The sequence below is a fragment of the Lactuca saligna genome, chromosome 3 (assembly GCF_052625555.1).
Source record: "Lactuca saligna cultivar CGN05327 chromosome 3, ASM5262555v1, whole genome shotgun sequence".
Taxonomy (NCBI): Eukaryota; Viridiplantae; Streptophyta; class Magnoliopsida; order Asterales; family Asteraceae; genus Lactuca; species Lactuca saligna.
In genome coordinates this window covers 161,275,676-161,419,854 of record NC_136419.1, presented here as the reverse complement: position 1 = coordinate 161,419,854, position 144,179 = coordinate 161,275,676, and positions in this window count along the sequence as shown.

Sequence of the window (144,179 nt, the reverse complement as noted above, 5' to 3'; positions counted from 1 at the left end):
TACCCCTGACATCAGAAATTGAATAGTTATATGAGAGACAGGTGGAATGGGATCAAGAATAATGATTAGGTATGAGAGGTCTGTCAAGAAGCCATACCATCTCGAGATTTCCGGTTTCGAATTGAGTAAATGTGATCATATTGTAAGGGATTCGTTTATCTCCAAGTTTTAGAGCCCTACGAGGGTTGATTACGGTTGCCTTGGAAAGGCTATGGTTATGTTTAGGATTGTAGCCAAGTAGTTCAAGTGTTTAGTGTGTAAGGAATGGTAAGAAACGATTTCGAGGGCGAAATCTGATTTAAGTGGGGGAGAGTTGTAACATCATGTTTATTTATTAATTAAATAAATAAATTGATGAATGTACAGTAGCCCCAAAATAAATATTTATATACCTAATGATGTACCCGTAGAGCTAATTGTCACACTTTAAGAGATTGGGGGTTAAAAGTGTGAAATCCAGACTTAATTGGTAAGTATTTAAGAAGGCAGGGACTACTTGGTTAATTATAGGACTAAATTGAAGGGATTTTGGAAGCTTAGGGGTTGCATGGTAAATGTAGGGACTTAAGTTGAGAGTATTTTGAGTGGATGGGTTTAAAATGGTAATTATTGGCTTGTTTGAAAACAAAAAGGGAAGGGAGGGGTCGGTTTTGCCATTATGGCAAATTCATAAATGGAGTCGGGTATATAAGTTTCCTTATCAATCAAACCCTAACACGCAGCCACTAAACCCTAAGCAGGAAGAGACTTCTCTAGCCACCATGAGCGATCCCCGACCGCCGCTTGCTTTCCTCCTCGCCACCACAGAAGCCAGTCGCCGAAGTCCATCTCTTCTACATCGGAAAAGTAAGTATGGTGGTTGGATGGTCTGTTGCTGTTACGAACCACTAGACCTCAGCCATCGTTTTTTTTTGCTGCTGGAGGCGGAGGATGACGATAGAGCATCGTTCAGTCGGAAGCAGTGGGACACAAGTCGTAGCCACCTACGCCGCCTCCTCATCCTCATCTGTGAAGCCAAAGAAGCGGGACCATCGGTGGAGCCGCAAGATCAATCGACAATGAGGCTAGGAGCCGCTAATCGCCATTGTTATTGTCATTGTCACGGAACCCCCCCTGCTCGGTTCATTGCTGCTGAACCTCTATCTCTATCATGCCGGCATGAAACCATCGTTGCCGCTGCCATACACCATTATCGGGTGGTTGGTTTCTCTTTTCGAGAAAAGGAGGTGATGGTGTGCGTGTTTTCGTTTTTGGGTATGATTTGTTTGACCGGAAATCGCAAGAGCAGCCGCTGCCACCACCGTGAGGTGGTGGCTGCCGCCAAGGACCACCGCATGTGTGTGTTGGTATTAGTGTAGTGTGTATGTTTGTTTTAGGAATTCATTGTAAAAGTTGTAAGAGCCAATAATAATAAAAGAAATTGAAAACCACCACCTTAGGGTGGTGGTTGCCGCCTCCTGCCGCCACCGGCCACCGTGTCGGGTGGCGGTGTGCTTTGCCGGTTGTGTTGACTTGTTCGGGGTGCTAGAAACCCTAATGGGCCCAATGAAGCCTAATGGACTTAATGAAAACCCTAATGGGCTTAATAATATTCTAGTGGACTTAATAGGCCCAATAAAGTCCTAATTTATCTAAATGTCCAACAAGCAAATAAATGGGCTAGTATTTGGGTTAGAAACCCTAAATAGGGTTTGGAAAACCGTTATGCCAATAAAACCCTAATTTGAGAATAAATTGGACACACACACACTCGGGAATTATTAATAACTTGAAACATAAATAATAATCATGGGCATGGTTTAGCTAAGTGATATGGGACTTAATGAGTTAAGTCCTTAGAGGATTAAGTTCTTAATGGGTTAAGTAGGAAACTTAACCCTAATTGTCATTTTATGTGAGACCATAATTTCTCTTGGGTTTATTGTTAGGCCTTTCTATTGGGCCTTGATTATTAGATTATTATTGGGCCATCCAAAGTGAAGCAATTGGACTAGAATAATTAATGGGCTTTGAGGTAAGGCCCATATGAGGAGTGGGCCTAATTTGGAAAATTGGGCCATGTGTTGGGCTTTGATTCCTAATTGACTTTGGGCGTAAGAATTGGGCCTTGAGCTTGGATAAGCCAAGCTAGGGGTAAAGTAGTAATTACCCAAAGAATGTACTTATGGTTATGTAGTGAGATCCAATTATTAATTGGGTGATGTTTGATAATTGATAGATCGGGAATCTGTTATCCAGCAGCTGTAGTTGAGTCTGCAGGACTTCAACAATGTGGGATTGAGTCTGCGGGACTTCAGCAGTGTCAGGTGAGTCTTCTCACTATACCTTACCTGGAATGGTAACTAGGTGTGACCGGAAGGTCTTATATAATTGTATGAGCTATGTGACTTATGTGATATATATATATATATATATATATATATATATATATATATATATATATATATATTTATAGGGAAAAGTGAATGTACCCTTAAGGGTATATAAACTTAGGTACCCAAAATCACCATACCATGTTGTTTTGTATCATATAATATATTCTAATGGTCCAATGTTCTTATAATTTAACTTCTACATTGATTTACTTCCATTATTTTTATAAATTATACATTTATATTCCTCTTACATAATTTTCATTTTCAACTATAATATATATAGCCTAGTAGGTGGTCGGCAAAAATATGTGATGTAAGAGGACGGTAATAGTGAAATTTCGAAAATCATGAAAGTAAATCAAGTTAGGGGTGGATGTTTAAGAACATTATAATGAATATATCAAGAAAAACGACGTATTATGGTGTGTTTTGGTACCTAAGCTTATATACCCTTAAGGGTATATTCACTTTTCCCATATATATATATATATATATATATATATATATATATATATATATATATATACATATATATATATATATATATATATATATATATATATATATATATATGTTGTATGATTTGGGACCAGAAGTTCAACAGAGATATAGCCGTAAGGCAATCAGAGTTATGGCCGAAAGGCGAACAGAGTTGAGGCCGAAAGGCAAGCCATGGTAGGGCCGGAAGGTCTACCAAAGTTGTGGGACCGGAGGGTCCCGCTGAGACACATCGACCAGAAGGTCTTACAGAGTTATATCCTCGAGTGGCTAATATGTTTATGTGGTATTTGGGGAAACTCACTAAGCATACGTGCTTACCGTGTTATGTGTTATGTGTTTCAGGTACATTGTTTCAAAGGAAAGGAGTCGGCTTGGTCGCAGCGCATCACACTATGTTTTCCGCACACGGAATCCTTGGGATTACACTCTGATATGGTTTTATGATACTCTGTTTGATTAATGACACTTTAGTTTTTGATATGAGATATTATTAGGGATGAGCATGTGTCGATTTGGGTCGGTTTTTGGCTAAAACCAAACCAAACCGTAGAAAGTCGGTTTTTCGGTTTTTAAACCCATATGGGTTCGGTTTTTGCATGGGTCGGTTTTTCGGTTTTCTGGGTTGGGTTTATGGGTTTTCGGTTTTAAACCGTGGGTTTATGAGCTCTTGTTTTTTTTTCTAGTTTTTTGGTTCAAACCTAGTGAAAATAGGTTGTGATAAATAGTATTGTATCTACTTTAAATATACTAAAATAAATAGTACGAATTCTAGTATTATAAAAGCATAAAAGTGTTCAAAAGATCAAAGTTTAACATCATTAACAGTTTATTGAAAATAAACATAAATTATTAAAAAGATAAAGTTTAAAGTCTAAAACTAAAAGTTTAAATCATAATATAAATAATATATATGTGGGACGGTTCGGTTTTTATGGGCGGTTTTATAAGTCAAAACCAAACCAAACCGTTATTTTTCGGTTTTTATAAAATTCAAACCTAAACCGTCGGTTATTGCTTTGGTTTCGGTTTTTCGGTTTCGGTTATGTTGGTTTTTTTCGGTTAATCGGTTTTCGGTTCGGTTTTTGCTCATCCCTAGATATTATTATGAAGGTTTTTATATTAATCGCTTTTATGCAATAACTTAAATAAAAATGAAATTTTTGGCCTTGAATTTTGGGATGTTACAAGAAAGATAGAAAACAACACACACATGTGATGTCTACTAGTGAAACTCGAATCTCCTTGATATGTGATTGCAATGCTTGGCTCCTCAACATGGAAACATCCACTCTACCCTCGCTACCATCAGTAATCGTTAGAGTGGAAGCTTGACCTTCTTGTGGCACACTTGGTTGCAGTGGAAACAAAATAGACTCATCCCCTAGGGACAGTCATTGCTGACATAACCAAGCGTACCAAACTTGTAGCAACTTGAACCCCTAGATCGACAAAATCCATCGTGTTGCTTCCTGTACATCATGTACATACGTCAAACCTGCTGGCCTCTCACTCACCAATCAGAAGTATTAGGTCTCTTTACAGGACCCCAACTGTCTACACCTATTCTGGCTTCCTCTTCCCGAGGTGCTCCAAATCAATCTCATAATGTCAGGATCTAGCTATCATGTCCTCCAAAGTCTAACGAGCTGAAAAGCTGACAAAATCCATGATATCATCTCGTGCATATCATGGTACCCAGTCTTCATCATCTCCTCGTCAGTGGTATATTGTCGAACGAAAAGAACCCTCTCCCTAAATCTAGTGGCGATCTCCACCATAGTCTCAGTCGTCTGTTGAAGGTCCTAAAATTCCCTCGCCAACTATTGCACCTCGACGGCTGCTGCAGAACCTACCCTAAACCGGGTCACAAGCTTAACCTAAGTCATTGTCTCAATGCCCTCACCTCCCAAAGCAAAGTTTGCCTTCTCCTAACAATCTTGGGTTCTATCTTTCAAAAGACAAGAAGCAAATCTGAACTTCAACCCCTCGAGGTAGAAGCTTGTCCAAAAATCATTCACCATGTCTGCTAACCACCTCCTACTTGCAATGTGGTCCTTCTCCCCAAAGAACCGAGGAGATCCACAAGCACAGAACTCATGGAAGGAAAGAGTGAGAGCCCTGGCAATAGCCAAAATCACCATATAGAACTTGCCTGGATGCTCATTCAAAATCTCCATAATCCCCTCCTTGACCGAACCAAAGATGACAAGAGTGTACTCCAAAATGTTATGATTGATGTACGGCGAGATGAATTCCCACATCTACTTATCCATTGGTTCAGTGCCAGCACCTGAGCCTAAACCTCCTCCATGTGTGCTTATCACTATTGTAAAAATAAACCATATAAAAAAATTAGATTGCACTCAAAGAATTCTCATCCCACAGGTTTACTAGATTCTCTGTGACTCCCCTCAATTCGAGTATTGATTATGTGCTTTTGGTAGTACTTGCCCAATACTACATTCCACACATATCTATACTTTCCTCAAGAGTTATCCTTAATCCTCCAAGTTACCTCCTCAAATTGGTACTCCACGTACTTGGTAAACAACGCACAAAACAGGCTACAAAACTTCCTAGTCTCCCCTAGGTTCTCGACCTCACCCTGCCATCAGCTGCTGCAGAACTCCCACTAACCTCAGCTAACTACTTCATGGATATAATCACATGCCATAAATCTTAGATAATCTTTTGAGTTAATGAATCAACCCTACAATGGTAGACTCACATGAGAGTTGGGCCATAGAGTTCACTCTGAGATTATTTAACCTTTGCAACACATGACTTAACATATTCATTTAATATTTAACTCATATAACTAAGAATTACACAAAGCACAAAGTAAGTAGCATTTGTGTAGTAACACTCCAAGCTACAGAGCAACCAAAGGGCATCCCAAACTTACTTATTACAACCCATGATAGGATCTTCCACTCTCACTGTCGGTTGCCTTATGCATGCAATTTATACACAATATAGGATCAAATTGACTATCGAATGAAACGCTCTATCCTAGGACCACAACCAGACAAGGACCAGGAAATAAGTTCAAATCAATCATTCTAGGACTATATGATTCTAACTGTATACAATTTTTAAATCATACACATAACAATTATTTCTATCAATACAAATTCCCCAATCCAGCATAGCATCCAACGCTTCCCAGACTATAAGGCATCACTTATCAGGACAATCTACCATGAAATTGCTATACGTATCCTTAGCCTTATCCTATCATGCAAACATTCATATCATATAACATATGATATTAATGTTTTTCCGTATGTTGCTCGAATTTCGGATTCTATGCTCAAACTTCTGGATCCCAAAAATTAGTTGTTGGTACAATTCCTGGAGGTATCCTTAACCTTATCCTAATATGCAAACATTCATATCATATAAAATAGGATGTTAATGTTTTTCCCTATGTTTCTCGAATTCCGGAATCTATGCTCAAAGTTTTGGATCCCAAAAATTAGTTGTTGGTACAATACTTGGCCTTTATTTCTTCTTCTAATCCAACTGGGGTTCTTCCACAAAAGGGGTAGAAGGCACATCTAAAGGCTCGAAGGATCCACAAAAGAAGAAGCAAGTCAAAAAACCACAAGCCATGGAGGAGGAATTTATTTAAGAAACCATACCGACGAAAATTGGGGTTCTTAAACACACTAAGAAACCAACAAAGAAGCCTTTTGAATCTCCAATCAAGACAACTGTACAATAACATGTTAAAAGCATTAGGCGTACTAAAGTTGAAACCTAAAATCACGTTTCTTCCAAGGGTGGTCCAAAGAAGGTTCAAAAGCTACAATTCACCAGAAGGGGAGTTCTTATTCGAGAAGTATCATGTCCTGGATCTCCAGCATCTAAGAAACGTTGAGCTTTAGATGTTGCCCAACAATAAAAGAAAAGGAATACAAACATCAATTTGCATGACCAAAAACACAAAAACACCCCTAATAAGGTAATAGTCAAACCATTCGGGGTTTCAAATATCGAGTTTGGTTAGGAGGAGGTCGGAACTCCAAACATCACTGTGAACTTATCTAATAAGGAAACAAATGTCAACATGGATAAAGGATGCTGAATAACGAAGTTGACGATGATGATGTCATGGTTTCGTTTGTAAGAATTCAATTTAATCCAGAAAGAGAAGATATTCTTGATGAATTAATCATGTCAGGTAAACAATTCAAGATACATAATTCAAAAATTATTCTCTTCTTTAAAAAATAGCAGATACTGGAGGAAAGAACTATATAACTCGATTCGAAATGTACTACTTGATAAAAGTTCAAGAATCTTGTTTGTGAAACTTGATTGAGGGAATTGAGCAAAAACAATTAGAAAGACTAGCTTTTCATTCCTAGAGCTATGATTATTAAATTCAGAAGCTCCGTGATGTTGCTAAGGCACGCCATGAACTTTTCGTGGAGAAGGTTAATGAAATAAAGGAGTCTCTTATTGTAAAAGTCACTGAGACAAAATCCTTGATGTTAGAAGAAGTCAACAAGATGGAAGAAAATTACAATTTGTTGCGTGGCAAAGTTGATGTTATTGCTGGTGCAATTACTCGATCGGGTGCTGAAAGGAGTTTTGTTAGTCATGCATTCAAACATAATTGAAAACCAAATCCTCAACCACTAACTGAAACGTTTACCGTCAAGATGGATAACGGTGAGAAAGAAAGCGCTAACGATGTATTCTTAGGTTGTACGCTTACCGTAAATCATCACTCATTTCCTATATATCTCATGCCCGTTTACATTAAGAGCTTTGATGTTATCATTGGCATGGATTGGTTGAGTCCCAATCATGCTGATATCCTTTGTTACGAAAAAGCCATCCGTCTCAATCTTCCTTCGGATCAAACTCTCGTAATCTATGGCGATAAACCCAGTTCCAATCTTCGTATCATTTCATGCATCAAAGCTCGAAAGCTCCTACGAAAGGAGTGCATTGCATTCATAGCCCATGTGATCAACGAGAAACAAGAAGATAGAGACCTCGCGAGCATCCCCAAAGTTTGTAACTTTCCTGATGTGTTTCCCGAAGAGCTTCCAAGAATTCCTCCCGAACTTCAGGTCGAGTTTCGTATTGACCTAATTCCTGGAGCTACCCCCGTAGCAAAGTCTCCGTATCGCTTAGCTCTGGCAGAAATGCAGGAGTTATCCAGTCAACTCAATAAATTGCTCAGCAAAGGTTTCATTAGACCGAGTTCCTCACCCTGGGGAGCTCCGGTTCTGTTTGTCAAGAAGGAAGTTGGATCCTTTGGTATGTGTATTGACTACTGCGAGCTGAACAAGCTGACCGTTAAGAACCGATATCCTCTTCCACGAATTGACGACCTCTTCGATCAACTCCATGGAGCCAGCTATTTTTCAAAGATAGACCTTCGGTCAGGGTACCACCAGTTACGAGTCCAGGAGAATGATGTTTCCAAAACAACTTTTACGACTCGGTATGGACACTACGAGTTCGTAGTGATGCCCTTCGGTCTAACTAATGCACCTGCTGTGTTCATGGACCTGATGAACCGGATGTGCCGTCCCTTCTTATACAAGTTCGTCATCATGTTCATTGACAACATCCTCGTCTAGTGCCGAAATGAAGAAGATCACAAGCAACACTTGAGGTTAGTATTGGAGACCCTTAGATCCGAAAAGCTATACGCAAAATTTTCCAAGTGCGAATTCTGGATACGGAAGGTAACTTTTCTCGGTCACGTAGTAAGCGAGGAAGGTATTCACGTAGATCCTTCCAAGATTAAAGCGATAGAGAATTGGTCGGCACCGAAGACACCCAAAGAAATTCGTCAATTTTTGGGTCTCGCCGGCTACTATCAACGATTCATTCAGAACTTTTCTAAAATCGCCAAACCTTTAACCACTCTAACACAGAAAGGTGTACCCTTTTGTTGGAGTGATAAACAAGAAACTGCATTCCAAACGTTGAAGAGAGCCTTATGTAGTGCGCCTGTTCTGTCTTTGCCCGAAGGAACAAAGGACTTCGTCGTCTACTGCGATGCGTCTAATCAAGGTTTAGGCTGTGTGCTTATGCAAAGAGGAAAGGTGATTGCCTATGCCTCAAGATAGCTGAAAGCACACGAGGTCAACTATACCACACATGACTTGGAACTTTGAGCCGTAGTCTTTGCATTGAAGATTTGGAGACATTATCTCTACGGAACCAAGTGCACCATCTTCACTGATCACAAGAGCCTGCAACACATCTTTAATCAGAAAGACTTAAACATGAGGCAACGGCGATGGGTAGAATTACTCAGTGATTATGAGTGTGAAATCTGTTACCACCCCGGCAAGGCCAATGTGGTAGCAGATGCCCTTAGCCGAAAGGATAGTGTAGGCCACAAAGTGAAGAACCAGACGATGACCATCCATTCCAACATACCCATGCAAATCCGAGAAGCTCAGTTAACAACCCTCAAACCCGAAAACATGTCAAATGAAGCCTTGAAAGGAATGGAAAAGAAACTTGAGATCAGAGGTGACGAAGTTCACTGTTTCATGGACCGAATCTGGATTCCCAAGTCCGGAGGATTCAGGGAAATAGTCATGGAGGAAGCGCACAGAACCAAATACTCTGTTCACCCAGGTTCTGACAAGATGTACCTGGATCTCAAGAAACAATACTGGTGGCCAAACATGAAAGCTGAGATAGCTACATTCGTGGGCAAGTGTTTGACTTGCGCCAAAGTTAAAGTTAAACATCAGAAACCCTCAGGTCTGCTCCAACAACCCGAGATCCCCGAGTGGAAATGGGAGATGATTACCATGGACTTCATCACCAAACTATCCAAGTGTTCTAGTGGGTACGATACCATTTGGGTAATTGTCGATCGTTTGACAAAATCCACTCACTTCATTCCAATCAAAGAATCATACAAGATGGAAAGACTCGCGCGAATCTACATCTAGGAGGTCGTACATCTACACAGTGTACCTGTATCCATTATCTCTGATCGAGACAGCTGATTTACCTCCAGATTCTGGCAGTCCCTCCAGAAAGCCCTTGGAACCAAACTAGATATGAGCACGGCGTATCATCCTCAGACCGATGGATAGAGTGCGAGAACAATCCAAACCCTAGAGGACATGCTTAGGGCATGTGTCATTGACTTTGGAAATTCGTGGGACACACATCTATCTTTGATCGAATTCTCATACAACAACAGTTACCACACCAGCATTAGGGCTGCTCCGTTTGAAGCCCTATACGGTCGTAAGTGCAGATCCCCTCTGTGCTGGGCCGAGGTGGGGGATACACAGTTAGCCAAGAGTCGAGTCCTCGACAGTGCTCTCACTGGTCCTGAAATCATTCGCGAAACCACCGAAAATATCATTCAAATCCGTAACCGACTGAAAGCCTCACGTGATCGTCAAAAGAGTTACACTGATAATCGTCAGAAACCACTACAGTTCCAGGTTGGAGACCGTGTCCTGTTGAAAGTCTCGCCCTGGAAAGGCACTGTACGCTTTGGTAAGCGTGGGAAACTTAATCGAAGGTACATTGTACCCTTCGAGACCCTCTCCAGGATCGGTCCAGTTGCCTATAAACTTCGTTTACCTCACGAACTCAGTAACATTCACCCTGTCTTCCATGTTTCAAATCTCAAAAAGTACCTATCCGATGAAACCCTAACGATTCCCATAGACGAGATCGAGATCAATGAAAACCTCAACTTTGTGGAGGAACCGATCGAAATCATGGATCGAGAAGTCAAACGTACAAAACAAAGTCGCATCCCGTTAGTGAAGGTTCGCTGGAATGCCAAGCGGGGACCGGAATTCACTTGGGAACGGGAAGATTCAATGAAAAAGAAGTATCCACAACTCTTTCCAGATCTGTGATTTGTATCTAGTCTTGTGTTTTAAACATTGAATTTCGGGACGAAATTTCCTTTAACAGGGGGATAATGTAACAACCCGAAATTTTCGTACCAACTCTTGTAACTCTTTCGTAGTACGATTCACACAACCAATCGTCGTTTCCAAATTCGATTTCCGATCTTCCGTTTAATTAAGTCATTAACTGGTACATATTTAAAATGACTTAATGGGTGTATTAATACATTTAGAAATCATTTTAACACCCAACTTTAGTGATCAGAATATCTCTAGAATTTACCGTATCGGGCTACGACAACCTAATCAGGTACGACCAAAAGCCTCGTCTAACGCCGGTATTGGGTAAAATTCCACCGTGTTCAGGTTTTAGAACCTATATAAACGTGTTTAAGCACTCATTTGAAACTTTCTCTTTCTCTCTCTACTCTCTCTCTAACCTCTCTCCTAAATCCAAGTTTAAGGGTTCAAAACTCAAATTTAAGGCCTCAAATCTCTAAGGTACTTTTCCTAGCCTGTATTGTAACCCTCTTAGCCTTCAAATTCGAGTTCAAAACATGGATTAAGACTACATTCATGATTTTACGGCCATGGAACCTTCATGGGCCGTAAACTCATATAACATGGGTTTTTAAGCCCTAAAACCCCTCCTAAGCAATGTTGGACATTAGATATGGCTTAATGACTTCATGGAAAGGACTTATAACATTTAAAACATTGATTTTGAGCCATTTGAAGGAGTTTACGGCCAAGGCATAAGCTTGGGCCATAAACTCATGTTAATGGGGTTTTCATGAACTTAAACCCTTCCAAATCATAGTTGGAACTTAGATGTGACCTTAAGACTTGCTAATCTAGACTTGAAACACTTTAAACATGATTTTTGGGGGACAAAAGTGAGTTTACGGCCAAGGCACATTCTTGGGCCATAAACTCCACCTAAATGGGGATTTAATGCCTTAAAACATGTCCAAATGCCTTGAAACTCAACCAATGGCCTTGTGGTAAAATCTAGATGCATCTAAAAATAGTTTAAGGGTTCGAAACATATCAAAAATGTCATTTATAGGAGTTTACGGCCTAGGAACATACCCTTGGCCGTAAACTCATAAAACCTTGTTAAAGATGCATCAAATACACTCTAAAGGCTTGCATAAATTTCTAGAATCACATGTGATTGTTTTTAAACATCAAAAACTAACTTTTCATGGGTATAAGAGAGTTTACGGCCTTAGAACATGCCTCTAGGCCGTACACTCCTAAAAGTATGTTAAATGATGTTCTAAATTCATAACAAGGCTTGGAAAATTAACTAGAATCACATGTGATTATCCTTTGTAGCTCAAATCCATTTTTCTTGGCCATGGGTGAGTTTATGGCCATAAACTCTTATGGTGTGGCCATAAACTCCCTTTTAAGTGTTAAAATTTCATTTAAACAATTCCAAGGCATTTTAGAAATCCATTCCAACAATCCCCATGTCCATTTAAGCCATTAAACACCCAAAACCACACCCACATGATTTTACGGCCGTAAACTCATGTATGTGTATGTTCTATGGCTATAAACTCTTTAAAATGTTTACTCTTGGGTAGTAAAATTAAGTCCCAAGTCCCTAGTGCCATTACACGTCCGAAGATGTCACCCGGGTCACTCCAAACGCTCGTTTTGAGATGTTTAACCTCATTGGAGTGTAATATTCTATATGATTAGTGATTGTATCCCTACTTGTATAGATATGGACATTATTTCATTTTACATAGGGACATCATGAGTAATCAAACCCCAAACCAGCGTCTAGTATCCAAAACCGACACATTTCCGAGTCCAGTGAGTTCATACCCCTACCCTTTTTCACTGTTTTCAAGGGGGGGGGGGGGAACACAAGCATAGTACAAAGGAATTCTTGTACTCAAAACATGTTTTCAAATGTGTGTTTCATATTTCATATGCTTTTAATACTGATTACCATAACTGATAACCATTTGAACATGCAGAACACGTAACATATATTTGTGAAATAGGTCTTTAAACTGCTATGTTTAACATATATTTCACAAATGGTTTTCCACATTTTATCAGTTAAAAGTATGACATTAGACATTTGAATGTAATATCTATACACTATTTTGTCCTCGGTAACACTCCATGTATATACGTGAGTGGAGGATTATCATATTATTACTAGTAAATTTGTTAATACTGTATGATTGGAGACACGTCCTCGGCGAACACTCCACCGAGATACGCGAGTGGAGGACTACACCCATAACCAGAATCTCTGGTATTTAGAGAGCGTGACTTGAGTGTATAGATCTATATGGGGCTGACTACCCCACACCTGGATGCTAGGTACAGCCGAACCGAAATGGTTCAAGGATGACGAAAGTCATAAGTATGTGGACTACTTATTGCCACATGTGGACTACTTATTGCCACAGGTTTCAGTCTATCGTATGGTTATGGAACTCGCAATTAGGATGATAGAGATTTACTTATAGTAATAATAATAAACCACTTACACATCTTTTACATCTTTTACATCTTTCACGTACAGTAACTAACATTCAGGAAAGTACGGGACTTTTCTGGGGAAAACATCGAACCTAAATATGTTTACATCTTTTACATCTTTAACATTGTTCACATTAGAAATCATCATGTAGGAAAGCATGGGGCTTTCCTAGTAACACTTACATAACTGGAAAGAGTAACAAACTGGATAACATTACATCTTTTACAATTAGTAACATACAATAATGAAAGTATGGGACTTTCCTGGTAATACATGATTGGTAAACAGAACAGTTTAACGAGTCGGATAACCCACTATACATTTTCACATGAGTAGACATGTTTTCAGTGTACAAACTTACTATACTTGACATTTGTGAAAACAATAACCAACTTTAAGAAAATACGGGATTTTCTTGGTATACATAACATTACAGAAACAGAAAGGAAACTTGAAACATTTTCACAAACAAAAACCGCTTATGAACTCACCAGCTTTATGCTGATTTTCAAACCGCTTGTGTTCTCTGGTCAACGTTAGAACAGGTACCCGAAGATCCTTTTTCCTTGATGACAGATTACATGAAGACCCGTTTCATTTTGTTTATATATACTATGTATCTCAACTGTACAAACTTTACTTTTGAAACAACTGTAAAACTTTTCTTATGTAATGTAATGGTTGTTTTTACTTTACTTACTATGTGCATTGGATTTGATACTCAACATGGAGTCAACCCCGGAAATGTTTCCGCCTTCGGTTTTCGGGGTGTGACAGATTGGTATCAGAGCCCTTGTTTATAGTGAATGAAGTATACCAAACCTTACATGGTATAAAAAAACTATAAACACTAAAAGGGGCCTAAGTGCTGTAAATTAAAAGTATCTTCAAACTACAAGTATTTTCAAAAAGTATACAAGTATACCGAACCGTCGTCATCCGTAACCACAAGTAGAACAGAACATAAGTAATTTCGGTGTTGTGTGCTATGGTTAAACCTGGGCAGTTATGTAGTCGTGTCTAGGGTCAATATAGCCTGGCCAACTATATTCATTCGAGACACGGCCAACATGTGCTTGGGAGTGATTGTGGTATGCGGCATGCCTAAAACTTACCCTAATATTCCAAACATCGAATCATGGTCGTAAACAATTCATGAAATACTATGGGAGTATTTCTCGATTCAAATCCTCTATAGTAATCCTTATTCGAGTGGCTTTCTGTGATTATTCTTAGCGATAAATTATCTGTTTCGATAATTCTTTCCTGCTTTATCGCTTACTCGGATCATATAACTGCCATATCTATCGATTCAATATAGAGGACTTACCATCCTCTCTTTCTTGATCTTATAAGATCAAGATGCCTCCCCGAAAGAGACCCAACTCAACGAACAACAACAATCCTTCTTCGCCGCCACCTCCTCCCCAGTTTGACCTATCATCACTCCAGACGGTCATGACAGCTGCAATGGTGGCAGCTATGTCACAAATGAACCCTAGTGGTTCAGGAGGTGGTCCTCAGTCTCAAAACCCCGAGGTTAGCCAGGGACACCAAAGAGGGGGTTCCTACAAGGATTTCATGAATGCGAAACCAACAACCTTCAATGGCGCTGGAGGTGTCATTTCCTTATCTCGATGGTTCGAGAAAATCGAGTCCAACTTCGAAATCTGTGCTTGCGCAGAATCTGATAAGGTCAAGTTCGCGGCCTGTTCCTTTGTTGATAAAGCCTTGACTTGGTGGAATGGCCAAGTCAAATCTATAACCTTACTCGTAGCCAATGCCATGGGCTGGGAAGCCATGAAAGAACTCCTCATTGCCGAGTACTGCCCCCGTGGTGAAATGCAGAAACTAGAGCACGAGCTCTGGAACCTGAAGATGAAAGGTTCCGACATTGCTGCATACACTTCCCGATTCGATGATCTCGCACTTCTCTGCCTGTGATTAGTCACTCCTGAGAACAAAAAGATCGAAAGGTTCGTTTGGGGGTTATCTCAACCGACAAAGAGTCATGTTTTGGCTGCTCGTCCGGATACCTATGATAGTGCCAAGACTTTAGCTCAAACTCTGATCGATCACAGCGACGACGTTAAGGAAATCACTACCATTTCTGAGCCGACTCAAAGGAGTGGTGAAAAGAGAAAATTCTGGAAGAAGAAGAAGCGTCAATCTTCTCAAGGATCTTCCAAGAAACAGCAGACAGTAGCAGTCCATGCTGCTACTACGCCTGTTGCTGCTGCTTATGTCGTGGGATCCACAACTCCAACTCCTACCAGTAAATATGCTGGTAATCTTCCTCTCTGTTACAAGTGTAAATACCATCATCATCTTGGTCCCTGCCGAGAACTATCCTGTACCAACTGTAGTAAGAAAGGGCACACAGTTCGATTCTACAAAACTCCTACCCAATCGGCCAACCAATCATCTGGAGCAGGTGTTAGTCAAGCCTGCTACAACTATGGAGAAGTTGGGCACTTTAAAAGGAACTATCCCAAGAAGCCAACTGCTGATAACACTGGAAGGATTCTAACCATGGGACGAGAGGAAGCAGTTGCTGATCCCACTGTTGTTTCGGGTACGTTCCTTCTCGACAACTCATATGCTAGTATTCATTTCGATTCGGGTGATGAAAGGAGTTTTGTTAGTCATGCATTCAAACATAATCTAACACCAAATCCTCAACCACTAACTGAAACGTTTACCGTCGAGATGGATAACGGTGAGAAAGAAAGCGCTAACGATGTATTCTTAGGTTGTACGCTTACCCTAAATGATCACTCATTTCCTATAGATCTCATGCATGTTTCCACTAAGAGCTTTGATGTTATCATTGGCATGGATTGGTTGAGTCCCAATCATGCTGATATCCTTTGTTACGAAAAAACCATCCGTCTTAATCTTCCTTCGGATCAAACTCTCGTAATCTATGGCGATAAACCCAGTTCCAATCTTCGTATCATTTCCTGCATTAAAGCTCGAAAGCTCCTACGAAAGGAGTGCATTGCATTCTTAGCCCATGTGATCAACGAGAAACAAGAAGTTAGAGACCTCGTGAGCATCCCCGAGGTCTGTAACTTTCTTGAAGTGTTTCCCAAAGAGCTTCCAGGAATTCCTCCCGAACATCAGGTCGAGTTCCGTATTGACCTAATTCCTGGAGCTACCCCCGTAGCAAAGTCTCCGTATCGCTTAGCTCCGGCAGAAATGCAGGAGTTATCCAGTCAACTCAATGAATTGCTCAGCAAACGATTCATTAGACCAAGTTCCTCACCCTGGGGAGCTCCGGTTCTGTTTGTCAGGAAGCAAGATGGATCCTTTCGTATGTGTATTGACTACCGCCAGCTGAACAAGCTGACCGTTAAGAACCAATATCCTCTTCCACGAATTGACGACCTCTTCGATCAACTCCAGGGAGCCAGCTACTTTTCAAAGATAGACCTTCGGTCAGGGTACCATCAGTTACGAGTCCAGGAGAATGATGTTTCCAAAACAACTTTTAGGACTCGGTATGGACACTACGAGTTCGTAGTGATGCCCTTCGATCTAGCAAATGCACCTGCTGTGTTCATGGACCTGATGAACCGGGTGTTCCGTCCCTTCTTACACAAGTTTGTCATCATGTTCATTGATGACAACCTCGTCTACTGCCGAAATGAAGAAGATCACAAGCAACACTTGAGGTTAGTATTGGAGACCCTTAGATCAGAAAAGCTATACGCAAAATTTTCCAAGTGCGAATTCTGGATACGGAAGGTAACTTTTCTCGGTCACGTAGTAAGCGAGGAAGGTATTCACGTAGATCCTTCCAAGATTAAAGCGATAGAGAATTGGTCAGCACCGAAGACACCCAAAGAAATTCGTCAATTTTTGGGTCTCGCCGGCTACTATCGACGATTCATTCAGAACTTTTCTAAAATCGCCAAACCTTTAACCACTCTAACACAGAAAGGTGTACCCTTTTGTTGGAGTGATAAACAAGAAACTACATTCCAAACGTTGAAGAGAGCCTTATGTAGCGCGCCTGTTCTGTCTTTGCCCGAAGGAACAGAGGACTTCGTCGTCTACTGCGATGCGTCTAATCAAGGTTTAGGCGGTGTGCTTATGCAAAGAGGAAAGGTGATTGCCTATGCCTCAAGACAGCTGAAAGCACACGAGGTCAACTATACCACACATGACTTGGAACTTTGAGCCGTAGTCTTTGCATTGAAGATTTGGAGACATTATCTCTACGGAACCAAGTGCACCATCTTCACTGATCACAAGAGCCTGCAGGACATCTTTAATCAGAAAGACTTAAACATGAGGCAACAGCGATGGGTAGAATTACTCAGTGATTATGAGTGTGAAATCCATTACCACCCCGGCAAGGCCAATGTGGTAGCAGATGCCCTTAGCCGAAAGGATAGTGCAGGCCACAAAGTGAAGAACCAGACGATGACCATCCATTCCAACATACCCATGCAAATCCGAGAAGCTCAGTTAACAACCCTCAAACCCGAAAACATGTCAAATGAAGCCTTGAAAGGAATGGAAAAGAAACTTGAGATCAGAGGTGACGAAGTTCACTGTTTCATGGACCGAATCTGGATTCCCAAGTCCGGAGGATTCAGGGAAATAGTCATGGAGGAAGCGCACAAAACCAAATACTCTGTTCACCCAGGTTCTGACAAGATGTACTTGGATCTCAAGAAACAATACTGGTGGCCAAACATGAAAGCTGAGATAGCTACATTCGTGGGCAAGTGTCTGACTTGCACCAAAGTTAAAGTTGAACATCAGAAACCCTCAGGTCTGCTCCAACAACCCGAGATCCCCGAGTGGAAATGGGAGATGATTATCATGGACTTCATCACCAAACTAACCAAGTGTTCTAGTGGGTACGATACCATTTGGGTAATTGTCGATCGTTTGACAAAATCCGCTCACTTCATTCCAATCAAAGAATCATACAAGATGGAAAGACTCGTGCGAATCTACATCCAGGAGGTAGTACATCTACACGGTGTACCTGTATCCATTATCTCTGATCGAGATAGCAGATTTACCTCTAGATTCTGGCCGTCCCTCCAGAAAGCCCTTGGAACCAAACTAGATATGAGCATGGTGTATCATCCTCAAACCGATGGACAGAGTGAGAGAACAATCCAAACCCTAGAGGACATGCTTAGCGCATGTGTCATTGACTTTGGAAAGTCATGGGACACACATCTATCTTCGATCGAATTCTCATACAACAACAATTACCACACCAGCATTAGGGCTGCTCCGTTTGAAGCCCTATACGGTCGTAAGTGCAGATCCCCTCTGTGCTGGGCCGAGGTGGGGGATACACAGTTAGCCAAGAGTCGAGTCCCCGACAGTGCTCTCACGGGTCCTGAAATCATTCGCGAAACCACCGAAAAGATCATTCAAATCCATAACTGACTGAAAGCCTCACGTGATCATCAAAAGAGTTACGCTGATAATCGTCAGAAACCACTACAATTCCAGGTTGGAGACTGTGTCCTATTGAAAGTCTCGCCCTGGAAAGGCACTGTACGCTTTGGTAAGCATGGGAAACTTAATCCAAGGTACATTGGACCCTTCGAGATCCTCTCCAGGATCGGTCCAGTTGCCTATAAACTTCGTTTACCTCACAAACTCAGTAACATTCACCCTGTCTTCCATGTTTCAAATCTCAAAAAGTACCTATCCGATGAAACCCTAACGATTCCCATAGACGAGATCGAGATCAATGAAAACCTCAACTTTGTGGAGGAACCAATCGAAATCATGGATCGAGAAGTCAAACATACAAAACAAAGTCGCATCCCGTTAGTGAAGGTTCGCTGGAATGCCAAGCGGGGACCGGAATTCACTTGGGAACGGGAAGATTCAATGAAAAAGAAGTATCCACAACTCTTTCCAGATCTGTGATTTGTATCTAGTCTTGTGTTTTAAACATTGAATTTTGGGATGAAATTTCCTTTAACGGGGGGATAATGTAACAACCCGAAATTTTCGTACCAACTCTTGTAACTCTTTCGTAGTACGATTCACACAACCAATCGTCGTTTCCAAATTCGATTTCCGATCTTCCGTTTAATTAAGTCATTAACTGGTACGTATTTAAAATAACGTAATGGGTGTATTAATACATTTAGAAATCATTTTAACACCCAACTTTAGTGATCGGAATATCTCTAGAATTTACCGTATCGGGTTACGGCAACCTAATCGGGTACGACCAAAAGCCTCCTCTAACGCCGGTATCGGGTAAAATTCCACCGTGTTCAGGTTTTAGAACCTATATAAACGTGTTTAAGCACTCATTTGAAGCTTTTTCGTTGTCTCTCTACTCTTTCTCTCTAACCTCTCTCCAAAATCCAAGTTTAAGGGTTCAAAACTCAAATTTAAGGCCACAAATCTCTAAGGTACTTTCGCTAGCTTGTAGTGTAACCTTCTTAGCCTTGAAATTCGAGTTCAAAACATGGATTAAGACCACATTCATGAGTTTACAGCCATGGAACCTTCATGGGCCGTAAACTCATATAACATGGGTTTTTAAGCCCTAAAACCCCTCCTAAGCAATGTTGGACATTAGATATGGCTTAATGACTTCATGGAAAGGACTTATAACATTTAAAACATTGATTTTGAGCCATTTGAAGGAGTTTACGGCCAAGGCATAAGCTTGGGCCGTAAACTCATATTAATGGGGTTTTCATGAACTTAAACCCTTCCAAATCATAGTTGGGACTTAGATATGACCTTAAGGCTTGCTAATCTAGACTTGGAACACTTTAAACATGATTTTTGGGGGACAAAAGTGAGTTTGCGGCCAAGGCACATTCTTGGCCCTAAATGGGGATTTAATGCCTTAAAACATGTCGAAATGCCTTGAAACTCAACCAATGGCCTTCTGGTAAAATCTAGATGCATCTAAAAACAGTTTAAGGGTTTGAAACATATCAAAAATGTCATTTATAGGAGTTTACGGCCTAGGAACATACCCTTGGCCGTAAACTCATAAAACCTTGTTAAACATGCATCAAATACACTCTAAAGGCTTGCATAAATTTCTAGAATCACATGTGATTGTTTTTAAACATCAAAAACTAACTTTTCATGGGTATTAGAGACTTTACGGGATTAGAACATGCCTCTAGGCCGTAAACTCCTAAAAGTATGTTAAATGATGTTCTAAATTCATAACAAGGCTTGGAAAATTAACTAGAATCACATGTGATTATCCTTTGTAGCTCAAATCAATTTTTCTTGGCCATGGGTGAGTTTACGGCCGTAAACTCTTATGGTGTGGCCATAAACTCCCTTTTAAGTTTTAAAATTTCATTTAAACAATTCCAAGGCATTTTAGAAATCCATTCCAACAATCCCCATGTCCATTTAAGCCATTAAACACCCAAAACGACACCCACATGAGTTTACGGCCTTAAACTCAAGTATGTGTGTGTTCTATGGCTGTAAACTCTTTAAAATGTTTACTCTTGGGGAGTAAACTCAAGTCCTAAGTCCCTAGTGCCATTACACGTCCGAAGATGTCACCCGGGTCACTCAAAACGCTCGTTTTGAGATGTTTAACCTCATTGGAGTGTAATGTTCCATATGATTAGTGATTGTATCCCTAATTGTATATATATGGACATTATTTCATTTTACATAGGGACATCAAGAGTAATCAAACCCCGAACCAGCGTCTAGAATCCAAAACCGACACATTTCCGAGTTCGATGAGTTCATACCCCTACCCTTTTTCACTGTTTTCACTGTTTTCAAGGGGGAACACAAGCATAGTACAAAGGAATTCTTGTACTCAAAACATGTTTTCAAATGTGTGTTTCATATTTCATATGCTTATATTACTGATTACCATAACTGATAACCATTTGAACATGCAGAACATGTAACATATATTTGTGAAATAGGTCTTTAAACTGCTATGTTTTACATATATTTCACAAATGGTTTTCCACATTTTATCAGTTAAAAGTATGACATTAGACATTTGCATGTAATATCTGTACACTGTTTTGTCCTCGGTAACACTCCACATATATACGCGAGTGGAGGACTATCATATTATTACTAGTAAATTTGTTAATCCTGTATGATTGGAGACACGTCCTCGGCGAACACTCCACCGAGATACGCCAGTGGAGGACTACACCCATAACCAGAATCTCTGGTATTTAGAGAGTGTGACTTGAGTGTATAGATCTATATGGGGCTGACTACCCCACACCTGGATGCTAGGTACAGCCGAACCGAAATGGTTCAAGGGTGACGAAAGTCATAAGTATGTGGACTACTTATTGCCACATGTGGACTACTTATTGCCACAGGTTTCAGTCTATCGTATGGTTATGGAACTCGCAATTAGGATGACAGAGATTTACTTATAGTAATAATAATAAACCACTTATACATCTTTTACATCTTTCACGTACAGTAACTAACATTCAGGAAAGTACGGGACTTTTCTGGGGAAAACATCGAACCTAAACATGTTTACATCTTTTACATCTTTAACATCGTTCACATTAGAAATCATCATGTAGGAAAGCATGGGGCTTTCCTGGTAACACTTACATAACTGGAAAGAGTAACAAACTGGATAACATTACATCTTTTACAATTAGTAACATACAATAAGGAAAGTATGGGACTTTCCTGGTAATACATGATTGGTAAACAGAACAGTTTAACAAGTCGGATAACCCACTATACATTTTCACATGAGTAGACATGTTTTCAGTGTACAAACTTAATATACTTTACATTTGTGAAAACAATAACCAACTTTAAGAAAATATGGGATTTTCTTGGTATACATAACATTACAGAAACAGAAAGGAAACTTGAAACATTTTCACAAACAAAAACCACTTATGAACTCACCAGCTTTATGCTGATTTTCAAACCGCTTGTGTTCTCAGGTCAGCGTTAGAACAGGTACCCGAAGATCCTTTTTGCTTGATGACGGAGTACATGAAGACCCGTTTCATTTTGTTTATATATACTATGTATCACAACTGTACAAACTTTACTTTTGAAACAACTGTAAAACTTTTCTTATGTAATGTAATGGTTGTTTTTACTTTACTTACTATGTGCATTGGATTTGATACTCAACGTGGAGTCAACCCCGGAAATGTTTCCGCCTTCGGTTTTCAGGGTGTGACACACTACTGTTATGTAACGATTGAATTCGCAGTGTTGGGGAAGAATGACGAATTTCTTAAAAGGCCAAAGAAGAGCTTTGAAACTGAGAACTTGTTGAGTTTGAATTATGCTGTGAGGTGTTGAAGTACCATTTGCCTTGTATAGATTTGACATTTGTATTTTGTATTTGAATGTATGTATTACATAAGCTACTATTTACAGTTCGAAGCTTACGTGTCTACTCCTTTTATATTTTTTGTATGCTTCTGTTAATTCCTATAAGTTGGGGTAGCTATAGGAGTGAGGGTAACTTTTGTAACATCCTAAATCTCAGGTATTATATTTATATATTTATTTATTTTTGGGATTTAATGAGTGACTCGACATGTTGTATGCCTAACTTGTCAAGTAGAGTTGGTTTGAGCACGTGGATTTAATGACTGACTCGACGAGTCAGAGAGCTGACTCACCGAGTTGGCACTGAGTGAGAAAACCCTAAATTCCTGGGTTTTTGACCTATGTTTTAGGGGCCTTAATCCCTCATTTTCACCTCACCGGTCACCTTACACCCTTGAGAGAAACCCTAATGGTCCACTTGAGCTAGAGAGTAAGAGAGGAGCTAATATTGTGGTTATTAGTGCACTTTTTAAGGAGAAGAGGAGAGTATCGATGTTTGGATCAAGAGGAGGCTTTAGATCTAGAGTTTCAATAGAGTTTTGCTTTAGTTGGAGGTAAAAAGATTCTATATTGACCATTTCCTTATGAGATCTTGGATTAGGGAGTTTCTAGGGTTTTCTCCTATCCCTTTGGTATCATTTGAGTCCTTTGAGCATGATTTGAGGTTGAGAACTCAAATCTGGAGTGTAGGAGGTCTTGTAAGTCCAAAGACCCAAGCTTTATTGAGCTAGAGATAAGATCTTATGCATCTAAGTTGGGGCTTGAATTGGCATTATGGAGCAAATATGCCATGCATGAACGTAAAGATCGAAGCTATACATCATAATCGAGTCTTAGGAAGTCAAATCTGGAGTATGGGGCATGGTTTCTACCTTAAAACGTCTGAATGAGAATTTGACTAAAGGGACTCGAGGTGTCAGCTAGGCTTTTCCCCGATGAGTTTAGACATGGGTAAATCAACGAGTTAAGTTGGGTTTTACACGAAGTTCTGAAGGAAAAAAAGAGACTCGGTGAGTCAGGTTAACATGGACAGTTGACTGGAGTGTTGAATTTTGTTGACTTTAGGGTTTCGCCAAGGCGGGGGTTATGGGAACCATGGAGGGGTAAAATGGTATTCTACCTATTCCAAGAGTTTTAGGTAGAGAATAAATTAGTTATTTAGAGTGGTGACTTAAATGTAAATTAGAGATAATTATATTATGTGATTAGGCGGAGGCTAGTTCAAGAATCGTGTACGAGATTATTTACTTGCTTGCTTACGAGGTGAGTCTTCTCACTATACTTTACCTAGAGTGGTAATCTTTGTGTGACTAGAGGGTCTTATCTGTTATATTGAGTATAGTGGTATCCTGCATTATGTCGTTGTGATTTGTGTTGTGTATTATTCTAATCTTACCAACTTAGGACCGAAGTGTCCACCCACGTTGTGGGATTGAAGGGTCCCACTGAGACACATTGACCAGAGAGTCTTATTTGAGCATAGCCATGAGAGGCTAATGAGATATGTGTGGTATTTTAGGGAACTCACTAAGCTTCATGCTTACCGTGTTATTTGTTATGTGTTTCAGGTACCTCTCAGGATCACGGGAAGGCACCAACTTGATTGTACACATCGATTTGATATTTTATGGATGATTCCTGGAAAGTGACATTTTATGTGGATTTGTGTAGGAACTTGAGACAAATATGTTTTGAGATATATTATGAGTTTTTATGTGTTTCAAAAATAAAAAATTTGGTTTGAAAATTTATGTTGTAACAAGTTGATATCAGAGCCTTGGTTTGAGGGATTCGGGTGTACCATCGGGTATGTCTGAAATCAAACAGAGGATTTTAGAAAAAAATTCAAATAAATGACTTTTCTAAAATAAGAAAGGGTTTTAAGAGAAAACGAGGTTGAGCAGTGTGTACAATCAGCCAGAGACCGAACGGTGATTTCCCAAAATACCCTTACTTATTTATGTTATGAGATATTAGTGATGTGTGCTAGAGGATAGGCTAAGTAATTCATATTTAGGGCTAGAGTTTCTTGATATGTGATGCCTTAGCCTAGGAGTCATTGCTACATGCTATGTGTTTTGAGTGTGTTCTGAGTAAGAGTATATAGCAGGATCACTTAGAGAGAGAGTTTTGAGTCAAGAGATAATATAGGAGAGATACCTAAATGAGCATATGAGAGAGCTATTGAGAGGTTAGTTTGTTATTTGTGTGAATGAGAGTAGTTGTGAACGGGGATCCTAGGAGGCGGACTTGCGGTAACTACAGGTTGGTGTGGAAGGTAGTATTGGGCCCATACTACTGAAAGCATTTGATCTGTATGCAACCTAAGTAAGAATCCTTAGGATACTAAGGAGAAAGTAGGGACAGGTGATTGAGTGTGAGTATGCTTGAGTGAGTCTCTGATGATTTTTGAGTTGTGTTTTAGAGACATCATGGTGGGTACATGCCACAACCCTGAGAGCATTGGGAGAAGTGATAATGAGATTCGCAGGATGATTCACGAGGAGGTGGTCCCTGCCACACTGATTGAGACATTTGATGAGAAATATGATGTTGTTATTGAGGCGGCTAATGTTGCAGCCACTGCAGCTGTCGTTGCTGCAAGGCCATAGGGAGGCGACTCGTTGTTGTTTCGGGAGTTCAGTAACACAAAGCCACCAGAGTTTGATGGGACCTAGGATCCGATTGCTGCTATGAGATGGATCTCTGATATCAAAGGGTTTTTTTTACACGTTTTCATGTCCTGATCATTTGAGGGTTCGGTTTGAGCTGAAGCAGCTTCACGCGGGGGCGAACGACTGGTGGATGTTTGTGACTACCAGTTTTACTCCTGCAGACCATGCTGCAGTAACGTGGGAGAGGTTCACATAGTTGTTCCGAGATTAGTATGTTCCCCCAGTGGAAAAAGGAATGTTTGGCCTAAGAGTTTCTGTCTCTCAAGCAGAAGACAAAGTCAGTGACTGAGATTACGAGGATGTTTCATGAGAGGGCGTTGTTTTGCCCTGAACATGTGTCCACTAAGCAGGCACGTGTGAGTCGGTATCTAAGCATATTGAGGAGGGATATACGAGAATTCATGACAAACTCATCATACATGACATTGGCTAAGCTTTAGAGCAATTCCAGAAGGAGGGAGATCGAGCTAGAGTTATAAACTAGGGAGGAGGAGGAGTCTCGGTGCAGGGACCGGAGACCAGTGCGGTCGCAGTCAGTGAAAAAAGCCAGCTAAACCCACTGATACGAGGACTGAGGGCCAGAAGGGCCGCACTTGTGGAAAGTGCGACAAGATTCATGAGGGATCATGTCGAGCGGGGATTTGCTACAAATATGGCAAAGAGGGGCACATGGCGAAGGATTTCCCCAAAGGGTTTTTACAACTTGCTTTCACTGCAACCAGATCGACCATCGGAAGGCTGAGTGCCCCCAGCTTCTTTAGGGATCAGCACCTGCTACTTTACGTGCTACCGATAATCGTCCAACAAAGGTCGAGACACTGAGGGTTCGTGGGAGACCCTTTTAGCTTACAGCGTAGGAGGTCCGCGCAACACATGACATTGTGGCTAGTATGTATTTCTTATTTATGTTATTTCGACTTATGTTATGCTTATATTGTGTTGTGTATAGGTACTTTTCTTGTGAGTTGTGTACCTAATTTGGTGTTATTTGACTCTGGTGTGAGTAGATCCTTTGTGTCTTTAGCTTTTAGTCATCACATTAGTATCCGATAGTAGGCGTTGAATCGACCACTGAGGGTTTTTATAACCGATGAGTATGTGGTTTTTGCTACTGATGTGATCCAGGGGTGTGTCCTAGAGATTTTTGGTCTTGAGTTCCTAATAGACCTGGTACCGATCGCGATGGGTGATGTTTGTATCATAGTGGGCATGAACTGGTTGAGTCAGTTTGGAGCTATGATCGACTACAAGTGTCAAATGGTGACCATACGAGACGATCGTGGGGGAGTGCTCACGGTGTATAGTGAGGGTACCAGATCTGGATCAGATTTCTGCTCTGCTGTCAGAGCGAGACAGAGTCTACAACAGGGTTGTATGGCCTTTTTGGCGTACGTGATGGATATGCAGGTTGCTACAGAGAGCCCGACTTCTATCACCGAGGTTCTGATAGTGTGCGAGTTTCCGGATGTCTTTCCCTAGAAGTTGGTGGGTGTGCCTCCCGAGAGGCAGGTGGAGTTCCAGATTGATTTGGTTATGGGAGCGGCCCTATTTCCAAGGAACGTTATCGCCTTGTGCCACTAGAGATGCAAGAGTTATCCTTACAGCTCCAGGAGCTACTGGGGAAGGGTTTTATTAGACCGAGTAGCTCACCATGGGGAGCGCCGATTTTTTTCGTCAAGAAAAAGGTTGGTTTACATCGGATGTGTATTGATTACCAAGAGTTGAACAAGCTGACGGTCAAGAACCGTTATCCACTACCGACGATCGATGATATGTTTGATCAGTTGTAGGGAGCGTCTTGGTTTTTCAAGATTGATTTGAGATCTGGATATCATCAGATGCGAGTCTACAAGGAGGATATCCAAAAGATGGCCTTTAGGACTCGTTATCGATGATAACGAGTTTGTGGTGATGCCTTTCGGACTCACCAACACATTGACGGCGTTCATCGACCTCATGAACCAGGTGTGCAGGCCTATGTTGGATCGATCAGTGATCATGTTCATCGATGATATCCTGGTGTATTCGAGATCCAGAGAGCAGCATGAGGAGCATCTTAGATAGATTCTTGGAGTTTTGAGGATGGAGAGGCTTTATGCCAAATTCTCCAAGTGTTATTTCTTATTATGAGAGGTGCAGTTCGTAGGACACCTTGTGAATCAGAATGTGATATTGGTCGGCCCAGCCAACATTAAGGTAGTTATGAGGTGGGAGGTGCCGAGATCTCCGTCCGAGATCAGGAGTTTTCTAGGTCTGGCTGGCTACTATCGAAGATTTATTAGAGATTTCTCCAAGATTACCATTCCTCTCACCAGGTTGACTGGGAAGGGTGTTACCTTTACTTGGGGTCCCGAGCAGTAGGACTCAATTGAGACCCTTTTCTAGATATTGTGTGAAGCCCCATTGTTATCCCTTCCTGAGGAAGTGGAGGACTTTATGGTCTATTGTGATGCTTCTATATCTGGGATGGGTGCATTTTTGATGTAGATAGGTCACGTGATAGCATATGCATGTAGGTAGCAAAAGCCTCATGAGACGAGGTATCCCACCAACAACCTGGAGCTGGGGGTAGTGGTGTTTGCCCTCAACATCTGGCACCACTACTTGTATGGAGTCTAGTGTACCATATATACAAACCACAAGAGTCTGGAGTAACTCATGGATTAGCCCAACCTGAATATGAGGTAGAGGAGGGGGTTGGATGTAGTGAAGGATTATGACTGTGAGATCTTATATCATCCAGGCAAGGCTAATGTGGAAGCCAATGCCCTGAGCCGTTGAGCAGCGAGTGCTCCGATTTGAGAAGTGTGCATGAGGATGACAATGATGACTCCGGTCTTAGACACCATACGAGAGGCCCAGGTGGAGGCCTTGAGACCCAAGAACCGTAAGAGGGTGTGGGTGATTGGGCAGGAATCCGAGTTTCTAACAGACAGTCGTGGGCTTATGACATTCCGAGGGTGGATTTGGGTGCCCTATTGTGACCACCCGATAATTCGATTCTATGTAATGACTTAAAAAGCCAAGTATTGTAACCACTTTTGAAATAATGAAATTAACTTTGAAAATAAAATGTACAAAAGTCTCTACTAGGTTATCTACTATGCTAGGTATTTTGTCAAGGTTTACAGAAATACTAAGAACACTAAAATCTGAGTTATAATGAAGAAGTTATGACCATACTAAGATTTCCGACAAAATCAACAACACAGATTAACGAAAAATGCAATGTTTCAATACATTAGTTTTTAGCTTTAAGTATCTAAATGAAAGTTGTACATATCATTAAACCATGAGCGTCCATAAAAAGAACGTCCCAATCTAACTTCGTATGAGGAAGTTATGATTTTTCCAAAATCCGGATATAGCAGTAGATAACTAAAAACTTGAAATAGAGATTGAGAGACTTTTGGCCGAAACAACCTAAACAAGAATCGAAGTTCGCAACAATAGTACCGCAACGGTGAAAAATCTGACGAAAACGAACATCGGATGAAGAAGTTATGGGTTTTTAACGGACTTTTCGTGTCCCGGCCCATTAAAAATGATATAATAAAAATAAAGCCAAAATTAGCCAACTAAGTCTAAACGAGAGTTGTAGAACCTTTTCACACCTACGCATGCATATAAAGAACGTTGAAATCGGAACTCGTATGCAAAAGTTACGGATTTTACAAGTTCGGGACACAAAATCCGAGGTTGACTCAGCCTCACGGCGTGAGGGGACCATGTTCACGACATGAGCTCGTGATTGATGTGTTCCAGAGTGTTAGCCACGTCCAATCTTTGAAGAGGATCAGGATGACTAGGCCTCACGACGTGAGACACCCAAAACTCACGACGTGAGACACCAAAACTCAACCTATAAGTAGAAACCGATGGTTTCAAGTTCTAGTGCTCAATTCTCTCTTCTCTTGTGCTGAAACTCTGCTTCTAAGCCCCCCAAGACTCTCCCGAAGCCCCAGTTTTTTCGTACAAGTCCCAAAGGAAGGTTTTTCATTCCATAGATTCCCAAGAATCCCGAGAAAATCCACTTTCCCAAGCCAAAGTTCTACTCAATTTTCATCTCACTTTCGTCAATCAACCAAGTGAGTTCATAACCCTATAATCTACACTTTTAAATGTTTTATAAATGCTTTTATGCGCTTTTAAGGGGGGGGGGGGGAATACAAGTAAACACACGGTTATTATCATGTGTTATATAAAAGTTTCATTATACACTTGTATCAAGTGAATCATATGTGATTCATAACTACTATATAAAAACTTTCGTACACAAAATATATCACGATAACATCTTGTCTTTTGAAATGAAATATGTGGTTATATATATACAAATCAAACACTATGTTTATACTTTGAGTATATGTGTTCATCTATGGCACTACAGAAGTTATACTTTTCATAACAAGTGAGCATTACACTAAGGTTTACTATAAAAACAAAACACACATTTTGAGAAACTATAATAGGTATAGTTTACGAGGAAATCATAAACATTTACGTACTAACGAATACTATATTAAGGAAATACTTTCATATACACGAACAAATGGACATTTTCATACATAAATCTGTTTTATACTAAGTTTTGTGAGACATTTCACGTACTTTCGAGTATGCATTTTAAGTCCTGTATTATATACCATAATCCCTTGTAGGGGGAGCATGATACTTGTGTATAGATCTATACGGGATTGACGATCCCACACCTAAGCTGTTAGCTACAGCTAGGCCGGCAGGCCTAGGGTGACAAATGTCATAACTTTCCAACACTTGAAGAACGTTGATATAGGCATCCTTGTCAAATAGCATGGTTATAAGACTCACACGAAGTATTAAAAAGACATTGATTTATGGGGTTTTTCAAATGCCTTAACGATTTTCACATAAAACTACTATTTTAGGCATGAAAAGCACTATTACATTACAGTTTTGGAAAAATCAAACTACCATCTACTATAGTAGAAAATATGGGACTTTCTAGGAACATTTAACATGTACACACCATTTTCATTCTATTTCATATAAGCATTGTCACTAAATACTTATGAACTCACCAGCTTAAATGTTGACCTACTCTTTCAAAATCACTTGTATTTCTCAGGGATTCAGTAATACAGGTAAAACTGCAGCTTTTGAAGAAGGGATGCTGCAGCGTTAGTTTAAATTCATTTTAAATCATCATATTGTAATTTCTTTCAAAACAAGTACCTTTCAACAATGTAAACTTTTAAATTATATATGTGATGGTTGTATTGCTTTTTTTACTACGTATTCAATTGCTACGATACTACATGAAGTCATCCACCCTCGAACGATTCCACCGTTCTAGTTTGGGGGGGTGACAGATTGGTATCAGATCATTGTTTATAGTGAACTAAGTATATCGAACCACATAAGATATACAAACTATAAATGCATAGGGACTCAAGGTCTCTAACAAGACGTTTTTAGACCTAAAACCTCGTTTCATTTAAATAGATGATTTTGGGTCATAAAAGTACAAATACATGCATACAATGATATATTTTCATGGTTAGAACTATACAAAAAGTATTAAGATGAGTTGGACACTAGGATTAGTTCTTTATATATGTAATTGAATTTGGGACGAATATAGCCTGATCAACTATATTTATCCAAGACTTGACTAACGTATGTCGAGGAATGGTCATAGTGAGCAACAAGTCAAAACTTACCAAAATAAACACTAGTATCAAACATACAAACTTAAATAATATAGGAGTATTTGGTGCATGCAATAGTGTAATCGACATATTTAATGTTACATGTTTTCGAATTTTGTTCAATTCTTATAACCCTATTCTCGTATAGTTAAATGGCTGGATTCCACCCACCAGGGTACCCCTACTACCCGAACCAGGGAAATGGAGGATGGGTAGAGGAGGATCCTAAAGAGGATGAAGAACCTATCTAGTTGGATGAAAGGGATGACTTTGGTACAGACTCAGAACCAGAAGTAGTCGACCCTCCAACCACTCAAACCCCCCGCTATTAGGAGGAACTTTCAGGGACCGACTCCCGTTTGGGGAAGTCATCTCCACCATTAGAGCCAACAACAATGGATACGTCCTCCCTACGGTATGTGTCGGAACTTCTACGACATCAGTGACAGAGGTTCAGCCGACCGAGCACTCCCGGTCATAGTGGGCAAACTGGCCAACCAGTCCTATCAATCCGGGGTCCAAGAAAATCGACTTCACGAAGTCAACGTGGAAGTACAATTTCACACTTCCAACATCCGTCGACTGGATAAGTTGCAGGATGACACCCATCTCCGTGTCGACGCATTCCAAGCATAAATGATTGCAGCCCTCGCGGAGATGAGGGAACAACAAGCGGCCTTCGATATGCGTCTTATGGAAGCAAAGCAATCAGATGCGGAGTCAAGCTCCAAGCGCAACCTACGCCGCAAGTAGTGCTTGCTAAATCCCAAAATTTTGTTATAGATTAGGAACTCGGCTAAAATTCTTATTTTTCTTTAACTTCTGTATTGGAGATCCTTAGAAGGGTCGAAAATTTTCCTAACTCCAAATGTAACTCGGCATGTGTTTAATATATATGAAGAAATTCCATTGTGTATAAATTCTTTGACTACCACTTAGATTCATAAGTTATCTAACACTGTGCAAACTTTTATTATGGGTCAAACTCTAAACCATGGGTAGTTCAGTTGAATTTATAAATTGATAAAAAGGACAAAATTATTAAGACACTAAAAACTTATGTTCATCATTCTATTTCTTTATCAGCATAATGCCGCCTCGTAGATCTACACATCGTGTCAACAACGCACCACCTCCACCATCACCCCCTCCCACAACAGAAAATACCACATTGATAGCTGTCGTAACGGCTGCAGTAACAGCAGCAATGGTCCAAATAAGCAACGATGGTTCTAGTGGAGGAGTAAATAGTTCTACAAATGGCCAACAATGGATAACTTGACGAGTTAAGTTGGTTTTGCATGATGTTCTGAAGGAACAAGGGGGACTTTGTGGTCACATAGATGCACTTAGCGAGTAAGGTAAACATTAACATTTGACTCGAATGTTGACTTCTGTTTACTTTAGAGTTTGGTCAAGGCATGGGTTATGGGAACCATGGAGGGGTAAAATGGACTTTTACCCATGCCAAGAGTTTGAGGGAAAAAATATGTAACACCCGTGTTTCTGGGCTAAGGCATTAAAGATGATGTAATAGTCTAGGTCAACCTTGGTAACTCGTCTTGAAGTAATAAGAATGAATTATGTGAATTTATGTGTTTTATACTTAATCATTATGATTTAATAAATTAAGGATAAAAATAAAATGTTAGATAAACCCGATATCTTTGACGGAATTTGTAGTGGTCTTAACAAGGATTCCAGAGATATAAAGAATACTGAAATCCGAGTTATAACGAAGAAGTTATGACTGTCGATGTTTCGTGACAAAACAGACACGATGTCGGGAATCATAAAAGTGAGCTTACGATAGAGTACTTTTTAACCTAATAGCTCAAAATGAAAGTTGTAGAGTACGTCTCCAGCTTCGTGTGGATATAAAGAACTTCAAAAATGGAGCTCGTATGCAAAAGTTATGGCCTTTTGAAGATGTAGCTTTCTAAGAGCATGACACGTGTAAGAAAACCCTAATCTAACTGGGCTCACGATGTGAGCACTATTTCTCACTATGTGAGGAGTCAAAATGCCACATTTTGAAGCTATAAGATGCATGGCAAGTCTACAAAGTGATTAGTCAAAGGCTTAAGACGTGAGCAAGGATTTCTCACGACGTGAAGAGTCAAAGGGACACCATCCGAAGCTAGGAACACATGGAGGGTCTACGAAGTGAGCAGGATCGAGCTCATGATGTGAGCATGCTTGGCTCATGACATGAGAGACCAAAAATCACCCTATAAATAGCATGAGAGGTTTCTCGGTTATGTTTTCAAAATTCACTCCATCATTCACTCTGTACACACTCGCAAGCCACTTTAAACCCCCTCGAAGCCTATGGAACCTTACTAGAACTAGAAAAAATCCCCGGAGAGCCCGAAGTCTACAAGAAAAAGAGTTTTTCGAGTCAAAACTCTGCCCACGTAGAGCCCGATTGTTTGAGCAAACCTCCTAGTTTCATCGAAAAATTTTATTTTAAGGAACGAAGTGTTGTCCAATCACCATCTTATCAAGTGAGTGTGTAGTCACTTTCATCTTACAGATACATATCAAGTATTTTCTATAAAATACATGCCATGTGTATACTTATTATTTTTTTATTTGAGATGGGTGTTGAATGGATGTTTTATACGGGTTTTAAACTGTGTATGTATTTTTATCTACAAACATGTTGGGTAAAACATTGGTAGATGAAACAGTTGGTGTGTGATAAAATGATGATAGGCCTCGATGTTGTCGTTGTTCCAGTCATCTAGTGACGTATAGATGACGACCACATACCTTTCTAGACAGTCCAGTGGAATACTGGTAGCCTCACAACCTATAGGTGTTTGTGAACGATGTGTTCACCGGTGTAATCATGCCCCTCATGGTTGCCTTACGGACATATATGAATGATGAGCCTTAGGCTAGGTCCCTTGTGATAGGTGTTTAGGGACGTAAAGTGAGGATAACGGGAATGAGTAATTTGGGTTATTGTCGGTTGATGACATTAATAAATTTATTGTTGGTTGATGAAATTAATAAATTTATTATTTTTGGGTTGAAAACCTTATATGCTCACCAGGCTCCCAAGCCTGACCCACTCAGCTTTCTATATTACAAGTAGTGGAACAAGGGCATAGTTGGGCGATGACGAGGGATTTTGGACTATAGGCTAGTAGATGTAAATAACTGTTGTAAGGCCTATATTGTATTGTTTATGATTTTGGTCTGCATCGATGTTGACATCTCGTGTTTTTTAATGAAATGAAAAATACTTTTCTTTAAGAAATGCTTTGATAAATGTTTATCGTATTTTGTTTTGGAGATGATTTCCGCAACACTTTTTGAAAGATTACTCTGGTTTTATTTTAAAAGCATAAACGAAATGGTATTTTCTGGCTGTGAAATATGCGGATGTCACAGTTGGTATCAGAGAATTAGTTTAAGAGAACTAGGAATTTGTTGGATTTCTAGATTTAAACTTGGAATGCTAAATGATGATCGTGAGATAAGTGTCTACCATACTTTAGAAACGAGCACTAGTATATTTTAGGAAAGATGCCTGAAATTATTTTATGTGCTAAATGATATATGTTTGCCATATATGCCATTATATGTTTGGATCTATGGTATGTTACCGACCAGCTTTGGAAACCTTATGTGTTCAGGATTCTAAGCGAATGACTACGATATTAGAACTAGCATGTAACGTTTCAGAGTGATAAGGATAATTTAAATATCTATCATAATTAAAGTTCTAAATTCACCTAATTTGGTGTATAGGTCATAATAGAAAGAAGCCAAAGTGGAGCCGAAAATGCGAATAGGAATCTACAACATCAACCCCAAGTGATGGAGCAGGTGCCTATAGGAGAAGCTGCACCATAACCAATCACAATAGCTGGAGTACAAGCCATGATTCAGGCTATAATGGCAGAACAAAGGGAATAAATGAGACAACTATTGTTGAATAATAGGAATGAACCTTGAATGCATGTTGAACAACCTGAACTAAATGATGGTTAGTTGGAGGAAGGAAATTACAGTAGATTTGTTGGTCTAACTGAATTGCTTGTGGTTAGGATGAATAACAAAGAGGATGGGGTCTAGAGAAATGGATGCAAGTACAAAGACTTTTTGACTTGCAAGCCATCAACTTTCACTGGAAAGGAAGATCCCATCAGAGTAATGGATTGGATCTCGGAGATGGAATTAGCGTTTATGACATGTGGTTGCCAAGGCAAGCTACAAACCACATTTGCAGTTCAGAGGTGGTGTTGGGGAAGACTATAAGCCCTAATGAGCCACTGCAATTGACTTGGGCAGAGTTCTTGATGAAATTGAAGCGCAAGTACTGCTCGGCCCAATATCTGCTTGAGTTAGAGAACCAATTTCTGACACTTAAGAAGGGAAGCATGTTTATCAATGAATACACTAATAACTTCCTAGAAAATGGAGTTTGCTTTGCATATTGTCCCAGACGAGCTGACAAAAATCGACAGGTACACAAAGGGAGCTCCATTGGAGTACGCGGTGCCAATACGTCAGGCACTTACTCTAGAGGCAGCTATGTAGGCTGCCAAGTCTGTCGAAGAAATGATTAAGGGAAGAGCCGCCAGCAAGGTTGATGTTGGCGAGAAGAGAAAGTTTCAAGGAACTTCCGGTTCCAACAAGAAGAGTAAGTTCTCGAAGTTTGGTTCGAGGTAATTTGGAGGAGGAGCTGAATTGAAGTGGTGTGACAAATGTAAAAAGAAACATGTTAGGAAATGTGGCGAGGAAGTCGCTTGTTATAAATGTGGAAAGCCTGAGCATTATGCATATGAATGCACCTTCAATAAGAAAGTTTGTTATGGGTGCAACGAAGAGGGACACATTCTGAGAGACTGCCCAAAGAAGAAAGAGGCAGCAAAGCCCAATCTCCCACCAAAGCCGAAGGTGAGAGATTTCCAGATGACAATGGCAGCCGTGAAGGATGCATTAGATGTCGCTTCTGGTACCTTTCTTGTAAATGGATTGCCTGCCAATTTATTGTTTGATTCTGGAGCAAACTACTCCTTCATATCGCATAAATTTGGTGGAAGACTAACATTGCCTATAGAAAAACTCGATGATTCCCTAATTGTAGAAGTTTCTAGTGGCAAGTTCATACCTGTTAGCGATTGCATTAATAATATCATCATCAACTTGAGTAGAAATGGTTTCCACGAGAAACTGTTACCCATTGAGTTGAATAGTTTCGACATCGTATTAGGGATGGATTGGCTTAGTGCCAATGACGCCGAAATATTGTGCAAGAAAAAGATAGTGAGGGTAAACCCTCCTGGAAAAGAGTCATTTATGGTTTACGGAGACAAGCGCAGAGTAAATTCTAGAATCATTTCCCCGAAGAAGGCCAGACAATGGTTGTCTAAAGGATGCACATCATAGTTGGCATTCATGATCGATTCCAAGAAGGAGAAGAAAGAAAGGCAAAATATACCAGTGGTGTGTGACTATCTGGAAGTCTTTCCTGAAAATCTTCCTAGATTGTCCCCTGATAGAGAAGTGGAGTTTCGAATAGACTTGTTACCAAGAATAACACCAATAGCAAAAGCACCATATTGATTAGCACCAACAGAGATGAAGGAGCTTATGACACCACTTCATGAATTGTTGGACAACGGTTTCATTAGACCTAGTTCATCACCCTGGGGAGCTCCGATGTTATTCATAGAGAAGAAAGATGGAAGCAGCAGAATGTGCATAGACTATAGAGAGCTGAACAAGGCAACAATAAAGAGCAAGTACCCATTGCCAAGGATTGATGACATGTTTGATCAGCAACATGGATCGAGCTATTTCTAGAAGATCGATCTTAGGTTAGGATATCATCAGGTGAAGGTGAGAGAGAAAGATATTGTGAAGAATACATTCAGAACAAGATATGGACACTATGAGTTCTTGGTTATGTCATTTGGACTAACTAATGCTCCAGAAACATTCATGGATTTGATGAACAGGGTTTGTAAACCATTCCTTGATAAATCCATGATAGTTTTCATAGATGATATTTTGATTTATTCAAAAAGCAAGCAAGAGCATGACAAGTATCTATGAGGAGTGTTAGAGGTTCTGAAGAAGGAGAAGTTGTATGAAAAGTTCTCAAAATGTGATTTTTGGATATAAGAAGTCCAATTTTTAGGTCATGTGGTTAACCAAGAAGGGATTATGGTTGACCCAGCTAAGACTGAAGCTATAATAAAGTGGGAGCAACCAAAGAGTCCCACCAAGATTCGAAGCTTTCTGGGGCTAGCTGGATATTACCGAAGATTTATCCAAGGCTTTTCTTCGATAGCTGATCCATTGACAACTTTGACCCATAAAGGAGCTACTTATACATGGAATGAGAAGCACCAGAAAGCATTCGAGAAGCTAAAGAAGAAGTTGTGTGAAGCACCAATTCTTTCTTTACCTGAAGGAGTTTAAGACTTCGCAGTTTATAGCGATGCATCTGGAGTTGGGTTAGGTGATAGCATATGCATCGATACAATTGAAAGAACATGAAAAGAACTACCCCACTCATGATTTGGAGTTGGCAGCAGTAGTGTTTGCCCTAAGGATATGGAGGCAATATTTTTATGGCACAAAGACCAACTTTTCACTGATCATAAGAGTCTTTAGTATCTCTTTAATTAGAAGGAATTGAGCATGAGACAACGACATTAGCTAGAGTTGCTTAAGGATTAAGACTGTGAAATACTTTACCGTCTTAGTAAAGCCAATGTTGTAGATGATGCTTTAAGCAGAAAAATGATCCTTGAAAAGAAAAGGCCAAAAGCATCAAGAATCGAAGTTTTCTCAACGATTGTAGAAAGCATCAAGAAAGCTCAGGAAGAAGCTTTAGAGAAATATGACCAAATGGAAGAACGTTTGGGCAAAATGTTAGTGTTTGATATAAACGGTCAAGGACTGAAGGTATTCCAAGATAGGATTTGGGTACCTAAGACGGGAGGAATAAGGGATCTTCTTATGGAAGAAGCTCACAAGACCATGTACTCGATTCATCCCGGCAACACAAAAATGTATAGGGATCTAAAACCCTACTAGTGGTGGCCGAAGATGAAGCTCGATGTTGCAAGGTATGTGGCCAAATGTATAACATGTGCGAGGGTTAAGGCACAACATCAGAAACCGTATGGGAGTTTATAACCTTTAACTGTACCCATGGGTAAATGGGAAGACATCACCATGGACTTTGTGACTAAACTACCGAGAACAAAGAGCGGTAATGACATGATTTGGGTGGTCGTTGATTGGTTTACTAAAAGTGCACACTTCATAGCAACCAATAAAAATGGTCTATGGATAAACTTGCAAATGTTTACGTGAAGGAGATAGTAAGACTTCACGGTGTTCCTTTAACGATCGTATCATATCGTGATAGTCTATCACACCCCAAAACCAGAACGGCGGAAACATTCTGGGGTGGATGACGTCATATCAAGTATCACAACATATGCAATATAGTAATCAAAGTACAACAACCATTGCATTAATACTAATAGTTTTACATAGGTTACATTTCATAGCAACATCAAAATAATACAAGAAATAATATAGATGCGGCTTGGTACTAGGCTATCTTCTTAAAGGCTCCCAGGATGTACCTGTCTATCGATGACCTGAGAATACAAGTTATTTTGAAAGCGAGTATCAACATTTTTATAATGTTGGTGAGTTCATAAGTATTTAGTGTCATTTGTATAAATACACATTTTTATTCAAAATAACATTATGAAAGATAGTAGTTTAGAATCTACGGTGTAGTAGCATCCTTTCCAGAAAATCCTATATTTTCTAAATAAAAGAAGTCTTCTACCAAGACCCGATTGATTTACGTTTTAAGGAGTAATATTCCCCAAAACTACTATCATTACCAAAATACGGTATTGACTTTAAAAGAGTAATGAGAAACCCACAAATAAAAATACTAGGGGAAAATAATATATACCTCAGCAATAATACTGTTGACTACAACAAAAGAAAACATAGACTCAAGGTAGTATAAAATGAACGATACAAGTAGAAAAGTCTAAAACAATGGGCAAATGTGAACTAGTATGTAACCATGCTGATCGATGATAGAGTATCCGATGACCCACCAGGTTACGCGTAGAGGTAGTGGCATTATGTCACCCATGGGCCTTACCGGCGCAGACTGTAGCTAGTAGTCTGGGTGAGGGAGTGTCAGTCTCGTATAGATCTATACATATGATGTTAGCTCTCCTTCCCGGAGACTCTGGTTACACGGTGTTGGCACAATGAAGCGTCACAGAGGGAAATAGTGTGTCACATTCTAAAGTAAAAGAAAGAAATAAAGAGAGAAATAGAAAGAGAGATAAAGAGAGATATAGAGTGAGAGATAGAGGGAGAGATAGAGTGAGAGATAGTGTGAGATAGAGAGAGTGATAGAGTCTCCTAAATATTCCTATAATAGTTACTAGGGTTCCAGAAACATGAATAATAGAAAGTTGCCTTTACTACCCAAAGTCGATGAACTAGCTGAGTGAGAGAGACACACACACACAGCGAGAGAGAGAGAGAGAGAGAGAGAGAGAGAGAGAGAGCTTTTATGTCCATATATGTATAGGTGATATATAATTAATGTTTAAACGACCTTCGGACGGATGCCCGATACCCACCAGACCACATCCCAACAAGGAAAAGGAAATAGGGCGAACTAACCTTCCTAAGTCCTTAAAACATTATTTATATAATTATACAAATATAGGCTTGCATTTAACGAAATAAAAGCATAGAAGAAACTTTAGTAAAACCTTTATACTTAAGAAATTTATGACTTGATGTCATTTTGTAAAACAAGCTTTGAAAAGGGTTTTTATAACACAGTTTTAGTGAAGAAAACCTTTGGAAAACCTTTAATAAGTCATTACAACTGGATGTTTCTTTAACAAATGCACTTTGGAAAACTTTGTATAACCTTTAATGATCTAAAAAGAGATATTCATACTTTAATAAGATTTGAAAACATGATTTGAAAATCTTAATTTGATTAAAACAGTTAACATGCAAAAGTCTAGTTTGCTATACAGTTATTAATCACATGCGATTTATCTAATAACTATACAGTTCAACTTGTATTCCCCCTACAAAAGCAGTTAAAATCATTTAAAAGGTTAATTCAGGGGTATGAACTCACCTGTGGCAAGTGGACCTGATGGAAATGTCGGTCGAGTGCTTAGTGTCAAGTGAAGACTTGAACACACTTAATGACCTAGTAACATATGATGACATATGTTTACATACAGTTAGTGATTATAATACTATTTAAACACGTATAAGCATCCCAATGAGCAGAAAACACTTTGGTCAAGTGCTAGGAGGCTTTTGGGTTGCAATAAGGGAGTGTATGGCCTAGTTAGGGAGTTTACTCTTTATGAAGATTTTGGCCCTAAGACCATATCCCCATTATTTTATGGCCGTAAACTCATGGGTGGTGTGTTCTTGGATGTTTAAAGGTCTTATATCACTTGTAGAATTAGGGTAGGTTCAAATCTAGGGCATAGGAAGGGGTTAAGGCTCCAAATGAACCATTTAAGGGAGTTCACAGCTATAAACATAGGGTTTACAGCCATAAACTCTCATTTGTCACAGCTATAAACATAGGGTTTACAGCCATAAACTCTCACTTGTCAACTCATGATTTAAGGTCTTAAATGAAAGAGTATAAGGTTTTATGCATTTTTCCAAGCCAAAGGGGGAGGTTAGGGCATCATTTGGCCTTCTTAAGGGAGTTTACGGCCCATGGACCAATCCTTGGGGGGTTTACGGCTGTAAACTCCTAAGTCCATAGTTTCTTTGATGTTTAATGCCCCTACTTCATTGGTGGTTGATTCTAGACATTCACCCAAGCCATAGGAGGTGTTTAAGGGAAAATTTAACACCTTAATTGGTGTTCACGGCCTAAGAAGAGGGTTTTACAATCCAAGAGTGTTCTTGGGCCATAAATTCTTGTTTACTCCTCAATATACAAAGTTTTGGTGTTCTAAGCTCATACATGCAAGTCCACAAGTCATACCTAATCCCTATGAGTGATTTGGAAGGGTTTTGGGGCTTCAAAACCCCATTTATGAGTGTTTGTGCTCCAAGAGTGTTCTTGGGCTGTAAACACATGTTTATGAGGGGTTTGGGTGATATAACACGAATTTGCAGGTATATCAAGCTAAACAATAAGGTAGCATAGATTACTTACGATTTTTGAGCTTCAAATGGGCGTTTTTTGATCGAAGCAACTTGTAGAGAGAGAGAGAGAGAGAGAGTGAGTGAGTGAAAAAGGTGTCAATGAGGTTCACTCACCCTTATATAGGGTTTGAGTTTGTGGCTCGGTGGAAATCTACCCGATACTGACGTTGAACGGGGCTTTTGGTCGTACCCGATTGGATGGTCGTAACTCGACGGGGTCGTGAATTGGAAACTTTTTAAAAAGATTACCGAGGGCATTTTCACGTGTTTCAATTGCATTTGGACACTCATGAAGTTATAGTAAAAGTCCCAATTTAATTAACCTAATCCAAAAAGGTTAACGGAACAATTTAATAAAACCAGTTTTATTAGTGGAAAAAGGGTTTATGTGTTTTATACTTAATCATTATGAGTCGCTATCGTTGACCGTAAGATTAATTCCAATTTGTGAATTAAGGTTGGATGAAAACAAGAGGTTAATTAAAGAACCGGAGGAAATCGTTGACCGTAAGACTAAGAAGTTGCGACGCAAGATGGTCGACTTAGTGCTTGTGCAATGGAAACATATGAATGGGCCAAATCTCATATGGGAAACGGAGAGTGACATGATGAGTCGCTATCCGCATTTATTTGTTGATGTATGATTTTGGGGACAGAATCATCCTAAGGGGGAGATAATTACAACATCCGTGTTTCTGGGCTAAAGCATTAAAGATGATGTAATAGTCTAGGTTAACCTTTGTAACTCGTTTTGAAGTAATAAGAACGAATTATGTGAATTTATGTGTTTTATACTTAATCATTATGATTTAATAAATTAAGGATGAAAATAAAATGTTATATAAACCCGATATCTACGAAGGAAGTTGTAATGGTGATAACAAGGATTCTGGAGACATAAAGAACAGTGAAATCCGAGTTATAACGAAGAAGTTATGACCTATCGAATTTTCATGACAAAACCGACACGACAACGGGAATCGTAAAAGTGAGTTTACGATAGAGTAATTTTTAACCTTAGGATTCTAAATGAAAGTTCTAGAGTACATCTCCACCTTTGCATGGAAATAAAGAACGTCAAAAACTGAGCTCGTATGCAGAAGTTGTGGCCTTTCGAAGATGTATCTATCTAAGAGCATGACACGTGTTAGAAAACCCTAATCTGATTGGGCTCACGATGTGAGCACTAATTCCCATGACATGAGGAGTCAAAATGCCACATTTCGAAGCTAGAAGACGCATGGAAAGTCTACGGAGTGATAAGTCAAAATCTCACGATGTGAGGAATGATTTCTCACAACGTGAGGAGTCAAAGGGACACCATCTGAAGCTAGGAACACATGGCGGGTATACAAAGTGAGCAGGATCAAGCTCATGAGGCGAGCATGCTTGGATCACGATGTGAGAGACCAAAAATCACCCTATAAATAGCATACGAGGCTGCCCGGTTATGCTTGTAAAGTTCACTCCATTATTCACTCTTTACACACTCACAAGCCACTTTAAACCCCTGAAGCCTTGGGAACCTACCTAGCACTAGAAGAAAGCCTAGGAGAGCCCGAAGTCTCCAAGAAATAGAGTTTTTCGAGTCAAATTTATGCCCATGCAAAGCCCGATTTTTTTAGCAAACCTCCCGGTTTCATCGAAAAAGATTACTTTAAGGAACGAGGTACTGTCAAATCACCATCTTATCAAGTGAGTGTGTAGTCACTTTCATCTTACACATAAATATGAAGTATTTTCTATAAAATACATGGTATGTGTATATATATTGTTTGTTTATTTGAGATGGGCGTTGAATGGATGTTTTATACAGGTTTTAAAATGTATATGTATTTTTATCTTCAAATATGTTGGGTAAAACATGGGTAGATGAAATAGTTGATGTGTGATAAAATGATGAGAGACCTTGATGTTGTTGTTGTTCTAGTCATCTAGCGGAGTATAGATGATGAACACGGACCTTCCTAGATAGTCGAGTGGAACACTTCCAGGCTCTCAACCTTTAGGTGTTTGTTAACGATGTGTTCACCAGTGTACTTCTTCTCCCTCATGGTTGCCTTACGGACATATATGGTTAAGGAATCCCCTCAGAAGTAAATTCCATTCCAATGATGATCCTTAGGCTAGGTCCCTTGTGATAGGTGTTTGGGGATGTAAAGTGATGATAACGGGAATGGGTAATCAGGGTTATTATTGGTTGATGAAATTAATAAATTTATTGTTGGTTGATGAAATTAATAAATTTATTATTTGTGGGTTGAAAACCCTATATTCTCACCAGGCTCCCAAGCCTGACCCACTCAGCTTTCTATATTATAGGTAGTGGAACAAGAGTATAGTTGGATGATGACGATGGATTTTGGATTATAGGCCAATAGATGTAAATAATTGTTGTAAGGCCTATACTGTAATGTTTATGCTTTTGGTATGTATCGATGTTGACATCCTGAGTTTTTTAATGAAATGAAAAATACATTTCTTTAAGAAATGCTTTGATACATGTTTATTATATTTTGTTTTGGGGACAATTTCTGCAACACTTTTTGAAAGATTACTCTGATTTTATTTAAAAAGCATAAACGAAATTGGTCTTTTCTAGGCCGTAAAATATGGGGATGTCACATAATAACTTAGTTATTTAGAGTCGTGACTTAAATGTTTATTAGAGAAATATATCTTATGTGACTAGGCGGTGGCTAGTTCGAGAATCGTATTTGAGATTATTTACTTACTTGCTTACGAGGTGAGTCTTCTCACTATACTTACCTAGAGTGGTAATCTTTGTGTGATTGGGGGGTCTTATGTGTTATATTAAGTATTGTGGTATCCTCCATTATGTCTTTGTGATTTGTGATGTGTATTATTTTGAGCTTACCGAGTTAGGACCAGAGGGTCCACCCAAGTTGTGGGACTCGACGATCCCACTAAGATACATTGACCAGAGGGTCTTATTTTAGCATAACCATGAGGGGCTAATGAGGTATGTGTGGTGTTTTGGGGAACTCAATAAGCTTAATGCTTACTGTGTTATGTGTTATGTGTTTCAGGTACCTCTCAGGATCACGGGAAGGCACAGGCTTGATTGTACATACCAATTCAAGCTTTTGTGGATGATTCTGGGATAGTGACATTTTATGTGGATTTATGTTGACACTTGAGACAATTATCTTTTAAGATATATTATGTGTTTTTATGTCTTTTAAAAATGAATAATTTGGTTTGAAAATTTACATTACAGCAAATTTTGTGAACCTTTGTGAACTTTATTGTTTCTAACTCTTGTACTTGTTCAGAAGCAATAAAAGAGCCAATCATATCATATTTACATTTTGTGTTCTTGATTCAATCTATACTCTGATTTTGTTCTTAATACTCAATTCATAGGAACTACATTTGGTATTAGAGTAGGATTCTTTCAATTGTTCTCTGGTTTTCTCGTGTTTTCAAAACGTTTTGAATCGCCATTTTTGATTCAGAAAATTTCTATACTTTTGATTTAGAAAACCTGATCTAATCAGTTGACTTAATTAGATTCTACATTTTGTTTGACAAATCAAGTGTTCTTTGATGTTTTTCTATAATAATCATCTGTTAGATTCCATTTTCTGAAGCTTTTCATCATTCAGTCTATACCTCATTGGCGAACTTTAACATGAATACTATGAGTGGTTTCTCTCATCTTCTTGATTATTCTACCAAAATTCTAATGATAATTACTTAATATTACGAGAAATGGGCATATAGAATGGAAGCTTATCTTAATGGGATTGATGAACATCTTTGGTGTTGTATTACTAGTGGAGACTATCATCTAGGAAGGCTAGAACAAGTCGGAAAAACTGGTTCCACTACCGATGTTGTATTGGAAGAAGACAAACTAAAGGAAAATGACAAGAAATGTTTGCGTGAACATCGCGGTGCTCTTCCACTGGTGGTTTACAATTATGGTTGTGGTTGCGAAACAGCAAAAGAGATAAGAGATACTTTGAAGGAGAAGTATCATCGAAGTGAGAAGACAAGAAAGAGCTCGGTAAAGTAGTGTTTTAATTGAATTAGGAGAATTCAGTCAGAAAAAGAATGAGATTATGGAGCTCTATCATGATCGTCTAAATGAGTTGATCTTAAAATGCAGTCGTTATGGAGTCAATCATTTTACTCTCGAGTACGATCTCACTTTCTTAACGGGACTTCGAAAGGATTGGAGAAACATTAGTTTGATCATAAAGACACAACAGATCATTGATAACTATTCACTGGGAGATCTCTATAATGTTCTAAAATCTCATGAAAGTGAGATTAACAAAATAACTGAAGAAGGAAAAATAAATTTGGGAGGTCCTCTTGCATTGGTTTCGAAGGTGTCAGGAAAAGAGTCTGAAGTCGAGTTTGTTGAGATTGATGGTTTTGGTGATGAGGGTTTTCTTATAAATTCGGAAGATGAAGTTGCAACTTATTATTTGAACAAAAAATTTAAGAAGTTCTTTAAGAAGCCATTCAATCCGAAGTTCAAAGGAAACAATGATTTCAAGGGAAATTCATCATCTGGGAAGAGTGTTAGAGAAGAGTCGAAGTTTGAAAAGAAGGGGAGTAAGATTGCTACTGAGAAGGTGGAGAAGAAACTAAAAGGAGATTCTAGTTTTGATTGCAATTAGTGCAATGGTGAGAACCATTTGGAAACTGACTGAATGTTGAGGAAAAGATATGAGAAGAAAGAAAGAGTGAAGGATGAAGCCTACTATGTCGAATGGCTGGAGGAAGTAAGAGCAATGACTAAGGGAATGTCACTCGTTGCCAGGGCAAGTGGTAATGGGGTTGGTACCTATCAAATCTGGTCATATGGATCAGATGAAGAGGAGATGAGGAACCCCACACATGGTGCTATGTATGCGAGGTTTGAGGAAGGAAGTTATGAGGAAGAGAAGGTAACAGGAAAGTGCTTTGTTTCGACTAGAGCAGAAAAATCTCCAATGACATCGCAGGTACGTTCTCTTCTCGAATCCTTTGATATTCCTTTCAGTTGATATGATGTTGTTTTATCTGACTTCGATGCTATTGTATCTTATGTTAATGATATGCTTATTTCTATTAGTAGCGATGTTGAAAATCGAAATTTCAATTGAAAATATTTCTCTAGATAAGGATAATGTTAGAGCAAACAATTGTATTTTAATGAAACACCGTAACATTAAATGAAATAGTGAAAAACGATTGTATGCTAAACCAACAGATCTTCATCATTTGATATTAGTAAGGAACAACATAGGAAATTATTACCCTTCTTGGTATTCGAAAGGGTGAAAGTAAACTCGACATCCTATGATTGTGAGAAAAAGATCTCTGAATTTGACAAAGTCCTAAATAATTCTTATGCATATGGTGTTGTTAAAATAAATGAATTTTTAGATGCTAATTATTTGGTACATATTTTGAATGAGACCTTGACTAAGAGCGAAAAAATCAAAATTTTGAAAAAGACTAAGAATTCGACATTTGACTCTCAACACAATTTTGCTGATATCCAATATGATTCTGAAAATAACATTGAGATTGAGGAGGAGGGAACTGTTGATGTTCTCAGTTATTTGTCATTATGATCACTTCATTGGGAAAGGGTAAACATTTGTAATGATTCATTGGAAAAGGTTAACACTGGCCAAACCTCAACTTTGAAAGCTCATGACTATGATTCTTTGGATGTAACAGACTATGACAGTGATAGTGATGAGGATGAAACAACCATTCCTAGAGTCATTGTTGATTAAGTTTATGAGGAATCAAGGAAATTTGAAAAAGTGATGAAGGAAAAAGTTCCTCATTATCTCGAATCAAACTCAGTCGTATATTCGTCCTTCAAATGCACCGATGATTTGGTGTTTCCAAATCAGTTGTTTGTAACTACAGGAAATGGGGACAAAGTGAATCATGAAATCAACAAAATCGTTGATGAAGACAATAAAGGAATTATGAAAGAAGGGTTTTTCTCAAACCAAAGCACGATTAAAAATACCCTAACAAGAACTCATCCACTTTTCAAAGCCAATAACCAAGAAGAATTTGGGATATTAAAACATAAACAACAAATGTTGATAAACAATCAATTGAACCAGTTCCTCAAAATAAAAAGAGAAAAGCACAATTTTTCAATGAACAAATTTAAAAAGTTTCAAAAGAAGAAGGAATTTCGATGTCAAAAGCACGAAACAAGGTTTACTGAGAAAATATCAAGTCTTTTAAGAAACAAAAAGCTTTTTCACAAAAATCATCTAAACATAAATCGACTGAACAAGTTAAGACTTTTTCACAAAATAAGTCTTTTGATCAGAAAAAACAAACTAAAAAACGAAATAAGTCTTTTAAGAAAAAAACCCCTCCTTTTGTTCCAAGGCCTACTCTGGCCCTGAGCCTCCCTAGATGGATTTGTGGTTGTTGAAAGGGTACCGTGTTTTACTTCGTGGTCGATGAGTCGCTGAGCCAGGCGTTTAGCGTTGTTGTAGGTAACAGGGCTGGACGCTAGGACATGCCCTTGAATCTGGGGTGACAACCCCCAAATGTACCTTTCAACCTTCTTTGATTCTGGGTTGACCATGGTAGGGCACAGTGCAGCGAGGTCGTTGAACCTAGCTATGTAGGCGACTAGGTCAGACCCAGTCATTTTCAGATTCCAGAGCTCCTGCTCAAGCTTTTGCACTTCGCTCCTTGGGCAGTATTCTTCCAGTAGTAGAACCTTCAGGTCTTCCCAACTCATGGCGTTGGCGATAGTGAGCGTCACCGAATTCACATGGCTTTTCCACCAAGTGAGGTCTCGATCTATGAAAGTGCAAGCAGCGAACTTGACTTTGCTTGCTTATAGGCATGAGCAGATCTCGAAGACCGTTTCGGTCTTCTCGAACCATTGCATTAGTGCAATGACTCCCCCAATTCCATTAAAAGTTTTTGGCTTAGCATTAGAGAACTCCTTCTAAGTGCATTCTCTTACTTGGCCATGACCAGTGCCATGATTTGGATGATTCGTGCTGCTTCCTGCCCCTCCATTTCCATGGGAGTTTATTTGCGAGAGGGTTGCAGTTACTGCTGCTGTGATAGCAGCCTGGACCATGGCTGGATCATACGTTGGTGGTGGAGGTGGTGGTGGTGTCGTGCCCGGCCTGGGCCTTAGGTTTGGACGAGGAGGCATCGCGCTGCCAAAGGAAAATGAAAATTTTATAAGTTTTGGCAGTTCAGAGTTGAATGATATTGAGTTAACTTCTAATAGTTCTAAGAAATTGGGTTTGACCGACACAATGTTTTGAGCTTGAAAGTAAAGTTTGAATAGATGTACTAATGAATTGAACGAATTGTGCATGATTAACAACAAGAAAACGGATATACCCTTATATATATTAAACATATAGTTGTGTTATAGCGGGGTCTAGACAAAAGTTCTTGACCTTTCTAAAGGCCTCCGATTACAGAACAATTTAAAGAAAATAATACTTTTATCCGAAGTCCTAATGTATAACAAAATTTGAGAGTCGGGCAAGTACTACTTGCGGCGCGCTTTACGTTTGGAGCTCGACTCCGTGTCGGACTGCTTCGACTCCATGAGGCACCTTTCAAACGCAGCTTGTTGTTCTCTCAATTCTATGAACGCCGCATTTGCTTGTGCTTGAAATGCTTCGGCGCGAATGTGGATGTCGTTCTGCAACATCTCTAGGCGGTTGATATCGGCCGTGTGGATTTGTACTTCCACATTGACCTCTCGGATTCGGTTGGCTTGCACTCCGGATTGATAGCACTGGTTGGCGAGTTTACCAACCATGACCGGATGTGCTCGGTCGGCTGATCCCCCGCCTCTAACATCATAGAAGTCTCGGCACATGCCGTAGGGAGGGCGTAAGCTTTGTTGTTGGCTCCAATGATGGAGGTGACTTCCCCACACAGGAGTGGGTCCTCGGAAGTTCCTCACGTGGACGGGAGGTTGTGGGATTGGTGGATTGATAATTTCTGGCTCCGAATCCGTGCCAGAGTCATCCCCTCCCTCCAACTCTATAGGCTCTTCGTCTTCTTCAGGATCTTCTTCGATCCATCCTCCATTACCTTGGTTGGTGTAGTAGGGGTCATTGGGGTTATGGAATCCCACCATTTAGACTGTACGGGAATAGGGTTAAAAATTTACTATAAGCTAGAGCACATGAAACTTACCCTTAAGTTTAATGGTTGACAGCAACACGACAACTCCCTTAGTATTATGTAATGATGTGCTTTTGGTAAGTTTTAAAATCGTTGTCCACTGCAGACACTCCTTGGCATACGTTAGTCGGCTCTTGGACAAATATAGTTGATCAGGCTATATTCTTCCCAGTTCTGATTACATGTCCCAAGGCGTACCTGTACTGCACAACTTATTTATAATACTTCTAAAGTTATTTACTATGAAACTGTTATTAGTATAAAATGAGTGCATGCTTACCTTAAAACTAAATAAATTTAATTTCAAAAGTATGACTTTTCTCAGAGTGTTTTTTCCCAGTTGAGTTTATAGTTGTATACCAAAAAGAAATGGTTTTGATATACTTAATTCCCTATAAACAAAGCTCTGATACCAATCTGTCACACCCCCAAACCAGAACGGCGGAAACGTTCGGGGGTGGAGGACGTCATATTCAGTATCATAACAGTTCATAGAAAGGAAAGTACACACCACCATATATATTAAAGTTTCCAAGATGTTTACATAATTGTATTCATTACATGTTCAAAAGATAAATACATAAACATCATTCAAAAGAAGTAATTAACACCAGCGCGTTAATCTAAAAAGTTGATTCCCAAACCTGCTTAGCGGTTCCCTGAGAATACAAGTTAATTCAAAGAAAAAGTGTCAACAATTAAGTTGGTGAGTTCATAAGCAGTTTAGAAAAATTGGATGCCATTCCAAAATGGGTGTATGTTTTCCAGAAAACTCAGTATTTCAAGTGTGAAGAGTTATGACTTGTTGTGTTGAAAATGAATGTATTAGATCCAAAAAATCCCATATTTTCCCTAATGGTTGAGATATGATTTGTTGTGTCTTCCAAGAAAAACCCTTATTTTTCTTATTAAAAGTATGAAATGCATATGAATGTTCGTTTCATAAGTTGTAAATAATTGCACCAGGAAAATCCCTTATCTTCCTATTAGTTGTTTGGTTTGTATACAGGAAAAACCCTTATTTTCCTAACATGATTGGCAGTCTCTAAGACCGAAAATCGCAAGAAAACGACGTTCTTAAAAGTTGTGTCATAGTTTTATATAATAAAGCTATACGAAGATCGCGTTTGTTAGATGAAGAACAGTTTTAATAGCCACTCGTTCATAAAAGCATAATACCATAATAATTGTATATTCAATGAGTTTTATAACCATACTAAACATAATATGTCTGTAGCGACGTTCTTCAGGCGTCGTAGCGTTATGACAAACTGTCACCCCAAAAGACGGACTGTAGCTAACAGTCAGGGCCCGGGATCATGACTTCCCGTATAGATCTATACACATTTGACACGTTCTCCGAACGGGAGACTCTGGTTATAGACAGGATTTGCAGCATTACTTTCTAATAAAGAAAAGTAACGTTTGAAGATATACACGTTTCATGGATTCTCAACTAAGCCTGTATTAAAGTGATAGTTTTTGTATGCAAAGTTTATCCTTTTTCACAATGTTTGACACAGCATAAATCATAAGTTTGTAGAATGTTTAAAACGACTTAACAATGAAAGGTACTTTGAAATCATTATATACTTTGCATAAGTCTAATGCACACAAAGTATGACAAGAGTTTTCCCATAATAGTAATGAGTTCCAAGTGATTTATTCGGTAAAACAAGCGAAGTGAAACTTTATAAAATACACGATAATAACCGTATGTTTACATGTATCCCCCCCCCCCCATTAAAAGAGTATAAAAGCATTTAAAATGTAATTAAGGTGTGTTTGAAAGGGGTATGAACTCACTTGAAAGTTTGAAGATAGCAAGATGGAACACCGGGCAGAGTTTCGTCTCGGGAAATGGATTTTCCTTGGGATTCTCGGGATTTCTCGGGAGTAAAATCGACCTTCGGGACTTGCACAAAATGATCAGGGCTTCGGAGTAGTGCGAGCACGGAAAACGAGGTAAAACGCAAGAAAAAGGAGAGTGAATGAGCAATTTTTCCAGAATCCCTCGCATCTCTTTTATAGGGGGGCTGAGAGGCATGCGTACGCGGCGCGTACGGGACGTCACTGCTGACCGCATCCTCGGCTGCAACGCTTCGGACGGGACGGGGAGGGGGTAGCTCGGATAGGGGCGACGTGGACGATCCGAGGCCGTGGCCTCAAGTACGCGGGGCGTACGAGGGTACGCGGCGCGTACTATGGCCCTAGGCTGACTCCCCTTCGGATAATACCGGATTTTTAATAAAAAATATATATAAATTATTTATCTCCTTCATACGAACTCCGTTTTCAACGTTCTTTATATCCCCGCGAAGGTGAGACTACGATCTACAACTTTCATTTAGATTCCATTGGCAAATTCCGAAATTATTTTTATTATTTATTTATTACAATGACGTGATTAAGGAATTTCTTTAAAAATTCATAACTTTTTCATACGATGTCCGATTTGAGCGTTCTTTTTATGCATGTTTGTAGTTTAACGATATCTATGACTTTCATTTAGACACCTAAGGTCAGAAAGTGTTTTATTGAAACTTTGCGTTTTTACGTAACTTCGTATTGCCGGTGTTTGTCGGAAAACTTAGAATGGTCATAACTTCTTCGTTATAACTCGGATTTTTGTGTTATTTATATGTTTGGAGACCTTCAGACAATACCTACCACATAGCATACTCCAAATAGAGTTTTTGAATACTTCATTTTTCGATGATATTCTAATTCCTTTCTCAAAGAGGTTACAAGACTCGATTTTTACTGACTTGAAATGAAGGGCTGTTTCATCATCCCCCCGTTAGAGGGAATTTCGTCCCGAAATTTTAATACAAAAGAAGAGTCTTAGGGGCTGAGGAAGAGGTGTGGATACTTCTGTTGCATTTGATCTTCTCGTTCCCACGTGAACTCAGGTCCCCTCTTAGCATTCCATCGGACCTTTACTATTGGAATGCGACTTTGTTTAGTTCGTTTAACTTCCCTATCCATGATCTCGACGGGTTCTTCCACAAAGTTAAGATTTTCATTTAGTTCGATCTCATCGAGTGGAATTACAAGTGTTTCGTCGGACAAACACTTCTTCAGGTTTGATACGTGGAATACTGGATGTACTTTGTTAAGCTCGATTGGAAGTCGGAGTTTGTAGGCCACTAGACCAACTCTTGAAATGATTTCGAAGGGTCCAATGTACCTAGGATTTAGCTTCCCACGTTCTCCAAAGCGTATCATGCCCTTCCAGGGTGAGACCTTCAGTAGTACACGATCGTCAATCTGAAATTCCAAGGGTTTACGTCTTTTGTCGGCATAGCTCTTTTGCCTATCCCTTGGGGATTTCAGTCGTTCTCGTATTTGCACGATCTTTTCAGTAGTTTCCTTGATGATCTCTGGACCAGTGAGGGTGCTATCAGGGACTAGACCTTTTGCTAATTCTGTGTCGCCCACTTCCGTCCAGCACAGAGGTGATCTGCACTTATGGTCGTAAAGGGCTTCAAATGGAGCAGTATTGATACTAGTATGATAACTATTGTTATAAGAGAACTCGACCAAAGGTAAGTGAACATCCCATGCTTTACCAAAGTCGATTACACATGCTCGCAACATGTCTTCCAAGGTTTGGATTGTCCTTTCACTCTGTCCGTCAGTTTGGGGGTGATAGGTTGTACTCATGTCCAATCTTGTTCCTATGGATATTTGCAATGATTGCCAGAATCTAGACGTGAATTTGCTGTCTCTGTCCGAGATGATAGACATTGGCACTCCATGGAGTCGTACGATCTCTCGGATGTATATTCTCGCTAACCTTTCCATTTTATCAGTTTCCTTGATCGGTAAGAAGTGAACGGACTTGGTTAATCTATCGACGATTACCCAAATATTATCTTGGCCACCCTGAGTTTTGGGCAGTTTCATTACGAAGTCCATGGAAATCTGCTCCCATTTCCACTCAGGAATTTCAGGTTGTTGGAGTAGTCCTGAGGGTTTCTGGTGTTCTATTTTGATCTTGGCGCAAGTCAAACACTTGCTCACATATGTAGTGATCTCTGCTTTCATGTTTGGCCACCAGTAGAGTTGTTTAGGATCTTGATACATCTTGTCTGACCTGGGGTGTACGGAGTACGGATTCTTGTGTGCCTCGCTCATAACTATCTCTCTAAGTCCACCAAACTTGGGTGTCCATATTCGGTTCATGAGGTAGCGTGCTCTGTCACTCTTGATTTCTAAATTCTTGTCCATTCCCCTAAGGGTCTCACCTGTCACATTTTCGGGTTTCAAGACCTCTATTTGAGCTTCCTTGACTTGTGTTGATAGGTGCAAATGGATCGACATGGCTAATGACTTGACTCTTCGGCCAGAGTACTCCTTACGACTAAGGGCATCTGCCACGACGTTTGCCTTTCCTGGATGATAGCGAATCTCACATTCGTAGTCGTTGAGCAATTCGACCCAACGTTGCTGTCTCATGTTCAACTCCTTCTGGTTGAAGATGTGTTGTAGGCTCTTGTGGTCTGTAAAGATAGTGCACTTGGTACCATATAGGTAGTGTCTCCAAATTTTAAGAGCGAAGACCACCGCCCCAAGTTCTAAATCATGAGTGGTGTAGTTGACCTCATGCGTTTTCAGTTGTCGTGAGGCATATGCAATAACCTTTCCTCTCTGCATTAGTACACAGCCCAGCCCTTGCTTCGAAGTGTCGCAATACACCACAAAATCTTCGGTCCCTTCTGGAAGAGAAAGGATGGGTGCACTGCAAAGGGCCTGTTTCAAAGTCTGAAATGCAACATCTTGCTTTTCTCCCCAATTGTAGGTCACACCTTTCTGGGTTAGTGCGGTAAGAGGCTTTGCGATGCTGGAGAAATTCTGAATGAACCTTCGATAATAACCAGCAAGACCTAGAAATTGACGAATTTCTGTTGGTGTAGTTGGTGCAGACCAGTTTTTGATAGCCTTGATTTTTGATGGGTCCACGTGGATTCCTTCCTTTCTGACCACGTGACCGAGGAAGTCCACCTTTCTAATCCAAAACTCACATTTTGAGAATTTTGCATACAGTCTCTCAGTCCGTAACGTCTCTAAAACTTGCCTCAGATGTTGACTATGCTCTTCTTTATTCTTTGAATAAATGAGTATGTCGTCTATGAACACTATAACAAATTTATCCAAGAATGGACGACATACCCGATTCATTAGATCCATGAATACGACCGGGGAATTGGTTAGTCCGAACGGCATCACTACGAACTCGTAATGTCTGTATCGTGTTCGGAAGGCTGTCTTGGGAACATCACTCTCCAGGACTCGCAGCTGGTGATATCCCAACCTCAGATCGATCTTGGAGAAGTAGTTGGCTCCTTGGAGTTGGTCGAATAAGTCATCGATTCGGGGTAGGGGTATCAGTTCTTGATGGTAAGTTTGTTGAGTTCTCGGTAGTCGATGCACATTCTGAATAATCCATCCTTCTTTTTCACGAATAGTACGGGTGCTCCCCATGGCGAGAAGCTCGGCCTGATGAATCCTTTTCCAAGTAGTTCATTCAGTTGGCTGTATAGCTCTTGCATCTCTGACGGGGCTAATCGATAGGGTGCTTTGGCTACTGGGGTAGCTCCAGGAACCAGATCGATTCTGAACTCAACTTGTCTCGCGGGAGGTATTCCCGGAAGGTCCTCGGGAAAAACGTCGGGAAAATCGCATACGTCGGGCACATTCTTGATGTCCTGGACTTCGCGTTTCACATCTACAACATGTGCCAAAAACGCGTGACACTCCTTGCGTAGGCATTTCCGATCTTGGATACTTGAGATGATACGAAGAGTGGTACTAGGTTTGTCGCCCAAGACAATGAAAGTTTCGCCGGTTGGCAGATTAATGCGAACGGCCTTATCATAACATAGAATATCCGGATGATGAGAACTCAGCCAATCCATGACAACGATGACATCGAAACTCTTAATCGAGGCTGGCATGAGGTTGATTGAAAAGGGATTATCGTTTAAAGTTAGGGTGCAGTTTAAGTATATCTCCTTAGTGCCTTCGGTTTTCCCGTTGGCCATTTCTACTATGAATGGTTCACTTAATGATTGTGGTATTGATTTTAGCAGGCCTTTAAAGTCGTGACTCACAAAACTCCTTTCCGCTCCTGTAGCGCTTGGTTTCCGGTATGTGAATTTTATTTGAGCATTTCCCTATTTTAGCCTTGGACTCGGCGAGTCATTAGGTCCAACTCGCCGAGTAGGGACGAGACTCAGGACACATTTAAGTTGGCGACTCGGGGAGTCCATATCCTGGACTCGGCGAGTCACCGCTGTTGGATGAAACCCTAAATTTCAAGGGTTTGCACCCTATTTAAACCCTCATTCCGCCCAACCTCGTCCCCATTCACCCCCCAGAACTCCCAACCTCGCTTTTCCCTTATGTCCTTGAGAGATTGAAGTGTTTTTGGAGTGTTCTTGAAGATTTTGAAGAGAAAGAAGAGTAGATCAAGAAGAGGAGAAGGAGACCAGGCATCTTTGTGTCATCCCAACGTTTTCCTTGAGGTATAGCTCGTTTCCCCCCTGTTTTCAAGCTTGTAATCTCTTTTAGCTTCATAGGAGTCCTTCTTGGGCTCTTCCCCAAGCTTGTTTGTGCTTTGTGGGTTGTAATAAGTTGTTAGCCTTTAGATCTAGGCATGATTCAGTCCCTGGAACTTGGATCTAATGCCTTTATGGGGTTATATTGCATGAAAGCCCTAGATCTACTTCTTTTGGTGCACTTTGAGCCTTAAAATCCATATTGGTGAATATCTACACGTAAAGTTGGAAACTTTACGTGTGATTTGTGTCCTAGAAGCCCAAATCTGTGAATGGCATGGACTGGAATTGAGCAAATCAGCGTATTTGATGGTTGCATGGCTGCGACTTGGCGAGTCGTATATGTGACTCGACGAGTCTGGTCGCGAGTCACTGGACTGGTCCCTTCATGATGTGTCGAGTCGAGCCGTGAGCCACAGGGGGTGACTCGGTGAGTTGGGAGCTGAACAACACCCATGTTAGGACTCGGTGAGTCAATGCCTTGACTCGGCGAGTCCAAGGCAATCTTCTTAAAGATCAAGAACAACTCGTCGAGTTTGTTCATACGGCTCGACGAGTCGGATGAAGATTGTCTGAGTTCTTGGATCAAGAGGGTTCTCGTCGAGTCGATGCCACACTCGACGAGTAGCAGCGTGCAGAACTGAGAAGTGAGAGTAGGACTCGGCGAGTTGGGCAGGCCAACTCGGCGAGTCGGCCCAAAAGAGAGTTGACTTTGACCAAGGGTAAAAGAGTCATTTTACCCCAAGTGCAGTGTTTAGTATTTGATTGAGTGTGTTTATGGACTTGTAGCCGAGGAGATTCAGGAGCAGCAGCCGTTAGCTTCCCGAGCCACACACTCAGCAGCCAGCTTACGAGGTGAGTTTCCTTCTAGTAGGAACGGGTCTAAGGCCACAATGCCAGCCCGTTCAGTTAGCAGTAGTTTCCGGATTTAGGTCCGATGCAGCAGCTAGTATGTTTGATGCCTTCGTGGCTCGAACAGGATTTGTGTGCTATGTTTTATGCGTTAAGTGTTATGGCGTTCCGGGCTACGGCCCGATGAAGTATGATGTATATGTGTTCATGTTAATTGATGTGTTATGCTATGCCATGTTCATTCAGTCAGTTCCGGACTTCGGTCCGATGCAGGGGACAAGGTCCCAGTCGGTTCCGGACTTCGGTCTGATGCAGTTAGTTCCGGACTTCGGTCCGATGCAGTTAGTTCCGGACTTCGGTCCGATGCAGGGGACAAGGTCCCAGTTAGTTCTGGACTTTGGTCCGATGCAGTTAGTTCCGGACTTCGGTCCGATGCAGGGGACAGGGTCCCAGTCAGTTCCGGACTTCGGTCCGATGCAGTTTCCGGGCTTTGGCCCGATGCAGTGGGCGAGGCCCAATATGTGTTTATATGTTATTGTAGGGTATGTGGTATTTTGGGAGAGCTCACTAAGCTTCGTGCTTACAGTTTCAGTTTTGGTTTCAGGTACTTCCGCAAGCAAAGGGAAGAGCTCAGGGTGATAGCATCGCACACACCACAACTTAGCTTTTATCCTGGGGACGGTTTTAGTTGTTTGGGATTTGATGTAGTATGATACAGTTTTTCGCACAGTATTTTATTATGATTTGGGATGCATCGCATATGTTTTTCTATGTTATGATACTCATATTATGGTTTTGATTATATTGAAAAACGAAATTTTTGGGTCGTATTTTTGGGTCGTTTCAGCTCCACTATCAAAAAAAATGCATGCATGCGAGTTATCGAGAAGAAACGTACCCGTAACAACAGTAGGGTCTGCAATGGCTTCATCTTGTCCCATTGCGAGAACTCGGCCCCTTCCGCCGGTATTCCGGTTGTTTGCCTTTGGGCAGTCTCTGCGGTAGTGCCCCGTGTCTCCGCACTCAAAGCAGGCCCGGCTCACTCTGGTATTAGTAGTGGGGACGGAAGGTTGGGTTGGCTCTTTGCAATAGCGGGTTGTATGTCCCTTCTTATTGCACTTGGTGCATTGAAGATCATGACAAGGACCGTGGTGGTGGAAGTTGCATCGGTTGCACTTAGGAAGTTTCCCATTATATGAGTTTGTGGGGGCAGGGTTGGTAGGTACAGTCATAGTATGGGTCGCTATTACTTGTTGTTTCTTGGGGTTTTCCTAGAGGGTTTGTCCCATCCTTTTGTTCCAAGGCCTACTCTGGCCCTGAGCCTCCCTAGATGGATTTGCGGTTGTTGAAAGGGTACCATGTTTTACTCCGTGGTCGATGAGTCGCTGAGCCAGGCGTTTAGCGCTGTTGTAGGTAACAGGGCTGGAAGCTAGGACATGCCCTTGAATATGGTATGACAACCCCCAAATGTACCTTTCAACCTTCTTTGATTCTGGGTTGACCATGGTAGGACACAGTGCAGCGAGGTCGTTGAACCTAGCTGTGTAGGCTACTAGGTCAGACCCAGTCATTTTCAGATTCCAGAGCTCCTGCTCAAGCTTTTGCACTTCGCCTCTTGGGCAGTATTCTTCCAGTAGTAGAACCTTCAGGTTGTCCCAACTCATGGTGTTTGCGACAGTGAGCGTCGCCGAATTCACATGGCTTTTCCACCAAGTGAGGGCTCGATCTATGATAGTGCAAGCAGCGAACCTGACTTTGCTTGCTTCTAGGCATGAGCAGATCTCGAAGACCGTTTCGGTCTTCTCGAACCATTGCATTAGTGCAATGACTCCCCCAATTCCATTAAAAGTTTTTGCCTTAGCGTTAGAGAACTCCTTGTAAGTGCATTCTCTTACTTGGCCATGACCAGTGCCATGATTTGGATGATTCGTGCTGCTTGCTGCCCCTCCATTTCCGTGGTAGTTTATTTGCGAGAGGGTTGCAGTTACTGCTGCTGTGATAGCAGCCTGGACCATGGATGGATCATACGTTAGTGGTGGAGGTGGTGGTGGTGTCGTGCCCGGCCTGGGCCTCAGGTTTGGACGAGGAGGCATCGCGCTGCCAAAGGAAAATGAAAAATTTATAAGTTTTGGCAGTTCAGAGTTGAATGATATTGAGTTAACTTCTAATAGTTCTAAGAAATTGGGTTTGACCGACACAATGTTTTGAGCTTGAAAGTAAAGTTTGAATAGACGTACCAATGAATTGAACGAATTGCGCATGATTAACAACAAGAAAAGGGATATACCCTTATATATATATATATATTAAACATATAGTTGTGTTACAGCAGGGTCTAGATAAAAGTTCTTGACCTTTCTAAAGGCCTCCGACTACAGAACAATTTAAAGAAAATAATACTTTTATCCGAAGTCCTAATTTATAACAAAATTTGAGAGTCGCGCAAGTACTACTTGCGGCGCGCTTTGCGTTTGGAGCTCGACTCCGTGTCGTACTGCTACGACTCCATGAGGCGCCTATCAAATGTAGCTTGTTGTTCTCTCAATTCTGCGAAGGCCGCATTTGCGTGTGCTTGAAATGCTTCGGCGCGAATGTGGATGTCATTCTGCAACATCTCTAGGCGGTTGATATCAGCCGTGTGGATTTGTACTTCCACATTGACCTCTCGGATTCGGTTGGCTTGCACTCCGGATTGATAGCACTGGTTGGCAAGTTTGCCAACCATGACGGGAAGTGCTCGGTCGGCTGATCCCCCGCCTCTAACATCATAGAAGTCTCGGCACATGCCGTAGGGAGGGCGTAAGCTTTGTTGTTGGCTCCAATGATGGAGGTGACTTCCCCACAAAGGAGTGGGTCCTCGGAAGTTCCTCACGTGGACGGGAGGTTGTGGGATTGGTGGATTGATAATTTCTGGCTCCGAATCCGTGCCAGAGTCATCCCCTCCCTCCAACTCTATAGGCTCTTCGTCTTCTTCAGGATCTTCTTTGATCCATCCTCCATTACCTTGGTTGGTGTAGTAGGGGTCATTGGGGTTATGGAATCCCACCATTTAGACTGTACGGGAATAGGGTTAAAAATTTACTATAAGCTAGAGCACATGAAACTTACCCTTAAGTTTAATGGTTGACGGCAACACGACAACTCCCTTAGTATTATGTAATGATGTGCTTTTGGTAAGTTTTAAAATCGTTGTCCACTGCAGACACTCCTTGGCATACGTTAGTCGGCTCTTGGACAAATATAGTTGATCAGGCTATATTCTTCCCAGTTCTGATTACATGTCCCAAGGCATACCTGTACTGCACAACTTATTTATAATACTTCTAAAGTTATTTACTATGAAACTGTTATTAGTAGTTTAGAAAAATTGGATGCCATTCCAAAATGGGTGTATGTTTTCCAGAAAACTCAGTATTTCAAGTGTGAAGAGTTATGACTTGTTGTGTTGAAAATGAATGTATTAGATCCAGAAAATCTCATATTTTCCCTAATGGTTGAGATATGATTTGTTGTGTCTTCCAAGAAAAACCCTTATTTTCTTATTAAAAGTATGAAATGCATATGAATGTTCATTTCATAAGTTGTAAATAATTGCACCAGGAAAATCCCTTATCTTCCTATTAGTTGTTTGGTTTGTATACAGCAAAAACCCTTATTTTCCTAACATGATTGGCAGTCTCTAAGACCGAAAATCGCAAGAAAATGACGTTCTTAAAAGTTGTGTCATAGTTTTATATAATAAAGCTATACGAAGATCGCGTTTGTTAGATGAAGAACAGTTTTAATAGCCACTCGTTCATAAAAGCATAATACCATAATAATTGTATATTCGATGAGTTTTATAACCATACTAAACATAATATGCCTGTAGCGACGTTCTTCAGGCGTCGTAGCGTTATGACAAACTGTCACCCCAAAAGACGGACTGTAGCTAACAGTCAGGGCCCGGGATCATGACTTCCCGTATAGATCTATACACATTTGACACGTTCTCCGAACGGGAGACTCTGGTTATAGACAGGATTTGCAGCATTACTTTCTAATAAAGAAAAGTAACGTTTGAAGATATACACGTCTCATGGATTCTCAACTAAGCCTGTATTAAAATGATAGTTTTTGTATGCAAAGTTTATCCTTTTTCACAATGTTTGACACAGCATAAATCATAAGTTTTTAGAATGTTTAAAACGAGTTAACAATGAAAGGTACTTTGAAATCATTATATACTTTGCATAAGTCTAATGCACACAAAGTATGACAAGAGTTTTCCCATAGTAGTAATGAGTTCCAAGTGATTTATTCGGTAAAACAAGCGAAGTGAAACTTTATAAAATACACGATAATAACCGTATGTTTACATGTATCCCCCCCCCCCCTTAAAAAACTATTAAAGCATTTAAAATGTATTTAAGGTGTGTTTGAAACGGGTATGAACTCACTTGAAAGTTTGAAGATAGCAAGATGGAACACCGGGCAGAGTTTCGTCTCAGGAAATGGATTTTCCTCGGGATTCTCGGGATTTCTCGGGAGTAAAATCGACCTTCGGGACTTACACAAAATGACCAGGGCTTCGGGGTAGTGCGAGCACGGAAAACGAGGTAAAACGCAAGAAAAAGGAGAGTGAATGAGCAATTTTTCCGGAATCCCTCGCATCTCTTTTATAGGGGGCTGAGAGGCATGCGTACGCGGGGAGTACTCCCGTACGCGGCGCGTACGGGACGTCACTGCTGACCGCATCCTCGGCTGCAACGCTTCGGACGGGATGGGGAGGGGGTAGCTCGCATAGCGGCGACGTGGACGATCCGAGGCCGTGGCCTCGAGTACGCGGGGCGTACGAGGGTACGCGGCGCGTACTACGGCCCTAGGCTGACTCCCCTTCGGATAATACCGGATTTTTAATAAAAATTATATATAAATTATTTATCAAACTTCAAAAATTCATATCTCCTTCATACGAACTCCGTTTTCGACGTTCTTTGTATCCCCGCGAAGGTGAGACTACGATCTACAACTTTCATTTAGATTCCATTGGCAAATTCTGTCACACCCCGCTAAAGCGGAAACGCAAGGTATGACAGCGATAACGGTTTCATTGCAAAAGATAAAGATACATCACCATAGCAGTATTTAAAAGTTTACAACCCATAGCTTCAAAAGAACAAAATACAAGTTTTTCAAAATAACATTGTTCAAAATATAGCTTCATAATAGCTTCAACACAATGCAGCATGCTCTATGATGATGAATCTTTACATCCACTTACTAATTATTTCCTGAAAAAGCATGTAAAACGAGCGTCAACTATGAAAATAGTTGGTGAGTATCACAAGTTTATAAAATCGAGCGTACAATAAGGCTTTTCGTAAATACAAGTACATTGCTTCAATGATAAACAAGTTGATTGCTATTAATGAATACAAGTTTATTGCTATAACGAGAAACGAGTTTGTATGTGTATGAGCAAACAATGAGTCTCAACCAAACCTATGACTGAAGCCCTATCGAGATCTATGCTTATCGTTCCATAGATGAATATGGTATCATGCACTCCAGCGATTCGGGCGAGTGAGGAGTTGTCAATTCCTAATAGCGCTATCCATAACGACCATTGGCTCAAAGAGTTAATGGTTAGAGATAAGGGAAGGGCCTTTGTACGATAAGTTCTCATGTTCCGTGTTGCATAGACATACATAAAGAAACATAGCAATACAATAGCAATCATGTTTGATACAATTCAATTTAAGTACAACATGCAAACAATAGTTTTTCTGGACATGCTTTTCCACCCCAAAACATAAAAAACGAAAATAGGGGAGTGCGTGAATACTCACAATGTGCAAAATATTAGTAATCAAGTTTATACGAGTCAATTAAATATAACGAACATAAGTAGTTTAGGACATGCTTTTCCACCCCAAAACATAAAAACCGAAAATAGGGGAGTGTGTGAATACTCACAATGTGCAAAATATTAGTAATCAAGTTTATACGAGTCAATTAAATATAACGAACATAAGTAGTTTAGGACATGCTTTTCCACCCCAAAACATAAAAACCGAAAATAGGGGAGTGTGTGAATACTCACGATGTTTTGTGTAGACACAAGCGGTACTTCGGGATGCACCAACGTCTTACTACCGGGATCCTACGACACCAAACACACGCACTAGTGAGTTTCCATGTCGATATCTAATGCTAATATACTAAACTCTACATATAGGGAAATGCCAATTTATGTTTTAGTATTGGATTTATATCATTTTGTTACACTTTTTCTGATGTATTGAAATTTTACAAGTCGTGCGATTAATTACAACCTTGGAAGGTTAATTTTCCAAATTTTAAGTCTCAATAACAACATAAATTCACGAAAAATAGTATTCGAGGGATAAAAATTCTCAAACTTTTTATTTAACTGTTAATACACAACACTAAGCTGGGAAAATTATAAAAATGGATTTCCAAGCTGTTTAATTATATTTTATAATTTTTTAGCATTTATTTCAATAAAAATTGAAATAAATAGTAAACAGTTTCCAAAATTACCCAAACTTTTTATTTAATTGTTATTATACATAAATAGGCTGGGAAAAATATAAAATATATTTTTCAGTGGTTATTTGTATTTTTCCTTGTTTTATTTCTTTAAATAGTCATTAATTAAAGAAATATTATTAAACAGTTAAAATAAATTACCATAAATTTTTGTAACATCATTTACAGTATAAATATCTTGGGAAAAATATCAAAAGTGGTTTTCATAATGTATAAACTGGTTTTGGGTATTTATGTATATTTAAGTGAATTTTAGTGCAATTAACTTTAGAAAATAAGGGAAAAATAGTTTACAGCGGAGAAAAATATTCAAAATTTTTATGTAACCTCCTACTATATAATATGATATCCTGGCAAATTTTCATAAATTTTGGATAATCAGAACTATTTTTCCCATTTTTAAGCCATTATAATTACCAAAAATTGGGAAAAATAGCTAGACATGATGAAAAATCTTGAAATTATTTTCTTGAGTCACCCATCACAAGTAAGGTATGCGAAAATTGTTAGATAAAATTTTCACATCCTAAAAAGTGGTTTTGTAATTTATCATGTCCTAAATAAAAGAAAATTAGAAATCATATGAAACAGTAACAAAAATTGCTGAAATTTGGTGAGGGGTCATTATTCCCCATAAGTATCATCCATGAATTTATTTAGGATTTATTGACCTCTGGAAGTATTTTATATGATTTATGCCCTTGGTTTTAGCAATAATTCTAATAAATCAAATAAATAACAAAAGCTCTTGAAATTTTCCAGATTATCTCATGCATGCAAGGGCTTTCAAAAGTAAAAATGTTAAGAATGTATTCAGAAGAGAAATGAGGGTAATGATTCCAAACAATTTAAGAAAAGTTGCATGCAATAATGCATGAAGTGTAGATGTGGCTGAGGTTCATGAATTTTTGTAGCCCATTCAGTGAGGTTTTAAGCCACGAAATTTCAACCATAACTCACTAGATATGTTAAGTTTCTAAGGTATTTTTCCTAAGATTTATGGTTGGGTTTAAGACCATTGTTTAAGCAAGATAAAAATAGTGATCACAGAAAAAGAGCTGTATGCGCAACCTTTTTGTAAAATCTTCCAAAAATCGGATATTTAATATTTTACAGTAAGACCAGTTGGGTTTGAAAGTTAACTCGTGGAACTAACCAATACAAAAAGAATATCATGATTTGGTTAAAAAATGACTGAGTTATGACTGTTCAAAGTCGAACAAAATAATCTGGCAGATTGCATGTTTGCTTGTGTGCATTTTTAGGGTATTTCAATAAGAACATCATGCATGTCCTTGGTAAGGCCCGATTTCTAACACATGCATGGAATGAATGAGCATCCAAGATGTACTAGAAATGGTTTAATGCTTTCGTTCATGCATGAACACACAAGAAATGGAGAAGAACATGAAATATTATGTTTTGATGTCGCATGATCATATGTGCTTCTTTTCCACTCCTTGCATGGGTTTGATCCCGGATTTTCACCATCTTTAACACATGCATTGTGTTATGGTGAGAATCTACAAACCACAAGGGGAGAATAAAGATTTCTAGCCATGGAAAGGCATAGAATCCGAAAAGTAGAGAAGACTAAGAAGAAAAAGAGGTTTAACCATGAAACTATGGAAGAAGATGTTGTTGTTTACCTTGGTTTTGATCTTGAGAGAAGTAAGAACACTTCAAGGGATTCAAAATCTGGAAATTTTGCAGAGGATTGAGAGGATTTTCGTGAGTTTAGAGAGAAGGAAGAAGAGAGTGAAGTGAGAGAGTGAAGTGGAAGAGGTGGAGTAAGGGTTTAGGCTTGATGATTGTGTTTTGGGGAAGAGAGAGGGCATGGGGAGAGGTGATGGCCGGTTTTTGCATGCCTTTTGGCCTCCTCTCTCCTAAATTTTAAACTTTATAAACTTCCCTCCCATATTTTATATAAAAACATTCATTTTTATAAAATGTTTATTAAGCAATTTGATTTATTTAAAAATCTTGTTTTCAACAAATAATTTATGATTAATACTTGTAATTTATATTTCTAGTTCATTGGTATAATCCATAATTTGATTAATATAATTTGATACTAGGAAGTTTATAGCCAAATTTTATAAAGTTTTTAAGCTTTATATTTTATAACTTTGGATTTTTGGCTCTTTAGGGTTTTTGGAACATTGTTTGGTATTCAACAACATGTTGAAGTATAATTAGAGTGTTTTAATTTATTTTTAGAGTTTTATACCCTATTTCAATTATAACAAAGTTTGAAGCTTATTCTAATTATAGTATTGGCATTTCCTATTGTAGCTAAGCAACTTACTAGAATTGTAAGTATCAAGTATATTAGTCCTAGACCTTAGTTGGATCCTAGTTTATGCAAGATTTTTGACCTAATTTATACTACTAGGTCATGGCATGTTGTGCATGAATGGTTATTATAAAGATGCATGAGTCCAAGAATGACCTGAATTGACAGTTGTCACAGTATCCCCCACTTAAAAAGAATTTCGTCCCGAAATTCATTCTATATCATCGCTTGTCATCGCATGGGAATAGTTGCGGATACTTTTCCTTTATGTAATCCTCGCGCTCCCAGGTGTACTCCGGCCCGCGTTTTGAGTTCCATCGAACTTTCACAATCGGGATCTTACTCCGCTTAAGTTGTTTTACCTCCCTGTCAAGGATTTCTATCGGTTCCTCAACGAAGCTCAGCTTATCATTGATCTTAATTTCCTCCAGGGGTACTATTAATGTTTCGTCGGCTAGACATTTCTTAAGGTTGGAGACGTGGAATGTGTCGTGAATGGCGCTTAACTCTTGGGGCAATTGGAGTTTATACGCTACCGGACCAATCCTTTCAAGGATTTCAAAGGGTCCAACATATCTCGGGCTTAGTTTTCCTTTCTTACCAAAACGCACAAGCCCTTTCCAAGGCGACACTTTTAAAAGTACCTTGTCTCCTACTTGGAATTCTAATGGTTTTCGACGATTATCCGCATAACTTTTCTGACGATCTCTAGCAGCTTTAAGCTTATCTTTGATGATAGTAATCTTGTCAGATGTTTCCTGGATAAGTTCGACTCTAGTCAACTGTCTGTCACCGATTTCTGTCCAGCATAAGGGCGAACGACACTTGCGTCCATACAATGCTTCATATGGAGCACATTGGATACTCGTGTGGTAACTGTTATTGTAGGAAAACTCAATTAGGGGCAAATGAGTATCCCAATTTCCTTTGAACTCAATGACACACGCTCGTAGCATGTCTTCCAATGTTTGTATTGTTCTCTCTGTTTGCCCATCTGTCTGAGGGTGGTAAGCTGTGCTCAAATCTATCTTGGTTCCTAGTGCCCTCTGTAACATCCACCAAAATCGAGATGTAAAACGACTATCTCTATCAGAAATGATAGATAGGGGTACACCATGCAGAGAAACAATTTTGTCGATGTAGATTTGGGCCAATTTTTCCATCTTGAAATCTTCTCGAATAGGGAGAAAGTGAGCGGATTTCGTCAGTCGATCCACTATGACCCAAATTGAGTCGTGACCTCTAGCAGTTCTAGGGAGTTTGGTAACGAAATCCATAGATATTTGCTCCCATTTCCATTGGGGAATTTCAGGTTGTTGCAACAACCCGGAAGGTTTCTGATGTTCAGCTTTGACTATTGAGCATGTCAAACACTTCCCGACGTACAAGGCAATATCCTTTTTCATTCCAGGCCACCAATAGTACTCTTTAAGATCCTTGTACATCTTATCTGCTCCAGGGTGGATGGAGTATTTAGATCGATGAGACTCTTCTAATACCATGTCTCTCAGGTTGTTAACCCTTGGAATCCAGACCCTGTCTTTAAAATAACGAACTCCATCAGGTTTGGTTTCAAATCTTTCTTCCAAACCATGTAAAGTTTCGCCTGGAAGATTTTCCTTGCATAACGCTTTCTCCTGGGCATTAATGATTTGAGATTTCAAGCTTGTCTGAATTACCATTCCCAAAGCTCTCACACGGGAAGGTTTCACTCTTACTTTCCTACTAAGAGCGTCGGCTACTACGTTAGCCTTTCCTGGGTGGTATCGTATCTCACAATCATAATCACTAAACAACTCTACCCATCTTCTCTGCCGCATGTTTAACATTTTCTGATCCAAGATATGCTGAAGGCTTTTGTGATCGGTATAAATGGTGCATTTGGTTCCGTACAAATAATGCCTCCATATCTTAAGGGCGAAAACTATTGCTCCTAGTTCTAGATCATGGGTGGTATAATTCTTCTCGTGCGGTTTGAGTTGTCTGGAAGCATATGCAATGACCCTATCTTTTTGCATTAGCACACATCCTAATCCTTGATGAGACGCATCACAATACACCACAAAGTTCTCTGATCCTTCTGGTAAAGCCAGAATTGGTGCATTGCACAGCTTGTTTTTCAGGATTTGAAACGCCTCTTCGTGTTTCTCTTCCCAGAGAAATTTTCTATCCTTTTGGGTCAAAGATGTTAATGGTTGAGCAATCCTAGAGAAATTCTCAATGAAGCGTCTGTAGTACCCAGCTAATCCTAGGAATTGTCGTATTTCTGTCGGGGTTTTGGGGGCCTCCCATTTCTTGATTGCCTCTATCTTAGCTGGATCTACCTGGATTCCTCTTTCACCGATCACATGACCAAGAAAATGTACTTCCCGAATCCAAAATTCACACTTAGTGAACTTGGCATACAATTTTTGTTCCTTCAACAGCTCCAACACTAGCTTTAGATGTCTATTGTGATCTTCTTTGGTCCGCGAGTAAACAAGTATGTCATCGATAAAGACAATTATAAACCTGTCTAGGTATGGTCTACAGACCCTATTCATCAAATCCATGAATACAGCGGGTGCGTTCGTTAGTCCAAAAGGCATGACTAAGAATTCATAATGTCCATAACGGGTTCTAAACGCTGTCTTGTGAATGTCCTCTTCGTGAATTCTTAGCTGATGATACCCTGACCGAAGGTCGATTTTTGAGAAGTAGGAAGCGCCCTGCAACTGATCGAACAAGTCATCTATTCTAGGGAGGGGATATCGATTCTTGATTGTCAACTTGTTCAATTCTCTGTAATCAATGCACATTCGGAACGAACCATCTTTCTTTTTGACGAATAACACTGGGGCTCCCCAAGGTGAAGAACTTGGTCGAATAAACCCTTTGTCTAGAAGTTCTTGAAGTTGTCCGGATAGTTCTTGCATCTCGGATGGTGCAAGGCGATATGGTGCTTTTGCTACCGGTGCCGCTCCGGGAACTAAGTCTATCCGAAATTCGACCTGTCTATAAGGGGGTAGACCGGGCAATTCCTCCGGAAATACTTCGGGATAGTTTTGAACCACTGGAATCTCCTTGAGTTGCTTAGCTTCAGGTTCTCTTTCTAGCACATGGGCCATGCATGCAATACAATTCTTCTTCAGGTACTTGTGAACCTTCACGCTTGATACTATGTTTAAACTTCTTCCTGGCTTCTCACCGTGTATGATAAGGGTTTCTCCATTAGGGAGAGGCACTCTGATGACTTTCTCATAACAACCAATGTCTGCTCTATTTTTGGATAACCAATCCATCCCTACTATCACATCAAAACTACCTAGCTCTATAGGAATTAGGTCAATGCTAAAGAGTTTATCAGCTAAATTCAGAGTACAACCAGGAATTATATCACTAGCCCTAATTTCATACCCATCAGCAAGTTCAATAGCATATGCAATCCTCATCTTTACCGATTTCAAGCCAATTAACGGTCTAAATGCTAAAGAAACAAAACTCCTATCTGCTCCCGCATCGAATATTACTGATGCAAAGTGGTTGTTCAGGAGGAACGTACCTGTTATCACTTCAGGGTTCTGACGAGCTTCTTCTGCACCAATCACAAAGGCTACAACTCTTGGTTGTCTAACTTGATTTCCTTGAAAGTTTTGCCTGGCTTGGCCTTGTCCATGGTTACCAGGTCCATTGTTCAGTTTAGGACATGCTCTACGGAGATGATCAATACTCCCGCACTCGTAACATGTCCTTTTTCCCTCCTTATTCACCTTACAATACTTCGAGTAATGGCCTGTTTGCTTACAGTTTTGGCACACCGGGCAAGCTCCCTTGTGATGGAAGTTACACTTATTGCACTTCGGAAGCGGCCCTGAGTACTGCTTTCGCTCCTGCACTTCTTGTCCTTGAGTTTTCACTGGTTCTTGCTCCTGGGCTCTTACCATAAAGTTTCTTGAGACTTTCTGCTCCCTCCCTGACTTGCCTCCATACTTCTTCTCTCCCTGATTTATTGGCTTCCTCTTGCTACTAGAGCTTTCCTTTGCTGATGCTCCCATCCTTATCACATCATTGGTTAGTCGATTTGCTAGGCTTACTGCACTTTGAATGGTAGTTGGGTTTGCTGAGGTAACCATTCCCCGAATCTCTGGTGCCAGACCCCAGATGTAACGATCTATCCGTTTCTCCTCAGGAGTAACCATGTGAGGTACTAGTTTTGCTAGTTCATGAAATCGGACTGTGTACTTCTCTATTTGTGTTCCAACCATAGAATGGTTCCAGAATTCATATTCAAGTTTCTGAAGTTCATCCTTGGGACAATACTCCTCTATCAGCAGCTTCTTTAGGTCTTCCCAAGTTAGCTGATATGCTGCTGTACGGCCTCGGGTTTGCACTAGAGTATTCCACCAGGTTAATGCCCTATCTTGGAATAGGCAAGATGCATACTCAACTTTGTTGCGCTCGAGGCATTTGCTAATATGAAGGACCGACTCCATGCTGTCAATCCATTTCAGTAACCCAACCGCACCTTCCTTTCCATGGAACTCCTTAGGTTTACAGGCCATAAAGGACTTGTAGTTGCATTCTCTTTCATTGTTTCCCCGGTTTCCTCTACTACTTCCTTGGTTAGCATTAAGTCCTGCAGTTACTTGAGTGACAATGTTTGGGATTGCTTGCATGAGTTGTTGTGCTACCATTTGAGCAACATCGGGCGTTTCGTTCTGTGGGCGCCCGCGATTAGGCCTTCCTGACATGGTTCTATGACACAGGAGAAGAAATACGTATAAATACATAAAATAATGTATAATGTGTATTTCACTACCATTTTGAAAACCGTAAGTGTTGTCAAATTAATGGGTTGCATTAATACTATGCATATAGATTTGAGAAAGGAGAGAAAAGAAAAATCTCTTTTATTCAACCATTTACCAAATAAATTTTAGGGTTTGACCTCATAGTAAAAGTTTTCAAACATAAAATAAAAATTTTCATTACCATTTGAAATAATCTTAAAGCCAAACCAATACGTCAATCTCAAAATAAAGTTTTAAATATTTTTCCCAAAAGACACCCAACATGGGTTTTCATTTCAAAACAAAATAAAACAAAATACTGAAATCAGAACCAAAAGCCAATCGCTATCCCAACAAGAAGCATCAACACCACAATCAGGAACAGCCCACCAAACACATAATATGCTGTCATCGCATGACCTGCCTCTCGTCTAGCAGCACTAGCAGTGTTAGCAGTCTCCATCGAATGCTGATACAGGATTTCCATTCCTGCTAAAACTTCATCCAAAACTTCTCGATGCCCAGCTATCGCAGCGAGACTGTGACGTAGGCCTGCTGCTATCGACTGCAATCTCCGGGACTCCTCCGGGGTCATACCTGGCTGTCGGACAGGTATCCCTATGACTTGCTGAGGTGAGGATGCTCTTGGTCCTGCATCGCTGGGTCCTACCCCGCTAGGTCCTGCCGTGCCATGTCCTGCTGTGCTGGCGGGTATCCTTCCTGGAATGGGGACACTCTTCCTCGCTGTCCTCCGAATGCGAAGTCCATAGAGCGGTGGCTGTGGCAACACCGATGTCGGTGATGCCTCGCGTCGTTGACTCGGGGCGTTGTCATTGCTGATCTCCACCGAGTTCCCAGTATCTTCCGTATCCTCTGATGGGTCTTCTTCTATCGAGGCGGGGGGATTACGTCGAGGGATAACAGTGACGTAGCCGGATTCATCGGCTGAGGCGGTAGCGCGGGAAGATGACGATCTTGACATAGTGGACTGTGACATAGTTTCAATGAGATATGAAATAAATGACAATGCATGCCTATAATATGCAATGCTTACACACACCAAAATTAACCTTTTGAAATTTTTAAATAAGGTTTTCTCAAATATTTTTGTTGAACATATTCCCATTATAATTAGCTCAAGCTTTGTATAAATCTTTTCTTAATTAAACATAGGTGATCAGGCTATGTTTAATCAAGGTCCAATAATACAACTCCCAACCTAATTATACTTGTAATATGTTTGATGTAAAAGGAATTTCTTTGTAAGTTTTAGTTATAGGTTGTGTTTTCTTAAAGAAAAACCGATGTTCTCTATAACCTGGCTCTGATACCACTTCTGTCACACCCCGCTAAAGCGGAAACGCAAGGTATGACAGCGATAACGGTTTCATTGCAAAAGATAAAGATACATCACCATAGCAGTATTTAAAAGTTTACAACCCATAGCTTCAAAAGAACAAAATACAAGTTTTTCAAAATAACATTGTTCAAAATATAGCTTCATAATAGCTTCAACACGATGCAGCATGCTCTATGATGATGAATCTTTACATCCACTTACTAATTATTTCCTGAAAAAGCATGTAAAACGAGCGTCAACTATGAAAATAGTTGGTGAGTATCACAAGTTTATAAAATCGAGCGTACAATAAGGCTTTTCGTAAATACAAGTACATTGCTTCAATGATAAACAAGTTGATTGCTATTAATGAATACAAGTTTATTGCTATAACGAGAAACGAGTTTGTATGTGTATGAGCAAACAATGAGTCTCAACCAAACCTATGACTGAAGCCCTATCGAGATCTATGCTTATCGTTCCATAGATGAATATGGTATCATGCACTCCAGCGATTCGGGCGAGTGAGGAGTTGTCAATTCCTAATAGCGCTATCCATAACGACCATTGGCTCAAAGAGTTAATGGTTAGAGATAAGGGAAGGGCCTTTGTACGATAAGTTCTCATGTTCCGTGTTGCATAGACATACATAAAGAAACATAGCAATACAATAGCAATCATGTTTGATACAATTCAATTTAAGTACAACATGCAAACAATAGTTTTTCTGGACATGCTTTTCCACCCCAAAACATAAAAAACGAAAATAGGGGAGTGCGTGAATACTCACAATGTGCAAAATATTAGTAATCAAGTTTATACGAGTCAATTAAATATAACGAACATAAGTAGTTTAGGACATGCTTTTCCACCCCAAAACATAAAAACCGAAAATAGGGGAGTGTGTGAATACTCACAATGTGCAAAATATTAGTAATCAAGTTTATACGAGTCAATTAAATATAACGAACATAAGTAGTTTAGGACATGCTTTTCCACCCCAAAACATAAAAACCGAAAATAGGGGAGTGTGTGAATACTCACGATGTTTTGTGTAGACACAAGCGGTACTTCGGGATGCACCAACGTCTTACTACCGGGATCCTACGACACCAAACACACGCACTAGTGAGTTTCCATGTCGATATCTAATGCTAATATACTAAACTCTACATATAGGGAAATGCCAATTTATGTTTTAGTATTGGATTTATATCATTTTGTTACACTTTTTCTGATGTATTGAAATTTTACAAGTCGTGCGATTAATTACAACCTTGGAAGGTTAATTTTCCAAATTTTAAGTCTCAATAACAACATAAATTCACGAAAAATAGTATTCGAGGGATAAAAATTCTCAAACTTTTTATTTAACTGTTAATACACAACACTAAGCTGGGAAAATTATAAAAATGGATTTCCAAGCTGTTTAATTATATTTTATAATTTTTTAGCATTTATTTCAATAAAAATTGAAATAAATAGTAAACAGTTTCCAAAATTACCCAAACTTTTTATTTAATTGTTATTATACATAAATAGGCTGGGAAAAATATAAAATATATTTTTCAGTGGTTATTTGTATTTTTCCTTGTTTTATTTCTTTAAATAGTCATTAATTAAAGAAATATTATTAAACAGTTAAAATAAATTACCATAAATTTTTGTAACATCATTTACAGTATAAATATCTTGGGAAAAATATCAAAAGTGGTTTTCATAATGTATAAACTGGTTTTGGGTATTTATGTATATTTAAGTGAATTTTAGTGCAATTAACTTTAGAAAATAAGGGAAAAATAGTTTACAGTGGAGAAAAATATTCAAAATTTTTATGTAACCTCCTACTATATAATATGATATCCTGGCAAATTTTCATGAATTTTGGATAATCAGAACTATTTTTCCCATTTTTAAGCCATTATAATTACCAAAAATTGGGAAAAATAGCTAGACATGATGAAAAATCTTGAAATTATTTTCTTGAGTCACCCATCACAAGTAAGGTATGCGAAAATTGTTAGATAAAATTTTCACATCCTAAAAAGTGGTTTTGTAATTTATCATGTCCTAAATAAAAGAAAATTAGAAATCATATGAAACAGTAACAAAAATTGCTGAAATTTGGTGAGGGGTCATTATTCCCCATAAGTATCATCCATGAATTTATTTAGGATTTATTGACCTCTGGAAGTATTTTATATGATTTATGCCCTTGGTTTTAGCAATAATTCTAATAAATCAAATAAATAACAAAAGCTCTTGAAATTTTCCAGATTATCTCATGCATGCAAGGGCTTTCAAAAGTAAAAATGTTAAGAATGTATTCAGAAGAGAAATGAGGGTAATGATTCCAAACAATTTAAGAAAAGTTGCATGCAATAATGCATGAAGTGTAGATGTGGCTGAGGTTCATGAATTTTTGTAGCCCATTCAGTGAGGTTTTAAGCCACGAAATTTCAACCATAACTCACTAGATATGTTAAGTTTCTAAGGTATTTTTCCTAAGATTTATGGTTGGGTTTAAGACCATTGTTTAAGCAAGATAAAAATAGTGATCACAGAAAAAGAGCTGTATGCGCAACCGTTTTGTAAAATCTGCCAAAAATCGGATATTTAATATTTTACAGTAAGACCAGTTGGGTTTGAAAGTTAACTCGTGGAACTAACCAATACAAAAAGAATATCATGATTTGGTTAAAAAATGACTGAGTTATGACTGTTCAAAGTCGAACAAAATAATCTGGCAGATTGCATGTTTGCTTGTGTGCATTTTTAGGGTATTTCAATAAGAACATCATGCATGTCCTTGGTAAGGCCCGATTTCTAACACATGCATGGAATGAATGAGCATCCAAGATGTACTAGAAATGGTTTAATGCTTTCGTTCATGCATGAACACACAAGAAATGGAGAAGAACATGAAATATTATGTTTTGATGTCGCATGATCATATGTGCTTCTTTTCCACTCCTTGCATGGGTTTGATCCCGGATTTTCACCATCTTTAACACATGCATTGTGTTATGGTGAGAATCTACAAACCACAAGGGGAGAATAAAGATTTCTAGCCATGGAAAGGCATAGAATCCGAAAAGTAGAGAAGACTAAGAAGAAAAAGAGGTTTAACCATGAAACTATGGAAGAAGATGTTGTTGTTTACCTTGGTTTTGATCTTGAGAGAAGTAAGAACACTTCAAGGGATTCAAAATCTGGAAATTTTGCAGAGGATTGAGAGGATTTTCGTGAGTTTAGAGAGAAGGAAGAAGAGAGTGAAGTGAGAGAGTGAAGTGGAAGAGGTGGAGTAAGGGTTTAGGCTTGATGATTGTGTTTTGGGGAAGAGAGAGGGCATGGGGAGAGGTGATGGCCGGTTTTTGCATGCCTTTTGGCCTCCTCTCTCCTAAATTTTAAACTTTATAAACTTCCCTCCCATATTTTATATAAAAACATTCATTTTTATAAAATGTTTATTAAGCAATTTGATTTATTTAAAAATCTTGTTTTCAACAAATAATTTATGATTAATACTTGTAATTTATATTTCTAGTTCATTGGTATAATCCATAATTTGATTAATATAATTTGATACTAGGAAGTTTATAGCCAAATTTTATAAAGTTTTTAAGCTTTATATTTTATAACTTTGGATTTTTGGCTCTTTAGGGTTTTTGGAACATTGTTTGGTATTCAACAACATGTTGAAGTATAATTAGAGTGTTTTAATTTATTTTTAGAGTTTTATACCCTATTTCAATTATAACAAAGTTTGAAGCTTATTCTAATTATAGTATTGGCATTTCCTATTGTAGCTAAGCAACTTACTAGAATTGTAAGTATCAAGTATATTAGTCCTAGACCTTAGTTGGATCCTAGTTTATGCAAGATTTTTGACCTAATTTATACTACTAGGTCATGGCATGTTGTGCATGAATGGTTATTATAAAGATGCATGAGTCCAAGAATGACCTGAATTGACAGTTGTCACAGTATCCCCCACTTAAAAAGAATTTCGTCCCGAAATTCATTCTATATCATCGCTTGTCATCGCATGGGAATAGTTGCGGATACTTTTCCTTTATGTAATCCTCGCGCTCCCAGGTGTACTCCGGCCCGCGTTTTGAGTTCCATCGAACTTTCACAATCGGGATCTTACTCCGCTTAAGTTGTTTTACCTCCCTGTCAAGGATTTCTATCGGTTCCTCAACGAAGCTCAGCTTATCATTGATCTTAATTTCCTCCAGGGGTACTATTAATGTTTCGTCGGCTAGACATTTCTTAAGGTTGGAGACGTGGAATGTGTCGTGAATGGCGCTTAACTCTTGGGGCAATTGGAGTTTATACGCTACCGGACCAATCCTTTCAAGGATTTCAAAGGGTCCAACATATCTCGGGCTTAGTTTTCCTTTCTTACCAAAACGCACAAGCCCTTTCCAAGGCGACACTTTTAAAAGTACCTTGTCTCCTACTTGGAATTCTAATGGTTTTCGACGATTATCCGCATAACTTTTCTGACGATCTCTAGCAGCTTTAAGCTTATCTTTGATGATAGTAATCTTGTCAGATGTTTCCTGGATAAGTTCGACTCTAGTCAACTGTCTGTCACCGATTTCTGTCCAGCATAAGGGCGAACGACACTTGCGTCCATACAATGCTTCATATGGAGCACATTGGATACTCGTGTGGTAACTGTTATTGTAGGAAAACTCAATTAGGGGCAAATGAGTATCCCAATTTCCTTTGAACTCAATGACACACGCTCGTAGCATGTCTTCCAATGTTTGTATTGTTCTCTCTGTTTGCCCATCTGTCTGAGGGTGGTAAGCTGTGCTCAAATCTATCTTGGTTCCTAGTGCCCTCTGTAACATCCACCAAAATCGAGATGTAAAACGACTATCTCTATCAGAAATGATAGATAGGGGTACACCATGCAGAGAAACAATTTTGTCGATGTAGATTTGGGCCAATTTTTCCATCTTGAAATCTTCTCGAATAGGGAGAAAGTGAGCGGATTTCGTCAGTCGATCCACTATGACCCAAATTGAGTCGTGACCTCTAGCAGTTCTAGGGAGTTTGGTAACGAAATCCATAGATATTTGCTCCCATTTCCATTGGGGAATTTCAGGTTGTTGCAACAACCCGGAAGGTTTCTGATGTTCAGCTTTGACTATTGAGCATGTCAAACACTTCCCGACGTACAAGGCAATATCCTTTTTCATTCCAGGCCACCAATAGTACTCTTTAAGATCCTTGTACATCTTATCTGCTCCAGGGTGGATGGAGTATTTAGATCGATGAGACTCTTCTAATACCATGTCTCTCAGGTTGTTAACCCTTGGAATCCAGACCCTGTCTTTAAAATAACGAACTCCATCAGGTTTGGTTTCAAATCTTTCTTCCAAACCATGTAAAGTTTCGCCTGGAAGATTTTCCTTGCATAACGCTTTCTCCTGGGCATTAATGATTTGAGATTTCAAGCTTGTCTGAATTACCATTCCCAAAGCTCTCACACGGGAAGGTTTCACTCTTACTTTCCTACTAAGAGCGTCGGCTACTACGTTAGCCTTTCCTGGGTGGTATCGTATCTCACAATCATAATCACTAAACAACTCTACCCATCTTCTCTGCCGCATGTTTAACATTTTCTGATCCAGGATATGCTGAAGGCTTTTGTGATCGGTATAAATGGTGCATTTGGTTCCGTACAAATAATGCCTCCATATCTTAAGGGCGAAAACTATTGCTCCTAGTTCTAGATCATGGGTGGTATAATTCTTCTCGTGCGGTTTGAGTTGTCTGGAAGCATATGCAATGACCCTATCTTTTTGCATTAGCACACATCCTAATCCTTGATGAGACGCATCACAATACACCACAAAGTTCTCTGATCCTTCTGGTAAAGCCAGAATTGGTGCATTGCACAGCTTGTTTTTCAGGATTTGAAACGCCTCTTCGTGTTTCTCTTCCCAGAGAAATTTTCTATCCTTTTGGGTCAAAGATGTTAATGGTTGAGCAATCCTAGAGAAATTCTCAATGAAGCGTCTGTAGTACCCAGCTAATCCTAGGAATTGTCGTATTTCTGTCGGGGTTTTGGGGGCCTCCCATTTCTTGATTGCCTCTATCTTAGCTGGATCTACCTGGATTCCTCTTTCACCGATCACATGACCAAGAAAATGTACTTCCCGAATCCAAAATTCACACTTAGTGAACTTGGCATACAATTTTTGTTCCTTCAACAGCTCCAACACTAGCTTTAGATGTCTATTGTGATCTTCTTTGGTCCGCGAGTAAACAAGTATGTCATCGATAAAGACAATTATAAACCTGTCTAGGTATGGTCTACAGACCCTATTCATCAAATCCATGAATACAGCGGGTGCGTTCGTTAGTCCAAAAGGCATGACTAAGAATTCATAATGTCCATAACGGGTTCTAAACGCTGTCTTGTGAATGTCCTCTTCGTGAATTCTTAGCTGATGATACCCTGACCGAAGGTCGATTTTTGAGAAGTAGGAAGCGCCCTACAACTGATCGAACAAGTCATCTATTCTAGGGAGGGGATATCGATTCTTGATTGTCAACTTGTTCAATTCTCTGTAATCAATGCACATTCGGAACGAACCATCTTTCTTTTTGACGAATAACACTGGGGCTCCCCAAGGTGAAGAACTTGGTCGAATAAACCCTTTGTCTAGAAGTTCTTGAAGTTGTCCGGATAGTTCTTGCATCTCGGATGGTGCAAGGCGATATGGTGCTTTTGCTACCGGTGCCGCTCCGGGAACTAAGTCTATCCGAAATTCGACCTGTCTATAAGGGGGTAGACCGGGCAATTCCTCCGGAAATACTTCGGGATAGTTTTGAACCACTGGAATCTCCTTGAGTTGCTTAGCTTCAGGTTCTCTTTCTAGCACATGGGCCATGCATGCAATACAATTCTTTAAATAGTTTTGAACCACTGGAATCTCCTTGAGTGGTTATTTGTATTTTTCCTTGTTTTATTTCTTTAAATAGTCATTAATTAAAGAAATATTATTAAACAGTTAAAATAAATTACCATAAATTTTTGTAACATCATTTACAGTATAAATATCTTGGGAAAAATATCAAAAGTGGTTTTCATAATGTATAAACTGGTTTTGGGTATTTATGTATATTTAAGTGAATTTTAGTGCAATTAACTTTAGAAAATAAGGGAAAAATAGTTTACAGTGGAGAAAAATATTCAAAATTTTTATGTAACCTCCTACTATATAATATGATATCCTGGCAAATTTTCATGAATTTTGGATAATCAGAACTATTTTTCCCATTTTTAAGCCATTATAATTACCAAAAATTGGGAAAAATAGCTAGACATGATGAAAAATCTTGAAATTATTTTCTTGAGTCACCCATCACAAGTAAGGTATGCGAAAATTGTTAGATAAAATTTTCACATCCTAAAAAGTGGTTTTGTAATTTATCATGTCCTAAATAAAAGAAAATTAGAAATCATATGAAACAGTAACAAAAATTGCTGAAATTTGGTGAGGGGTCATTATTCCCCATACGTATCATCCATGAATTTATTTAGGATTTATTGACCTCTGGAAGTATTTTATATGATTTATGCCCTTGGTTTTAGCAATAATTCTAATAAATCAAATAAATAACAAAAGCTCTTGAAATTTTCCAGATTATCTCATGCATGCAAGGGCTTTCAAAAGTAAAAATGTTAAGAATGTATTCAGAAGAGAAATGAGGGTAATGATTCCAAACAATTTAAGAAAAGTTGCATGCAATAATGCATGAAGTGTAGATGTGGCTGAGGTTCATGAATTTTTGTAGCCCATTCAGTGAGGTTTTAAGCCACGAAATTTCAACCATAACTCACTAGATATGTTAAGTTTCTAAGGTATTTTTCCTAAGATTTATGGTTGGGTTTAAGACCATTGTTTAAGCAAGATAAAAATAGTGATCACAGAAAAAGAGCTGTATGCGCAACCTTTTTGTAAAATCTGCCAAAAATCGGATATTTAATATTTTACAGTAAGACCAGTTGGGTTTGAAAGTTAACTCGTGGAACTAACCAATACAAAAAGAATATCATGATTTGGTTAAAAAATGACTGAGTTATGACTGTTCAAAGTCGAACAAAATAATCTGGCAGATTGCATGTTTGCTTGTGTGCATTTTTAGGGTATTTCAATAAGAACATCATGCATGTCCTTGGTAAGGCCCGATTTCTAACACATGCATGGAATGAATGAGCATCCAAGATGTACTAGAAATGGTTTAATGCTTTCGTTCATGCATGAACACACAAGAAATGGAGAAGAACATGAAATATTATGTTTTGATGTCGCATGATCATATGTGCTTCTTTTCCACTCCTTGCATGGGTTTGATCCCGGATTTTCACCATCTTTAACACATGCATTGTGTTATGGTGAGAATCTACAAACCACAAGGGGAGAATAAAGATTTCTAGCCATGGAAAGGCATAGAATCCGAAAAGTAGAGAAGACTAAGAAGAAAAAGAGGTTTAACCATGAAACTATGGAAGAAGATGTTGTTGTTTACCTTGGTTTTGATCTTGAGAGAAGTAAGAACACTTCAAGGGATTCAAAATCTGGAAATTTTGCAGAGGATTGAGAGGATTTTCGTGAGTTTAGAGAGAAGGAAGAAGAGAGTGAAGTGAGAGAGTGAAGTGGAAGAGGTGGAGTAAGGGTTTAGGCTTGATGATTGTGTTTTGGGGAAGAGAGAGGGCATGGGGAGAGGTGATGGCCGGTTTTTGCATGCCTTTTGGCCTCCTCTCTCCTAAATTTTAAACTTTATAAACTTCCCTCCCATATTTTATATAAAAACATTCATTTTTATAAAATGTTTATTAAGCAATTTGATTTATTTAAAAATCTTGTTTTCAACAAATAATTTATGATTAATACTTGTAATTTATATTTCTAGTTCATTGGTATAATCCATAATTTGATTAATATAATTTGATACTAGAAAGTTTATAGCCAAATTTTATAAAGTTTTTAAGCTTTATATTTTATAACTTTGGATTTTTGGTTCTTTAGGGTTTTTGGAACATTGTTTGGTATTCAACAACATGTTGAAGTATAATTAGAGTGTTTTAATTTATTTTTAGAGTTTTATACCCTATTTCAATTATAACAAAGTTTGAAGCTTATTCTAATTATAGTATTGGCATTTCCTATTGTAGCTAAGCAACTTACTAGAATTGTAAGTATCAAGTATATTAGTCCTAGACCTTAGTTGGATCCTAGTTTATGCAAGATTTTTGACCTAATTTATACTACTAGGTCATGGCATGTTGTGCATGAATGGTTATTATAAAGATGCATGAGTCCAAGAATGACCTGAATTGACAGTTGTCACAAATTCCGAAATTATTTTTATTATTTATTTATTACAATGACGTGATTAAGGAATTTCTTTAAAAATTCATAACTTTTTCATACGATGTCCGATTTGAGCGTTCTTTTTATGCATGTTTGTAGTTTAACGATATCTATGACTTTCATTTAGACACCTAAGGTCAGAAAGTGTTTTATTGAAACTTTGCATTTTTACGTAACTTCGTATTACCGGTGTTTGTCGGAAAACTTAGAATGGTCATAACTTCTTCGTTATAACTCGGATTTTTGTGTTATTTATATGTTTGGAGACCTTAAGACGATACCTACCACATAGGGTACTCCAAATAGAGTTTTTGAATACTTCATTTTTCGATGATATTCTAATTCCTTTCTCAAAGAGGTTACAGGACTCGATTTTTACTGACTTGAAATGAAGGGCTGTTTCATCATCCCCCCGTTAGAGGGAATTTCGTCCCGAAATTTTAATACAAAAGAAGAGTCTTAGGGGCTGAGGAAGAGGTGTGGATACTTCTGTTGCATTTGATCTTCTCGTTCCCACGTGAACTCAGGTCCCCTCTTAGCATTCCATCGGACCTTTACTATTGGAATGCGACTCTGTTTAGTTCGTTTAACTTCCCTATCCATGATCTCGACGGGTTCTTCCACAAAGTTAAGATTTTCGTTTAGTTCGATCTCATCGAGTGGAATTACAAGTGTTTCGTCGGACAAACACTTCTTCAGGTTTGATACGTGGAATACTGGATGTACTTTGTTAAGCTCGATTGGAAGTCGGAGTTTGTAGGCCACTAGACCAACTCTTGAAATGATTTCGAAGGTTCCAATGTACCTAGGATTTAGCTTCCCACGTTCTCGAAAGCGTATCATGCCCTTCCAGGGTGAGACCTTCAGTAGTACACGATCGCCAATCTGAAATTCCAAGGGTTTACGTCTTTTGTCGGCATAGCTCTTTTGCCTATCCCTTGGGGATTTCAGTCGTTCTCGTATTTGCACGATCTTTTCAGTAGTTTCCGTGATGATCTCTGGACCATTGAGGGTGCTATCAGGGACTAGACCTTTTGCTAATTGTGTGTCGCCCACTTCCGTCCAGCACAGAGGTGATCTGCACTTACGGCCGTAAAGGGCTTCAAATGGAGCAGTATTGATACTAGTATGATAACTATTGTTATAAGAGAACTCAACCAAAGGTAAGTGAACATCCCATGCTTTACCAAAGTCGATTACACATGCTCGCAACATGTCTTCCAAGGTTTGGATCGTCCTTTCACTCTGTCCGTCAGTTTGGGGGTGATAGGTTGTACTCATGTCCAATCTTGTTCCCATGGATTTTTGCAATGATTGCCAGAATCTAGACGTGAATTTGTTGTCTCTGTCCGAGATGATGGACATTGGCACTCCATGGAGTCGTACGATCTCTCGGATGTAGATTCTCTCTAACCTTTCCATTTTATCAGTTTCCTTGATCGGTAAGAAGTGAGCGGACTTGGTTAATCTATCGACGATTACCCAAATATTATCTTGGCCACCCTGAGTTTTGGGCAGTTTCATTACGAAGTCCATGGAAATCTACTCCCATTTCCACTCAGGAATTTCAGGTTGTTGGAGTAGTCCTGAGGGTTTCTGGTGTTCTATTTTGTTCTTGGCGCAAGTCGAACACTTACTCACATATGTAGTGATCTCTGCTTTCATGTTTGGCCACCAGTAGAGTTGTTTGAGATCTTGATACATCTTGTCTGACCCGGGGTGTACGGAGTATGGAGTCTTGTGTGCCTCGCTCATAACTATCTCTCTAAGTCCACCAAACTTGGGTGTCCATATTCGGTTCGTGAGGTAGTGTGCTCCGTCACTCTTGATTTCTAAATTCTTGTCCATTCCCCTAAGGGTCTCACCTGTCACATTTTTGGGTTTCAAGACCTCTATTTGAGCTTCCTTGACTTGTGTTGATAGGTGCGAATGGATCGACATGGCTAATGACTTGACTCTTCGGCCAGAGTACTCCTTACGACTAAGGGCATCTGCCACGACGTTTGCCTTTCCTGGATGATAGCGAATCTCACATTCGTAGTCGTTGAGCAATTCGACCCAACGTCGCTGTCTCATGTTCAACTCCTTCTGGTCGAAGATGTGTTGTAGGCTCTTGTGGTCTGTAAAGATAGTGCACTTGGTACCATATAGGTAGTGTCTCCAGATTTTAAGAGCGAAGACCACCGCCCCAAGTTCTAAATCATGAGTGGTGTAGTTGACCTCATGCGTTTTCAGTTGTCGTGAGGCATATGCAATAACCTTTCCTCTCTGCATTAGTACACATCCCAGCCCTTGCTTCGAAGTGTCGCAATACACCACAAAATCTTCGGTCCCTTCTGGAAGAGAAAGGATGGGTGCACTGCAAAGGACCTGTTTCAAAGTCTGAAATGCAACATCTTGCTTTTCTCCCCAATTGTCGGTCACACCTTTCTGGGTTAGTGCGGTAAGAGGCTTTGCGATGCTGGAGAAATTCTGAATGAACCTTCGATAATAAGCAGCAAGACCTAAAAATTGACGAATTTCTGTTGGTGTAGTTGGTGCAGACCAGTTTTTGATAGCCTTGATTTTTGATGGGTCCACGTGGATTCCTTCCTTTCTGACCATGTGACCGAGGAAGTCCACCTTTCTAATCCAAAACTCACATTTTGAGAATTTTGCATACAGTCTCTCAGTTCGTAACGTCTCTAAAACTTGCCTCAGATGTTGACTATGCTCTTCTTTATTCTTTGAATAAATGAGTATGTCGTCTATGAACACTATAACAAATTTATCCAAGAATGGACGACATACCCGAGTCATTAGATCCATGAATACGGCCGGGGAATTGGTTAGTCCGAACGGCATCACTACGAACTCGTAATGTCTGTATCGTGTTCGGAAGGCCGTCTTGGGAACATCACTCTCCAGGACTCGCAGCTGGTGATATCCCGACCTCAGATCGATCTTGGAGAAGTAGTTGGCTCCTTGGAGTTGGTCGAATAAGTCATCGATTCGGGGTAGGGGGTATCAGTTCTTGATGGTAAGTCTGTTGAGTTCTCGGTAATCGATGCACATTCTGAATGATCCATCCTTCTTTTTCACGAACAGTACGGGTGCTCCCCATGGCGAGAAGCTCGACCTGATGAATCCTTTTCCAAGTAGTTCATTCAGTTGGCTGTATAGCTCTTGCATCTCTGACGGGGCTAATCGATAGGGTGCTTTGGCTACTGGGGTAGCTCCAGGAACCAGATCGATTCTGAAGTCAACTTGTCTCGCGGGAGGTATTCCCGGAAGGTCCTCGGGAAAAATGTCGGGAAAATCGCATACGTCGGGAACATTCTTGATGTCCTGGACTTCGCATTTCACATCTACAACATGTGCCAAAAACGCGTGACACTCCTTGCGTAGGCATTTCCGAGCTTGGATACTTGAGATGATACGAAGAGTGGTACTGGGTTTGTCGCCCAAGACAATGAAAGTTTCGCCGGTTGGCAGATTAAAGCGAACGGCCTTATCGTAACATAGAATGTCCGCATGATGAGAACTCAGCCAATCCATGACAACGATGACATCGAAACTCTTAATCGAGACTGGCATGAGGTTGACTGAGAAGGGATTATCGTTTAAAGTTAGGGTGCAGTTTAAGTATATCTCCTTAGTGCCTTCGGTTTTCCCGTTGGCCATTTCTACTATGAATGGTTCACTTAATGATTGTGGTATTGATTTTAGCAGGCCTTTAAAGACGTGACTCACAAAACTCCTTTCCGCTCCACTATCAAAAAAATGCATGTATGCGAGTTATCGAGAAGAAACGTACCCATAACAACAGTAGGGTCTGCAATGGCTTCATCTTGTCCCATTGCGAAAACTCGGCCCCTTCCACCGGTATTCCGGTTGTTTGCCTTTGGGCAGTCTCTACGGTAGTGCCCCGTGTCTCCGCACTCAAAGCAGGCACGACTCACTCTGGTATTAGTAGTGGGGACGGAAGGTTGGGTTGGCTCTTTTCAATAGCGGGTTGTATGTCCCTTCTTATTGCACTTGGTGCATTGAAGATCATGACAAGGACCGTGGTGGTGGAAGTTGCATCGGTTGCACTTAGGAAGTTTCCCATTATATGAGTTTGTGGGGGCAGGGTTGGCAGGTACAGTCATAGCATGGGTCGCTATTATTTGTTGTTTCTTGGGGTTTTCCTGGAGGGTTTGTCCCCTCCTTTTGTTCCAAAGCCTACTCTGGCCCTGAGCCTCCCTAGATGGATTTGCGGTTGTTGAAAGGGTACCATGTTTTACTCCGTGGTCGATGAGTCGCTGAGCCAGGCGTTTAGCACTGTTGTAGTGATGAGATTAAACTTTCTTTTAATCTATGAAGATCGATTAGATCTTGAACAAGAAGTAAACAATGACAATATGAACATAATAAAAGAACAGGACAAGATTGAATCAAACGTGTCGAATGATTAAAACAAAATCCTCAGAAGAGCTCGATTAAGAACATCAACTGTAGAGGACTTGAAGGTTACAAGAACGATCAAAGAAACCTTTTATCGTCTGGAAAAATCGTTATACGCAGATCTCTAAAACCTTAACCTAATATGCATGCAAGCATTAGCTTATATACAAAGCATAAAAGACTCACGGTTGGACAGGCCCAAACCGGAATACAAAACAGCATAATTAGACGAGCCCAAAAGACGCAATCTATAAAGCCCAACAATCTCCCCCTTTGCGTCAATTTGGAGTGAGACATTTACTAATTTCTTGGGCCAGCAGCCGAAACCGGTACCTTCTTCACGGTACTAAACAGACACTTGGTGATTGAAAGAATGGTCTGTCTAAACCGGATGTACCAGTTAATCATATCTTCAAAATACTTGACATCATCGGCCGAGTTCTCTTTACACCATTTGACAATAAACAGCACATGCTCCAAACAGGTTGTGGTGTAAAGATGCTTGTCAGCTAAAGCGAAGAGACATTTCTGTCCTTCCGCTCGAGTGAACATGACGGTGTTACGTCTTGGGTCAATCTTGCCTAGTAGCATTTGATTGAGATCACTGGCCGATCCCACAGGAGCAATTTTGGGTTTCTTCTTGAAGACTGTGGCGACCTCCTGATCCATAAGGGAAACCTCCATGATGTAGCAGATTAACATCCTTTTGACATGGTCTAGAATGGGACCATATTCAGCTTCATTGGTCAAAAGGATATTATACAGGACGATCCAATCATGAGGATTTAGATTCGGTAGATCTGCCAGAGAGATAGGATGAGCAGATTTTGCAGATCCCCGAATCAGTTTGAACCGAACGTTTATAAAACGTCCTTCAGTATATGGTTTTAGCACCCGAACGTTTACAATCTTCTGGGCGCTCCATGTAAGGAATTGTGGACGAGCAGCCTTCAGATAGAAGTCAATGAGCTCCCTGTCAAGCTCAGCGTTCGGGTGAGGGACTTCAAAAATATTAGAGAAGACGTGGAAGATGAACGCCTTTTGAGTCAACGGCATATCGAACTGCGAATCGACAGTGTTGCTGCAGTCGAACGATATAACCGGCTCGAGCCATAATATGCTGGGTGTTTCAATGGCCTCTTTGATCAAGCGTTCCCTGGTCCAGGCAGGGAAGAGATTCTTTCGGCTCTCAAGGAGATCGTGGGCTTCTTTTTGTTTGCGTTCGGCTTCGGCAGCCTCACGCGCCACACGACTGGCATCTTCACCAACATTGTGACTGTTCTTTCGTTTTAAAATGTCGGCAATAGTCTCCTTGTCGCCTTCTTCATCTTCGTCCTCAGCTATAATTTTGCCTTTGTTCTTCACACCCGAACCTAAAATTTGATGAGTTGAAGATGGTTCAGTTGTGTGAGTAGCTTTGGAGGAAGGAGGTGGTTTTGAACTTGTCTTCTCATCTCCCCCTTGTTTCGGAATGGACACAAAACTTGGGAGGCCTTCGACTTTGTTGAGTAGATCGATGGCTGGAGAGAGCTTTTCAGCAAGGGATCGCCTCACCGAAAAGTTTAAAATTGGATCATGTGCTTCCAGAATGTTTGAGATAACAGCGTGGACATTCGAAACACATGTCTTGACCACCTCCCGTTCAGAGCGAAGATCTTCCAGTTCTTGTTGGGATTGAGAGAGTTGAGTGGTCTTGACCTCAAGTGCAGTTGTTTTTGAAGCCAGATCGACCATTAAAGAATGCTCGGTTGTCAGATCTTCTTGTAGCTTGACGAGGCGAGCTTCAATGGAGGCTGTAAAGGTCGAGTTGTCGTCGCTTATGTTTTGACGTAGATTGGCGAACGAAGGCAACTCCGATGAAACAAACGTGACCAATTGTTGGACAATTGGTTCCAAAGATGCCTTTGTGGCATTTGCACTGTCTTGCATGGACTGCAGTAGGACAGAGGCATCAGAAAATGGTTTATCGACTTTTTTGGTCGCTGCCTCACATGCCCGGGTGGATGCCTGAATTGCAGCAGTTGCTGAGGCTGCTGAATCATGTTGAGCCCTGGAGAAGGCATCAATAATCTTCTGAAGTGCAGCTTCAGACAGGGTTGATTGTTGGTTAGACGAGGAGGCGAGAAGTAGATCAATCTTCTCGTTGAGCTGTTTGAGATGTTTCTTAGTTACTGGGGCATCATCCTCCTCGTCACTTTGAACTTGAAACGGACTATAGTAGACCGAATCAAAGATCATGTTTTCTCCCCCGAGATAAGGGTTGTCACCCTCAGATGCATTGCCATAAGATGAAGAGGGTGGAGAGGTTGGGGTTGTTGAGGGTTTAGTAGGAGAAGGTTGAGTTGGTGAAGGTATAGTTTCGGTTGGTGGTTGAGTATGGGTAGTTTCGGTTGGTGGTTAAGTATGGGTAGTTTCGGTTGGTGGTTGAGTATGGGTAGTTTCGGTTGGTGGTTGAGTATGGGTAGTTTCGGTTGTGTGGGTTTTGGGTTGAGGAGGTTCGGTTAAATGTGGTGATTCAGTGGTAGTGGTAAAGATTTGTGGAGGGGAAGGAATTGGGGAATTGGGTAGTTCAATCTCTGGGGTAGGGGATCGAGGTGGTGTATTGCCTTGTTGAGGAGATGCATCCCCTTGAGAGTCATCAGAACCCGAACTCTCACCCTCAGAGTCACTCGAAGAGGAGGGTATAACAAGCTTTCTCTTCGGTTGGGTCTTCCTCTTCTTCGGTGGGGGGGAAGGAGCAGCTTTTGGCTGTTTCCTCTTTTTAGGAGAAGGCCCCTTTGAAGCTTTGGAGGCTTGTTTTCCTTTTTCCGCCTTTTTACCTTTGCTCACCGGTTTATCTGCGTCATGAATAGACCTGAGCATATCCGGGGTCAGATCCCTTGGACCAGACGGTGTTAGCTCCTTGAGCTTCCGAATCAACTTGCTATCCGAAGGGACAGCACCATACATGGACTCCGGAATTGAACCAATAAAGGTGAATTTTGATGCATCTGAGATGATGATCTTCTTGGCATGGAAAGTACCAACAGAAGACATCGATGCACCTTCAGCAGTGGGAACGTTGAATCTGTCCATGGCCCATTTAGTTATCAGTATCCAGAATCGAGCCAACGAAACTTCAGAGTGTCTGGATGAAGAGGAGAGACTTTGAATAAGTTGTTGCCATAGAACAAACCCGTAATCCAGGTTGATCCCATTATAAACTCCGTACAGGATGGTGAGGAACAGACGACTTGCACCATCTGAACCTGAACTTCTCTCCGACAGTCCCTTGAAAAGGACTGTAAATAAACCATTCCATTGAGGCGGCAAGCATGATTTTTTGAATCTTGCAACAGATGTAAGAACCTCTGTGTATCCCATGTTGTAAAACATGTTACACAGATGACCAATCTGTATCGACTCCGGATGAACTCTGGATGGGTCAGAAGCAAATCCGAGCAACGAGCAGAAACGTGGGCGGGAGACGGAGGTTTTGTGGTCTCCAATCTCGAAAAATACCCGGTCGACAGCCCTGTCATAATATGCAGTCGCGTAGACCTGCGATAGGGCCTCCATTGGCACCGATTCGATCCTGGAAAGTGCTGGTACGAGTTGTGAATACTTTAAGCACTCTATGACCGACGACATGTAAGGGTCGTATGCCTTTGGGTTAAGATCAATGACCAAGCATTGCTGTGGGCGAATGGGAAGAATCTGGGAGGTAGCATGAACTGAAGAGGAGTCAGCCATTGATACAGGTGTGAAGAAGATGATGAACAGGAAACTGTATGGGAGTGTTTGTGTTTTGGAAATTATGAGAGTGGTAAAGAGGTAAAAGGAGGTGGAATGGGCTATTTATAGTTGGTGAGAAGAGAGAGAAAGATCGTTTCAAATCTCGTATGGATGACAGTTGGGACGGGCGATGATCACGTAGGAGAGAGAGTGTCAGATTCCTAGGACCACGCCGCCCAATAAGAGCCGTTTCATAGGGACAAGCCGTTACTGTTTAACCACGCGCATTGAATGCCACAGGACAAAAAAAAACTTAGGATTTAAAAGAATGTCCGTTAAAATTACGATCAACCATTTATAGAGAAATGTTGAAAGGCTTCTTTTAATTAGGCTAAAAACGACTGGCTTTAAAATAAAATCTCAGAAAGAAAAATAAGAATAAGATCCCAAGGGAAGATATGTTATGGGTTTGTAACAATTTCATAGGAATCGCATAAAATTGGAGATTTTAATAGGGTACTTTCATCAATTCTTTAGTGAAAACTTGAGCAATTTAATTGTTCACTGTCAATTCATTAGGTGTTGAATTTTGGGTTTCAGTTAGTTCGTAGTGACACAATACTAAGATCATAAACGCAGATGTTGTGCAACCATAAACCTCAGTGGTAAGTGCTGAGAGTCTCAAGGGTTACAATGATGGAATGAGTGTAGTGGAGAAGTAATGTAGAGATGGTGTAAGAGAACAAAGTACCTCTACTGCGAAAAGAAGGACCAAGCAGGAAATTCTTAACTCATGTGAGAAAAGAGTGAGGTAGCTCACGATTAGAATAAATGAATTGGCCTTATTGGGAAGGAAAGGTTTGTGTATACCAGGTCATGAAGGCCTTTATTCAAAATCTTATGAGGCTTGAGACACATACAACAGCATGCTTCTAGGGACATTTAGGAGTTTCAACAAATGTATCCTTATAAACTAAAAAAAAATTTGGAATTTTTGAGATAAACCGAACCCGAACCTTCGGTTGGTTTCGGTTGATAAAAGATTTGAAAAACCGAACCCGAACCTTTGGTTGGTTTCGTTTCTAGAAAATTTTGAAAAACCGAACCCGAACCTTCGGTTGGTTTCGGTTCTAGAAAATTTTGAAAAACCGAACCCGAACCTTCGGTTGGTTTCGGTTCTAGAAAATTTTGAAAAACCGAACCTGAACCTTTGGTTGGTTTCGGTTCTAGAAAATTTTGAAAAACCGAACCCGAACCTTCGGTTGGTTTCGGTTCTAGAAAATTTTGAAAAACCGAACCCGAACCTTCGGTTGGTTTCGGTTCTAGAAAATTTTGAAAAACCGAACCTGAACCTTTGGTTGGTTTCGGTTCTAGAAAATTTTGAAAAACCGAACCCGAACCTTCGGTTGGTTTCGGTTCTAGAAAATTTTGAAAAACCGAACCCGAACCTTCGGTTGGTTTCGGTTCTAGAAAATTTTGAAAAACCGAACCTGAACCTTTGGTTGGTTTCGGTTCTAGAAAATTTTGAAAAACCGAACCCGAACCTTCGGTAGGTTTCGGTTCTAAAAGATTTTGAAAAACCGAACCTGAACCGTTGGTTGGTTGTGGTTCTTAAGATTTTTTTTTTTTTTTTGAATCAAACGAGGAAAAACAGAATTGTACAAGCAATACACAACATTGAGAAACTATCTTTGAAGAAATGAGTTTGAGAGGTAGCGTGAGGTACTGATTCTGATTCCATCATACCAAGTCCTTGCAATATTTTATTGAATGATGCTTCAGGAAGAGCTTTTGTAAAGACGTCAGCCAGTTGATCAGTGGTTCTTACGAAATGAACTTCGACGTTTGCATTTTCCACGTGATCTTTGATGAAGTGATACCTTAGTGCTATGTGTTTGGTTTTGGAGTGTTGCACTGGGTTATGACAGATCCTAATTGCACTTTCAGAGTCACAATATAGTGGGATCTTCTTCATATTGAGTCCATAGTCTCGAAGTTGACTTTGGATCCAAATCACTTGTGACGTGCATGATGCAGCTGCAATGTATTCCGCTTCGGCAGTGGATAGCGACACGCACGTTTGTTTCTTGGATTGCCAGCTAACTAACTTCCCATCAAGAAATTGACAGCCACCAGTTGTGCTTTTACGGTCGAGTCCACATCCTCCAAGGTCAGCATCAGAATAGGCTTGAACAAAGAAGCCTGAGTTGGAAGGATACCATAGACCTAAGGAGGGGGTTCGCTTGAGGTAGCGTAGGATGTTTTTCACTGCAACCATGTGAGGTTCGCGTGGGTTTGCCTGAAATCGAGCACAGTAACAAATAGAAAACATGATATCAGGTCTGCTGGCGGTTAGATACATTAATGAGCCAATCATTTGGCGATAGAGCGTGATATCAACAGCCGGTTTGTCTAGGGATGGGGTAAGCTTGGTGCCGAATGCCATTGGGATTTTAACTTTCGAGTCTCCCTTCATTCCAAACTTTGCTAGGAGAGTCTTCGTGTAAGCTTCTTGATTAATAAAGATGCCTTCGGGTCCCTGTCTTATGTTTAAACCAAGGAAAAAGTTAATTGGACCCATTGAGCTCATTTCAAACTTAGTCTCCATCAGCTTTCTGAATTCAGCTGTTAAGCTGGGATTCGTGGAGCCAAAGATGATGTCATCGACGTAAATTTGAACTATCATAAGGTGGTTACCTTCCTTTTTGCGAAAGAAGGTTGGGTCAACCGAACCTTGTTTGAATTTAGACATCTTTAAAAATTTTGTAAGCATTTCATACCAGGCTCTCGGAGCTTGTTTAAGGCCGTACACAGCTTTATCCAGAATATAGCAATGATTTGGATGCTTTTCGTTCACGAACCCAGGAGGTTGCTCCACGTACACCGTTTCTTCAAGTTCTCCATTGAGAAATGCACACTTGACGTCCATTTGGAAAACCTCAAAGTTCTTGTGGGCAGCATAAGCCAGAAATATTCTAACAGATTCTAGACGAGCTACTGGAGCGAAAGTCTCTCCATAGTCTATCCCTTCCTCCTGACAATAACCCTTTACCACCAGACGAGCCTTGTTCCGTATAACATTACCTTCCTTGTCCATTTTGTTCCTAAATACCCATTTGAGACCAACAACCGAAGCATCTGGAGGAGTTGGAATTAGGCGCCAGACTTTGTTCCTTTCAAATTCATTCAGCTCATCTTGCATTGCTTGAACCCAATCAGAGTGATCGAGAGCAGTGTTGACTGTCTTTGGTTCAACTTTTGATATGAATGAATTGAACATGCAAAACTCAACCTTTGAAAATAAGGAAGTCTGTTTTGCCTTCAGTTAAGATCGGGTCAGAACCTTTTCAGATACATCCCCAACTACTTGAGAGACGGGATGATCTCTGGTCCATTTGACAAGAGGAGGGTAATTTGGATCAAATGTTGGATCTAGTTCAGCATTGATTATTTCGTCTAGCTCAGATTGGCTGTCATCATCAAGTGTCACATTATTATGTTCCACCTCAGTTGATGTACTTTGAAAGACATGAGGATCATGTGGTTCTAGTGGTCCTGAGCTTCCTGGTGTTAAGACCTCTTCGGTTGAAGTTGTGGAATTTGGCTTCCCCTGGACTTGAGCGCTTGGCTCCCCCTCGACTTGAGCACTTGGCTCCCCCTCGACTTGAGCACTTGGCTCCCCATCGACTTGAGCGTTGTTGGAAGGAGAGTCGTTAGAGAGTGATGCTTCTTCATACATTCTCCTTGCAGCGTCTTTGACAATCTGCTCCATGTGATCAACCTTGTTGTCTGCTGCACATGCTTCGGAAAGTGAAGCGTTCTCTGGTTCGTCAAAGAGCTCCAGAAATGTCTCGAATAAGTTGGCGACCGAGACTGTAATCTTGCCATTCAGAGGAAAGATTTCCCCAGTGATATCTTCTTTAGCCTGTAGCTTCTTGACATAGTTGTCGTCAAAGGTCACATAATACGTCTCTTCAATCTTTCTCGAACGCTTGTTTAGGACCCTGTATGCCTTGGATGTGAGCGAGTAACCCAGAAATATTCCCTCGTCGGCTTTGACATCAAACTTGTTGCGGTGTTCTTTAGAGTTGAAGATGAAACACCTTGAGCCGAACACATGAAAAAATTTCACATTTGGCTTCCTGTTGTTCAGTATCTCATATGGAGTGAGTGCGAACCTTTTGTTGAGATATGACCTGTTCTGTGTAAAACAAGCAGCAGAAATAGCGTCAGCCCAAAAATAAAGAGGTAAAGAAGCGAAACTTAGCATTGTTCGGGCAGCTTCACACAAGGATCGGTTTCGTCTTTCGACTATTCCGTTCTGTTGTGGTGTGTAGGGAGCTGAGAAATTATGATTGATTCCCTTTTCTGCAAGAAACTCTTCAAACTCCCTGTTCTTGAATTCGAGACCATTGTCGCTTCTGATGTTGCGAACAACCTTCTTGAGTTGTACTTCAATTTGCTTGATAAACATTTTCAGCTTTTGAGTCGCTTCAGATTTGAGCTTTAGAAAGAACACCCGTGTAAATCGTGAAAAGTCATCAACGATAACAAGAATATACTTTCTACCACCGATGCTTTCGATAGATGAAGGACCACACAAATCAATGTGAATTAATTCAAGTGGCTCAACAATTTTTGTGTTGATTATCGATGGATGACTTTGACGACTTTGCTTTCCCATTTCGCATGCAGCACATAGATGATCCCTGTCGAACTTGAGCAATGGAAGACCCCTTACATGACCACCAGTAACAAGACGGTTGATATCTTTAAAATTAAGATGAGATAATCTTCGGTGCCACAACCAGCTTTCGTCGGATTGAGCTTTTGACAACAAGCATATAGCTGGATTTCCCTTGATGGGTTTGATGTTTAAGGGAAACATTTCACCCTTTCGCTCTGACTTGAGAATTACTTTATTTGACTTTTTCTCTATGATTTCAGAACCTTCATCATCGAATGAGACTTTGAGACCTGTACCTCCAACAAGCTGAGATACACTAATGAGGTTGTGTTGGAGTCCTTCCACATAAGCCACCTTCCTTATAGAGAAGTCCCCATTGGTTATCATCCCATATCCCTTTATAGTGCCGAATGAATTGTTTCCAAACTTGACATTGCCACCATTTGCAAGAGATCTGTATTCCCTAAGCTCCTCTTTCCTCCCTGTCATGTGACGTGAGCAGCCACTATCGATGTACCATTCTTCGTCGAACTGCTCATCACTTATAACCTGCAAAAATTAGACAGATTTAGGAACCCAAAATTTCTTGGGTCCACGTGAGCTTTGCATGGGAACGGGAACAATAAGAGAGACATCAACAAGATAAGTTCTTTTTACAAGAGTTGTTTTATCTTTCCTTTTAATGGTGTAAACCTTTATTTTATTAAGATTAGGCGAATTAGATTTGGACTCTGGTGTGGATTTATTGACCTTCTGCTCCCATTTTTGCTCAACTGATGAATGAGATTTTCGAGAACAAGAGAAATCAGCTTTAGGGAAAGATGGAGACGAATCGGTGGGAGTAGAAGAATTATGTGACCAAGAAAAGGAATTAGAAGAACGAGAAGAATTTGAACACAAGGGTTTGGATTGATAGAAGTTCCGGGCTTGAGGCTCTAGGTGACCCTTTTGCTTTTGATTATTGGAGGGAATGACCTTAGCGTTTTGTTCTCTTTTGACTTCAGAACCGAACCTTTGCGTTCGGTTGGAACTGTCTTTGGAACCGAACCTTTGGTTTCGGTTGAAGTCCTTTTCAGAACCGAACTTCTGCCTTCGGTTGATATCTTCTTGTGAACCGAACCTTGGCTTTCGGTTTTTGTGACTTTCAAGCTTTTCTACAGGAATGTTTTCATACTTTAGATTCTTGTCTTGATGAGAGAAATATGCATTCTGGGAACGCCAGAATTGTTTCCTTTCAGAAAGGTTCTTCCTGTATCTATTGTTCCTTTCTATCTTCCTATTCCTCATCTGAGAAGGTTGATGATGAACATTCGCTTTCGTTTTTGGTGACTCCTTGGCCGGTTCCTTTTGAACTGCAGGAGTTTTACTTTGAGCCGAAGGAGCCGAGAGAATGTCTGCTTTTGCCGAGTGATCATTCTTCTGAGGAATATTTTTTTGTACCACTGGTGCTTGGCTCATCAAAGTTGTTCGGTTTATTCAAGGGCTCAGGTATGTATCTTCCTTTGCTCTTCCAGGAAGTTGTTTCAGATAAACCAATGGTTTTGTCTGCATTATCAATTGGAGCTTCCCAGAAGTACTCATCACAGCCATCAGCATTGTCTTCGTTTACAATGGCTACAAGTTCAGCTGTTTGATGTTCGGTTACTCCTGTCACCTTGTAAACTTGATTTGGAGTGGTCCATACCTTTTGATACACAACTGCTTTCTCAACTAATTTTGGGGACTTTTGATGGGACAACCGAGCGAACTCCACTGAATTTTCAGAAATTAGATTCTTGTGATTTTTTGGCTCGGTTTTAATAAATTCTGAGCAATCAACCGTGTCCTCTACAGAAATTTCACTCATGTTATCGTCCTCGTTAAGCTCAGATGCATTTTCAACGTCAATTTTGTTTTCTGAGCTTACGTTGACGTTTAAAGAGTCAAATTTTTGCATGGTTTCGGTTCTCAGTTTAAGTCTGTCATTTTCATCCAAAAGATTTTTAAGCATAAGCTTGTGGTCTTTGGATTTAATGAAGGACTCAATTTTGTCCAGTCCATACATGTAGGTGGGATTAATATCATCAGACGATATCACACTTTCACAATTATAAGCTTCAGCATCGATTTCATCTTCCTTAAACTCTAGGAAGGGCAAAATCATGCGGTGAATCCTTTGGCCTATTTCACAATCCAAGTGAAGCTGAGTAATATTAGAGTACAAACGTTTAGCAATTAAACAAAAAACATTTCGTTGTTTTAACAATTTCAAATTGTCTCTTTGCAAATAAATGTTTTCATCTTTAACTTTGACTAATTCTGACTCCTTTAACTCTATCCACATTCTCCGCTCCTCACTCTTCGACGTCGCCCTGCTCAATTGATCAGTTAGGTTAGAATTTGTGACCCGAGTTTGAGTTAAGCTACTATCTAGATGAGATATTCTTGTATTGACGGTTTTTAGTTCTTTCTCATAAGAAGATGATGGTACTTTGCATGAAATAAAAACAGATTGTACCTTCTTTATCAGTTCATCGAGCTCATTGAACTGCTGGCTGAGCGGTTTGGCTGTAAAGCACATGTCCTCCTTTGCTTTCTGTCCATCAATGCCTCCATCGGTGTTGTATCCCCTCATTTGAGATACGTCAGAAACCATGAGGCATTTTCCACCACTGCTTTCTTCCTTAGACAAGTAGGCCTTTCCATGAGTAGGCTGCCTCACTTCCTCGTCTTCTGAGTCGGTAGACCAAACTTCCGTGCTACCGAACTCATCACCTACAACAGAACCCTGCACAATAAGAGCATTAATAGGTGGGTTAGCAGCAGACTTCTTCTTCCTCAACTCATCCAATATTTTCTGCAACACGGCTTCCTCATCATTCCCATCATCCTTTTCAGCCATTTTCTTAAGGACACAGTCCTTAGCATAATGATTTTTCCCACCACAATAGAAACAGCTCACTCCAGAGTCACCATCCGCCTTCGGTTCCTTCTTGTGCTCCTCAGCTTTCGGTTCATTAACCGCCTTTTCAGAGCTGTAACTCCCCTGCCAGTTTCGGTTTTTGTTGCTGGGGAATCTCTTCTTGATGAACCTTTTGGGATTGGACACCATCAAGGCATAATCTTCTGATGTGAGATCATATTCTTCCAAGCTGAGGTCTTCATCCTCCATAACAGCTTTACTTTTTGACATGAGGGCCAACGAACCAAGACCGGAAACGACGTTCTTTTCTTGCACCACGATCTTTTCTTGAGACTTGAGAATTCCCACCAGTTTCGCCAGAGAATATGATTTAAATTGCTCATGGGCTTTAACCGTGGAAACAACTGCTCTCCATTCAGACCTCAGACCATTCAGGAATGTAACCTTCTGTTCGATGAGCTTCCTTTCAATATCGTGTTTAATCATCTTGCTGAGAAGATGATTGAAGCGATCGAACGTCTGGGTCACAGATTCTTCAGCCCCTTGTCTGAATTCTCCAAACTCAGATAGAAGAAGAGTTTGAATAGAATGTTCAAGATCTTCGTCTGTAGAATACAGTTCGCGAAGTCTATCCCAAACATCCTTTGCCGTTGTGCATGAACTAACCAATCTGAATGTATCGGACTGAAGGGCGAACCGGATCAATCTTAATGCCTTGATATTGCATTGGAACTTATCCTTTTCATCTTGAGCAATATCTTTCACGTCCTTTAACAGATCATTGTATTCTTTTTGAGTCTTGATGATTCTGGACGTTGCAGAATGAGAAAACGGTCCATTGGTGATGGCTTCCCAAATCAAATACCCATTTTCCTCAGATCCAATAACATAGTCTTCGAAATGATGTGCCCATACTTCATAATCGTGGGTGTATAATATCGGAATCTTTGTCATCGAACCAATGTTGTTGGAAATATTAATAACGTTTGATTGTGTCGCGTCCATTATGATCGAAAAAACCTATTCAAGGATCAGACTTGTAATAAAGCAGATTAGGGCAAAGTAATAAATATCGAGATACGTCAATAAAGAGATGACGGCTCAATAAATATTAATTGATTGCGGAAAAACCCTAATGGAAATCTTTTTCACAGAAAAGATGTGTATCAATTACACAGCCTCCCGCTCTGATACCAATTGATGAGATTAAACTTTCTTTTAATCTATGAAGATCGATTAGATCTTGAACAAGAAGTAAACAATGATAATATGAACATAATAAAAGAACAGGACAAGATTGAATCAAACGTGTCGAATGATTAAAACAAAATCCTCAGAAGAGCTCGATTAAGAACATCAACTGTAGAGGACTTGAAGGTTACAAGAACGATCAAAGAAACCTTTTATCGTCTGGAAAAATCGTTATACGCAGATCTCTAAAACCTTAACCTAATATGCATGCAAGCATTAGCTTATATACAAAGCATAAAAGACTCACGGTTGGACAGGCCCAAACCGGAATACAAAACAGCATAATTAGACGAGCCCAAAAGACGCAATCTATAAAGCCCAACATGTAGGTAACAGGGCTGGAAGCTAAGACATGCCCTTGAATCTGGGATGACAACCCCCAAATGTACCTTTCAACCTTCTTTGATTCTGGGTTGACCATGGTAGGACACAGTGCAGCGAGGTCGTTGAACCTAGCTGTGTAGGCGACTAGGTCAGACCCAGTCATTTTCAGATTCCAGAGCTCCTGCTCAAGCTTTTGCACTTCGCCCCTTGGGCAGTATTCTTCCAGTAGTAGAACCTTCAGGTTGTCCCAACTCATGGCGTTTGTGACAGTGAGCATCGCCGAATTTCCATGGCTTTTCCACCAAGTGAGGGCTCGATCTATGATAGTGCAAGCAGCGAACTTGACTTTGCTTGCTTCTAGGCATGAGCAGATCTCGAAGACCATTTCGGTCTTCTCGAACCATTGCATTAGTGCAATGACTCCCCCAATTCCATTAAAAGTTTTTGCCTTAGCATTAGAGAACTCCATGTAAGTGCATTCTCTTACTTGGCCATGACCAGTGCCATGATTTGGATGATTCGTGCTGCTTCCTGCCCCTCCATTACCATGGGAGTTTATTTGCGAGAGGGTTGCAGTTACTGCTGCTGTGATAGCAGCCTGGACCATGGATGGATCATACGTTGGTGGTGGAAGTGGTGGTGGTGCCGTGCCCGGCCTGGGCCTTAGGTTTGGACGAGGAGGCATCGCGCTGCCAAAGGAAAATGAAAAATTTATAAGTTTTGGCAGTTCAGAGTTGAATGATATTGAGTTAACTTCTAATAGTTCTAAGAAATTGGGTTTGATCGACACAATGTTTTGAGCTTGAAAGTAAAGTTTGAATAGACGTACCAATGAATTGAACGAATTGCGCATGATTAACAACAAGAAAAGGGATATACCCTTATATATATTAAACATATAGTTGTGTTGCAGCGGGGTCTAGATAAAAGTTCTTGACCTTTCTAAAGGCCTCCGATTACAGAACAATTTAAAGAAAATAATACTTTTATCCGAAGTCCTAATTTATAACAAAATTTGAGAGTCGGGCAAGTACTACTTGCGGCGCGCTTTGCGTTTGGAGCTCGACTCTATGTCGTACTGCTTCGACTCCATGAGGCGCCTATCAAACGCAGCTTGTTGTTCTCTCAATTCTGCGAAGGCCGCATTTGCGTGTGCTTGAAATGCTTCGGCGCGAATGTGGATGTCGTTCTGCAACATCTCTAGGCGGTTGATATCGGCCGTGTGGATTTGTACTTCCACATTGACCTCTCGGATTTGGTTAGCTTGCACTCCAGATTGATAGCACTGGTTGGCAAGTTTGCCAACCATGACCGGAAGTGCTCGGTCGGCTGATCCCCCGCCTCTAACATCATAGAAGTCTCGGCACATGCCGTAGGGAGGGCGTAAGCTTTGTTGTTGGCTCCGATGATGGAGGTGACTTCCCTACACAGGAGTGGGTCCTCGGAAGTTCCTCACGTGGACGGGAGGTTGTGGTATTGGTGGATTGATAATTTCTGGCTCCGAATCCGTGCCAGAGTCATCCCCTCCCTCCAACTCTATAGGCTCTTCGTCTTCTTCAGGATCTTCTTCGATCCATCCTCCATTACCTTGGTTGGTGTAGTAGGGGTCATTGGGGTTATGGAATCCCACCATTTAGACTGTACGGGAATAGGGTTAAAAATTTACTATAAGCTAGAGCACATGAAACTTACCCTTAAGTTTAATGGTTGACGGCAACACGACAACTCCCTTAGTATTATGAAATGATGTGCTTTTGGTAAGTTTTAAAATCGTTGTCCACTGCAGACACTCCTTGGCATATGTTAGTCGGCTCTTGGGCAAATATAGTTGATCAGGCTATATTCTTCCCAGTTCTGATTACATGTCCCAAGGCGTACCTGTACTGCACAACTTATTTATAATACTTTTAAAGTTATTTACTATGAAACTGTTATTAGTATAAAATGAGTGCATGCTTACCTTAAAACTAAATAAATTTAATTTCAAAAGTATGACTTTTCTCAGAGTGTTTTTTCCCAGTTGAGTTTATAGTTGTATACCAAAAAGAAATGGTTTTCATATACTTAATTCCCTATAAACAAAGCTCTGATACCAATCTGTCACACCCCCAAACCAGAACGGCAGAAACGTTCGGGGGCGGAGGACGTCATATTCAGTATCATAACAGTTCATAGAAAGGAAAGTACACACCACCATATATATTAAAGTTTCCAAGATGTTTACATAATTGTATTCATTACATGTTCAAAAGATAAATACATAAACATCATTCAAAAGAAGTAATTAACACCAGCGCGTTAATCTAAAAAGTTGATTCCCAAACCTGCTTAGCGGTTCCCTGAGAATACAAGTTAATTCAAAGAAAAAGTGTCAACAATTAAGTTGGTGAGTTCATAAGTAGTTTAGAAAAATTGGATGCCATTCTAAAATGGGTGTATGTTTTCCAGAAAACTCAGTATTTCAAGTGTGAAGAGTTATGACTTTTTGTGTTGAAAATGAATGTATTAGATCCAGAAAATCTCATATTTTCCCTAATGGTTGAGATATGATTTGTTGTGTCTTCCATGAAAAACCCTTATTTTCTTATTAAAAGTATGAAATGCATATGAATGTTCATTTCATAAGTTGTAAATAATTGCACCAGGAAAATCCCTTATCTTCCTATTAGTTGTTTGGTTTGTATACAGGAAAAACCCTTATTTTCCTAAAATGATTGCAGTCTCTAAGATCGAAAATCGCAAGAAAACGACGTTCTTAAAAGTTGTGTCTTAGTTTTATATAATAAAGCTATACGAAGATCACGTTTGTTAGATGAAGAACAGTTTTAATAGCCACTCGTTCATAAAAGCATAATACCATAATAATTGTATATCCGATGAGTTTTATAACCATACTAAACATAATATGCCTGTAGCGACGTTCTTCAGGCGTCGTAGCGTTATGACAAACTGTCACCCCAAAAGACAGACTGTAGCTAACAGTCAGGGCCCGGGATCATGACTTCCCATATAGATCTATACACATTTGACACGTTCTCCGAACGGGAGACTCTGGTTATAGATAGGACTTGCAGCATTACTTTCTAATAAAGAAAAGTAATGTTTGAAGATATACACGTCTCATGGATTCTCAACTAAGCCTGTATTAAAGTGATAGTTTTTGTATGCAAAGTTTATCCTTTTTCACAATGTTTGACAAAGCATAAATCATAAGTTTTTCACAATGTACGAGGGTACGCGGCGCGTACTACGGCCCTAGGCTGACTCCCCTTCGGATAATACCGGATTTTTAATAAAAATTATATATAAATTATTTATCAAACTTCAAAATTTCATCTCTCCTTCATACGAACTCCGTTTTCGACGTTCTTTATATCCCCGCGAAGGTGAGTCTACGATCTACAACTTTCATTTAGATTCCGTTGGCAAATTCCGAAATTATTTTTATTATTTATTTATTAAAATGACGTGATTAAGGAATTTCATTAAAAATTCATAACTTTTTCATACGATGTCCGATTTGAGCGTTCTTTTTATGCATGTTTGTAGTTTAACGATATCTATGACTTTCATTTAGACACCTAAGGTCAGAAAGTGTTTTATTGAAACTTTGCATTTTTACGTAACTTCGTATTGCCGGTGTTTGTCGGAAAACTTAGAATGGTCATAACTTCTTCGTTATAACTCGGATTTTTGTGTTATTTATATGTTTGGAGACCTTAAGACGATACCTACCACATAGAGTACTCCAAATAGAGTTTTTTAATACTTCATTTTTCGATGATATTCTAATTCCTTTCTCAAAGAGGTTACAGGACTCGATTTTTACTGACTTGAAATGATGGGCTATTACAATTTGTCAAAGGGAAAACTTAAATGAAGAATATAATCCTTGGCTTGAAGGCAAAGGAAAGCCATACCAATCTGGAAAGTTTTCTTAAGAGGAAATCAAGTATACATATGAAAGCTACATGAACAAGTCACAAACTGGAAGTTCTTCATCAAAAGGAATTGAATACTTCAGTTTGAAAATGGAAAGATGTTCCTAAAGCAAAAGTTAACGCGACACAAACTGCTGATGAAAAAGGGAAAGTTGGTGTTGAACCAAAACCAATGAATGATTTCATTTCGATACCTAAGTCTATAGAAGTTGACTTGATCGATAGTTTGAAATCAAAGGTTCGTAGTTGGGTGTTAGGATCCTCATTTCACAATGCATTTCACTCTAATAACCAAGGACCCAAAAAGCCTTGGGGAATTCAATTCTTTAATTGATTACAGATGTTGTGTGACGAGCAATACGATGGACACTACTACATCGATAATGGTTGCTCTCATCACATGACAGGTCAGAAGGAAAATTTTTGTGATTATAGAAGTTTGGAAAATGCTGGAGTTGTGAAGTTCGGAAATAGCCAAAAATGCAGGGTTAAAAGGCTATGGGAAAGTTACGAATGGAAAGTTTACCGTCAATTGAGAGGCATATGTCGAAGGTCTTTAACTCAACTTGATAAGTGTTTCACAACTTGTTCTGGGCACTGGTAATCAAGCAGTCTTCGATGAGGAAGGTAGTGTCATTTCGAACAAAGAAACAAAAGATGTGTTGCTTTAGTCTAATAGGAAATTTTATATGTTCACACTCGACATCAAACCAATTGTTGGTGTTCCCTCTGTTTGCTTACTTTCAAATGTTGCATCTGAACTAAGTTGGGTGTGGCATTGAAGATCATCGAACCGTTGGAACTTCTTCACAGTGACCTTTGTAGACCTTCGACTGTTGAGACTCTCAACAAGAAGAGGTGCATCTTGGCCATTATCAATGATTTTTCAAGGTTCACTTGGGGTTTCTTTCTTTTCAGAAGTCTGAATCTGCCCAAGTAATGATTGATTTTACTAAGAACATAGAGCTCAATCTATGAAAGAAAGTTCAAAAGATCAAAATGATAACGAATTAGAATTCAAGAATCAAGTTCTTGATTCATTTTTGTCTGACTAATAGTTAATCAGTCAAGAGAAGTACTTTCGTAACTTTCTTATGAAATTTGGCATGACGAATAGTTCAAAACTGAAAGTACCAATGGTAGTCAGCACACGCTTAGGACCTTAGTTGGACAAGCCTGTTGTTGATCTTATGTTGTACATGAGCATGATAGGTTCGTTAGTATACTTAACTGCTACTAGACCTGATGTTATGTTCGTTGTTTGCAACTGTGCCATGTATTAGTCGAATCCTAGAGAACCCCATCTAACAACTGTGAAGAATATCTTTCGATATCTCAATGGAACCATGTCGTTGGGCTTATGGTACCCTTTGAAGACTGGTTTCTTCATTCAGGCGTTTTCAAATGCAGATCTTGGTGGGTATCAACTCGATAGAAAAAGCACTACTGGTGGATGTCAAATTTTGGACGGAAAGCTTGTTAGCTGGAAATCCAAGAAACAAACTTGTGTGTTGATTACCATAGTAAAAGCAAAATATGTTGCTGTTGCAGCTTGCACTTCTCAGGTCATATGGATACAAAGTCAACTTCATGATTACGCAATCAACATGAAAAAGATACCTTTGTACTGCGATTCAAAAAGTGTAATACACATCTGCCATAAATCGGTGCAACATTTAAAGACAAAGCTCATCACACATCGATATCATTTCATAAAGGATCATGTCGATGGAGGAAATATAAAGGTTCACTTTGTGAAGACGACAAATCAACTTTCTGACAATTTTAAAAGCCTTCGGATGAGAAATCTTTTCTAATGATATTGTCTGGTTTAGAAATGCTCGATGCAAATGTGTTCCAAGCTTGCCCTCATCGTGAAACGAGGAGTCAAAATACTGCTGAGGAATTCAGATGTTACTGTTCACTATTCAGCGTTCCACCTCCTTCGTTTTCAAAATACCTCTAAATGTTTTAGTTCATACTCTGTTGTCTGAGAAGATTTTTTTGATTCAAAGTACCTTATCTCGAATTTGATACTTCTTACTTTGAATGGGTGGTAGCATTTTACTGTTACTAATTTTGTTTTATAAAAAAAAACTCTAAAAAGATTTTCTTTATGGTGGTGAGGTATACAAACTTACTGTATACGATTCTTATTGTTTGTCTTAATAATTGCAAGAGGAATATAGCAGGAGATAAGGTAGAGATCTGAAAGATGATTGTTTGGTACACGGAGATTCACAAAGTACTTCATCAAGCCATGAAGATGTTAATGACATAGATTCAACACTTCTCACAAAGGGGGAGATTGTTGAGTTTGAATTATGTTATGAGGTTTCGAAGTACCATTTGGCTTGTATAGATTCGAAGTCTGTATTGTGTATTCGAATGTATGTATTACATCAGGCACTATTTAGAGTTTGAAGCTTACGTGTCTAGTCCTTATATATTTTTTGTGTACTTCTGTTAATTCCTATAAATAGGGTTAGGTATAGGAGTGAGGGTGACTTTTGTGAACCTTTGTAAACCTTAATGTTTCTAACTCCGGTACTTGTTCAAAAGTAATAAAAGAGCCAAACAAATCATATTTACATTTTGTGTTCTTGATTCAATCTATACTCTTATTTAGTTCTTAACACTCGATTCATGCAAACTACAAAACTCAGACTTCAATCAACTTAATTTTCCAATCGATCACATGTTGTTCACCTCTCTACAATTCAATATAGCAAATAACATCAAAGATAAAAAATGAATACAGAACCCTGAAGATTCGTTTTCATGCTATCTTAGCGAAAAATGGAGATAATGTATGGTCGTTCGTAAACATAGTGAAAGTGATGAAAATTGAAAAAGGATACCTTGTTCGAAGGTTTGCTTTAAAAATTTTGATATTCGGTTGTGAGAGCTAATATTGTGGAGTTCGAGTTCATAATTACTGACTTTCCACTAATAAGTTTGATTGATCTTATTTCAATAACCAAGATTTTAATCAATGTGGATGTGTCGAAGATCCCTGAATCAAATCGACATGATTTCGTTATTGGATTTGATCATATCAATGCTTTTCTGGAGAGCAACTATGAATATCTGGCCATTACAGATAATGATCTTGCATTGGCTATCAAGAAAAATGTGAAAGTGCCTCAAACTCCTGCAAAGCTAAACTGAACATCAACGAATTTGAAGATAGTAAAATTATTCATCAACCTTATGGTGTGGTTTTTTTAGGGAAAGAACAAGAGGGGGAATTTAGCCAAGTTATTATTTTTTTTCAAATCACTAATCTTGAAAGATATACAAATTCCCATTTTACGAACATCTTGATTCGCATCAATAACTGCAAGAAGAATGATGTTGAAGACAAGGCAGAGAAAAGGAAGATTCTTTTGTGGTAAATGAAAGTTCGAAGGGGGCTTCTATAGACAATGAAGTTAATATCTTGATATTCGACTATTCTCACTAAAGGGGAGATTGGTGGGGTCGAATTTCTATAGTGAGGAGTCGAATGTACTTTGTGTCTGTATAGTGTTGAAAGTAGCCGGGTTTCGACACTCTATCTATTAATAAGGCACGTTGTTTCCACACTGTAATGTTTAGTCCTTGTTATTTTTTGTGCGTCTATTGTACCCTATAAATAGGGTAAGTACATAGAGTAGAGGAAATTGAACACAACGTCATTTCCATTTTGTACTCAAACACGTTTATACATTTTAGATGATATTGAGCCAAATAGATCTTATTTATATCATGTGTTTGTTTACAGCTTTTATTGGTTCATTTGTGTTCTTAATCAATCTCCAACTCACATCACTATCATTCTTAGCATGAAGAACTTTCCACTAGGGGCATTTGGTAATTTGCCAACTATATCCATTCTCCATTTCATCAATGTCTGGGAAGAGATGATGTGGTATAAAGGCTTTATCGGTTGATGGATGATGTTAGTATGTCTTTGACAAGCATCAAACTTTTAGGCATGCAAGAAGGCATCATTTTTCATTGTTGGGAAATAGTATATTATCCTTAGTGTCTTGGAGCATAAGGATCTGCTCTCAGTGTGGTTGCAACTTTCTCCTCCATGTATATCTTTCAGAACTTATATTGCTTTGTGATATTCAAAACATTTTAGGTATGGACCTACCATGGATTCTTTATATAATTTCCCTTGGATCATCACAAAACATGAGACTTTCATCTTGAATGCTTTGTCTATTTTTTTTCTTCTTTTGGGATTGAGCCATCTTAGAGGTATTTCATGATGGGTTTGATCCAGGATCTTGAAGAATCCCGACTATGAGGATCATGATTATTTTTTTCTACTAGGATCCTGATGAATGGGTTGATGGTCAGGATCCTGGTTCGCAACGATGTCGATTGTCTGATCATGGTTAATGGGATCCTCAATCGTTGTGGACATTATATGGATTATTGGAATTATTATCTCTGGTGGATTCCAAAGGAATATACCAGGTTGGCCAATGTATCTGCTTCATTATTGTCTTCCCTGGGAACTTGGTTTAGGGTAAAGGCATAAAAATCAGATGCTGTCACAACTAGAAATTTTATGTCTTGTAATCACTATACTCAAGTAAATGTTGAAATCAAAAACTCAAAAGCATGTATGATGCTTACTCAATGGAAACCTAAACCCCAATTCACTACATCAAGCAATTGGAAAACCCTAGAAGTTCTTGTTAAGTCCATTTTGGACTAGAACTTCCTTATTGGATCCAAATGGACCAACAAGCTTCCAATTGGACTATCATGGGTTTAGAACCCTAATTGGGCTCTAATTGGACCCACATTCATTTATTTCAATATTATGGGCCATATTGGGCCTAGAATGAAATAAATTGAAAGCTTTGATCCATGATTAACCCAATCTAGCTTATTAAAACATAAAAATCACAATTTTATTTTATAAGGCCAATAAATACCTAAGACTAACTCTAATATTGGGCTTAGGAGCAAAAAGCCCAAATTTTTCCTTCCTCCTTCCATGTTCTCGGCCCAAAGCAAGCCCAAGAGAAGGGTTTGACTTTCTCATGCCACATCACTTTTATCTTTTGGACTTCCATGCAAGAGACTCATGTCTCCATGCAAACCTCACCTCAAACATCATTTCTTCTTCCTCTCTCTCTCACTCTCGGCCGAGCAACACTCACACACACACACACATCTCTCACAAACACTCTCTAGATCACTCAAGGCTTCTTTCTTCTTCTCCATCCAAAATCTCGAGATTTAGGGAGCATTCAAGGAAGTTCTTCCACAAAAATCATCATCTAAGGTAAGGTTTTGCTTGGATCTATGACTTGTATTTCTTGTTTTATCAAAATCCCTTCCTAATCCATGCAAAAATCGTGATCTTGCACTCTAGAAAACTCCATAAACTCGAAAACTTCATCAAGGAGTGCAAAGGCCAAAAATCACTTCATTTCTTCCATTCTTTCTTCAAAAACCGAATCAACACCCAAGGTGAGTTTCATACCCCCTTATTTTCAGTTTTCATAAGTTTTTGTGGGGGAGAATACAAGCAAAGGTGTAGATCCATCATTATGTGTATGTTGTGGTTGATTCTATGCTTATATGTATGTTTTGTATGATTTTGATGCTAGATCTAGTTATGAAATGCTAAAAACCGAGATATGTATTTTATTATAGCATAAAATATACTACTACATGCAAAGTATACTAAGAAAAATAGCCAAATGGCTTGACAACACTTAATTTGGGCTAAAAACTCATTTTTTTGACATAAAATGTTGAAAATACAAAGTTGAAGGGCCTAAAATGAATTATTTCGAAATCTGATGGGTGAGATGAGTCAAAACAGTTTACATAATGTATTTTCTGAAAATATACTATTTGGAGGGTTAAAAACATAAATTCCAAGCTTAATGGGCTAAAGATGACATTTTCGGCCCAATGAGGCCCAATATGCGAAATTTTCTGTTTTGGAGGGCCAAAACTGCATTTTTCTGAAAAACAATGGACTATAAGTGATCCAAGTCCTTTTCAAAGGTTTAGAATGCTTTTTAAATTTAAAGGGGACTAAAGTTGCAAAAAAATTTCAATTTGGGCCAAAATTGTCAAACTTGCGAAAAGATGGGTTATAACCGAGAAAACCGAAATTTCAAGGACTTAAACTATCTTCAATGAAAAATATGCTGAAAAATATTAATTTCAATAATTTTTGGTATTAAAATGTCAAGAAAACCGATTTAAGGACCAAACCGGAAAGTTTTAAATAAAGGATTGAAAAAGTAAATTTTTACAAATAATGAGGGGCTGAAAACAGAAAAATTCTCAAGACTAGTTCAATACATGCAATTTGATCAAATGATGGTACCACGACTATCGACGAAATACAATACATTACAACACCAAAAGTCGTTGTCAAACGAATTGGTTCGGTCTCGAACCAATAAAAATCTGAAACTACTAACACGACGACACTATGACATTACGACATTACGATTCATAACTAATAACGATTGGGAAGTCACTATACATGCGAGTGTGCACAGACGTCTACGCACCACCTTTGGGCCCCAAAGTGTAAAATCTTGTTTGTTGAGCCTAGCTAGCCCAATGACCTGATCTTAAGGCCCGAAGACCTCTCTCTCTTACGAAGTGTTGGGTTTTACCGATCCGACATAACGTAAAAGGACTTTCAATGGCAAACATGCTGCTGGTCCCCAAGGGTCCTTCAGTGCTGCTAGTAAAGTCGGGAACTCACGATTGCGGGATTGGGCTTCAGGCCCTTCTCAATTGCAATAGTCTTGAACGACGCGGGGAAATACCGAGGGTTTCGCACCTTCTCTCCTTCCCTCCGGTCGTGGGACTACACAAGTCCGGGAGGATTGAGTTGTGTGAATAATTACGAGTGACGCCTAAGGGATCGCTCGTAAGGTTGTCGATGGGACGTTTTCATTAACGCACGTCACAACACTTCACCACCCACTGTACTCGCAATGCCTCCGGAGCTCATCGATTACCTCTAACGCAACAAAACAACAGTATACAAACTAAGTAAAGCAAAGTGATAGGAAAACGTCGGGTTTTCCTAGGGTTTTCAACAAGTACAATTATGAATTACCGGTCGAATTTCACAACTCTTACGCTTACATCTATAGAATTCAAACAAGTATACTCATGGATCTTCGCATATTTTTTTTACACTATTCTATTTTTAGAAAATATCGGATTTTCTGATGGTTTTCAAACAATACATTGGATTTCAAACACTACTTATGAACTCACCAACATTTCATATGTTGACGTTTTTCAAAATACTTGTATTCTCAGGTAACAGATAAGGTGAAGGATGATTTGTACTCTATGACGTTTTGCTGTGGTTTAAGTAGTATCAAACAGTTATTATTTTTTTTTGAGAATGTAATGTTTTGAACAATGTAATGAATGTAAACGCTACCAGTTGTATCATTCCAAATGTTGGTGATGTGTAATGTTATGTTTCATGTATATGCATTGTGATGGTATTCAATGAGTCACGATAGCCCTCGGACGTTTCCGCCGTCTGGTTCGGGGGTGTGACAGGTTGGTATCAGAGCTTTGTTTATAGTGAACTAGCATATCTAGCCACACATGGATATGCAACTATAAACCAAAAAGAGGGACTAACATAACTCTGAACAAAACAAGTAAATAAAACAACCTTGTTTGCACTAGGAATAGGAGCCTAACGCCAAACCAAACAAAAATAATACTAGTGTCTCGGTTAATTCGGGACTGTTCTTAGTGGTACCAAGGAGTGGATGTAGCCTGATCAACTACACTCTCTCCAAAGTATAACTAACGCACGTTCTGATGAGATCGGGATTTCTAGGGAACCTAAAACTATACCTCTACCACCGAAAAGAGAACGCCTGCTTGATCTATGCAATAATTGTAGCATCCTAGGAATAACGTTAGCATAATTACACACTCTCGCAGACCGCATGGCTGGTTTTCATCACCCTGGAGACCCCTACTTCCCTAACCAGGGGAACAACGGATGGTTAGAGGAAGAGCCCGAGGAAGAGCCCGAGGAAGAGCCTGAGGAAGACCCCGAAGAGGAATCTGACGGGGAACCAGAGGCTGAAGTTGAGGGCGAGCCTGCCGAATCAGAAGAAGATGAAGGAAGCCTCGAGGAGGATGCTGATGATAGTGATAGGGGTGATTCGGATGCGGAGTCCGAAGTCATCGACCCCCCTTACCCGATCAGGGTGCCTGCCTATCGAGTAGGCCCCACTGGTCCTACACCACCCTGGGGTATTGATCTTTGGAGATGGAGCAGACAGTAGGGACAGCGACCCCCGTATGGCATGTCACGAGAGTTCCTTGACCTGAGAGATGGAGGACCGACTGATCGAGCCCTTCCAGTCATGGTGAAACGGTTACGGAATACGGGCGACCTTGCCCAGGACACTACGGATCAGGTGCGCCAGTTGAGGACTAGGGTCGAGCGTGCGGAGCAGGAGACGCGTGACGTCCTTCAAGAGTTTCACATGAGGCAGCTTCGGTGGGAGTCTCGACTCCGGGACGCGGAACGCTTGGTGGCTCGTCTTCAGGGAGCATCCACATCCTCAGCACCACCTCCGGACACAGCTCATCGCGGTTAGGGATAGACTTATCTTAGTAGATCGTTAGGAAATATGCTATGTACTCCGACTCTATGTTTAAGTGACTACACTACTCATAGAGTCGTTATGCTGTCGAACTAGTATCACTCATGTATGCCCCTACGAGCAAATTTTCATGTATCAAATGCGGATAATATTAATAAATTTTTACGTGTTTTATTACGATATTGCAAATTGCTAGGTGTTGAGAAATTATTATTGATTGGTCAATGGTAGTAGTGTTTAAGTTCGTACCATGCACCTAGTCAGTAGGATCACGACCTCACCGAAACAACATACCCTCAACATCTTTCCGTATTGTGACAGAAAGATGCCTCCTCGACCTGCTCGCGGAAACCCAGGACCAAACCCACCTGAAGTTGACTCAGCCGCTTTCCAGGCAGCTGTATCTTCAGCAGTCACTGCAGCGATTGCGCAAATTCAACAAGGGAACAATGGAGGAGTCAATGGGCAAGGAGCCGGAAGTTCAAACAATGGAATGAATCAAGGACCCACCAAGACATGTACCTACAAGGACTTCACAAACGCCAAACCACGAACTTTTAATGGCACTGGAGGGGTGATCACTCTTAAGCGATGGATCGAAAAGGGTGGAGTCGGTATTCGAGATATGCGACTGCCCTGAGCACATGAAGGTGAAGTTCGCAGCCTACACTTTTGTGGATCAAGCACTCACCTGGTGGAACGGACATGTAGAATCCATGACACTCCCTGTAGCCAACTCTATGCCGTGGACAGAGATGAAGGAAATGTTAATGGCAGAGTACTGCCCACGAGGCGAAATACAGAAGATGGAACAAGAGCTATGGAACCTCACTGTGCAGAATGCAAATATCGATGCCTACATATCGAGATTTAGCGAACTATCTCTGCTGTGCCCGGGTATGATCTCCTAGGAAGGAAAGAAGATTGAGCGATTCATCTGGGGACTCACATCACCAATTAAAGGGAATGTGATAGCTACAAACCCCGAAACATTTGACAGTGCAAAGAGATTGACAAAAAGGTTGTACGACCATAATAACAAAAAGGAAGAGAAGCCAGTGGAGGCTGAGAAGACGAAGGAAGGAGATGGCAAGAGGGGAAAGAACAATAAGAGGAAGGGGCGCCAGGGCCCCGACACCTCCAAGAAGCAGCAGATAGTGGCGGTTAATGCTGTTACTGTTGGATAAAGTGTCTAAGTCCATAACTATTTCTGGTATGTACTTGACCCGACCCGGCATGGTCCATTTGGGTTGCATGGCACCATGCAATTGGATAGACTAAATGAGAGAAATAACACTTGGAGATTATTAATATATTATAAGTTCTAATATATTAATAATATTATTTGATTAGTTTGATCAAGAATTAATTTAGAATTAATTAAGTGATCAAAAGATAACTAATTAAATATATGGGTTGATTATGTAAATCATCCATATCTTGTATAGTGGGCTAAAAGGCTCCATGGACCATCAAGTTGGGTTCCACCCATAGGATGCTCCATGGATGCTCCATGGGAGTTACAAACCCATGGGTCATGGAAATGAAGAGTCATGACACATTAGGGTTTAACCCTAGATGTGTCAACACTATATAAGTAACATATTCTCCACCCAAAATCGGCTACACTAAGAAACAAGAGGGCTTGGCCGACTTTGAAGAAGTGAGTATTCTCTCATAAGTTCTTCCAAGAGCATTTGGTGTTGTGTGAAGCATTTGAGGCATCACACTTGGGGTGCTAGGCTCACAAGGTTTCAAGGAACACAAACAACAACAAGGTAAGTTATTCTATCTATGCTTTATGTTAAAATTGTTCCCCATGTATGCTAGATAGGAATATAACCTTGGAATTCAACTTTGCATGACAAATTGGACAAACATAGATCCAAGCTTATTAGGGTTGCATGTACACTTAGGAAGTGTTAGAATGCTCAAAACCCATCAGTGGTATCAGAGCCTAGGCTTGTTTGTTCTTATTTGTGCTTAAAAGTTGAAAACAGAATCGGAAATTTTGCTGTCTGCGAATGGACTCGTCGAGTCTATAGGGGGGACTCGTCGAGTCCATGAGTATCTTCAACCAACTCGGCGAGTCAGTTTATGCACTCGGCAAGTAGGGTCGACTGAGTGTAGAATTTCGATTCAGTTGCTGGAAATGAATTAGAAACATTACCCTAAACTGTTTTGGTAATTGAAAACTTGTTTTTAGTGGTGTAATGACTTTGCTAATTCATTTACAACAACTAGTTATCAAAATTACAAAGTTTTATGTAATTTTTGTTCATATTCATGTTCTTGTTCTTATGATGTTTTATATGATCATAGGAATTATTTGTAACCTATTTGGTAGTTTAATTCTTGATCATAATGTGTTTTAATGGAGTCCATAACTTATCCTTAAGTTATGGAAAACCAAGAGTCACACTTGAGTTAAAACCATTAAGAAAACACAAGAGTTAGAAAAATGAAGAGTCTTCATTTTATTACTCTATTAAACTCATAAGTTACAAGAAATGAAAAGTTTTGAAAGTTACAAAACTTGCCCTCAAGTTTTGGAACAAGTAAAGTTAAGTTAAAACTTTAAGTTCCAACCCCTAGAATTTTAAAAGTTAAAATTCAACCCTTATACTTATATTATGATAATTTAATAATTATATATATATATATATATATATATATATGTATAAGAATAAAGTCGTCTTACCGCTAGTACGCCTCATTCACGAAGCCGGTCTATAAGGTGGGTATAAGGTTGTTGCCTATAAAATGGTGACTTAATGGGTGAATATTCTCACCCACCGCTTGCTTGACTGGTGGAGGGTCGTTAGCCGAACGGGTAAGACAAGGACTTATAAATTCTCATTCAAAGTATGATGAATATAATAAAGTAACTAAATGTTTATTAAATTCCCAATCTTAGTTACTTTAGGAAAAATGTGAATTAGGTGCTAATCCATGAAATTACACTTTACACTTTGTCTAAGTCGTTGGTGGAGCGTGTGTGGTTAACCGGCACACTAACTTGGACTTAACAAGGTAGGTAAAGGGTGACTTAAGGTTTATTATAGTATCGGTGGAGCGTGTGTGGTTTACCGGCACATCGATTGAGTGATAAACTTTAAGGGTACCAAGTGATTTGCATGGTTACTTCACACCTCGTTTTGTGATCCTCGGCATCCCAGTCACAAAACCTGGAGGGCACTCCCGAGATTGAAACATGCCTTTGAAAAGTTCATTGGATCTCAAAGAATCTAGGAATTTCTAAAACCAATAAAAACTAAATATCAAATATTTCGGTTTTCGTGGTGGAAATTGGTGAATCGTCATTCACCTACCTTTCAAATATGGTATAGCTTAGATTACGGCATACCTCTTCTACGTTATATTATATTGTGATTGGATCCTAGCCTTAATATTACATTTGGGTGTTTTATTAAGGACTCTCTTAAATCTAAACTAAACTTGTTCTTCTCTTTCAGATGTCTTCAAATAATGCTTCTGGCTCGAATCCTAATGGCTCCTTTACTCTTATGAGTTTGTGTGGGAAAGTCACCTTTGATGGATCCAACTTCAATAAGTGGATCAGAAACATCAGGATGATTACCCGCTACGAGGACAAAGAATATGTCCTTGACAAGGAGCTTAAGGAAATTGACGAGTCCACTGCAACTCCCCAGGAGATCGCTGACTTTCATACTCATGAAAGAGATGCAACCAAGGTGGCTTGCATCATGTTGGCCACCGTGACAGCTGAACTCCAAAAGTCTTATGAAGATTTCTACCCTTATGAAATGCACCAAGATTTGATGGAAAGATACCATCAAAGTGCACGACAAGAGAGGTACGAAGTCATCTGCTCCATGATAACAACCATGATGAAGGACGGAGAGTCCGTCACGAGCCACATGCAGAAAATGCAAAGGTATGTGGATCGTTTGCTGAAGCTCAATGTGAACTTCCCTGAGGAGCTTGCAATAGATATCATTTTGCACACCTTACCATCGTGTTATGATCAATTCCGCATGACATATCACATGAACAAGGAAGAGGTCACCCTCAGCAAACTTCAGGGACTTCTCAAGACCGCAGAAACAGGTCTTAAGGGGAAGTCGGTTGCTATCACTCCTACTCCAGACTCAACTCCGGTCTTGGCAATCGGGCAGAGTCGAGGGAGGAAGAGAAAGAGATCTTCAAAGGGTACCAAGGCTCGGACCCTTGATGGCTCTTCTTCAAGTGGAACCAAGAAAGGTTTCATTACTCCTTCTTCTGACCCAAAAGAGGCTGAATGCTTCTATTGCCATGAAAAATCTCATTGGAAGCGAAACTGCCCAAAGTAACAGCAAGATGTGAAGGATGGGAAAGTCAAACCCAACCATGTAGGTATTTACACTATCATTTCTAATAACTCACCCCATTCGAAATCTTGGGTCCTTGATACCTGTTGCGGTATTCATATTTGTTGTGACTTGTAGGGACTAGGAAGAAGTGAGAATGTGGAGCAAGGAAGAATAAACTTGATCATGGGGAATAGGAAAGTTACACCTGTCACCAAGATTGGAGTTTATACTTTATCGCTAAGTAGTGGGTTAAATTTAGATTTGAATAAATGTTGTTATTCGCCAGAAATGGCAAGAAATATTATTTCCTTTCATGCATTGTACAAACAAGGTTTCACCTTTTCGTTTGATAATGAAGTTGGTTCGATTAATGCTTTCTTTAATAATGTACTTTATTTTAAAGCATTACCTTGTGATGGTGTGTATGAAGCTGTATCTATTGTAGATAACTCAGGAAATAATGTTTTGTGTATTGATTCTCCTAATAATAATAACTTGGATAAAGCATCATTATGGCACTGTCGTCTTGGACATATAAGCAAGAAACGCATAGGCCAACTCCAAAAGGATGGAGTCTTGGAGTCGTTTGACCTAAAGTCAAATGATAGTTGCGAATCATGCTTACTTGGAAAAATGACAAAGTCACCCTTCACAGGCTCGTGTGAAAGGGGTGAAGGTTTGTTGGACCTTATACACACGGATGTGTGTGGACCATTCAAACATGCCACAAGAGATGCTAATCGTTATTATTTGACTTTTACTGATGATTACAGTAGATATGGATATGTCTACTTAATCAAGCATAAGTCAGAGACTTTCGAGAAGTTTAAGGAATTTAAACAGGAAGTCGAGAATCAATTGGGCAGGAACATTAAGATGCTTCGATCCGATCGAGGTGGTGAGTATCTTAGTTCAGAGTTCCTCGGCTATCTAAAGGAATGTGGGATTGTCTCACAATTGACACCTCCCAGGACACCGCAGTTGAATGGTGTGGCTGAGAGGCGTAATCGAACCTTGTTGGACATGGTTCGTTCCATGATGAGTCGAGCTTCGCTACCAATCTCATTCTGGGGGTATGCCTTAGAGACTGCCGCCCATATCCTTAATCTAGTCCCTACAAAGAAAGTTGCCAAAACTCCTCACGAGATGTGGACTGGTAAAGTACTTAAACTAGACCACATCAAGATTTGGGGATGCGAGGCTTTCGTGAGACGCGAGACTCATGATAAGCTCGAACCCCGAAGCAAGAGGTGTATTTTCATCGGCTACCCACAGCAATCCTTTGGTTACCTCTTCTACAGACCTAATGACAATGTGGTCTTTGTAGCAAGAAGAGGAGTCTTTCGAGAAAGAGAGTTTATAAGCCAAGGAGACAGTGGGAGGCAAGTTGATCTTGAAGAAATTCAAGAGTCAAGTGGTGAAGGAACTTCAAACTCTAGCCCTCAACTTGAGGAGGAAACTCCTGTTGAGCCAATTGACGAATCTGTACCTCTGAGGCGTTCCACGAGAGTTAGGAGTGCACCTGAGCATTACTATAGATTCCATATTACTGCAGAAGGTGAGACACTTATTAGTGATGAGACACTAGTAAGTCAAGATGACCCTAACAGCTACGAGGAAGCCATGGCGGGCCCCGAGTCTACCAAATGGAAAGAGGCTATGGATAGCGAGATACAATCCATGTATGACAATCAAGTTTGGAACTTGGTTGAGAATGTACCAGGTCGAAAGACTGTAGGGTGCAAATGGGTCTTCAAGAAGAAGACCGACATGGATGGTAAAGTACACACTTATAAGGCTAGACTGGTTGCAAAGGGCTTCTCTCAAATTCCTGGAGTGGATTATGATGAGACCTTTTCTCCGGTAGCCAAGATTAAGTCTATTCGGGTTCTGTTAGCCATAGCCGCATTTCATGACTATGAAATTTGGCAAATGGATGTCAAAACCGCTTTCCTTAATGGGAAGTTGGCTGAAGATGTTTACATGAGTCATCCAGAGGGTTTTGTCAGCAACGAGTACCCTAATAGAGTGTGTAAGCTTGTGAAATCCATTTATGGATTAAAGCAAGCACCTTGCAGATGGAATCTTTGCTTTGATGAAAAGGTCAAGGAATTTGGCTTTTCTAGTAGTGAAGATGAATCTTGTGTATATGTCAAGGCTAGTGGGAGTATAGTTAGCTTTTTGGTATTGTATGTGGATGACATACTACTCATAGGAAACGACATTCCAACCCTGCAGGAAGTAAAGTCCTGGATTGGAAAGTGTTTCGCTATGAAGGACCTAGGTGAAGCTGCCTATATTTTGGGGATAAGGATCTTGAGAGATCGGAGTAAAAGACTAATTGGACTTAGTCAAAGTACCTACTTGGAGAAGGTTCTGAAGAGATTCAGAATGCAAGACTCCAAGAAAGGAGAGTTGCCCATCCAGAGTAGCGCCAAGCTGAGTAAGACACAAAGCCCTAGCACTGAGGCTGAGATAGCAGAAATGAGTCGAGTACCTTATGCTTCGGATGTAGGATCGATCATGTATGCTATGACGTGTACTCGACCTGATGTAGCCTTTGCCTTGAGCATGGTTAGCAGGTTTCAGGGGAACCCTGGCAAGGCACACTGGACTGCGGTAAAGAATATTCTCAAGTACCTACGAAGGACTAAGGACTGGGTCCTTACCCTCGGTGGGAGTGATGACTTGAGAGTTGTAGGGTATAGTGATGCTAGCTTCCAGACTGATAGGGATAACTTCCGCTCTCAGTCGGGCTGGGTCTTTACCCTAAATGGAGGAGCAATTTCTTGGAAGAGTTCCAAGCAAGAGACAGTGGCAGATTCTACTTGTGAATCAGAGTATATTGCAGCTAGCGAAGCAGCAAAGGAGGCTTTATGGCTGAGGAACTTCATTGGAGACCTTGGAGTTGTACCAGCTATTAAAGAGCCAATGGAAATTTTCTGTGATAGTGAAAGTGCTGTTGCCTTAGCCAAGGAACCAAGGGATCATGGGAGATCCAGACACATCGACAGAAAATAACATTTCATCAGACATCGGATCGAAGAAGGACTCCTCGTGGCAAAGAGGGTATCATCAGATGAGAATCCGGCAGATCCCCTCACGAAGGGACTGACTCGGATTAAGCATCTCCAGCATGCTCGGAGCATAGGGCTGAAGGATGATATTAGATTTAGTAGTTAGATAATCTCGAAATTTGTAAAGTGTAATTGACATTTGATGATGAATAAAAGTGTTTTATTTATGAGTAAAGTGTTGCTATCTCTTGTCAATCGTTTACTATATTTCTTTTGCATGTTTTGACTTCCAGAATAATTTTGTTTGGTATAACATATTATTCAAACCTCCACAGTCGGTCATATGTCGGAAGTAGGTATGAATCAAGACTGTCATGTTTGGTTGTAGAGGTCTGGGACAAGGCTACAACAATCATGAGTGCTCATAAGTTCTGAGCATTGGACTCAACCCACGCTCACTGGAATCACTTCATGGAATTCTATCTCGAGTGATCGTGAGACGGTAATATCATATAAGTCTTTAAACCTAGAGATATGATTTGTTACTTACAAGTTGGTTATGCATTGATTGTACGAAAAACGCATTGGTAACTCGATGTTATAAAATCGTACTCTTATGTGTAATTCAATGAGTAGTAGAACAAACATATGAGTCGAAGTTTATCTATTCCTTCTTGGATTAGAAGCTGATATCTGGGCCCCTCGATGATTTTGTTTTGACCTATGTACCGGGCCCGGTCAGAACTAAGTTGATGTGTTCAATGAAGTTCTTTGTCAAACAAATCGGAAATCGGGAAACAAATTGTTGGACAATAAGTAAGACATTGTTCCATGTATTTGTCCGACTGATATCTAGAACAGAGGATTATATGATCACTTATCTTAAATGGCGTACCATCATCTTCTCAGTTTCGAGAAACCTTGAAAAGAGCTACGATTGCCGATCGGTTCCTGAAGTCATACTTGCAGTAATAGTTATTAGACTTATCCAAGTGGGAGACTGTTGGATAAGGTGTCTAAGTCCATAACTATTTCTGGTATGTACCTGACCCGAACCGGCATGGTCCATTTGGGTTGCATGGCACCATGCAATTGGATAGACTAAATGAGAGAAATAACACTTGGAGATTATTAATATATTAGAAGTTCTAATATATTAATAATATTATTTGATTAGTTTGATCAAGAATTAATTTAGAATTAATTAAGTGATCAAAAGATAACTAATTAAATATATGGGTTGATTATGTAAATCATCCATATCTTGTATAGTGGGCTAAAAGGCTCCATGGACCATCAAGTTGGGTTCCACCCATAGGATGCTCCATGGGAGTTACAAACCCATGGGTCATGGAAATGAAGAGTCATGACACATTAGGGTTTAACCCTAGATGTGTCAACACTATATAAGTAACATATTCTCCACCCAAAATCGGCTACACTAAGAAACAAGAGGGCTTGGCCGACTTTGAAGAAGTGAGTATTCTCTCATAAGTTCTTCCAAGAGCATTTGGTGTTGTGTGAAGCATTTGAGGCATCACACTTGGGGTGCTAGGCTCACAAGGTTTCAAGGAACACAAACAACAACAAGGTAAGTTATTCTATCAATGCTTTATGTTAAAATTGTTCCCCATGTATGCTAGATAGGAATATAACCTTGGAATTCAACTTTGCATGACAAATTAGACAAACATAGATCCAAGGTTATTAGGGTTGCATGTACACTTAGGAAGTGTTAGAATGCTCAAAACCCATCAGTTACCACATCGTTTCCAGCCGCACCACATGCTCCAACCTCAGCCACTTCAAATGCTTCCAAACCTTATTCCGGTAATCTTCCCAAATGCAACAAGTGCGGGTTCCATCACTATGGAGAATGCAAGGATTTTCAGTGCACCAGTTGCAACCGAAGGGGTCACACCGCAAAGTACTGCAAGGCTTACCCTCCCCATAACCAAAATCAGGGAATCAACAACAACAACAACAACGCCCATGCCAGCGGCAATAGCGCAGGGCCTAGCTACACCTGCTTCGGATATGGGAAGACTGGACACATCCGCCAAGACTGTCCCAACAACAACAATTTAAGAAATGGAGGAACAGGAAGGATGTTGACCATGGGTCAGGGTGAGGCTATTCAAGACCCCTCTGTTGTTACCGGTACGTTTCTCTTAAACCACGCATATGCATGCATCTTATTTGACATCGGAGCGGAGCGAAGTTTCGTAAGCAATAAGTTTAAGCACTTATTAAAACAACTTCCCCAAAAGCTAAATGAAGCCTATACAGTGGAAATGGCCAATGGGAAAACCGAATCCACTGGGGAAATCTACACCGGATGTACCCTAACTCTTAATCAACATGTTTTTCGAATAGACCTAATGCCAGTGTCAATTAGGAGCTTCGATGTGATCATCGGCATGGACTGGTTAAGCCCCCACCATGCCAAAATTATGTGTCATGAGAAGGCTGTCCGTCTTTGCCTTCCAAATCACGAAACCCTAGTAATTTACGGAGACAAATCTAGCATGAACCTTCACCTCGTTTCGTGTGTCAAGGCACAAAAATATCTACGAAGGAACAATCTGGCGTTCCTGGCTCACGTGGTGGACAAAACCAAGGAGGAGATTAACGTTCGAGACATTCCCGTAGTATGTGAATTTCCGGACGTGTTTCCTGAAGATCTCCTGGGAAACCCCTCTTGCTAAATCACCCTACCGGTTGGCTCCTGCCGAGATGCAGGAATTATCCAGCCAACTCAGCGAACTTTTGGATAAGGGATTTATTCGACCTAGTTACTCGCCATGGGGAGCTCCGGTGCTCTTTGTCAAAAAGAAAGACGAATCTTTTAGAATGTGTATCGATTATAGAGAGTTAAACAAACTCACAATCAAGAACCGCTACCCATTCCCACGAATCGATGACCTATTTGACCAGCTCCAAGGGGCTAGTTGTTTTTCTAAAATAGATTTACAGTCCGGATACCACCAACTCAAAGTCCGGGAAGAGGATATCCCAAAAACCGCTTTCCGAACTCGCTACGGACATTATGAATTTGTCGTAATGCCCTTCGGTCTAACGAATGCCCCGGCCGCATTTATGGACCTAATGAATCGAATCTGCCGACCGTTCCTCGATAACTTTGTCATTGTTTTTATCGATGACATCCTCGTCTATTCTAGAAGCAAGGAAGAGCATGGCCAACATCTCCGACAAGTCTTAGAAACTCTACGATCAGAAAAACTTTACGCCAAACTCTCCAAGTGTGAGTTCTGGCTGCGGAGCGTGAACTTCCTAGGTCATGTAGTCAGCCAAGATGGAATCCATGTGGATCCCTCGAAGGTCAAAGCTGTAGAAGGATGGGCAATCCCGACAACGCCCACGGAAATTCGTCAATTCTTGGGATTAGCAGGCTACTATAGGAGGTTCATTCAAAACTTCTCTAAGATCGCCAAGCCACTTACCTCGCTTACGCAAAAGGGCGTACCATTCAAATGGACAGACAAACAAGAGATCGCGTTTCGAACCTTGAAACAAGCTCTCTGTAGCGCACCTGTACTATCTCTGCCTAAAGGAACGGAAGACTTTGAAGTCTACTGCGACGCGTCAAATCAGGGTTTAGGTTGCGTTCTCATGCAACGTGGGAGAGTGATAGCCTATGCATCCCGCCAGCTAAAGACGCATGAAGTAAACTACACGACCCATGACCTAGAGTTGGGAGCTGTAGTCTTTGCCCTAAAAATTTGGAGGCATTACCTTTACGGTACAAAGTGCACCATCTTCACGGATCACAAGAGTCTCCAACACATCTTAAACCAAAAGGAGTTAAACATGAGGCAACGAAGATGGGTTGAGTTGCTAAACGATTATGAGTGTGAGATTAAGTACCACCCAGGCAAGGCCAACGTGGTAGCTGATGCATTAAGTCGGAAGGAGTACTCTAATCGTTGTACGAAAACTCTCTCGATAACCATTCAATCACACCTGGCCACTCAAATTGTAGTAGCCCAGTCAGAGGCCATGAAGACGGAAAATAGAGCAAGCGAAGTATTGCGCGGAATGGAAAAGAACCTGGAGGCAAAGGAGAATGGAGTATACTATTTCATGAATCGTATTTGGGTCCCTAAATTTGGAGGGTTTAGAGATGTTGTCATGAAGGAAGCCCACAAGACGCGATACTCCATTCATCCCGGTTCTGATAAGATGTATTTGGATATTAAACAACACTATTGGTGGCCTAACATGAAGGCGGAAATCGCGACCTACGTCAGTAAGTGCCTTACGTGCGCCAAAGTAAAAGTGGAATACCAAAAACCCTCATGATTGTTACAGCAACCGGCAATCCCTGAGTGGAAATGGGAGGGGATTTCTATGGATTTCGTGACCAAGCTACCCAAAACATCGGATGGATTAGACACCATATGGGTAATAATCGACCGACTAACGAAATCTGCCCATTTCCTGCCAATTAAAGAATCGTACAAGATGGAGAGATTGACGCGTTTATACATTCGAGAGATCGTGAGACTCCACGGAATACCAACATCTATCATCTCGGATAGGGACAGTAGGTTCACGTCCCGATTTTGGAAATCACTCCATAAGGCGATGGGAACAAACCTCGATATAAGCACCGCTTATCATCCACAAACGGATGGTCAAAGCGAGCGAACCATCCAAACGCTCGAAGATATGCTCCGCGCATGCGTGATAGACTTTGGAAAGTCTTGGGATACCCATCTACCCTTAATCGAGTTCTCATACAAAAATAGTTACCATTCGAGCATCAAGGTGGCTCCTTTCGAAGAACTATACGGGCGTAAATGTAGATCACCATTATGTTGGGCTGAAGTGGGTGACACCCAGCTGGCAAGAACGCATGCGTCGGACAAAACACTAACGGGACCGGAGATCATCCGTGAAACCATGGAAAAGATCGTTCAAATCAGAGCTCGATTGCAAGCATCGCATGACCGACAAAAGAGCTACGCTGACAAATGGCGAAAGCCCTTAGAATTTCAGGTCGGTGACCGAGTACTGTTAAAAGTCTCGCCCTGGAAAGGGGTTATACGTTTCGGAAAACGGGGAAAGCTGAACCCGCGATACATTGGACCTTTCGAAATCGTCGCTCGGATTGGTCCAGTAGCATACAGACTGCAACTACCCGCAGAGCTAAACGGTGTACACCCCGTGTTTCACGTCTCTAATCTGAAGAAGTGTCTCTCAGATGAAACACTCGTCATTCCCCTTGACGAAATCAAAATCAATGAGAATCTCCTGTTCGTTGAAGAACCAATCGAAATCATGGACAGGGAGGTAAAGCGTACTAAGCAGAGTCGCATCCCGATCGTGAAAGTACGGTGGAACGCAAAGCGTGGGCCAGAATTCACTTGGGAACGCGAAGACCAAATGAAGCAAAAGTACCCTCACCTATTCTAGCTTTCTCAAATCTAGCTTTCAAACAGAATTTCGGGACGAAATTCCCTCTAACGGGGGGATGATGTCACAACTAGAAATTTTATGTCTTGTAATCACTATACTCAAGTAAATGTTGAAATCAAAAACTCAAAAGCATGTATGATGCTTACTCAATGGAAAACTAAACCCCAATTCACTACATCAAGCAATTGGAAAACCCTAGAAGTTCTTGTTAAGTCCATTTTGGACTAGAACTTCCTTATTGGATCCAAATGGACCAACAAGCTTCCAATTGGACTATCATGGGTTTAGAACCTTAATTGGGCTCTAATTGAACCCACATTCATTTATTTCAATATTATGGGCCATATTGGGCCTAGAATGAAATAAATTGAAAGCTTTGATCCATGATTAACCCAATCTAGCTTATTAAAACATAAAAATCACAATTTTATTTTATAAGGCCAATAAATACCTAAGACTAACTCTAATATTGGGCTTAGGAGCAAAAACCCCAAATTTTTCCTTCCTCCTTCCATGTTCTCGGCCCAAAGCAAGCCCAAGAGAAGGGTTTGACTTTCTCATGCCACATCACTTTTATCTTTTGGACTTCCATGCAAGAGACTCATGTCTCCATGAAAACCTCACCTCAAACATCATTTCTTCTTCCTCTCTCTCTCACTCTCGGCCGAGCAACACTCACACACACACACACATCTCTCACAAACACTCTCTAGATCACTCAAGGCTTCTTTCTTCTTCTCCATCCAAAATCTCGAGATTTAGGGAGCATTCAAGGAAGTTCTTCCACAAAAATCATCATCTAAGGTAAGGTTTTGCTTGGATCTATGACTAGTATTCCTTGTTTTATCAAAATCCCTTCCTAATCCATGCAAAAATCGTGATCTTGCACTCTAGAAAACTCCATAAACTCGAAAACTTCATCAAGGAGTGCAAAGGACAAAAATCACTTCATTTCTTCCATTCTTTCTTCAAAAACCGAATCAACACCCAAGGTGAGTTTCATACCCCCTTATTTTCAATTTTCATAAGTTTTTGTGGGGGAGAATACAAGCAAAGGTGTAGATCCATCATTATGTGTATGTTGTGGTTGATTCTATGCTTATATGTATGTTTTGTATGATTTTGATGCTAGATCTAGTTATGAAATGCTAAAAACCGAGATATGTATTTTATTATAGCATAAAATATACTACTACATGCAAAGTATACTAAGAAAAATAGCCAAATGGCTTGACAACACTTAATTTGGGCTAAAAACTCATTTTTTTGACATAAAATGTTGAAAATACAAAGTTGAAGGGCCTAAAATGAATTATTTCGAAATCTGATGGGTGAGATGAGTCAAAACAGTTTACATAATGTATTTTCTGAAAATATACTATTTGGACGGTTAAAAACATAAATTCCAAGCTTAATGGGCTAAAGATGACATTTTCGGCCCAATGAGGCCCAATATGCGAAATTTTCTGTTTTGGAGGGCCAAAACTGCATTTTTTTGTAAAACAGTGGACTATAAGTGATCCAAGTCCTTTTCAAAGGTTTAGAATGCTTTTTAAATTTAAAGGGGACTAAAGTTGCAAAAAAAATTCAATTTGGGCCAAAATTGTCAAACTTGCGAAAAGATGGGTTATAACCGAGAAAACTGAAATTTCAAGGACTTAAACTGTCTTCAATGAAAAATATTAATTTTAATAATTTTTGGTATTAAAATGTCAAGAAAATCGATTTAAGGACCAAACCGTAAAGTTTTAAATAAAGGATTGAAAAAGTAAATTTTTACAAATAATGAGGGGCTGAAAACAGAAAAATTCTCAAGACTAGTTCAATACATGCAATTTGATCAAATGATGGTACCACGACTATCGACGAAATACAATACATTACAACACCAAAAGTCGTTGTCAAACGAATTGGTTCGGTCTCGAACCAATAAAAATCCGAAACTACTAACACGACGACACTATGACATTACGACATTACGATTCATAACTAATAACGATTAGGAAGTCACCATACATGCGAGTGTGCACAGACGTCTACGCACCACCTTTGGGCCCCAAAAGTGTAAAATCTTGTTTGTTGAGCCTAGCTAGCCTAATGACCTGATCTTAAGGCCCGAAGACCTCTCTCTCTTACGAAGTGTTGGGTTTTACCGATACGACATAACGTAAAAGGACTTTCAATGGCAAACATGCTGCTGGTCCCCAAGGATCCTTCAGTGCTGCTAGTAAAGTCGGGAACTCACGATTGCGGGATTGGGCTTCAGGCCCTTCGCAATTGCAATAGTCTTGAACGACGCGGGGAAATACCGAGGGTTTCGCACCTTCTCTCCTTCCCTCCGGTCGTGGGACTACACAAGTCCGGGAGGATTGAGTTGTGTGAATAATTACGAGTGACGCCTAAGGGATCGCTCGTAAGGTTATCGATGGGACGTTTTCATTAACGCACGTCACAACACTTCACCACCCACTGTACTCGCAATGCCTCCGGAGCTCATCGATTACCTCTAACGCAACGAAACAACAGTATACAAACTAAGTAAAGCAAAGTGATAGGAAAACGTCGGGTTTTCCTAGGGTTTTCAACAAGTACAATTATGAATTACCGGTCGAATTTCACAACTCTTACGCTTACATCTATAGAATTCAAACAAGCATACTCATGGATCTTCGCATATTTTTTTTACACTATTCTATTTTTAGAAAATATCGGATTTTCTGATGGTTTTCAAACAATACATTGGATTTCAAACACTACTTATGAACTCACCAACATTTCATATGTTGACGTTTTTCAAAATACTTGTATTCTCAGGTAACAGATAAGGTGAAGGATGATTTGTACTCTATGACGTTTTGCTGTGGTTTAAGTAGTATCAAACAGTTATTATTTTTTTTTTGAGAATGTAATGTTTTGAACAATGTAATGAATGTAAACGCTACCAGTTGTATCATTCCAAATGTTGGTGATGTATAATGTTATGTTTCATGTATATGCATTGTGATGGTATTCAATGAGTCACGACATCCTTTAACAACATAAGATCCATTAAAATGGCTAGTAATCAATAATGAATCTACGAATACCTAAAGATCCTTGGTTTGATGATCTTTGGCTAAGTATAGTCGTACGATCAGTGCTTCATATTCTACTTCGTTGTTGGTTGCATCAAATTCATAGCTGACGGCTTGAGGTAGTATGTGATGGGTTTTGAGCATTCTAACACTTCCTAATTGTACATGCAACCCTAATAACCTTGGATCTATGTTTGTCTAATTATCATGCAAAGTTAAATTCCAAGGTTATATTCCTATCTAGCATTCATGGGGAACAATTTTAACATAAAGCATGGATAGAATAACTTACCTTGTTGTTGTTTGTGTTCCTTGAAACCTTGTGAGCCTAGCACCCCAAGTGTGATGCCTCAAATGCTTCACACAACACCAAATGCTCTTGGAAGAACTTATGAGAGAATACTCACTTCTTCAAAGTCGGCCAAGCCCTCTTGTTTCTTAGTGTAGCCGATTTTGGGTGGAGAATATGTTACTTATATAGTGTTGACACATCTAGGGTTAAACCCTAATGTGTCATGACTCTTCATTTCCATGACCCATGGGTTTGTAACTCCCATGGAGCATCCATGGAGCATCCTATGGGTGGAACCCAACTTGATAGTCCATGGAGCCTTTTAGCCCACTATACAAGATATGGATGATTTACATAATCAACCCATATATTTAATTAGTTATCTTTTGATCACTTAATTAATTCTAAATTAATTCTTGATCAAACTAATCAAATAATATTATTAATATATTAGAACTTATAATATATTAATAATCTCCAAGTGTTATTTCTCTCATTTAGTCTATCCAATTGCATGGTGCCATGCAACCCAAATGGACCATGCCGGGTCGGGTCAAGTAAATACCAGAAATAGTTATGGACTTAGACACCTTATCCAACAGTCTCCCACTTGGATAAGTCTAATAACTATTACTGCAAGTATGACTTCAGGAACCGATCGGCAATCGTAGCTCTTTTCAAGGTTTCTCGAAACTGAGAAGATGATGGTACGCCATTTAAGATAAGTGATCATATAATCCTCTGTTCTAGATATCAGTCGGACAAATACATGGAACAATGTCTTACTTATTGTCCAACAATTTGTTTCCCGATTTCCGATTTGTTTGACAAAGAACTTCATTGAACACATCAATTTAGTTCTGACCGGGCCCGGTACATAGGTCAAAACAAAATCATCGAGGGGCCCAGATATCAGCTTCTAATCCAAGAAAGAACAGATAAACTTCGACTCATATGTTTGTTCTACTACTCATTGAATTACACACAAGAGCGCGATTTATAACATCGAGTTACCAATGCGTTTTTCGTACAATCAATGCATAACCAACTTGTAAGTAACAAATCATATCTCTAGGTTTAAAGACTTATATGATATTACCGTCTCACGATCACTCGAGATATAATTCCATGAAGTGATTCCAGTAAGCGTGGGTTGAGTCCAATGCTCAGAACTTATGAGCACTCATGATTGTTGTAGCCTTGTCCCAGACCTCTACAACCAAACATGACAGTCTTTATTCATACCTACTTCCGACATATGACCGACTGTGGAGGTTTGAATAATATGTTATACCAAACAAAATTATTCTGGAAGTCAAAATATGCAAAAGAAATATAGTAAACGATCGACAAGAGATAGTAACACTTTACTCATAAATAAAACACTTTTATTCATCATAAAATGTCAATTACACTTTACAAATTTCGAGGTTATCTAACTACTAAATCTAATATCATCCTTCAGCCCTATGCTCCGAGCATGTTGGAGATGCTTAACCCGAGTCAGTCCCTTTGTGAGGGGATCTGCCGGATTCTCATCTGATGATATCCTCTTTGCCACGAGGAGTCCTTCTTCGATCCGATGTCTGATGAAATGGTATTTTCTATCGATGTGTCTGGATCTCTCGTGATCCCTTGGTTCCTTGGCTAAGGCAACAGCACTTTCACTTTCACAGAAAATTTCCATTGGCTCTTTAATAGCTGGTACAACTCCAAGATCTCCAATGAAGTTCCTCAGCCATAACGCCTCCTTTGCCGCCTCGCTGGCTGCAATATACTCTGATTCACAAGTAGAATCTGTCACTGTCTCTTGCTTGGAACTCTTCCAAGAAATTGCTCCTCCATTTAGGGTAAAGACCCAGCCCGACTGAGAGCGGAATTTATCCCTATCAGTCTGGAAGCTAGCATCACTATACCCTACAACTCTCAAGTCATCACTCCCACTGAGGGTAAGGACCCAGTCCTTAGTCCTTCGTAGGTACTTGAAAATATTCTTTACCGCAGTCCAGTGTGCCTTGCCAGGGTTCCCCTGAAACCTGCTAACCATGCTCAGGGCAAAGGCTACATCAGGTCGAGTACACGTCATAGCATACATGATCGATCCTACAGCCGAAGCATAAGGTATTCGACTCATTTCTGCTATCTCAGCCTCAGTGCTAGGGCTTTGTGTCTTACTCAGTTTGGCGTTACTCTGGATGGGCAACTCTCCTTTCTTGGAGTCTTGCATTCTGAATCTCTTCAGAACCTTCTCCAAGTAGGTACTTTGACTAAGTCCAATTAGTCTTTTACTCCGATCTCTCAAGATCCTTATCCCCAAAATATAGGCAGCTTCACCAAGGTCCTTCATAGCGAAACACTTTCCAAGCCAGGACTTTACTTCCTGCAGGGTTGGAATGTCGTTTCCTATGAGTAGTATGCCATCCACATACAATGCCAAAAAGCTAACTATACTCCCACTAGCCTTGACATACACACAAGATTCATCTTCACTCCTAGAAAAGCCAAATTCCTTGACCTTTTCATCAAAGCAAATATTCCATCTACGAGGTGCTTACTTTAATCCATAAATGGATTTCTCAAGCTTACACACTCTATTGGGGTACTTGTTGCTGACAAAACCCTCTGGCTGACTCATGTAAACATCTTCAGCCAACTTTCCATTAAGGAAAGCGGTTTTGACATCCATTTGCCAAATTTCATAGTCATGAAATGCGGCTATGGCTAACAGAACCCAAATAGACTTAATCTTGGCTACCGGAGAAAAGGTCTCATCATAATCCACTCCAGGAATTTGAGAGAAGCCCTTTGCAACCAGTCTAGCCTTATAAGTGTGTACTTTACCATCCATGTCGGTCTTCCTCTTGAAGACCCATTTGCACCCTACAGTCTTTCGACCTGGTACATTCTCAACCAAGTTCCAAACTTGATTGTCATACATGGATTGTATCTCGCTATCCATAGCCTCTTTCCATTTAGCAGACTCGGGGCCTGCCATGGCTTCCTCGTAGCTGTTAGGGTCATCTTGACTTACTAGTGTCTCATCACTAATAAGTGTCTCACCTTCTGCAGTAATATGGAATCCATAGTAATGCTCAGGTGCACTCCTAACTCTCGTGGAACGCCTCAGAGGTACAGATTCGTCAATTGGCTCAACAGGAGTTTCCTCCTCAAGTTGAGGGCTAGAGTTTGAAGTTCCTTCACCACTTGACTCTTGAATTTCTTCAAGATCAACTTGCCTCCCACTGTCTCCTTGGCTTATAAACTCTCTTTCTCGAAAGACTCCTCTTCTTGCTACAAAGACCACATTATCACTAGGTCTGTAGAAGAGGTAACCAAAGGATTGCTGTGGGTAGCCGATGAAAATACACCTCTCGCTTCGGGGTACGAGCTTATCATGAGTCTCGCGTCTCACGAAAGCCTCGCAACCCCAAATCTTGATGTGGTCTAGTTTAGGTACTTTACCAGTCCACATCTCGTGAGGAGTTTTGGCAACTTTCTTTGTAGGGACTAGATTAAGGATATGGGCGGCAGTCTCTAAGGCATACCCCCAGAATGAGATTGGTAGCGAAGCTCGACTCATCATGGAACGAACCATGTCCAACAAGGTTCGATTACGCCTCTCAGCCACACCATTCAACTGTGGTGTCCTGGGAGGTGTCAATTGTGAGACAATCCCACATTCCCTTAGATAGTCGAGGAACTCTGAACTAAGATACTCACCACCCCGATCGGATCGAAGCATCTTAATGTTCCTGCCCAATTGATTCTCGACTTCCTGTTTAAATTCCTTAAACTTCTCGAAAGTCTCTGACTTATGCTTGATTAAGTAGACATATCCATATCTACTGTAATCATCAGTAAAAGTCAAATAATAACGATTAGCATCCCTTGTGGCATGTTTGAATGGCCCACACACATCCGTGTGTATAAGGTCCAACAAACCTTCACCCCTTTCACACGAGCCTGTGAAGGGTGACTTTGTCATTTTTCCAAGTAAGCACGATTCGCAACTATCATTTGACTTTAGGTCAAATGACTCCAAGACTCCATCCTTTTGGAGTTGGCCTATGTGTTTCTTGCTTATATGTCCAAGACGACAATGCCATAATGATGCTTTATCCAAGTTATTATTATTAGTAGAATCAATACACAAAACATTATTTCCTAAGTTATCTATAATAGATACAGCTTCATACACACCATCACAAGGTAATGCTTTAAAATAAAGAACATTATTAAAGAAAGCATTAATCGAACCAACTTCATTATCAAACGAAAAGGTGAAACCTTGTTTGTACAATGCATGAAAGGAAATAATATTTCTTGCCATTTCTGGCGAATAACAACATTTATTCAAATCTAAATTTAACCCACTACTTAGCGATAAAGTATAAACTCCAATCTTGCTGACAGGTGTAACTTTCATATTCCCCATGATTAAGTTTATTCTTCCTTGCTCCACATTCTCACTTCTTCCTAGTCCCTGCAAGTCACAACAAATATGAATACCGCAACCGGTATCAAGGACCCAAGATTTCGAATGGGGTGAGTTATTAGAAATGATAGTGTAAATACCTGCATGGTTGGGTTTGACTTTCCCATCCTTCACATCCTGCTGGTACTTTGGGCAGTTCCGCTTCCAATGAGCTTTTTCATGGCAATAGAAGCATTCAGCCTCTTTTGACTTTCTTGGTTCCACTTGAAGAAGAGCCATCAAGGGTCCGAGCCTTGGTACCCTTCGAAGATCTCTTTCTCTTCCTCCCACGACTTTGCCCGATTGCCAAGACCGGAGTTGAGTCTGGAGTAGGAGTGATAGCAACCGACTTCCCCTTAAGACATGTTTCTGCGGTCTTAAGAAGTCCCTGAAGTTTGCTGAGGGTGACCTCTTCCTTGTTCATGTGATATGTCATGCGGAATTGATCATAGCACGATGGTAAGGAGTGCAAAATGATATCTATTGCAAGCTCCTCAGGGAAGTTCACATTGAGCTTCAGCAAACGATCCACATACCTTTGCATTTTCTGCATGTGGCTCGTGACGGACTCTCCGTCCTTCATCATGGTTGTTATCATGGAGCAGATGACTTCGTACCTCTCTTGTCGTGCACTTTGATGGTATATTTCCATCAAATCTTGGTGCATTTCATAAGGGTAGAAATCTTCATAAGACTTTTGGAGTTCAGCTGTCATGGTGGCCAACATGATGCAAGCCACCTTGGTTGCATCTCTTTCATGAGTATGAAAGTCAGCGATCTCCTGTGGAGTTGCAGTGGACTCATCAATTTCCTTAAGCTCCTTGTCAAGGACATATTCTTTGTCCTCGTAGCGGGTAATCATCCTGATGTTTCTGATCCATTTATTGAAGTTGGATCCATCAAAGGTGACTTTCCCACACAAACTCATAAGAGTAAAGGAGCCATTAGGATTCGAGCCAGAAGCATTATTTGAAGACATCTGAAAGAGAAGAACAAGTTTAGTTTAGATTTAAGAGAGTCCTTAATAAAACTCCCAAATGCAATATTAAGGCTAGGATCCAATCACAATATAATATAACTTAGAAGAGGTATGCCGTAATCTAAGCTATACCATATTTGAAAGGTAGGTGAATGACGATTCACCAATTTCCACCACGAAAACCGAAATATTAGATATTTAGTTTTTATTGGTTTTAGAAATTCCTAGATTCTTTGAGATCCAATGAACTTTTCAAAGGCATGTTTCAATCTCGAGAGTGCCCTCCAAGTTTTGTGACTGGGATGCCGAGGATCACAAAACGAGGTGTGAAGTAACCATGCAAATCACTTGGTACCCTTAAAGTTTATCACTCAATCGATGTGCCGGTAAACCACACACGCTCCACCGATACTATAATAAACCTTAAGTCACCCTTTACCTACCTTGTTAAGTCCAAGTTAGTGTGCCGGTTAACCACACACGCTCCACCAACGACTTAGACAAAGTGTAAAGTGTAATTTCATGGATTAGCACCTTATTCACATTTTCCTAAAGTAACTAAGATTGGGAATTTAATAAACATTTAGTTACTTTATTATATTCATCATACTTTGAATGAGAATTTATAAGTCCTTGTCTTACCCGTTCGGCTAACGACCCTCCACCAGTCAAGCAAGCGGTGGGTGAGAGTAAACACCCATTAAGTCACCATTTTATAGGCAACAACCTTATACCCACCTTATAGACCGGCTTCGTGAATGAGGCGTACTAGCGGTAAGACGACTTTATTCTTATACATATATATATATAATTATTAAATCATCATAATATAAGTATAAGGGTTGAATTTTAACTTTTAAAATTCTAGGGGTTGGAACTTAAAGTTTTAACTTAACTTTACTTGTTCCAAAACTTGAGGGCAAGTTTTGTAACTTTCAAAACTTTTCATTTCTTGTAACTTATGAGTTTAATAGAGTAATAAAATGAAGACTCTTCATTTTTCTAACTCTTGTGTTTGTTTTAATGGTTTTAACTCAAGTGTGACTCTTGGTTTTCCATAACTTAAGGATAAGTTATGGACTCCATTAAAACACATTATGATCAAGAATTAATCTACCAAATAGGTTACAAATAATTCCTATGATCATCTAAAACATCATAAGAACAAGAACATGAATATGAACACAATCAAAAATTACATTTAAAACTTTGTAATTTTGATAACTAGATGTTGTAAATGAATTAGCAAAGACATTACACCACCAAAAACAAGTTTTCAATTACCAAAACAGTTTAGGGTAATGTTTCTAATTCATTTCCAGCAACTAAATCGAAATTCTGCAATCAGTCGACCCTACTCGCCAAGTGCATGAACTGACTCGCCGAGTTGGTTGAAGATACTCATGAACTCGACGAGTCCCCCCTATAGACTCGACGAGTCCATTTGCAGACAACAAGATTTCCGATTCTGTTTTCAACTTTTAAGCACAAATAAGAGCAAACAAGCCTAGGCTCTGATACCACTGATGGGTTTTGAGCATTCTAACACTTCCTAATTGTACATGCAACCCTAATAACCTTGGATCTATGTTTGTCTAATTATCATGCAAAGTTAAATTCCAAGGTTATATTCCTATCTAGCATTCATGGGGAACAATTTTAACATAAAGCATGGATAGAATAACTTACCTTGTTGTTGTTTGTGTTCCTTGAAACCTTGTGAGCCTAGCACCCCAAGTGTGATGCCTCAAATGCTTCACACAACACCAAATGCTCTTGGAAGAACTTATGAGAGAATACTCACTTCTTCAAAGTCGGCCAAGCCCTCTTGTTTCTTAGTGTAGCCGATTTTGGGTGGAGAATATGTTACTTATATAGTGTTGACACATCTAGGGTTAAACCCTAATGTGTCATGACTCTTCATTTCCATGACCCATGGGTTTGTAACTCCCATGGAGCATCCATGGAGCATCCTATGGGTGGAACCCAACTTGATAGTCCATGGAGCCTTTTAGCCCACTATACAAGATATGGATGATTTACATAATCAACCCATATATTTAATTAGTTATCTTTTGATCACTTAATTAATTCTAAATTAATTCTTGATCAAACTAATCAAATAATATTATTAATATATTAGAACTTATAATATATTAATAATCTCCAAGTGTTATTTCTCTCATTTAGTCTATCCAATTGCATGGTGCCATGCAACCCAAATGGACCATGCCGGGTCGGGTCAAGTACATACCAGAAATAGTTATGGACTTAGACACCTTATCCAACAGTATGTCCCCCAGTGGTGACTTTAGTATGATTCCAAGGCCGGTTCCTCCTTGGTTGCAAGGTCTGTCCATGAAGAATGTTCATTTTCCCATATTTTCCTCTTCTACAATGGCATAAGACAACAATGTTATAAGTGATCTTCTAATGTATCGGCTGGTATGTCGATTCGATGGTTCAAGTGGTAGGACCAATCCTAAAAATTGGATAAAACCGGATATATATATATATATATATATATATATATATATATATATATATATATATATATATATATATATATATATATATATATATATATATACACGTTTGTGTGTTTGTGATTTTAAGATCCACAAAGTAAAAAAAAAAATTAATATCTCAAAGTATTTTTTTTTATGTTTCTTATAAATTCTCGGGTTTTAATAACTCATTGAGTTTTCAAAAAATCATAACTCTATATAGAGTTAAGTTATTGCAAGGACCAAATGATTTGAACAAACTCGAGAATTCTTAATGTGGTCATCCTTTCTCAAAATAAAGACCATTGTTACTCTTCAAATAATGTCTCTAAGTGACATTAGGCTAAAAAAAATTGACAACTTTTCTTTTTATTATATTTATTTTGAAATGTGCATATATGAACTTTTGAAAATTCATGTGTGCATGTATGTAGATTTTTTTTTTCTTAGAAAAACCTTAAAACCAGCACAACAATTACACGAATGGTCCCTATGGTTTAAGGTAATTTGCGTGTTTAGTCCCTAACTTATTTTTTTAACTCGGAAGGTCCTTACAGTTTGTTTTTGTTACGTGCTTGGTCCCTGTCTTACCTAAAAAGACTATTTTACCCTTGCTTTTTTAATTTATTTAAATAAACACACCCCCACCTTCACCCCCTCACCTTACCTTACATACCCCACAATTTTTCCCCATTTAAATAATAGTTTTTTTAGGTAAGATAGGGACCAAGCGCGTAATAAAAACAAACAGTAGGGACCAAGTGCGTAACAAAAACAAACAATAAGGACTTTCCGAGTTAAAAAAATAAGTTAGGGACCAAACTCGCAAATTACCCCAAACCATAGGGACTATTTGTGTAATTTACTCTAGAGTTTAAGAAAATCATAAGTTGAAAACATCAAAATAAAATAAAATAAAATAAAAATTTTCATGCATGCACATTTAGATGTCCATGCATGCACATTTAGATGTGCAAATTTCAAAAAAAAAAAAATGTTCATCAAATCTTTTTTAAAGCTTGGATATCTCTTAGAGGCAATTTTAAAATTCTCATACAGATTTTGATTTTGAAAATGATGAACAATTCTAAGAGTCTCACAGTATTTTGGTTTTCAAAAAACAGATTTTATCTTATAAAAATCAAAGACATGTACCTTATAAATTAAATTTATTAGCAATAAATTAAAGATAATAAGTTTACATTCAAAGGTGTTATAGTAGTATAGATTTAAATATGGTTTTAAAAACCTTTTTTTTTTTGTTCTTAACCAGTTTAAAATTCAAATATTCATAATAAAAATGTCAAAAAATATGTTTTGCCAATATGAAACAATTTCTTATGTATTATCGATGATCATCATGTAATTCAAAGTTTGGATGAATTCTTATCCAAAATATAAAGTTGATGTGATAACAGTCTAGTTGTAAAGTCCATTGAGTTTTTAAAGTTGGTTAATTTAGAGCTAAATATTATGCAAGTAGACTTAAAAAAACGGGTTTAGTGGTTAAATCAGTCCAGTTTTAATCGGGAAAACCTATTGGATTTTACTTGTTCCATAACAGTCAGTATTTTAATTTTATAGAGCCAGTGACTCAGTTGATTTCAAGCTGAACCGGTTCAACCGACCTATCCGGTTCCGTTTCATTCAATAACAGTCAGTATTTTAATTTTACAGAGCCGTTGACTCAATTGGTTTCAAATTGTACCGGTTCAACCGACCTATCCGGTCCCGTTTTCAAAGCAGTTGGTATAAGACAAAAATTTTTAAAATATAAACGATATACAGTGGATTATAAAACATAGAAATTAAAAAATATAAAAGATATATAATGGATCATTTATGGTTAATAACATTAACACCCACCTAAATGGATGTAGATTCCTCAATGAATCAATTTTTATATAACTGCTAACCAAATATTTGATATCTGGCTTGATCTTATTGGCTATTCGGTATTGCTCTACATTTTATGGACACATGTAAGCCCAAATTTTGTTTGGCTTATAGCCCAATCTTTTAAACAACATTTTGTACCAACTTCATCGATAAGACTTATAAAGTAACTTGACTTCAGGGAGGCTTAAATCTTATAAATAAAATATGGAAATACTCAATAAACCATATATACTAATCAATTTGTTTATCTCATGAAAAATGTCGTAATAGTGGACTCCTAGCACTCTAATGATATGTATATTTATAAAACATAGAAACATGTACGCAAATGCTTTTCATGTTTTGCTTCTTTTATTAATTTGACAATGACATAACAAATAACAATTAAGGTATACGTGTTTGGTTCTGTTTTAAACTTTATATAACAATGAGATAAAGACATAAGAAAGAACAACAAAAGTACAAGTTAAAGTGCTTTTATATCGTAAAGGGACTTGTTATTTAGTTAGGGACACTTGATTCATATGCGACTTAAAAAACATATATTAGTGGATGAAAACTTTCCTTACTTATAATTTAGGACTAATATTATAAAAACTTTAAATTTTTAGCACATAATTGAAAACAGTCATAGTATTTTTTGTTATTATATTTATGGTTATAACTTTCTCGCAGAATTATCACTCTGACTCACTTAACAAGTTTTATGATTAAGTTGGTTATTATTTTTTTTTTTCAAAATCAATCATAAGAAGTTCAAATTTGGCCCTTAAGGATTGCAAAAAATTACATCAAATGATTTTTTAATTTTATTTTTCGTTTTATGTATACTTTATTTATTTTCAGTTCTTTTTTATAAATATATATATATATATATATATATATATATATATATATATATATATATATATATATATATATATATTTTATTTTCTTTTTTTATATACTTTATTTATTTTTATTTTTTAACTTTAATTTTCAACAATTTGATTTTTTTATTACCTTTTTACCTTTTGTTTTCTATTTTAGTATTTTATGGTTTTTCTAATATTTTTATCTATTTTGATTTAAGTAAACAAACTTGAGTTAAATATAAATTAATATAACAAGTTTTTTTATAGAGACGGGCTATTTTTTTTTTTTTTTTTTTTTTTTGTTCTTTCTTTTAGTCTATTATCAAATTAAAAAATATTTGAATTTAAAATATTGATATCACATATAAAATCTGATTTAATTTGCAAGTTATATAACACAATCAAACACTAATTCTCAATAAACAAACTAATTTTTTATTTTTTTTATTTTTTTTATTTTTTCGTAACATAAATATAATAGCACTAAAGAAAAAATAAAACAAAATAAGTTGGACCGAAATTACAAATATAAACATAACTATTTTATTTACTTGAATAAAAATAAAAAATTACAAAAGTATAAATTATCAAAATTGTAATATACTCTAATATATTAATACATTTTAAATTTTTTGAAAAGTTCAATAAAAAGTTAAAAATACAAAAAAAATAAAAATAAAAACAAATAATTGCAAAACAAATTAGAGAAAAAAATAAAAAGATGAAAAAATTTAAATTTAATACGAAAATAAATATGAAAAAAAAATTCTAATATACACTATATATACACTGAAAAATAGAAAACAAAAGGTAAAAAGACAAAAAAAAATCAAATTGTTGAAAAATAAAGTTAAAAAATGAAATTAAATAGATATATATAAAAAAAGAAAATAAAAATGTATATATATTAAAAAAAAAACAAAAATAAATAAAGTATTAAAAAAAATGAAAAATAAAGTTAAAAAACCATGTAGTGTAACTTTTTGCAAACCTCAAGGACCAAATTTGAACCTTTTAGAACTGATTTTGCAGAAAAGTTAACCAAGTTAACCATGACACTCGTTAAGTAGACTAGAGTGAGAATTCTGCGAGAAGTAATTTTTTTTTAAATCACTCCTAAAAAAATTCAAATTTGGTTCTTAAGGATTGCAAAAAATTACACCACATGCTTTTTTAACTTTTTAATATATATATATATATATATATATATATATATATATATATATATATATATATATATATATATATATATATATATATATATATATATTATTTTCTTTTTTATATACTTTACTTATTTTCATTTTTTAACTTTAATTTTCAAGAATTTGATTTTTTTACCTTTTTATTTTTTGTTTTCTATTTTTTTTTTTCAAGTTTAGTTATTTATGGTTTTTCTAATATTTTTATTTATTTTGATTTAAGTAAACGAACTTGAATTCAATATGAATTACTATAACAAGTTTTTTATTATAGAGACCGACTATTATTATTATTATTATTATTATTATTATTATTATTTTGTTTTATATTTTAGTTTATTTTCAAATTGAAAAATATTTGAATTTAAACTATTGATATCACATATAGAATATGATTTAATTTGCAAGTTATACAACTTATTGAAACACTAATTCTCAATATACAACCTAATTTTTCTTATTTTTTTCCGTAACATAAATATAATAGCACTAAAGAAAAAAATAAAAACAAAATAAGTTTGACCGAAATTACAAATATAAACACAACTATTTTATTTACTTGAATAAAAATAAAAAAAAGTACAAAAAGTATAAATTATCAAAATTATAATATACTATAATATATTAATGCATTTTAGATATTTTGAAAGAGTTCAACAAGAAGTTAAAAATACAAAAAAAATAAAAACAAGTAATTGGAAATAAAATTAGAGAAAAATAAAAAATAATAAAAAGATGAAAAAATTGAAATATAATACGAAAATAAATATGAAAAAAAAACTCTAATATACTCTATATATACACTAAAAAATAGAAAACAAAAGGTAAAAAGGTAAAAAAAAAAAATCAAATTGTTGAAAAATAAAGTTAAAAAGGAAAATAAATAATAATATATATAAAAAAATAAAAAATGTATATATATTTATAAAAAAAACATTAAATAAAGTATTAAAGAAACGAAAAATAAAGTTAAAAAACTGTAATTTTTTGCAAACACTAGGGACCAAATTTTGACCTTTTAGGACTGATTTTGCAACAAAGTTAACCAAGTTGATCATAACACTCGTTAAGTGGGTTAGAGTGAGAATTCTGCGAGAAAGTTATGGTCATAACAATATAAAAAAAATATTATGACTTTTTCCAAATACACGTTAAAAATTTACGGCTTTTATAATATTAGTCGTATAATCTAAAAAATATTAAATGTCATCTAAAAATAAAAATAAAAATTAACTTGAGAAAGGATCAAAAGGTTCGAATTTTTTAAAACGAATAATTTAATTGAATCCTAGTTAGGACTAAGGTGTTGTTTATTTATTTATTTAATAAAGTAAAAGAAAAGGTTTAATGTCTCTTCATATATATATATATATATATATATATATATATATATATATATATATATATATATATATATATATATATATATATATAGAGAGAGAGAGAGAGAGAGAGGAGGGTTCTTTTCAAATCTGCTATTTAAGCGTTCCAACATACTTGGACCACAAAACATATTATATTCATATTTGTATTCATATATTCATATCAAAAAAGTATATTCGTATACGAAAAGTTGTATGTGTGTCTCTCTTTCTTTCTCTCTCTCTCTCTCCACTTATATATATATATATATATATATATATATATATATATATATATATATATAAGTATCTGTTTGTTTACAAGTGATTATTCAAATATGAATATAGATGGTGGTGGCAGTGACATGGGTAGCGGTGGTGGTTGCGGTGATAGGGTGACGGTGATAATGACAATGGAGATGGTGGTGGTTAAGGTGACAGAGGAGGTGGTGGTATCGGTGGGTAGCAGAGGTGTTGGTAACGATGACAGTGACACTTATGGTGCTAGAGGTGGTGGTGGCTATGGCGGTGACGGTGGTTGGTATTAGAGGTGGTGTTAGAGGTGGTAATGGTGGTTGTGGCGGAGGATGTGGGAGGGTTTGGATTCATATATGATTATTCTTACATTTATATTGACATAGGAATATCACCTATCCCTGGTCACATCGGTATGATAGAGCATTTTACAGCAAAAATAAATAATTGGCTGAGAATGATCCCTATATGTATGTATGTATGTATGTATGTATGTATGTATGTATATATATATATATATATATATACACACACACACACGATTGGAAATATAAAGTTCAAGATCAATTTTTTCTAACTTAAAGCTTTTGAGTTTGCAACTTAAGACATTAAAATGAAACTTGAACAACACAAAAGATCATAATACATGCACATGCAAAAAATTTAAATACCATAAAAAGAAAAGGCTTAGCAACCTTTGTAGATCTTTTTGGGAGGTTGATCATTGATGAAGTAGGCTAGAACTCAAACTAGAGTCCTTCATTAGTGTTAGTTCATGAAAATGACCCTTTGAGCTCTCTAAGATTGTAGCCTTACGAGATAAATGTGTGTCCAAATTTTATCAAGTTACGAAATAGAGAATGTAAGTTTAGATGTAAAAGTATAATTTATCTCTTGTTTTTTGTCTCATGTAAAGAACAACCGACAATATCAACAGGTGTGCAAGTCTCAGAATCAGGCTATTCATCTTGTAGTTCATGTGTTCTACTTTTTAGTTTTGTCATATGTTCCTCCTTTCCTATATAATGAGTGTCAACCTTTGTAATCAATATGCACTTTTGAATAGAATCTCACCTATCATTCTCTATCTCTTTTACATATATTATCATTGTTAATGTTCTTCATTATTAGCTAGCATATTTGAATACTTTGTTATTATCTCTTCAAGGATTTACTGGAAAATATTATTATCGTCCGCAGTTCTGTTTATCTCAAGGTTTAAGTTGTTATAACTTATCGTAGATATCTTCAGATATCCCCTGTTCTCACAGTTTCTATCAAAACCAAAGTGATCATCCTTGGAATCCACAAGATAAGATTATTGTTGATTGAGAGTACGTTGGTTTCTGAATCATTTTTATTTCAGGATTAAAGTTCTTCTATATACTACTTTTTCTCAAAATACACACGATAATGGTTGCTCCTAATCAATCTCAAGAAATGTATTGAATGCAAATTGCAAACAGTGTGGCTTGCCCTTCTAGAGCCTCATTACTGGTTGTAAAAGAATATGACAATTGGAACATGAGAATGAAGTGATACTTGGTTGGAAAAGAAATGGGTGAAGAAATATGGAGATCTATGACACAACGTCCTCATGTCCCTACTGATGGAATTTATCAGTTATGAAAACCATATACTTACAAAAACCACTTAAAAATTAAGGGTACATACTGCATATAAAGCTCAATGTGTAACACCCTATTTATAAAATAAATAAATAAATGCATAGAAGCCCTAAAATCAATAATATTTGAGCAAGGCTTTAGTTTCGAGGGTTAATTGTTATAATTTTAGAAGTTGGGGGTTAAAATTGTAAGTTCCGGATTTAATTTAAAAAGGATTTCAGAAGTCAGGGTGCAGTTGGTAATTAATGGACTTAATATGAAAGGAAATTATGGGACCAATGGCTAAAGGGTAATTTCTATACTTAAGTTGAAAATGTTTCGAAAGGGAGGGGATGTTAGTGTCAAAATTTCATGAAGATTGGATGGGCACGATATTAATCGGTGCCATTCGTTTTCCTCCCGATTGGAGCATCTAAACCCTAGACCAAGAAAGGACTTCAGCCACCATCTCTCTCTTCTCCTTCGTTGATTCCGATCAGACGAGTCGCCATCGAAGTGTCACCGCCACAGTAACTGCCGAATTTCGTAACCATGAACCGCTGCCATCGGAGATCGACAAACCGACCACATTCGCAGTCGATGTGGTTCCTGCTGCTGCAATGCGCGCCCATCGCCGGAAGCCATGACCCTCTTGCTGGGGAAACGAATTTGGGAGGAGCCCCTACCTTTGGTCGAGGTCAACCGCCACCGCTCTCATTCTTCTCTTTTTTGTTTAACGTTGCTGTCGATCCCTACGGTGGTTCTCTGTTATGTTTTGGGTGTCGCCGCCTAGTCAAGTTCGTGCCATCAGAAGTTGTAGGTAACAGGAGGATTGTGGAGCTAGCCATACTCGTCGGTGTGGGTTGTGAGCCACCGTTGAGGGCGGTTGCTGAATGCCAAGATCGGCGTGTGCCGCTGTTGTGATTGTCGATGCAAACCACCGCTTGCCACCGCTTCTACTTCCTCCTACCGGCCAAAAGTTGTTGCTGCAGTCGTCGGTCACCGTTGGTGGGTGGCTGGGGGTTGTTTTGTGACCATACAGCGGGTGTATGAGCATGTATTTCTGATTAGTGCATGTTTAGTCTAGCCAGAAATTGCAAGGAAGCCACCACCACCACCATGAGGCGGTAACTGCACCAAGCACCACCGCCGACCACCATGGTGTGGCTGTGTGTGTGTGTGATTAGTTTAGTATGTGGGTATGGTTAATTGAGATTAACCTTGTAAAATGTAACTTGAATTTTGGATTAATGAAAAGAATCAAAACCACCACCGTAAGCCGCCATAGACCACCACTACCCGAAGTGGTAGTGGGTGGTGTCCCACAAGCAAAACCCTAATGGGCTTAGAGAATTATTTTGGGCCTATTAGGCCACGTTTGGATGAGGAACGCTAATTAGGGTTTAGAAAACCCTAATTATAAGTATTGGGCCTTAGACCTATTGGACCCACTTTTGGGCCATTGGGATTGGATTGTGAATTAAGCCAAACTATTCCATGCCATTTATCTAGTAGAGTAAAGAACTTAATGGACTAAGTCCTTAATGAGCTAATTGAGAAAATATTAATATTTGGGAATTTATCAGGACACACGAGAATTATTTAATAAGTGAAATATTAAATAATAATCATTGGCAGAAATTAATCTAAGCAATAATGGACTTAATGGATTAAGTCCCTAGTGGGTTAAGTAAGAAACACTTAACCCTAGTTATCATTTGATGTGAAACCCTAATTTCACTTGGGCTTTGTGTTGGGCCATCCGAGAATAATCAAATGGACTAGACTAATTAGTTGGGCTTTAGGGTAAGGCCCATATGAAGGATTGGGCCCAATTTGGAAAATTGGGCCATAGATGGGCCATAGTTGGA